This window comes from Phragmites australis, chromosome 12, assembly GCF_958298935.1.
Source record: "Phragmites australis chromosome 12, lpPhrAust1.1, whole genome shotgun sequence".
Classification (NCBI taxonomy): domain Eukaryota; kingdom Viridiplantae; phylum Streptophyta; class Magnoliopsida; order Poales; family Poaceae; genus Phragmites; species Phragmites australis.
Genome location: NC_084932.1, coordinates 1258643 through 1365790, shown reverse-complemented (window position 1 = coordinate 1365790; position 107148 = coordinate 1258643). Strand labels below are relative to the sequence as shown.

At 42.4% G+C, this 107148-nt stretch overlaps 9 protein-coding genes and 1 pseudogene across 13 annotated transcripts; 7 read left to right on the top strand and 3 right to left on the bottom strand.

Moving 5' to 3' along the window:
* Window positions 1-3433: 3433 nt before the first annotated feature.
* Window positions 3434-4701, bottom strand: LOC133886838 (calmodulin-binding protein 25-like). Its single transcript, XM_062326710.1, has one exon. It carries the CDS (start codon window positions 4575-4577, stop codon window positions 4023-4025), a length of 555 nt encoding a protein of 184 aa, XP_062182694.1. The 5' UTR covers window positions 4578-4701; the 3' UTR covers window positions 3434-4022.
* A 5756-nt stretch (window positions 4702-10457) lies between these two features.
* Window positions 10458-14046, top strand: LOC133887246 (vacuolar protein sorting 38-like; annotated as a pseudogene).
* Window positions 14047-24093: 10047 nt separating this feature from the next.
* Window positions 24094-25181, top strand: LOC133887556 (NDR1/HIN1-like protein 13). The gene has a single exon (XM_062327545.1). The coding sequence runs from the start codon at window positions 24157-24159 to the stop codon at window positions 24988-24990; it is 834 nt and encodes a 277-aa protein (XP_062183529.1). The 5' UTR covers window positions 24094-24156; the 3' UTR covers window positions 24991-25181.
* A 967-nt stretch (window positions 25182-26148) lies between these two features.
* Window positions 26149-30085, bottom strand: LOC133887495 (uncharacterized). 3 transcript variants are annotated; one of them, XR_009903583.1, is made up of 8 exons: window positions 29807-30085; window positions 28783-28979; window positions 28601-28681; window positions 28146-28379; window positions 27951-28028; window positions 27561-27871; window positions 27227-27357; window positions 26149-27088 (listed from the first exon to the last, which is right to left on the bottom strand). XR_009903583.1 is itself a non-coding variant. In XM_062327471.1 (7 exons), the coding sequence occupies exons 1-6, from the start codon at window positions 29919-29921 to the stop codon at window positions 27569-27571; spliced, it is 1008 nt and encodes a 335-aa protein (XP_062183455.1). In that variant the 5' UTR covers window positions 29922-30085; the 3' UTR covers window positions 27201-27357; window positions 27561-27568. The 3 variants fall into 3 exon arrangements, 2 of the variants coding, with proteins under 2 accessions (XP_062183455.1, XP_062183454.1); XM_062327471.1 differs by lacking the exon at window positions 26149-27088 and having other exon boundaries at window positions 27201-27357; XM_062327470.1 differs by lacking the exons at window positions 26149-27088; window positions 27227-27357 and having other exon boundaries at window positions 27452-27871.
* Window positions 30086-30502: 417 nt separating this feature from the next.
* On the top strand, window positions 30503-31716 carry LOC133886058 (uncharacterized). The gene is made up of 3 exons (XM_062325789.1): window positions 30503-30985; window positions 31131-31299; window positions 31380-31716. The coding sequence occupies exons 1-3, from the start codon at window positions 30596-30598 to the stop codon at window positions 31619-31621; spliced, it is 801 nt and encodes a 266-aa protein (XP_062181773.1). The 5' UTR covers window positions 30503-30595; the 3' UTR covers window positions 31622-31716.
* A 3786-nt stretch (window positions 31717-35502) lies between these two features.
* Window positions 35503-42899, top strand: LOC133886609 (uncharacterized). Its single transcript, XM_062326323.1, has 8 exons — window positions 35503-35633; window positions 35737-35916; window positions 37585-37829; window positions 38615-38788; window positions 38899-39055; window positions 39168-39307; window positions 39406-39441; window positions 41618-42899. The coding sequence occupies exons 2-8, from the start codon at window positions 35802-35804 to the stop codon at window positions 42461-42463; spliced, it is 1713 nt and encodes a 570-aa protein (XP_062182307.1). The 5' UTR covers window positions 35503-35633; window positions 35737-35801; the 3' UTR covers window positions 42464-42899.
* Window positions 42900-50777: 7878 nt separating this feature from the next.
* On the top strand, window positions 50778-54445 carry LOC133887464 (uncharacterized). The gene is made up of 8 exons (XM_062327427.1): window positions 50778-51315; window positions 51544-51612; window positions 51721-51783; window positions 51885-51962; window positions 52392-52781; window positions 52864-53001; window positions 53145-53378; window positions 53875-54445. The coding sequence occupies exons 1-8, from the start codon at window positions 50872-50874 to the stop codon at window positions 54259-54261; spliced, it is 1803 nt and encodes a 600-aa protein (XP_062183411.1). The 5' UTR covers window positions 50778-50871; the 3' UTR covers window positions 54262-54445.
* A 2658-nt stretch (window positions 54446-57103) lies between these two features.
* LOC133886181 (ethylene-responsive transcription factor WRI1-like) lies at window positions 57104-62315 on the top strand. Its single transcript, XM_062325918.1, has 7 exons — window positions 57104-57326; window positions 57903-57988; window positions 58386-58394; window positions 58516-58604; window positions 59239-59363; window positions 59850-59926; window positions 61490-62315. Exons 1-7 carry the CDS (start codon window positions 57124-57126, stop codon window positions 62032-62034), a joined length of 1134 nt encoding a protein of 377 aa, XP_062181902.1. The 5' UTR covers window positions 57104-57123; the 3' UTR covers window positions 62035-62315.
* A 3046-nt stretch (window positions 62316-65361) lies between these two features.
* LOC133886729 (protein DETOXIFICATION 21-like) lies at window positions 65362-70439 on the top strand. Of its 2 annotated transcripts, XM_062326526.1 has the most exons (9): window positions 65362-65530; window positions 65624-65979; window positions 67872-68413; window positions 68603-68689; window positions 68882-68938; window positions 69020-69258; window positions 69343-69461; window positions 69549-69635; window positions 69761-70439. In XM_062326526.1, exons 2-9 carry the CDS (start codon window positions 65677-65679, stop codon window positions 69839-69841), a joined length of 1515 nt encoding a protein of 504 aa, XP_062182510.1. In that variant the 5' UTR covers window positions 65362-65530; window positions 65624-65676; the 3' UTR covers window positions 69842-70439. The 2 variants fall into 2 exon arrangements, with proteins under 2 accessions (XP_062182510.1, XP_062182511.1); XM_062326527.1 differs by lacking the exon at window positions 65362-65530 and having other exon boundaries at window positions 65537-65979.
* Window positions 70440-78109: 7670 nt separating this feature from the next.
* Window positions 78110-84288, bottom strand: LOC133887148 (type I inositol polyphosphate 5-phosphatase 10-like). 2 transcript variants are annotated; one of them, XM_062327090.1, is made up of 12 exons: window positions 83741-84288; window positions 82872-82951; window positions 81856-81973; window positions 81695-81776; window positions 81360-81440; window positions 81132-81204; window positions 80871-80975; window positions 79727-80390; window positions 79434-79627; window positions 79240-79348; window positions 79006-79151; window positions 78110-78838 (listed from the first exon to the last, which is right to left on the bottom strand). In XM_062327090.1, the coding sequence occupies exons 3-12, from the start codon at window positions 81883-81885 to the stop codon at window positions 78643-78645; spliced, it is 1680 nt and encodes a 559-aa protein (XP_062183074.1). In that variant the 5' UTR covers window positions 81886-81973; window positions 82872-82951; window positions 83741-84288; the 3' UTR covers window positions 78110-78642. The 2 variants fall into 2 exon arrangements, with proteins under 2 accessions (XP_062183074.1, XP_062183073.1); XM_062327089.1 differs by lacking the exon at window positions 82872-82951.
* Window positions 84289-107148: the final 22860 nt, after the last annotated feature.

Below are 107148 nucleotides of genomic sequence, written 5' to 3'. Positions count from 1 at the left end.
GCAGAAGGACCCAACGGTGAACCTCTAGCTGCTGCACATGCACCTCCATCGTCAAGCTGTATAAGTGCACACGTGTCAGCAAGCACTGACTCCAAAAGATCAAGAGCCACTATGTTCAAAGTTTGATGTCAGATATGTTAGGTGTTATATTTGCAAAAGTTAATTATTTGCTAAGTTCTCAGATGAAATGGGACACTTGAAGAGGCACAACACCCATCCACTTAGCCTATAAATAGGCTACCAACCCACCATGGCACCACCCACAAAACCACTCACAACCATACATCTCTAATTCTCTATCTTGCTATCTCTGTTTTGCTACTTAATAGCCACTTCAACAAATCAATTCCATTAATGAATCAAGACTTCGATGACTCACGGGCATGTTCATCAATATGACAATATTTTGAAAAGATTTACAGAGAAATAGATGTAAAAGAGGTAAAATTTGCTAAGTGTAATATATGCAGCAATAAAATATGTGCAATGTCTACAAGTGGAACGTGGTACTTGAGGAAGCATATTAGGGTGTGTTTGGTTGGTGTGATGAGGTTGGATGGGATATTGTCATCCATATTTTTTAGACATTTGGCTAGAGGGCGTGTGGATGGGATCATCTGACTTTTGAGAATATTCTTCAAATATGTCGAATGAAGTGATTCATTCATTTTGGCCGGATGAGACCATTCATCTTAGCTAATTATGATCATTAGTAAAAATAATTAGTGATAATTAGCATATTGTATTGCTAATTAGTATTTATTACTATGAGATTACAATTGTTAAGCGTTAGTGTATTTATTAGTGCATTATTGGTGTGTCGATTAGAGTATAATTAGTGATAATTAGCATATGTTGTTGTTAATCAGTAATTACTGCGATAAGATTAGCATTGATAAGTGTTAGTGCATGTTGATTAGCGAATTGTTAACTATTATTATTTAAAATTAAGAGATATAATTTAGTTAATTACTCTCATCCTACCCACCTTCATCTCTTTAATCAAACAGAAAACTAGCTTATCACATCCACCCAACCAAACAGACAACTTGAATAGACATATCCTTTAAATAGGGATAAACATATCACATTCATTCTTACCCTCCAACCTAATGCACTCTTACATGTTGTAAGAACAAATCTGGAGTTTCTAATGAAACCGTGTAATTTTCGGAGTATATGTTATACTTTTTTTTTCTTCTAGTAGAAAAGTTTTTATCGAGATAACCAATCAATAAAGCTCAATTTTATCTATTTTCATAATTTTTCTTGAATTTTGAGCTGTTGTTTTTGAATTTTTCTATTTTCAAAGATTTTTTCAAAAACAGACCACATCAAGCCTAACTGACTGCCGTGCCCAGACTTGCCTAACACCGCACTATGCCTCACAGGCCGTACAGTAGGCCGAGCCTCAGCAAACGGATCGATACACACATGTGATTATATAGTCAGACCTAACTAGCCGTACCTAGATATGTCATGCCGGATTGGCCAGTTAGGCCCACTTGCCCAGCACTGCTCCGTTTATGATGTGCATCTTATTATAGTGTACCTCTGATCTGTACATCAGTACATGAACATGTCATCGGGACGGTGATAGACCGGTAGAGAGGGTACTTAGTTAGGCAGCTGCATGCAGTTGCCTTTGCATTGTACTGACACACGAAGTCATCCAATTGAGCGCTCGTGTTGCTGTCTCTCTCTTTTTACCATTGCGTTCTTGCAATGGATACCCTGTTTTTCTTAAAGAAAAATAAAAATAAAAATAAAAGAAGATAACCTTTTTCTGTTTGATAATTAGCTGATGACATGAGCATGAGGCGATGGTGGCGTCTGTCGGAGGTGGGCCGAACAGTGGCCTGGCCGGCAGGTTGGCCGCGAGGAAGCACGGGCGTCAGGACCAGACAAAAGCATCGTCTTCTCCATGGACTCTAGACATGGACCCGAAAGAAATTCTAATGGCAGCACGCAGCTGTCAGACAGAGCTCGTGATACTGATACCGCTGCTGCCTTGCTGATTCTTACCTCCCCTGGTCTCATGGTCTGGTTCGAAGAAATTGCATCGATTTCAATTTTATTTTATAATTTTTTCATTTAAGACAAAATAGTCAAAATACGTAAAATTTTATTAAAATTTCAATTATTTTTCATTCTCTACTATAATTCTTGCATAGTCAATATTCCGTTCCACCAAGCTGATCGCATGCATCCGCTGCTGCAAAGTCATCCATTCAATCCATCTGATGGTGCAAGTACCAGTCTGTCCGTACGGACTCCGACAATGGCCCATGCTGTCTCGACAAGGGTGCTTTTTTTCTTTTCTTGTGATGAGCCGCTAATTTTGACTACTCTGAATACTTTTTAAAAAATAAATAAATAAAAACTACTCTGCATTGATTGTATATTTTCTTCTCTATCAGTATACTCCAGTGTAAGAAGATCAGCTTTCACCTAGTCATCAGATAGACTTTCTTCTTCGTCGTCGTACACTTCACATAGAGTAATTACTACGGCGATAGTTACATGAAGAAAAAAAACACCTCACCTCGGAAAGAAGCGATCCGACGGGAGCGATACTATGATGTAACTACATGCGTGACGCACGTTGTAATACTGAAATCTTCACAGGCCAGCGTATGCTTCTGCTCTTTCACGGAAGAAAAGGTAAAAAAAAAAATACATTCACAGTGAATGCTCCGCTTGTCCGGTGAATCGTTCCTGACTTTTTATTTTATTTTTACTCTCGGCTCTTTTCATTGTCTTTTGAAATAGAACTCTAGATCATGTTTGTGATCTGTACAACGATAATCAGTTTCGCTACAACACTTGCTGCTTTAGCTATTTATGCACCGCTTCAACATGTAATTTCTATGTTACGTATGGTCGTGCTTACGAGCATATTGGTTGAAGTAGTTCTTTCTTTTTTCAAAAAAACCTTCCTAAACTACACTAGCTTTTTAAAACATACAGCTTTATATATATATATATATATATATATATATATATATATATATATATATATATATATATATATAGACAGATGGACTTAAAATAAAAGAATAATTAAAGTAACTCATCTTCGAATCAATTTTAGTTAGGGTTAAAAAAACTAATAAAAATAAGGCAAAACGTGCATGCACTCTCGGATCGACCATCCGCTAAGTAAAAAAAAAAAAACTACCAACTCCCATGTGTATCGATTCACTTGTCCTGTTGGTCATCTTGTCTGAGGGGAAAAAAAACCGACGCACCTATCCATTAATTCTCCATTCTACCGATTTGCTTTTGCAGCACCACCAACATCCACCATGTTTTTTTTTCTGTTCTCTACCGATTTGCTTTTGTATTTTGTACCAATTGCTTTTTTAGGTTTTTTCAGCTCGACCAAACTGCCATAAGCTACTACAAATTTCAAGGGGTCCTTCGGGATTGAGGAATACTTTTCCTTCTTATTCCATATGAAATACAGTGAGTTAAAATAGAAAAGAATACAGGAATATTCGACCGTTTGGGGCTTAAAAAGAAGATTAAATCTTATTGAAAAAGAAATAATCCGAAATAGAAACCACTTTTTCTCAGTGAGTGATGCAGCATATACGTGGCAAACTGTCAGCCAAGATACGACTGGGTTAGTACTAAGACGGTCCAAATGGATCTCATAATTATTTCTCAATTTGGCTTCAGCTGAACGTGTCGTAGGGTCTAGGTAGCTCCGAGTCAAAATTGACTGGTACGAGAGCAAGAACGCAAGCTCAAAAATCATATAACACCAGAGAGTGATCAAACAAGATGCTTGCCGATCGAACGATGTCTCTGATCGATCATCGCAATCGCTCCAAATCAAAATCGATTGGTACGAGAGCAAGAAGGCAAGCTCAAAAACCATATAACAGCAGAGAGTGATCAACCAAGATGCTTGTCGATCGAACGATGTCTCTGGTCGATCATCGCAATCGCTCCTCGAGCTTACAAAGAAAGAAAGCATCGTTCATGGCGTGCAGACTGCGGAGCAGAGGAAGATTTCAGAAGAGAGCAGCGTCCCAAGACTCCAAGGTCGGGAAGCCACCGTTGCCGGAAGACCCACCTGGAGCACCAGCCTCCGCCTCCAGAGCCGCCGCGTTCGTCCCTGTCCTTGTACCGATCAGGAACGCCGACGTGTCCAGAGTGGGCAGCACCAGCGCGCCAGCTCCAGCCGAGGAGGCGCGGGCGGGCGCCTGGCGGTGGAGGGCCTCGGACGGCGGCGGGAAGGGCAGGCCTTCGGCTCCGGTGACCTGGTGGACCATGCGGCGGAAGCTGGCGGGGTCGGCGCGGATGTAGGTGGTGGGCAGCCGCCGCGACGGGCGCGGGCGGCGCTTGGCGGCGCGGCGGGACGAGGGGGCGGAGCGGAAGGGGTGGTGGCGCGACGGCGCGGCGGCAGTCGCGGGAGGCGGCGCGGAGGGGGTGGGAGCGGAGGAGGTCGGGAAGTCGTGGAGGAGGAGGTGGTGGTTGGGTGGGAGCCATGGCGGGGGCGAGGTCGCGGAGGAGGAGGATGGTCCGTGACCGTGGGTGGAGTCCATGTGCACGACGGTCATGAGCATCCTGCACTTGTGTTGGTGGGTTGTGGCTGCAGGCTCCGGCTAGCTGTGCGAGGAAGAGAGGAGAGGAGAGGAGAGAAGAGGAGATTGCTGCCGTGGAGACAGAGGAGGAGGAGGAGGAGGAGGGGGGGGGGGGGGGGGGGAGTGGTGTATATATGGAGGGCAGGGGTGGGGGACGCCGGAGCTGAGAGCCAAGGCTGCTCCTACCGTTTTGGTTTCTAGAAGCACAACGAGAAATATGGATTTTTATCACTCTAAAGAGTGGGCATCTCAGATTTGTCATGCCAAAGATTAGCTCTCTATAATTATTACTCAAAACATTGTTTTATTGATTTTCTTGCCATTATATCAATTCATGGTATGGATAATAACAATCAAAATATTATTTTAAAACTGCATAATGGTAAGGAAAACAAGGAGACAATGTTATCAGTGGCAATTCTGCGAAGTCAATCTTTGACGTTGGAAAATCTCCGAAACCCACTCTTTATAGTGGCAAAATTCTAAATTTCTCGAGCAGGAGCCGAAATAAAAAGCATAATTTTTTTACAAGCTCTTGAGAAAATTTGCCTAAAGTCGGGAAACTTTCCGTAGCCCGCGCAACTTCTGCACCTCTATTTCCCACAATGCCATAAAAGTTGGTCATATTTGCAGAAGACTGTCATCTGCTATATAAATGAAAACCCTTTAGTTTTCCCCTCCACCTGATCGATTCCTCATTCCCCACCTCAATTTGTAATCTTATGCGTCACTGATGACTCATTAGTGACGGGTATTAACCGTACCTTGTCACTAGGACTTGTTCATTAGTGATGGGTGGTAAATACATTAATCACTGTGACTCAGTCATTAATGACGGGTGGTAAATGCACGTGTCACTAATGAGTGAGTCATCAGTGACACATGAGTTTACAACCCGACACTGATGATTTCTTTAGTGACGTGTGACGTTTTCACTCATCACTAATGTACTCATGCCCCGAAGAACTTTACATGTTTCCTGGCTGCATCCTAAAGTAATTTCAGGATTTTGCAGCCGTCTTCTCCTGCAAATATTTCACACCAGAAAACATCTTTGACATCAGGTAACATATACAAGAGCTCCGGTAACATATATATATATGCAAATATCGACCACATCTTCAACATCAGGTAACATATATAAGAGCTCATCTATATAAAAGGGCACCATAACAAAACACAGCAGTACATCAACCATATCAAGTACATCACATCAGTACAATAAAACATATCAAATATATCAAATTAGTGTGCCGCATCTCTACAATGGAACTCACCTTTCAAAGAGACGAGTTCTGTCATTATGAATGAGGTGATCTGTCCTCAAATGTTGAACAGTACAAACTCCTCGATGTTGCCGTTCGGTATGCTGAATTCTTGATAAATGAAAATAGTAATAGAAAAGTATACAATTAGTTTGAGCAAAATCATTTTATTATCAGTTATTAAATGAATTAAAGCAGTTATAAAAAGATTATACGTAATTATCTTGCATCTGGGGATTTCATATCCTTTGCTGCCATGGCTAGCAGCATGTGACGCGTAACGTAGAAGCTGCAAGTATTGACTGGTAGTTGTTGCTGGCACTGGAGAGAAAAGAAACTGTCAATTTGAAAGAAAAAGATGTAGTAGTAGAGTATTTACAAATATATCTGTTGGCACTTACCGTGAAGACGGTCTTATGTGTCAGTATGCGGGGCTCATTCGGATCATACTTTGGATCACAGCGTATATATGTGTCAAAAGCCCTACATGCAAAGAGGTATCCATTAGTCAATATTTGGAGAAAAAAAATTACAAAATTTCAATATGTAACCTAAGTCATGAAGAAATTATTTGTCGAGGATATGTTTAACCAAAGTATAGTCATATACTCTCCGTTCACCGTTACGTCCTACTACTGGTCTTACTGAATCGAGGTACCAGACCAAGTTCTACTTAGGAGCAATGACCAGTAAGATTAAGTAGCCACCCATGTTGTGGGCAGCTATCAGGTAGTCTTTCTTCAAAAATTGGCTCATTTCCCTAGCCACATATCCCGCAACGGGTGACAGGTGATAAGGACACCCGTCACTAATGACTTTCACATTGGTGATGAGGGTCCTCATAACCCGTCACTAATGATGGTGGTCTCGACCAGTTCAGGGGCAGCACATTAGTGATGGGTGACAACTATGACCCATCACTAATTACTTTCACATTAGTGATGGGTGTACTCATTTACCCATCACTAATGAGTGACATCAGCTATGAACCGCACGAGGCCACATTTAGTGAGCTTTTAGGTGACATGTCACTACTATATTTAGTGATAGATCATTCCCTCGCCATCATTAATGACACCTCATTAGTGATGGGTCTTGGTCGGGTCCCAGCTTGGGTCATACATTAGTGACGGGTCGTCACTGGATCCGTCACTAATAGTGCATTAGTGACAGGTTATGGTCGGCCGTCACTAATGATGAGTCTCTTTTGATAGTTTCTTACGTAGTGTGCGTTGAATGCCGATTTCTATAAGCTATCTCTGAATGCAGTTGCTAGGACTGAAGCTCAAGATACTTGAAAATCAGGGCCCTACTATAGGGCCAGGTCATGGTGATCTTAATTGACAGTCGCATTTCTCATAGCTTTGTTAACTCCAAGTTTCTGTCAAGCGTGAATATCAATCCAAGATCTACTAAGCCAGCTCAAGTGAAAGTAGCCAATGGAGAAACACTAGTCACTGATCACATGGTGTCAAGTATGGAATGGCGGTGCCAAGGGTACACTTTTCACACTAACATGAAGGTGTTTGACTTAGGGGCTTATGATGCTATTTTGGGGTATGACTGGCTTAAACTACATAGCCCTATGAATTGTCATTGGGAACAAAACACAATAGAGTTTGATGAGTGTTAGAGTATTGAGTAAGGGGGCATCCTGGCAAACGGACCCCGTGAGGGATATGGTGATCGGCGAGAGATATTTTCTGAACCCCAGCCCATCACGCCACCAGCCTTTGGCTCACACAGCTAGCGTGAGGCTTGCGCGACCAGCCTCCTTGTGATATAGTGTGATCCCACGATCATCCCTTGTTGGTTGCGGGACGTCCATACCTAACCTAACTAAATGCATTTATTGATATCTACGCAAGTGTTTTCCTTCCTGAGGCACCTTCTCCAGCGAACAAAGTCGTGACCGGTACAGATGAGCAGTGCCCCGTCCCGTAGCATTAATTGCTACAGAGTTGGGTGTTGCAGATCAACTTGCGTCACGTGACAGATGGGACAGGATCTGCAGAACAGCCAGGCAAGTTGATGATTTTGCAAGTTGACTCATGGAACGCAGTGACGGGATGGCTTGGCAGACGAACTTGCGGCGCACGGCGATGGGACAGGTCGGGCGATCAGGGGAGGCAGGTGCAGCGGCGTTCCACAGATGGGACGGGCATGCAGAGCTCTTAGAGCAAGTTGGATTCACTCGATTTTTCATAATGATGATCCAAGAGTAGAATATCTAACAGGTATGGATCTGCTAAATGAGGCGCACTTGTAAGTTGTCCATCTCTCTGGTATATAAAGAGAGGAGGACTTGGTTTATAAGAGAGAAGGAGTCAAGAAAACTCATCTGTAACCAGTTCATAAACACTGATAACAAAATACACCGGACATGGGAATGTTATCCTTCGGGAGGCCTAAACCTGGATAACCCCCGTGTTCTTGAGTTTATCACAAATACACACACACACCACAAATGTTGTTCATGCATCCATCGACTGATACACCCCAGAATCATTGTCAGGGACTAACCCTCGATAATGAGCAAGGTACAATGGTTAAACTTCAAGGGGTCCTCCCTTCGGAGTTGCAGCTTTCAAAGCTGTCTACTGTTCAGCTCATCAAATGGTGTAGGGGCAATGAGGTGTGGGCATTTGCCATTGTGGAGTTTGTACCATACGAACAAGAAACAACTCTACCACTAGAAGTCCAGTCCCTTTTGGAGGAATATAAGGAGGTCTTGATTATCCTAAGCAACTACCACCTCACAGGAAGTATGATCACACAATTCCTCTCCTTTCCGGTGCTACTCTAGTTAATTCCAGACCATACCGATATTCTCCTTTGCATATGGATGAGATTGAGAGGCAGATTAAGCAGTTATTGGAGGCTGGCTTGATTACACCTAGTATCAGTCCTTTTGCATGTCCAATGATGTTAGTTCAGAAGAAGGATGGCTCTTGGCATTTCTGCATTGATTACAGGAAGCTTAATGCCTTAACAATTAAGAACAAGTTCCCTATGTCCATAATTGCAGAGATCTTGGATGAATTGGCTGGCACTAAATTTTTCACTAAGCTGGACACGCCAGTTGACTATCACCAAATGAGAATGAACCCAGAAGATGAATATAAAATTGCTTTCAAGACCCACCATGATCATTACTAGTTTAGGATCATTCCTTTTGGATTGATCAATGCCCCTATCACTTTTCAGTGTGTGATGAATGATATATTGGGTCCCTTTCTTGAGAAGTTTGTTTTGTATTATTGGATGATATACTTATCTACAGTCCTACACTTAAAACTCATTTATTCCATCTGAAACAAGTGTTGGAACAACTGAGAGCACACAAGTTTTTTCTCAACAGGTCAAAATGTTCTTTTGCCCAGAGCAAATTAGAATATTTGGGTCATATAATTTCAGACCAAGGTGTGGCTACAAACCCCAGTAAAACAACAGCTATGATGCACTGGCCAGTTCCAACTTCAGTGACTGAATTAAGAGGTTTTCTTAGGTTAACAGGATACTACAGAAAGTTTGTCAAGGGATATGGTATAATTGCAAAGCCATTAACCAACTTATTGAAGAAAAAAGTAGTATAAATGGGATGATCAAGCTCATAATGCTTTTCAGGCTCTGAAGCATGCAATGATCCACACCCCTGTACTTGCTTTACCTGACTTCAATGAGACATTTACTGTTGAAACTGATGCTTGTGACTCTGGGTTGGGAGCTATTCTGATGCAACAAGACAGACCTATAGCATTTCTTAGTAAGGCCTTGGGTACTGTACACAAACACCTTTCTATCAGAGGAGATTCTAGCTCTTATTATGGCAGTTGAAAAATGGAGGCCATATTTGCAAAGGAAAGAATTCATCATCAAGACTGATCATAAAAACTTATGCTACTTGGAGGAACAACACTTCAATCTGATTGCAAAGAAAAGCCATGACAAGGTTGACGGGTTTGTAATTCTAGATAGTGTACAGGAAGGGCAGGGACAATTTGGCAGCTGATGCCTTATCTAGAGTGGGCCACTTGATGACTATTCAAGCAGTATCTAAGATGAGGCCTCTTTGGATTCAAGAAGTGTTGAATTCCTATGCTACTGATTCTAAAGTTCAAGAGTTGCTACAACAGCTGCCAGTTACCAGCCCTGATGCACAAGGATGTGCTCTACACCAAGGACTGATCAGACACAACAATCATGTATGGATTGGTGAGAATTCAGCGCTACACACTAAGCTGATTGTTGCTCTGCATGCGAGCGCATTAGGGGGGGCACTCCGGTACTCAAGACACATATCAGCATCTCAAACAGATTTTTAAATGGACATGCCTTAAAAGGGATGTAGAAGATTTACATTTTTTCATTTTTCAAAACCATAATAAAATAGAAAAATTCCATCATCCGATTCGGCTCGACCCTGAAACCAATCGAGCACTACATAGCAAGAGAATGAATTCCGCTTCCCAAAAAAAAAGCAAGAGAATTCCACTGTCACCCGAAAGAAGGAAAACGACGAAGAGAACCATCTCGATGCGGCCCATGTCGTGCGCACTCCCTAGTCCCCACCCGCAGACATGATCCCCCACCAGCGATGGAGGGCCCAAGATCATCGTCTGCCGCCCCTGATCCTCCCCTGCCACCACCGAAGGTCGGTGAGTAATTCTGGATGTTTGATTTGTTGTTTTAATATGTCTGTGGATAGGCAAGAAATGCATTCCTCCAGTAGGAGTATGAGTTGGCTAAAATGATGCAGACACTACATAAAACACTCTGATCATATGGGCGATTTGAAAATGCACACATGGAAATTACCTGAGGATGTTGAGGATCAAAGGGAACAGCTTTGCGTCAAGATTATAATATTGTCAGTGGCAAGAAAAACTCTTTGCGCGGCATGCAGTAAACTAGAGGTATTCGATATTTGCATGACATATGAAGAAATGGTTGCACATTTTCCCTTCATTGTGGACTATATCACTTTCAAGATTCTGATATTATAAAATGCAGTTTATGAAGTTTTTGTTTATGTTCTATATTTACTATATTTTTAGCCTATGCTCAAACCACAATTGCCCCACATATGAAAGTTCCGATTAAAAAGTATATTTCTATACGTTTACAGTGGAAGTTGCAAGACCTTTATCAATGAGATTATTAAGTGCCTATCATATCTATTTTATTTCTCTTTTGTGCTCTAAGAATACTATCAGTACCAACATAAATGCTACTCAAATATGTAGTGTGATGTATCAAGTATTTTCCTTGAAAAACTTCTTAGTACAAACAAAAGTGTCTAAACGTGTGTAAAATGTATTATTCTTTTAAATGTGTTGCTTGATGTATTTGGACCCCTGTTTGGCACTTCTTCTTTCTGTGCTTCTCCACAGAAAAATCAAAAGTTATGCTAAATAGGGTATTGGATTCTCAAGATGTTGATTTTTTTATACATTCAAACTAATCTTACCAGAATATTTTATTTTGGAATTATAGGAAGCTAATAAACTACCGTCAGGGGAAAATGGTCGTGGACACCTTGAAAATCGGGAATAGAAGTTGCGGATGAGACAACAACATATGATAACACAAGTTGCTAAGATATATCCTGTGAGGCCTTTGGATGACCTGTCTCCAGATCACAAGCCCGGGTTAGCCTCCAACAACATCAAAACAAGTATGTCAGTTTATGGAGTGCAACTTTATGGGTTTTCAGTTCCATATTCATGCTTGCTGTAAAATTAAAAATATTGTATTACCAGTTAATAGACCCGAATTTAAAAATAAAAGAGGGTCAGATGATGTTTAAATAATAATTATAATCATAAGCACATGATTACAATTGTTAATAAATAAAGTGCTTAAGTGTTCATTGTAAAAGGTAGGAGCATTGACTAAGCTACAATGCTATGCAAAGCTTGACTTCATGTCTGGTAGTGATTTTCTAGTTGCAAGACAGTACAATTGATAATACAAATTGCCCAAATCAATGGTAAGATTTTTTGTATAGAGAACTATTACTGCTAGTTTACTCGCTTGCTTGAAATTTTCTATAAAGATATTGGAAGAGGCATGTGAAACATGAAGAGTTAATATTTTTGTCAGACTTAATAGATAGAGAACTAGGTCTATTCCTACTTAGTTGACGTATCTTAAGATTCTTCATTCTAAAATGGTGTTTTGTTAAAACTTAAATGCTACCGAAAATTTTCAGGCAATGTTGAATCAATGTTGGCAAATGGCTCCCAAAATATACCTTTGGCCATATTGGATCTACAATTATCAAAGCTTTATGTGAAAAAAGACCAGCTACTTCAGTGACAAAACGGAGTTTCAGAAAGTTGTTATTGTTCTGGGATATGCTGCACATGTATGTATAATTTTATTTGATTAATTATTAATTTATTATCAAATGAAAATTGAATTCACCGTCATTTGGTATTTCTACTTTCTTTTTTAAAGGATTTAGAAATTTTATTGGTTTATAGTTTATTCTATTTCAGAACGAATAGATATTCAAATTAGGTGAACATGTAACTAAACATTGTTATTTTGTACTGTTTTACAATGATAGACGTAACTGTTCTTTTGTTTTGAATCATAGGCAGTCACTCTCATTGCATCATATCTTTTTTTTAAAGGGTCTTTTTGACAGTCTTCTTTGGAGGCTTTTTGCAGTGCCAGGGTTCAAGCCCTGGCCAGCTGGCTCCTCCCATAGAGCCTTTACCAACTGACCTACTGTCAGCTCCTAAAAATTTGGGGGAGATCTCGGCGTTCTTTGGACGCCAAATTGTGGCTGGTAGGAATCGAACCTTGGCTAGCTTGCAACCACCCATGGTGCCTTGCCACCACACTATACACTTATGTGCAAAAATTTGGGGGAGACCCCGGCATTCTTTGGACGCCAAATTGTGGCTGCCAGGAATTGAACCCTGGCTAGCCTTCAACCACCCATGGTGCCTTGCCACCACACTACGCACTCATGTGCTCATTGCATCATATCTAAATGTTCCTCTTCGTTATCCTTTGCGCTTTGGAGATCCGCGGTCATATGTTCTGGATCATTCGCCTTTAGTTGAGGCATCATCTATAACTGCAGTAGTAAGTTCTGTCTCTCTGAGCACAAGCATGAGGACAATGGAATTCGCTCTGTTTTTTTATGGCCAGGAGACAACAAGATCAGCATATGCAATATTCTTGTTGAACAAGGTTGGTCTCCTTGCTATTTGGGTATTTATTTTAATGCAAAGTGAGCACTTAACATTAATGGCTTTTACTTTTTAGCACTGTTGTTGATCATAGAATCTGGATGATGTAAAATGAACTAAGAAGAATATACATGTTTTTGTCTTGTCGCCCTGTTCGCCTAATCTGGAATTTGTCCCCAAAGTCATTAGAAGCTAGAAACTTTTTTGAGTATTATCAAAGTTGATTTGAAAGAAATAGCTAGAAACTTTTTTAGTATTATCAAAGTTGATTTGAAAGAAAGGTCTGCCTATGTCTGTTTGTTAATCCCCTCGAATCTTGTTTCAGCTTCAAATTGAGAAATAAGTGGTTTTGAACCCTAATCTGAGCAGAATATAATTGTGTTTTAGTGCTTGAGTGGGCGAATGAGTAAAAATAACTCAGTTTCGGATAAGATTTCAATCTTAAGTTAATTTGACAGAACGTTGTGGAAGTACCAAAAATGTCAGCTCGTAAAGATGTTGGCATGTTTCTGGACAATACATGAAGCTGCGAGGAACAAATAACCCAACAAATAATTCCGTGATGCATGGAACCTGAAATTGTGATCAACAAGACTGGTAGTCCTTTTTCTAGAATAACCCAAACTGCAGAGGTTCTTCATGTATTGAAGCCAGAATTTTCATTTGATTATTGTAACCACCTGAAACCTGTGGTTATGGAGACTCCCACAAGTGTATATTTACATTCCATCCCTTTTTGGCATTGTTGCGTTTAAGACATTAACCTATCGCGTGTGGTTCCTGGCAGGATATCGAACAACTTGTGAATTACATTGGCGCTGAAAGTCTTGGCCCGAGACATGTATTAGCTAACCTCAAGCAGCTGACAACGATCATCCAGTCACAACAATTCATTTCTGTTGATTAGTTTGACCCATATACAATTTCGGAGTTCTGATTGAGTGAGTTTATTCCAGATGCTGTTGGTGCTATTTTTTTGACAGGCACCTTTTTTTTGTCCTTATGACACAGAAGTCATTATTTCTCTGTGTTGATACGTTTCGTGTAAAATGAGTAAATCGACTTGGTGGTGTAAATAGTTCACTTCCAGGTGTACAGGGAAGACGTGGATAAGAAATTTAGAAATCAGATATTAGTGCCCAAGTATAGCTGCTTGTTCTTGCCCGACTTACTGGTTTGTTAGTGTGTTTTTCGTATTCCTACCGTGAACTTGGGAACTTTTGGTTTCTTGTGCCTTGCAGAGCAGATGAGTAAAATGGGGAGCTGAGTTGCTGGATTCATCCTCTTTTCCCTCACTTTAAGCTTGTTCATCATCAGGTAACGACCAAAGCATCTTTTCTGCTGCTCCAAAGCAAAGAATCCTAGAAGAGGAAAGAGGCACTGCAGCTTGGTGCCTCCTCTCTTGCTTTGTTCCCTCCTTCTCGATTCGCCTTCCTACTGTCTTCCTCTCCGGTGTTCCTGTTAACTGCACTTCTTCTTAGAGCACTTTTGAGTTAAGTGCTCCAGTGATCGGAGTGAAAACATCGGAGAAACAGCAAATTTTTGTCCCCTAAATCTGATCTTACCGAGAGTTCTTCTGATGCATCAATCACTGGCATTATTCCAATGCTCGATGAGTTGAACCACCTGTAAAACTTCAGAGCATAAGTTTGGTCAGGATGAAGGAGAGACTACTTCTGACGTGCTAGTTCTTGAATCGAAGTCTATGGAAGATATCGTTCTGCTTTCAGGCAGTTAGGCAACAGCCATGATGAAAAGAAGATGTCCGTAGATGGTGAAGTAAATCTGGATTCAGACGAGATAAACTTGGGACTGCATGTCATTGAGGCCAAAACTGGGAAAACTGATGATCTATCATACAGTAGCACTAAGCTCAAAGATTCACCTGAAAGGGTTGGATCCATTGTTGTTGAAGGGTATCCAGTTGAAGGGATGTAATGTTTTTCACAGGACATACCTGTGGTCTTATCTCCATATGTTTCAAACTCTGTGGAACTTGCAGTTGTTGTTTCAGAACACCAAAAAAACACGATGTCTGGCTATGGGCAGGACGCTTAGGAGAGTGACAGGAAGAAGATGAAGACAGACCGAAAAGAGTTTGGTTCAATATAATTGGTTGGTCAATTATATTGGCCTACCGATGTGACTGACTGCTTAATTTGGTTTGGTTCAAATTTGAACATGCGTGCACAACATAGGTATGTAGTATCGTATTCTAGTGCACATTGACCCTAAACCGACAGCTTTCTTGCTCGATCGCGTGCAGCCGTGCACCACATGCAAATACGCAATGCATGCGTGCTTAGTCATATTTTTTCAGACGAAGAAATGCTTTTTATTTCGGCCAATGCATAAGACATGCACCAAACAATCCATTATTCCAAAGTTTCAGCCTATGACTCAAAAGAGAAAGAAAAAAGGCTAACAAATGGCGCATACTTAGACAGTCTCAACTTGAATGACATATAAACTCAAGGATAAATTCTATCAGTAAACATCCACACATGCTTTTAGCGTGACGAAAATTTCTAAATGATTGTCTTCAGAATACAGCATGCCCACTTCATTCTTTCTCTTATCGTAGCACACTTTTGTGCTGGTGAAGTTTCCAACAAGACCAATTTGTGCGCGCGCGGTACAGACTACAATCTGCAAGCGTGTTGCATGAATTAAATTTGACAAACGATGGCCCGGCCGGATTAGAGATAAACACTATGTTAATGCAGGCATATAAGTTTAATTAGTCGCATGGACTATCTAGCTTCCCGCAAGCATTAACAATTCTAGAATTTCTAGAGGTTGGCTCCTAAGTAGACTTTGCCGATTTTCATGTACATTGCAAAATTGCTTCCAAATGTACTCAACACAAACACAGATGTGAAATTAAAATGAATAAACATATAAAACACCTGGCGTAAAAAAACATATAAAACAGCTAGGCTGGCATTGCAAGATCAATTGGACAAGCATACCAGACAAGGGAGAGGAGACACGGAATGGAAGAAGAGTTGGGTAGCATTGTTAATTAGGAGTAGAACGGGATTAGGATGGCGAAAGAAAAGCTGACCTTAGGTGTTCTTACCCTGTCGAAGATCACAATTTATTTCTCAGAGGATAAGACGTGGCCAGTTTAATTCAGAGCATATTTTTAACACCGTGGAAGCTTAATATGCTGGTTCTTCCTGACGAGTGTGATGTTACAGCATGAACATTACTTATGTCTAACGGATTGAATTTTAATGCTTCTTCAACATATGTAAAACAAATTGATTGAGACCTAGTGTGTGATATATACATAAGTTACCACTAAAAGTACCTCCAATTTAGAGTACGCACCGTTTGGTAGGGATTTTGGATTCTGTTTCTCTCCAGAAACCGGAGAAACCCTATGGTTTGGTTTCAGAATCCAGCAAGAAACCAGAAGAGACATTTCGGAATTTTACTAGTAGGAGAATCACCCCAAAATGATGTTTCTCTTTGGAATTCTACTCACTCGCATACAATCTTGTAGCAATCCAACTCTACCAAACTAGCCAGACAATTGCATAAACTGATTATATAAGACATTTTTTTCAGGGTTGGAACAACAATTTGGATTTCAATTTTAATTGTTTGTGAATCTCACATGGGTGTGAACACAAAAGATGCCTCCCAAAATGAAGGAAATTTAAGCTGCAGGTTGACGACCAAGTCGGACACTATCATGTACGTACAAGTACATTGCATGTTATCTGTGCATGCACGGATGCTTATATTATGCTGGATGGTCATGCATCAGCATAGAGCTTAAGACACGAAATACTGCTTAGCTATATTCGAAATTGGGACTATTCAAAGCAAACAGGATGTGAAATCGAGCCGCTGGTACGCCGTAGGAAAAAAATATGTAAACAAGCATTACAAGACAAGGAGTACAAAAGGTAGAGCACACCAAGGTTCGCAAATGCGTTTGATGCTCAAAAATTGGCCGTCGACGGTTACCCAAAAATTGCGATTATCGCGAAAACCGAGTAAAATTTGGTGAAAATTCGGATAAATTCATTTAGTCAAATTTACAAATTCAGTGAGAGTTAGAACCGAATTGACGAATCGGTAACCGTTCGGTTTGCACCTATTACCGACAATATTTGATGATTTATCGACTGATTTAAACGACTGCCGAACTAACAAAAATTCAAACAAATTGGTCGAAAATTGACCGCATTACAGTGGTAACCGACCGCATTGTTCGAATTTCGACGAAGTTGAAGGAAAATCATAAAAAATCACAAAAAATTCAGAAAAAATAGGGAAAAAATATGCCATGATATTTGCTATGTTTTGTTTAATTTGAAAATTTTAGCATGACATTTGCTATATTTTAGACATATCCAAGAAAATAAATAGATACTAATAGCAATACGAGCATGATCATATAATTGTTTCATCGAATATATGTATACATTACATAAGTAGCACCTCAAATTAATAAATATATTGAATTGTCTATACAAATGCTAGAAACATAATCACATGTCATCTATCAATACTTACCAAAAAGTGATGATCAATAGTTAAAATGTAGTTTACATAGTATCCACATCACGTGCAACCTACGAGATGGAAAAAAATAGTACAATACCATGGTATGTAAATTATCATCACCTATAGTACCACCAGCTTCTAACGGGGGCTATTAAATTCGACTGTATTTTACTCTTCGGTGGACATGAGTATTATCTGCCATGAAGATAGCAACTCTGACTTAAACTCTGCCCAAGTTTGTCCCGTCCATGCAGAAGTGGTTGATCATTGCCCTTGCAATATAGTATAAAACTCAGGATCTTGTCACTCATAGACCCACTGAATAGGAGACTCTGACTGAGCATTAAGGACAGGATAGTGGTACTGATACGATCCAGAACTACTCTCCATATCATAGTTGCTGGAATAGCTCCCACTATCTTGTGGTCCATCATGGCCATCCTGTATGATATGCTTTTGTGAGGATGGAGCACTGTGGTGCTGGTGCTGTGTGGCATGCAAAAATTGACTCTCACCAGTGAATTGCATGGGAGCAACGGCAGAGGATGAGCGTGGAGGAGCATCGCCTCCCTAACCGTCATCGCTATCTGTCTTTGAGCAGCTGTTATTAGATTCTTGGTAAGTTGGGCTCTTTGAGGCACTATCCATGCTTTCATCGCTTGTCACTTATCTTTTGCCCATACCCTTAATCTTCTTGCTCTTCTTTGGATGCACAATTTGCTTCTTTTTCTTTCCCGTGTGTTTATCACCTACCTCTTTAGCAGCCCATTGTGTTAGTGTACGTTCCCCAGTCTGCCGTTGCAAATCAGTTGGGTTCACTGTGTTTGTAACTAGGTGAGTTGACAGGGGTATGTCACTGTCTATGTCCTTCTCATCAAGCTCTGGGGCAGCATTTGATCTACCGCTCTTCATCCAGTCCCGGAGTGGATTGTTCTCCTCATTCAATATGAGCTCTATAAGCCACTGAAATGGATCATCATCAACAGTCAACATGATGCCTGCATCCAAATTATTCTATATTCTCAGGTTGTAGTTTACATATACCAACTTATGGAGCTTCTTGTAGCTTAACCGGTTGCGAACTTTCATGTGGGTAAATGCAAATATACTACAGTTCCTCTCACACCCACTACGTGAAGCGCACTGAGACACTAGACGTCTGGCAAGCATCGTTAGTGTAGGTGTAGACGAACCGAACATAGACCATCATTGCGCTGCAAGTAGTTAAAGTTTTTCTAATGTTTAGAAAAGTAGATAAAGTGATATAACGGTTAGATATGTCAATGCAATTCGTACCAAGTGGAGTCCTGTCGTCACATGCCATCTGTGAAGCGAGCGAACCAACGAATGACTGAGACTTTGTCCGATATATTTCAACCTCATTAAGTGCTTCCACAGCAGTACCAACATCGATCATCCTCTCAAATGCCTCCCGGAGATCTTCGAACAAGTTTGGAACCATGTCATATGCGTAGTGCATGCGGGGATTCAATGCGATCGCTGCAAGTTGATGATCAAAGCATTAGTACCATAAGTATTAGTATAATAAGAACGTAAGTGGTAGGGGTGTATCACCGGTATTCATGTAGGTCCCATTAGTTAGATCATACATTTTGCGATCCACAATTGCCATGTACTTTTCAAAGGTATCCCTATCATTGTGATACAACGAATCGTACTCCTGCTTGACAACGGTGTATCTCAGGAGCAAATCACTCAATGTTGGCACCTTGTCTTGATCAGCAAATCGGAGGAAGACATACAATGGCTAAACAAAATCGACAACCATTTTAAGGTTGTCCCACCATGGTAAGCTGGATATGCAACCATGTGCATACCTTACAATGTTAGAAATAATATAGTGAGACTGTTGCAGCTCACTAGATGCCATCCATTACATGAAACTATCTTTTCGGCGTAGAAAGCTTTCAAGAAATAGATAGTTTGTGCCAAACCTTGTGGCATTCCACCTCACCAACTCTCCACCAATCGCGGTCTTCATCATTTCATGGAGCTTAGAATGATTGTAAAGTCATCACGATATGGACCTTGCACTTTGAATGATAATGTTGTGGTCTATAAATTCACCAATTGATTTTAACATTAAATTTATCGTATGTGCCACACAAGGCTACCACAAAATAGCAAGATACTCCCTTCTGAGAACCTGACATGACTTCTTATAGTTAGATCCGTTATCAGTCATGATCTGCATAATATTTTGTTGCCCCCTTATTCAAATACTTGGCATCTTGGTTGTAGCCAGTCGCATATACGGATTTGTGAAAAAACATACGACCATTGCAATATACAAGAAAATTAATAATACTCATGTGTGCCGGTCCAGTCCACGAATCACACATGACGGTCACAGCATACTCTGGCCATTCTAACTTTCACTTGTCAAATATCTTCTTCAATACACTCTCGTTGTCGTCTAGGTACTTACCATCTATATCCCGACCAGTTGGAGATGGGACACATTTTCCTGTTATAGAACAAATGGTCATAAGTCAAAAAGAAATAGATATGACAACAATAAAATTCATTACAAACTTTATCACTCACCCTATTTTTGTATTTCTTTCATTGCAGCAACAAAGAATGCATTGTCTGTCCTTCTACCAGGAATACCTGAAGTGTGAAAAAATTTGGACCATGCCAAACCAATAACTACCTTTGCATTCTTTCCCTTCACACTCCATGACCCGGTGTCAATCCTATGTAGCAACATTGTAATCGCTGATACTTGGTGGTGGCTCCCTGGTTGAAGATGCCCTCCTAAGCATCCTCTTTAACATATTACCTCCTCTGACACTTCTACTACTACCTCTATGCTCGTAGGACTCACCTGGCCTCCTCCTGAACTCTTTCACCTCCCTAGACTGAGTCATGACATGCTGCATTGTTCCTCTTCTGTCTCCTCATTATCTCTTGTCAAATCTACCTCAGCTCTTGCTGACTCTTGCCTTTGAAGCCTCTCCTCAGACCTTCCCTTCCTCTTATCTCTTACCCTATCCAGCTCACGCCTAAAGTAATCACGCACATCTGGAGGCACTCTATCACAATGTATAATATTCGATCCGCGCCCTGCCAAATGTTCTTTCAACCTTGTGGCACCACCACCTTTCTTTTCCTTATTGCAGTAATTGCACCTAAACCCCGGGGCTAAATTATCCCTGTGTTGACATACCACATCTCTATCCACCATCGATTACTGCAAAACAACATATATCATCCTATTAGCACTACATAAATTCCAACAGCGAGTAAACATTGAGCTAAGATAAGTTTACTAGGTGCTAACCAATGCTATCATACACTAACCAACCCTAACAACCTAAAAACGAACCCTAACCGACACTAACTAGTTTGTATATGTTGCTAATCAAGCATAAATGTCTCAAGAAATAATTAACTTCATCAAAATTAACTACCCTTGCCACTAGCCCACTACAACGTATTAACTGAGCCGACAACCTTCTAAGCACGCATATCAACCAAGTCGAGCAAAAAATTGCTAGAGATTTAACAGTTACCGATCGAATCAAGCGAAAAATCGCTCGGCGTCAGCGCTGCCTCTGCTGTTGATAACCGCTCCTTATCGCTCGGTAACCGCTTCTTCTCGATCGAGATTTGCATGGCGGCGCGGTGGATCTGGACGGGCAGGCGAGGAGGGTGGAGGTTTTGCTGTGGAATGAAGCAGGGGACCTTAGCGTGGAGGAGGAGACCTCCTGCACCCTTATCCCATTGAGGTGGGCTGAAACAGGTCGTTTGCACTGTGCATTCAGCCCGTTTCGGCCTTTTCTCATTTTTCGGTCTTTTTTCGAACTCTTAATGTTTGAGCACATATTTCGTGATGCAAACGGCATTTTTTTAAAAAAAAAAATTTACAGATAGTCTTAGAATTGCCTCTAGTTTTTATGGGATTTTTTTATTTTTTTCAAATCCGATTTGAATTTTTTGAATTAAAATTCGGTAACCGTTCACATTATGAAACCGGAGCGGAGATGTAAGGTTGGCTATCGCGATTTCGAGCGGTAACCATCAAATTTGTGAACCCTGGAGTATACATGTTTTACAATAGACAAACAAGATCCAATGGAATACAAAAATAAAAATTGAACATCAGTTTGGAACCTTCTCTTATGTAGGTGACTAAGGATTTGTTAGGTTGGACTGAGGCTTTTCCAAAAGTTGATGTTGAAAAGATATTTTTTATTGTTTTTTTGATGCGGGTGAAATGTATAATAATGTTATACCCCTCAGAACATCGTATCTTGGAATCTTAAAAAACTCATCTAGACCAGCTTCTGACTTATAGTAATAATGATAGCTTTTATTTCTAGATGACCGAGAACGATAACTAGAGGGGGTGAATAGGTGGCTCAACAATTTCTTTTAAAATGGCTGATCTTCTCCTATTTTATCACCCAACGCACCTCAAAAATGGATCAAAACAAAGCACAACGCAAAACGCAAAAACAAAACGGAAACAGATGAACCCGAAAATTCCGAGTTGGATCCGGAAGTTTCGGCATATCGGAAGTTCCGGATTGAGACCAGAAGAAGAGCATCGGGATGGAAATTTGAAATAATCCAAAAGTTCTGGTAAGGATCCGGAAGTTCTAGGTTGAGCAGTTTCAGAGGAAAAACTGCAGCACGAGAACCCAAAATCTAAACTCGAAATCCAATCAAACATGATCCAAATCCAACGAAATTTTAGCCATAGATTAGCATGTCCATGGTGAATCTTTGCACAAAAGATATTTTCAAAGATATCAAGATTTCACCCTTGATTTCGTGGATTTAGCCAAGAACATAAAAGGGAATCAAGAACACTCGGTGAACGAGTCCTCTAAGTTAGTGATCTAGAGACAAGGGAATTCAAGACACACTTGTATATATTTATATATGAATTTTATGTCTCTAGCAATAAGAAGAAAGACTTCACAAGGTGAAAAAAATTCAGCTTTCAACCAGAAACGAAAATCGCAACAAAACACTGAAAACATGCAACAAAGCAAGGGAGCCAAGAGAAGAAAACTAGAAAGAGATGAACACAATAAAAAAAAAGGAATATAAATTTCATTATTTATAGAGGTCAACCCTATTTTTGACGAATTATAAAGATTTTTCTCATAAAAAGTGCTCACCTATTACAAAGGCTAAATTCTTCTCTCTCATCTCCTTTAAAACCCTAGCATACAAACTCAAGTGGCTGGCTCCATACCTCTTCACACACCTCTAGCCCTCTATTTATAGGCCTAGGAAGGTGTCTTAGTTCTTAAGTTTCCTTGTTCCCAAAATATCCCTCACTTGTAGTACACTCCTACCTACCATCGGGTCATTTTGGTCTAGATTTTTCTTCATCCATTCAACGGTCGTGGTGCCTTTACGACTTAGCTTCGTCTCGACATAAGCTTTGCGATAATGCCACGTGCACTCCATCCTTCTATGGTTTTGAGGCTAAATCACGAAACTACCTTGCACGTTTCCCAAAACGTGACTCACCGCTACTTACTTACACCTTAAGCAAGCAATCCGATATTGACATGTGTGCTTCGTCTTGCAATCTCGACCGTTAGCAAGTTTCTCCCGTTCCCGATCCCTCAGATCGCATCGTCACTTTCACCGGCATCCATTTTGTTTTACTTTGTCAACGCGTCGTCTTCATCCATCTTCTCATACTTTGCTTGACCACCATATGTACAGCTAAAATCACCCTTGACTCGGTCCGACCTCCTTGATCAACCGACACCAAGCACCCCGTTTGACTCCGATCATCCCACCATCGACTGTCAAGTAGTATCCATCACCTGCACAACATAAGACAAGCACAAACATATCTCCAGCTCCATCTCTAGTTAGTCTAAATCAAAATCCTCAATTCAAAGTAAATCCTAGAAAAATCATGAACAGTAGATATCTGGATTTTAACTGGAATACTCGTAAGTTTCAGTTTTTGACCGAAAGTTCCGATCATCGAAAGTTCTGGATTCAACCTGGAAGGAAGCTCTCGGTTTCGGTTTTCTCCTGATACAGGAAGTTCCGGTTTTGAACCGAAAGTTCATGTAAACTTCGTGCGAATCAAGCTCAACTCAATTTAAACTTTATCAATAGCTCATCACATGCAAAATAAGATACATATCTACTTAGTTTATTAGAAACTATTTTTAGAAACGGATTGCAGTAGCAGAAGACAGGAACTGAATCAAAGAGAGCCTAATTAACTTAATCCTCGAGCCCCAGCATAGTTTACCATGAAGAAAGCACACCAATTCCTGCGCCAAAAAAATACTCCTACCGTAGCACTGGTTTGAAGAATTATAATACTGTAATTTAATCGAATGGTAGTGAAGTATGAACAGCGTGAGATGACCGTTTCCCTGCCTCCTTCGTCTTCACATGTCCCTTTCTTTCTTTCGTCTCACGCGCTGCTCTCCACTGACCTCGACGCGGCTCCGGCTCACGCATAAATGCACGCTGGTTGCTCCATTTCGTCGTTGCCCGCCTCGGCTCAGTCAGCTCACAACAACAACCCAGCTTCACCTCTCCGTCTCCATGGCCGACCGCGTCCACCCCGTGCCACCGCCTACACGACCCGATCAACAAGCCGACGCCGCCGCGGCGCCAATGGAGACCACGCCGCTGTACCCGGCCTTCCACCGCCCTCCCGCGCCGCCGCCGGGCACCTACATCATCCAGGTGCCCAAGGACCAGGTGCTCCGCGTCCCGCCCCCCGACCGCGCCCGCCGCTACAAGAAGCTCGCCGCGCGTCCCGCGCGACGCCGCCTCCTCCGCCGCGCCTGCTGCTTCTCCTGCGCCGCCGTCATCCTCCTCGTTCTCCTCGCCGCCGCTTTCGCGGGCGCCGTCTACCTCATCTTCCGCCCCCGCGCGCCATCCTTCTCCGTCGCGTCCCTCTCCATCCGCGGCCTCGACAACCTGACCCTCTCCTCCTCGCCCACACTCTCCCCGGAGCTCGACGCCGCCGTGCGCGCGGACAACAGCGCGAACAAGAAGGTCGGCATCGACTACCGCGGCGGCGGGGAGGTCGCGGTCTCCTACTCGGGCATCCAGCTCGCGTCCGGGGAGTGGCCGGCGTTTTACCAGGCGCCAAGAAACGTCACGGTGTTCTCGACGTCGTTGAGTGGAAAAGGCGTGAGCTTCACGGACGAGCAGAGGAAGCAGCTGGCCATGGAGCAGGCGGCGGGCGCCGTGCCGCTGACGGTGGAGGCGAGGGTGCCGGTGAGGTTGAGGCTCGGCAAGGTGTTGCGGACGTGGACGGTGGACGTGAAGGCCAGCTGCGACGTGGCCGTGGACAAGCTGGCGGGGAACGCGGCAGCGGGGAACAGGGGCTGCAGGGTCAGGGTCAAGCCGCTCTGGTGGTGGTGGTGATCGCCGGCGCCGCTCGCCCGTGCATGGTTTACGCTGCCTTTAACGGCTTAGTTACATTGAACACAGAGATTAATTACTTAGCCACCTGTGAAGTAAATGAATTTTACTGCAGAATTTTTGGGATGTATTTACAGTTGATGTGAAGGCTGTCAGTTATTCAGTATATAGAAGAGATGATTTTCTCGGTGCCACTGAATGTTAACAAAATTCTCAATTTGTTACTAATAAAATCATGGTCTGTTTTATAGTACCATTTTTTTCATCTTTTATTTGTTTTAGCTTCAGATTATGGTTTTCAGTTTTTACAATCCGATACTGAAACAAACAGACAGTTTTTAAACATAGCTTTTTACAATCCGCTTGTTGGATTATAGGAATACAAGAAACTGATTTTCCTCAACTTTTTATAAATTATAAAAGTCTATTTTACTAAACTGTCTATCAAAGTTTTTTAGAATCCACAATCTAAAAACTTTTTACAATCTATTTTTTTACTATCTAGCCTTTTACAATCCATAATCTATAAGTTGATTTTCAGAATCTCCAGCTGAAATAAACAGACACTAATTGTTATTGTTGTCATAATGAAAGTGGTGGCAGTGACACACGTAGAGATGAAGCATAAGTTAAATGTTCTTGTACAAAACAAACGTAAATTAAATTTAATCAGATAATCTTGCTGTAGCATCTTATTACCGAGTCATGTTGCTTGGTTTTTCTTGTGGTTCATGAATACTGACTGACTTTCTGCAATTGCACTGACGACTAAATTACGAGGTCTTCCCCCAGATGGCATGCAGTGGTATTCTGAAGCCTAGTTTGATTTTATTGCAAAACTACACTTATACTGATTTTCATTTATTCCAAACCATGACAGATCCATGTATGTAAGTAGTATATGCTCACACAAAGCGTAGTGGCCGAACGGCTGCTTGTCCTGCATAATCGTGTGTTGTGTCGCATTATATCATCATGCACACAGTCATTTTGGAAAATGGGCACTCATTTTAGTCCGTATCTTAACTGTTAAGTCTGGACTCAGCTCGTGCGAGCGACGAACAATTCAACAAAAGCAGCGTTTCCGTGTATCTATCACCCTTACATCACCAACTGATTGAGTCTAAACCATTCTCAATTAAAAAGAAAAGATGGTTCTGCAACCGTATGGCAACTAGTCAGATTGCTAATTCTTTCAACAACAGGACCATGCAGTATAATAATGCAGCACCTGAGTGAGAATGATGCAAGAAACAGCATATATAATTCAGTGTAAGCGTAGTCACCTTTCTGTCTTCATTTTTGTCTCCCAGATGGCTCTAGCTATCGAGCTTGAGTTGCATCAGCAAGCAGAGGAGTAGGTCAAGCAAGTAACTCCAGGGATCAATAATGTGTTCATCATCTTCATATCAACACGGATGTGAGCTCCATTTGAAGCAGAGACAGAGTAACGATTTTTATTCGAATGCTCTGAATTTTATCAGGAAACCATTAGTGTGCTTGGTCTTGTTTAGAATCAGGCATCACTGGTTGTAATTTGGTAGAGAAAATTTGGAAAACAGCATTATCCAACTCAAATTGCTTTGAATTGGTATTATTATCCTACTCAACTTTTTTGGGATGGTAGTTTGCAACTCCATGAGCTTTGCAATGGTATTTTCCAAAATTTCTCAACTTGGTAATGCTCAGCAACGTTTTCTCTGTGACTAGATAAAGCTTGTCCTTGGTCAGGGGTTTCACAAAACTGTCAGGTTCTAAAACCTTGATCTTGACCCAGCCTCGTTTAAGGTTCCCTCCTTTATTGTTCTTCAGGAAATGCAATTCCGCATGCTCATGCCCACATATGACTTATTTCAGCTGGTCATCCCTCCTACCTGACATTCATCCATCTTTTCATTCTCTTCACCTACCCTATGATTCTTTTCACTTACCTCTTCAGCATGAATCTCAAAGTAAATGAACGGACTTGATAAACCATATGTGCATAAGGGCATGTGAAAATTTTGCGTTCATCCAGTCACCTCCGATTCACTTTCTACTCCACAAGAGGTCAGGAACCACATCCCTTCTATTAGTGTTGGCAATGCCTTTATCTTCTTTCCTAAGGAGAGGAACAACCAAACAAGGAGTGAAAAGATCAAAACAGGCTCATTCCTTGCTCAAACTTTTTAGTGCTCAAATATGTTTTCTACTACCAAACAATTAAACTGGGATTGGCTTTAACGATCTAGATTGATACCGTCGAAAAACCGAGCGTAGCTTGGGTGGTTTGGTGCAAGGTTGTTCGCCCAGCCCGTCTGGATTTGATCCTTATGGTCGCAACCTAGGCGTTTCATTTTCCGCGGAAGGGGTCTCCTCTACCGTATACCCCTAAAAAAAGATTGATATTGTCAGAAATGACAGGATAAATAAGCCCTAGGAGTTTGCAACAATAGCATCTTAAAGCTATCGAATCCACCAGAACTAGAAGTTGCAGCGTTGCCATTTCAAAAGGACCATCTACTACTACCAGGTAGCAACCACCGTATGTACATGACAAAAAAGAACCTGGCAATCTCATAGCTCTCATTTACCAGTATCATCACTTCTTCCTTCGTTTAGAAGTCCTTATTGGCTGCAAAGCTACTGCAGATGACGCTTCTTGAGCAACCTCCACTGCTTCAGCTTTAGTGCTTCTCAAATTCCTCCTAGGCATCGCCATTGACGGGCCTGCGTTTTCATTTTCTTCCACCAGTTCAGCTTTGACTCCCTTGCGTCTCTTCCTCGATGAACGGTTGGCTGATGGGGCTTGATCTTCCCCAGGCTCATTCACATCATCATCGCCATCAACTTCACCCTCCAGCCGGGGCCATTCAGTACGACAACCAGGACAGGCTCTTGAAGCCTGCATATGCAAATAAATTAGCAAACCATGACTTTAACATCAACATGAGTAACAGTGTGAACTAGAATTAGGCAACTACCTTTCGCTGTGAAAATTTCTTCTTCAAACAGTACTCATGAATTCTGACATTGCATCCCTCATTCGGACAACTTGATGCCTGTTGTGAAACATAAATAACAGAAAAAATATATCACAACAACGTTAGCTAGTTATACGATAAATTAAAAGCAAGAGCAAGGCAACAGAAAATCGTAGAATCATCACAGATCAGTACCTTTATACAAGCCTCATTGCAGACCATGCATGATGGAATATCGTTACCACGGAACCAGCTTCGGAGATCAAGAAATGATCTGATGCCCAGACCAATCTTGCTTGTGGAGGTGTATGACAGCCAATGATCTCGTATCAGTTCGTTAAGAGTTTTCTCTTTCTGGCTCAACGTGAAGTTCTTTATGGAAGTTGGAAGACGAGATTGACTGTCCTGTGAGCCGTCTACAATTACGACCTGGGAACAGAACACTCAATAACTCACGATAACATATTGCAATCAAGATTCAACTGTAGCAATTAGTACATATAGTGCTGCCACAATATATGAAATTATAATTGTATGCGCTACACCAAAACCACATGGCCATTTAGTACAGGTAGATATATGATAATGTGTGGTGAAAAAAAACATATAAAATAGACGAATCATGTTTCCAAAATGACTGTACAACAAACCTGGTTCTCAAGCCGGACATTGAGAGCGTCAATACTGGTTATGCTCCCATCATTTTCAGCTTCCTGAACTACTGCTTCCAACTGCCACAAGAATCATTGATGATAAAGTAACATGACATATATTAATGCAGCATACGTTATGTCAAATTGAGCTACACAAAACAAGCTATCGCATACTGTACCAGTCCCTTGTAGAATGCAATCTGTGGCACAGAATACTTTGTTCCAAGCTTTGATTCTTCATCAGCAATGTTATTGACCACTCCATAATATACTGTTCCATCATACTGGTTTATGCATGCTCGCAACTCGAACTGCAAGTATGCTAGCTCTTTGTTGATTTTGAGAAGTGTATCATTGAAAAGTTGCTGATGAGTGGCTGCAAGCCATGATATGGAATATAAGTGACTGGAAACAAAAAAAAAACTTGGCAAAATGAACTAGGGAAAGCTCGAGCCCCATAGGCTAAATATTCGCAAAAATACTCTTCAATACTTGCCCTAGATACATAATTCAACCAGCCTAGAAGGCCTCGGATGAACTGAAAACGCATAAAATTCACCGCAATTTTGGGTGAAGATCATTATTTGACACAATCAGATGATGCAAGTTTGAAGTGATTGTGCGATAGGCTCAGTCTATCATCCAACGGGCAGTCAAGCTTCCACCTCTGGAAACATAGAAACGGCAGCTACTTTTGGCTCACATGATAAAACTAAATGTCCGTCACGGGCATGGTATTCACTTTTGTAGAGCTTCCACATAGACTATAGTGAAGCCGAGCAGGTCAAGAGACGAACTAAGACTTATAAATAATCGATGACCTAGGCTCAACAAGGGAAAAGAAAAAAGGCAATGGCCATCAATCATGCTACATGCACGAGCACAAGGATATTCAAAAGGGCCGACTTCTTTTTATCAGAATTGTAAATTGACTTGTATGTAGAGTGAACATGATCATATTTGTAAAGTGCAGTTCTGAGCGATAAAATTAGGGTGTGACAGACCAATCCTTTTATTAGGAGCAGCAGCAGAACCGATCAATTAGAGATATAAATATACCACATTCCGATAATAAAAGTAGCAGCAGCACAGTAAGTTAGTTCCTGGAGGAGCATTTCGTCGAACACTTTGGGCTACGGGCTACGAGTAGAGAGAAGATGGACAGGGACTGGAACGAGAAGAAGAAAGAGCAAGCAGATGTACCAGGGCTCTTGCCGGAGATGGCAGCGAAGACGGCGTGGAAGTCGGGCTCGGAGAGGGGCCCGCGGGAGAGCAGCGCCTGTAGCAGGGTGTGGTGCCGCCAAGAGAGCGGCGCCATGCTCTTGCCGCGCTCCGGATTTGGGGAGTGGACGGCGAGCAAGCTCGGCTCGGTGTCTCAGGCTTCCCCGAGGAGACTGATTGGACGAGGATTGGAGGAGGGAGGGAGATCAATTCGGGGGATTTGGTGGTGGCGGGAAGCAGAGTAGAAAGTGGATTGAGAATGGGATAAAAGACTTTATTTTTCACCATTTGAAATTTAGGGTTGGGATGAAAAATAGGTGAGATAGATGTAGAAAACATGTGAAATTATATATTTGTCTTTTTTTTTTTTATTGGTTGTTTTATTATTCTGAAAGAGTATTTTGATCATTATAACTTATTTTTTATATTCTTATTCCATAACAAACCAAATAAAAAAATAGGAATAAAATTTATAACTTTATCTCATACCCACTCATTTTATCTATCTTATTTTCCTTTCTTTTTCTCATGCTCCATTCAAACGCCACCTCGGGGGATTCGGTGGTGGCGGGAAGCAGAGGAGAAGAGCGGGAAATGTTGGGTTGCAGATAGGCCGCTCGGGCGAGTCTGAACCGGATCACCCAAGAATAACTGTAGAAGGCCTGGGCCGGTTGGATATTTTTGCGCGCGCATGACTTCACACCACACACCAACGAAGCCATTCACGGCAACACAAGAGACAGCCACTGCAGGACCTGTTCCTCGATTTCCATGGCGGCGGCGCCCTCCGGCTCTGCTGCTTCCATGCACGCCGGGGGGATATTACTGCCCGCAGCTTCCTCGCTCCGCCCGCGACCGCCGCTGCGGCCTTCTCGGCCTCGTACGCACGTATTGCTCCACCTCGGCCGTGCCAACGCCGACATGCGCTGCCGCCGCCGGCTCCTCACAGCGCGAGGTGAGCGCCCTCACCACGACGACGACGAGGAGGAGGAGGAGGAATCGGCTGGGTTCGACGCGGCGGTGGCGCTGTTCAACCGCGGCGAGTACCACGCGTGCCACGACGTGGTGGAGGAGCTGTGGTACGGCGCCGAGGACCCCGCGCGGACGCTCCTCCACGGCATCCTCCAGTGCGCCGTCGGACTCCACCACCTCTTCAACCAGGTCTCGATTCGTTCATCGATCGATTCCCGCCTTATTCTCACTTCTTGTTGGATCCCCGCGAAAAAAAAAACACTTCTTATTGGACCGCCAAACTTGTGATCGATGAATTCTCAATGGCACCTTAACGATCGATCCATGCTTGCAGAACCACCGCGGCGCGATGATGGAGCTCGGGGAAGGCCTCTGCAAGCTCCGCAAGCTGCATCTAGACGAAGACGAAGACGACGACGGCGACGGCCCCTTCTCCCGATTCCGGGAGGAGGTCGCCGCCGTGCTGCACTTCCTCTACCGCACCCAAAAGGAGCTCGCCGCATGTACGCAGCTAGTTATCTACGCAAGCATCAATTATTTCTCTTCTTGGACGCACAGCTGAATTCCGAATCATTTCATTCAGGCACTGATGAGCTATGCTTAACCATGGACGGCTCGCCGAGCTCGTACCAGCTGCTTGGCAACTTCGCCGCCGGCCAGCAACTGTACCGGTTGGAAGCTGACGCAGATGGCGCTTCCAGGATAATCTTCTCTGCATCTGACGATCGGGTTTCACAAGCAGTTCCTCCTGCGGTGAAACTTCCGACATTGCATGCCACGGAGCAAAATCTGAGAGCGCTTCAATGTACATACGAATATATGTAGACTTGGTCCTTCGAAAAAACAAAATTTAGAGACGTAGCCTACATGTATAGCCCGTGTATGCTCAATTTGGTAATGCACTGAGAATGAGAACTGAACAGGCGCAAAAGCTTACACATGGTGGTGGAAACAAACCGAATAATAGTCCTTCTTTGCATTGGTTTGAGCCACCAAAGACCAAATTGAAGAAAATATTCCACTCATCAAACCGATTTCTTGCATTAAAAAAAGACTTCTTCCATCTGCCAATAAATTATACTCTATCCAGTCATAACTACTTATCATTTTAACTAAGCTCTAATCAAATTTTTAAAACTTTGACGGGCAATAGTTTCCAAAATATTTAGTTTGAAAATAAAAAAAATTATACGTGTAGATTTGTCTTGAAAAATATTTTCATAATATTATATTTTTACTAGATATTATAACTATATTCTAATAAAAAAATAATAGTTAAAGTTGCATGTAGAAAACTGTGAAAAGTCAAAAACGTCATGTATTTTTGACCGGATGGAGTATAAATATAAATTGGGCCCACTTGTCAACCAACGCCAGCCGCTGCCGCCATCATCCTCAATTTACCATTTTAAAGCATCATCTAGTCTAATTGAGCATCACATAGCACAAACTAGCATCGCTGGGTATCACTTAGGCATCAAATCATGCATCACATAGCATCACACTGCAATACGGGACATAATCATGGGATTTCTTAGCTTAGAGCTCAAACAGGGAAGGAGCAGAACATGGCACAAACCGAGGGAGCCAAGCCCCATGTCAGACGGCGGGGGCCGAAGTGATGGTGGATGACCCCATCGCCGTTTCACGACTCCAGTAGGCTGGCACGCAGCTGCCATCGGCGGCGGTGGTAAGACCCTAAGGCCGAACCACACCCCGAGATATAGGAGAAGAGGAGAATAGAGTGGGTATAGGGACACAAAAGGAGCTCCTCAAGAGCACCATCGTGTTTTCGAGAGCCTAGCCAGGGAGTCGAACAGTGGTGACAACTGTGAGGCCCTAAGGGCAAGCACCACCGCTGAACCGAGTTGAGGAGGAGAAGGAGGCAAAATCTGATGAAGAGGAAAGAGTCAACGACAGAGGAGCTCATCCATGGCGGTCAAGTTTTGTGGAGGCAGTAATGGTCACTGGCAGCTGAGATAAGGTTAAACCTGAGTTGATCGGTCGACCCTAAGCCCAAACAAAAATGGGCCTAAGGGACAAACCTCTTAGACCTTTAAGCGGGAATTATGGGTTAAGTGCTTAAACCTAAGTTCCGGAATCGCTAGTTCCTTGAGATAAGTATATCTTAAGTGAACACCGCTCTTACCGAATCCTTCGATTCGATTTGTTTTTAGGCTTTGGAGTAGGTCCGAAATTTCAAATCCAGTCTGATATCTAGCAATCCAACAATTGCCCTATTCCAAGCAAGTTCCGATCTTTGCTCATGTTGAGAAGCTATTTTCAAAGTGATGCTTTGAGCTTATTACATGACTACCACATACATGATCACATTACTTTAGCAAGCCATGTTAATCATGAACATGAAGAGTACTAGTGAGGGATTGCATGCCATGTATGTTCTTGAATGTCTCACTAGTATCTCCTTGCTTGTTTGGTTAAGAACCCTATGTGACAAACATCCAATGCCATAACAAGCGCATTAACCACAAACTCGATTGGGTTGGGCTTAACCAAGTATCACCTATTGATGTGTCCTCTGGGTAGCCTAATATCCTCCAAAAAAAGATCTAAAGTGGGGATAAATATCAAGATGATCGGATTGCTATAATTATGTGATAGGTGGTAGATAGAATCGTGAAGCCCTCTTTTGCCAAGGACAAGTATGGATACAAACATTTATCTATCCTGGTCTTAGTTTACACCAGTTCAGTCATGGATTCACCAACCAATAGTGTGCAAAAAGGTTTTGTTGGTTTTGACCATGTCATGCGCATCTCGATATGTGAGACATAAGTATCAAGCATGTCGGTTTGTGGGTACAATAGTGCACCTCTGATCAGAGTATTGAACACTCCCTACTTCGGGGTTATGAAGCGATGTTCATGGCAGGAAAGAGAACCACCACTGGTTCTATCATGTGATGTTCATGCTATTAGAATAAAATGATTAAATCTTGATTGTTTTACAATCATACTATTTGAAAAGTTTTGCATGAAGGTTACCCCTTGGATGACATTGAGAATATAGTGATAACACTGTGAACCCTCCTTTACTCATGTGATTGCTGGTTGCTATTATGGATCTTGTTGAGTACCTTCGTACTCATACTCATAAACTTCCTTTGTTATATAGGGTCAAGAGATAGATCTTAACATCAGCTGTCCTGGAGTCGAAAATGAGGACAATACCAAGCTAGAAATATAGAACCAGGAGGGAGAAGTCCAACAAGTGGCTCATTATATGGAGGAGTATGAAGAAGGAAAATCGTGATTACTTAAGGCTTATGACGGGAAGGTTGGGAACTTGAGCCACCATTGAGGCGTGAAACTTGCATCTTAATTAAAGCGTTTTGTACTTAATGATATTCCTTCTTGGAGAGATCATAAGTGTTTTGGTGACTTTCGTCTACAGATCGACTATATTGTTTCTGTGTATGCTACTTTGATGTGACTATCTTTGGTAATTTTCGCTTACCAAAGTGATGACCGTAGATAAATATTTTCCACCTCATAAGTGGAAAAAGTCGTGTCACCACACGTGACTAACGTGAACTACACCATCTCCTACCACCTGACACGTGAGATGTAGTGTAAGGGATGATGAATAACTTAATGGTGCTGATGACAAATGAAAACATATACTCCTTCCATCCATTTATTATAAAGCGTATTTTGGTATAAAAAGCCTTCAAAAGTAGATTTTGACCTTCTAATTTTTCTAGCAATATATTGTCAATTGCTAAAAAATGAACATCATATTAAAAACACTTTGAAATACGAATCTATTAATACAAATTTTTACACTACACACATTTATATAATTTGACTAATTATTGATCAAAACTTATAAAGTTTGATCTTTTCAAATTGATACATCTTGTAAGAGTGGACGGAGGGAGTAGATCTCTAGGTCTTGACTTTCTGTGGGCGAAGGACGGAGGTTTTCGAGGGTGGTAGTGATGCCTATTGACTCTTCTCTTCACCGCTAGATGGAACAAGGGTTCCACCATTTTACTACTTTGGCCTATGAACTCGTAGCCATCTACCATATACCGTAGCAAGTAATATTGTAGTAATATTGATGATGTTCTGTTATGTGATGAGTAGGATTGATCATCACAGCTCCACCCCTGTCATTGGTTACGAGGATTTAAGGAACAAACTATGTATTAATTCTCTTTTGAGACTAATGACTATGATTATCTAAAGGATCAATTACATAGCTTGTTTTTTGGGCCACCTTATTCTCTGCTCTCTGGTTGATTATGTGTACAATGGATGGTTTAAGATAAATAATAAAATCAAATCACTTTTGAGTAAAATAAGAAACCATATGAAAATATCGAGACAAAAGCAAAAATAGTCGGTCAAAAAAAAAAAAAAACTATCGAGGCACATTCACAAATCATATAATACAATACAACTTTACATTGTTATAATGATTAATTTTGCATCCTATAACTTAGTATGACTTATCATAATATGCAACACATATACAAATAATTGTACAGTAACATTGCAACTCCAAATGATATATTCTTTTGAGACGATGATTTGAATGTGTATTCTATGCACACTTATAACACAGGGTAATTTGACGAAAAATTTATGTTTTGATTTATGGAAAACTAAAATAAATTATTATGGTTATTTCTTTCTTTTACTTTTACCCCCTTCCTCCTCCAAGTCTCACGCGCAAAATCCACTGGGAACACACACAACACACCAAAAAACCAAAAAAACACACACCAAACCCTCTCGGCTTCCCCCCTCCTCCTCCCCCTTCCTCTTCTCATCCGCGGCGGCGGACTCAAGCTCAGGAGCTCACTACCGAGGCACTAATCTCCCCCCCCCCCCCAAACCTTAAGCGAATTTCTGATTTTGGGGGATTTTTCTGATTTTTTCTGCGCACGATTGGCTCGATCTTGCTTTCCCAAGAAGCATATATTTCATTAGGGTTTTGGCGTCTCCGCGAGGGAGTTGACTTAGGCGGAGCCTTCGCGATGGCGGGCACGAAGGCGGACGCCAACGCGGAAACGGGCGGCGGCGGCTCCTTCAGCGAGCAGAGGCTGGTAGAGAAGCTCGACAAGCTCAACAGCTCCGCGGCGAGCATCCAGAGTATCCTTTTCTCGGTGGTTTCTGTCTTGCACGCTTGCAAGTTTGGGGTAATCCAGATGTTGTTGTCTGTCTTATTGTTTTGATTAATCTAGTATCGAGTAAAGCCCTAAATTGCAAAGTTGCAATGTTTATGAGTAGGAGTGGCCAGGCGATGTCATTGGTCATTCGAAGTATAGTTTTCTTGTGCTGTTCTTTTTTTCATGTTTTATAGCCATATTGTTTTGTTCCATATAATGCTTGTTGTGTTGTTAGTTTGCTGGTCACATGGGTACAAGTTACCAATACTTCCTCCTGTGGTTGAATGTGATTCATATGAGTGTATCTGTAGTATAATCTGATTTATGCTTCTGTACTTCCCGACAACTCTTTTGGTTCTAGACTTCTAGTGTCAATCTTGGACAGTTTGTTCGAGAAAAATAGTTTTCTTTTGCTGCATTATAGATGCAAAAAGGCGAGGGTACAATTCTTTTTAATTAGCTTTGTGCTGCACTTGATTTTTCATGTGTTTACTGCTAAAGCTTGGTTTCCAATTTTTTTTGGTATAAAGATTATTTTCGGTGTCTTTTTTGAGGGTGTTCTCTTTGTGAAATGGCAAATGATGACAAAAACTCCTAGGACTCTGCATTACATTTAATTGTAATATGTCTCTTGCTTGTCAGGGCATGCATATATATATCCTTTTCAGCTTACCAGATTAAGTGAGCAGAATAATTACATGCTGCACTTTGATAAGGGGCTAAAATTTAGTCATGTGGTTCTAACTGCACAACTAGTTTATTCTGGTTGCCTTTATTTATGGACTAGTACGGTAGTAGCTAGTAAGCCCGTTTTTGCTCTTGGTTAGCTGTTTGCACAATCTCTATGGCATTCTAACGGTTCTTATCTATTCTGTGTTCAAAATAAATTGTGGAAGCATTTGTTGCGCTGAAGCTGTATGGGCAAAGCTACTTCGCCTTTTACATTATGGCCATATATCATCATTTTGAGCCAACTAACCAGTTAAGTGAAGACATATCCTACACCATTATTGATTGAACAAACCCGTCAAGGGAAACTTTTGGAGTTTGAAATAAGGGTGCAGCATTTAGCATGCTGCATGCAGTCCTCTATTGAACACAAAAAAGGAGAATCATAGGATTATTTCCATGTTATTGTGCTTGCATCCTGTGTGAGGAAGTCCATGCAGTATGTGGTATATTGCACTCCATTTCTAAGCAAGTCATGGTGAAATATACAGCAAATGTTGCTGTGACTCTTGGAAATGTCTTACATACTAACAATTCATATCCTGTAGAAGCAAATGATCTCACCCCGTGTTAACTTTCCACGCTCACCTGGACCTTTGATCTACACTCACCTACCTTGATCTCCACCACTCAACCGTAGGTTTTATGCACATTGTTGCAATTTTTTTTGGGCTCAAACATGTTCTGCTTCTTGACATTTAACATACACTCACTATCAAATTGGGATGAGATGATTGAAACTGTGGACCATTTTCTAATGAGAAAACCCCCCGGCTTTTATCCATAAGCCCCCCTCTAAACACCCCATTGTACATGCTCTTATGATGTCAAATTTAATCAGAGTTTTTTTTTCTGTTTTCCTATGTAAGTTTGCATCTAGATTGCACTAGTATTTTTTTGGCATTCCTTAATTCTTATGCAGCGCTTTCACAATGGTGCATTTTTCACCGCAAGAGAGCCAGAAGGGTTGTAGACACATGGGAAAAGCAGTTTAACAGTGCAACAAAGGATAAGAAAATATCATTCCTGTATCTATCAAATGATATCCTGCAAAACAGCAAACGCAAGAGAGGAGAATACGTGAATGAGTTCTGGAGGGTTCTACCTATATCACTGAAACATGTCTACGAAAATGGGGAAGAAGGAAAGAAAGTGGTGGCGAGATTAGTAAGTTTTTTCTTGTTTCACTGTGACATGATTAATGCTTCGCAGTCCAGCAACTCTTTTTATTTGAAAGTGGTCCTAGACTCCTAGTGCCTTGTACTAATGATTGTTGTTTGTTTAGTTGGTATAGCAAACTATTGGAATCATATGCTATTGCTGCTTTGTGTTATTTGACTATCATATTATTCCCCTGGTATGCTTCTCTGGATTTCAGATATTTGTTTGCTCTGATGTCTTTTGAAGGTATGATCATGGTCATGTGCATGGTGCATTAGATTTTGACATATATGTACAGAAAATGTGAGCTAAAAGTCATACAAGAGTGGCACCAATTAATAAAGCGAATATCCTTTTATTTTCGAGCCTCATTTCCTCATTGTTAGTAGCTCTTGTTGGGTGTCATCTATAGCCTACCCCAACTTGGTTGGGACCAAAAGGCTTTGATGCTGTTGTATTGTTTTCTCAAATGACTGTCTTCCTTGGTAAGTTGGTAATCAGCTGCAGAAACAGCGATCCAGACTTTCTTCCACTTGTGTTCTTTAGGTGTATAAATATTTGCATGGGCTTCTTAATCATAGTTTGCTTGGACCTTCGTCAATACTCTGTAAGGAAATTTGCTGCAAAAGTTGATGGAATCATGTGCACTAATAGGACACCATACTGCATTGAGACCAGATTAATTCTGAAATAACTGATGATAAATTTAATCATTTACTTCGTTTTTTTAATTGCAAGTCCAAAATTGATTTTTTTAAGTGTTTCTATCTTGTTATTTTTTGGAACTACAGATAGGAATTTGGGATGAAAGGAAGGTTTTTGGGACCCGTATTGAAAGTCTGAAAGATGACATTGTTGGTGACAACCCTCCTACATTGGATAACAATGGGAATAGTTCAAATCCTAGCTCTAATCCCTCCTCAAATTCCAAAGCTGCACGGAAGGATTCCAGTACAATAGTAAAAGTAAGTTGCCTATTATCCTGTTGTACAATTTTGCTTTCTTGTACGTGGGTTGATTTAACATATTGAATTGTATATGAGAGTGCCTTCTTATTGTTGGTCTTTTACTGTAGAAACTGACTGTTGGTGGCATGCCTGAAAAGATTGTAACTGCATACCAATCTGTGCTTGATAAACATTTTGATGAAGACACAGCTTTGAACAAATGCAAGAGTACTGTTGGTGTTTTGGAGAAGATAAATAAAGATATAGACGATGCTTGTACCCATGGTAAGGATTTTGCTCGATCACTAGTTATTTAGTGTTATGGATATCTGCTGTTGAAGAAATTTGACACCATCCTTATGCATTCTGCTATTTTGGCCTGTATTTTTTTCATAAGGTATTCAGCCAGCATCATCATTGATTTCCGACCTTCAAGAACAGGAAACAACCCTAAAGCAGTGCATTGAACAACTTGAAAGTGTCGATACAATGAGGATGTCCCTGATCAATCAATTAAAAGAAGCCCTGCGCGAACAGGTCTTGAGCACCCTTTTTATTATCTTCCAAATGTTCTATCTCAATTGCATATGCCTCATGCTTCACAAAACTATATGTTTTTCTTGTTTATATAACAGGAGATGAAGTCGGAGCTTCTTCATGATCAGTTGCAAGTAAGAATTATTCTTTTATGTCTTCTTGCATGTTATCATCCTTTTCATTTATTGTTATCCTTGCAAAAACACGCCCTAGAGGCCTAGATCATTCTATCCTATGATGTTTTTACTGCTCATGTCCAATTAAATGAGGTTTGTTAGGTCATAAATACATGCTGAGCATGTTCTTGGATCTTTAAGTATTCCCATTATGATGCTTTGCTCCCTTGCTCCAGCTATTGTTATCCATGTTGAAGTTCTGGGCACCATTCTTTTTCTTGGTACTGCCTAAGATGTCCCATGACATGTGGGCATAAATAGAGTTTTTGCGTTATCAATGGCATCCCATTGGTGAAATTGTGTCCACATGTTCAGGATGAATAGTGTGATAAAATGATTAGAAAAGAGTGACAGCACATGCACTTCTGAATCTCTAACATAATTTGCCTTTGCGATGGAAGGCAGACCAACTGTGCCCTGCTTGGTATGTGTTTGTTGCACATATATTTCAATGATCATAACAACTTAGTGCGCCAGAAGTCTAAGACGGTCTTTTGAGGTGTGCTTTCTTCCATTTGGGCTGCTTGGACTATGGTGTGATATGACTTTCTGTGCATTCTGACGTTTTTCCATTTTGTTATTTGTTCTTTTGAAACAAAGAATGGACCAACCCTCATAACAGGAGAAGTGTCCAGTGTTCTAGCCTGAAAAAAATATTTTTATTATTTTGTAAATGCTTTCTAGTTCTGTTAGGTATTCTAATATCTTTTTGGTGCGTAGCATAGCTCTTAATCTATTCATGTAGCTCATGTCTCACCACAACTTTTGTGGCTCTATTATTCATAAAGCATGCGGGTTGTAGCCGGCTTTCGGGGCCTTTTCTTGACCTTAATGCAATGCCTTCGGGATGTCTCTCCCTTTGGGTCGAGTTTTTTTTAATAGGTCTAGTTGTTTTGGTTCGTTTTGTGCATCTGCTCCCGTCTCCCATCAATATTGCTTTGCCACATGTACTGGGGCGGGGTTGAGAGGGGGACTGGGAGGTAGATTGCTAATTTTTGCATGATTATTTCTTGAGAATAGGCAAGCTTATGTAGTGCTTCACCTAACAATAGCAACTAGGACTCAAACTAGAAGCAAACCAATCTAGAGATAACCTTCCAACTAATAAAAGATAACAACTCAAATCTAATTAACTTAACTAACTTAGGCCACATGAGATACCCCATATGACGGTCACATTCTTATCCTGACCCATACCCTATCAATATTGTGGGTATGGATGCAGGCATGGCTGCATGGGTAATGTTTACCCATTGGCATCCCAATCAAGATTGATGCAAACTTTCAAAATTCAAATCACCATGTCCCCCTCCTTTTGCCAGTTTCTTTTGTGTATAAATATGAAATAAACTGCAGTCTTAGAGTTCACTGAAATTTGTCGTACATATGTTATAGTGTGAAATGTTCTACTTCATGAGTTTGACCATATAGATGCCAAGTTTCACGAAACTCCGCACATATTTGGGTGTAATGGTCCGCATTTTGGAACGGACATCTCAAAAGTGGGTTTTAATCTCACTGTTTCTAGCTCCAAATTCTAAATTCATGCAGGTTTTAGTTAAAAGAATTCTAGACTTAATGAATTCTTGTTTTAATGAATGCCACCTGGACTAGCGAGCGGTGGCAGATTTGGTGGCTGAGCCATCTAGCACCTGTAGCACAAATATGCCTCTTACCAGCTCCTATTGCAACCTAGCCACCCCATGGCATTTATAACAAGTCCACTGCCCACTATTACACTATTACAGCATCCCCTAATACTATTACAATACTCTCTATATTTTCATCTCCAATAGCTACCCCATTTCTTACCTTCCATTACTCTCCACCTCTTTTCGGGCCCACGTGCATCCACTATCAACAGTGTTGCAGGTGCCTGCATTCGTCCTCAAATTTGAGGCCGATTGCTTCCTCCCGCTTCCCTGTACCAGCACTGTAGCGGCAGAAGCTGATGCTGTTGGAGGCGTTTGCGGCACGCAGGCGATCGGCAACTGTGCTGTAGCACTAGAAAACGCGCCGATACATCGTTTGTTGGAGTTGGCCTAATATCTTTTCTGCAACTGTAATCGTGCTTTAGCTGTTATATGCGAAATTAGTGATATCTAGCTAATCCCTGATCTAATTGCCGAAACAGGTTGCTCGAATGGAGGATGAACGTGCCGTGCAACTAAGACAACGACATGGCGGTGCCCTTGTCATGAATGGTGCAGGATCTAGCTCAAGTCCACTCATGATTACTCCTCCAGAGCAAACAGCTCCCCAGTTACAACCACTGCATCCAGCAACCTCACTTCCCACCGCAGTCAGTGCAGTGGGTGACGAGCCCAAGAAAACAGCAGCAGCTATGGCAGATAAGCTTGCATCTTTGTCAGCACCTGAGCTGTCCTCCATTTTCTCATCCTTTATTGCTGAGCAAGCTGCTTCCATGAATAATGGATCGCCTTCTGGAGAACTCTCTGCAGGACCACCAGGCTTCCAGATTGAAAAGAGGCCTAGGCTTGAGAAATCCATGCAGGCAGGTGACAGGGTTGCTCCTCCCATTTTTGGGCAATTAACACAGGTGCAACAACAGATTGGAGCAGTACCTACTTCTCTTGGAGGCACACAGCCACCAACACAACCAAACCAAGCACCTGGCCCATTTCCACCTCCACCGCCATTGCCATCTCTATTGCCACCACTTCTGCAACAATTTGGTCAAAGTACTGGAGGAATGATCGGAATGGGACCTTTCGGGATGATGGCTGGCTCTATGCCACCTCCGCCCCCATTGTCTAACATTCTGCCAGCAGGTTTTCCAAGACCAAGTGGGCCACCGCCTCCACCTCCGCTTCCACTAGCTCAGAACCAACCCCAGCAACAGCAGTGTCCTCAGGCACCACAGCAGTCGCCGACATCAGCTGGATTCTTTCAATCATCAGGCATTGGGTTCTTCCCACCGGTGCAGATGCAGCAATCTCCGTCTGTCCAACGACAGTGATTCAACAGTATTCATCAAGGCTATAAAGACCGCACCTTGTGCTAACTTTGTATATTCAATAATAATCCCCAATATTAAGCTTTTACTTGACTGGTCCTGCAATTGAAGCAGGATCAATGCTCACGAATCGTAAAGATTTGTAGAATAGGCATGTGGCTTTTGTGATGTATAACTGTTCCTTTTGGTCTGAGGAGTTTGTTTTAACTCTCCCTGGTCATGTGAAGTAGTTAGACTTACTTCTTCTTTGTACTGCTCCTTAATTAGTCCCGAGGCAAACAAATAGTGATACTGACATTGTTGCTTAAGTGTTGCCCAATGCTAGAACAGTTTTAGGGTTCAAAGAGTTGTAGAACTTACTGGTCATAGTCTCATAGATATGGTGTGAACCGCAAATATTTGTCCTGTTCAAATTTATTTATTATCATTTTTATTATAATGTTTGGCGCAAAATTGCTGTTTTTCCTCACTTGCTTCCTACATAAGGGTTAGTTTGGAGAAGTAATGGTGATCCAAGTGAGCTGAAAATCAACAAACGACCTTTATGAGTAAAGCAAATGTCTGTAGTCTGTTGAGGTAAAGATCGATGTGATTTTCGTATACTCAGGTTATCTGCTGCTACAGTCAGTTATACAATGTTAAGTGGATGCTAAGTATTCAGTCCGTAATGATCAAATCATGCAGAACAGAAATATATACATAGTAACTAAACTTACCTTGTTTTGCTTCCTAGATAGGGGCAACATTCAGTGACTCAGGATGCCAACAATGGCGAGGGGAAGAAAATGAGTAAGTATGATGCACAGATAGATCTCAAGTTGCCAACATTGGGAACAAACTGTCACATTTTTTGGAATTCCATCACAGAACTTATGATCTAGCAGCACTAGCTAAGCACTACTTAAATTACCTGCTCATACTTGCCCTATCAGATCATGTTAGTATTCTCCCTACAACATGAGAAGAATGACATAAAAAAGATTGCTGCTAACCACAAGAGAGAATCAGAGGAGGAATAAGCTGCTAGCTTCTGGTCATTCAGATGGACTGGCTGACTAATTATGCCTGGGATTTGGTCTGGTCCCTGGCGCGGGCTTCTTGCTGGCGTCGAACTCCACATCCGGCTTCGAATTCGCGTTGGCCCCCGGCGTCGTCCCTCGATGGACGCCATTGACATGGAAGGTGTTGGTGGCCATTGCGGCCGGTTGCAACCTTCTGGCCATGGGACGATTGTTGTTGTTGTCGTCGTCGTCCTGGGTCGTTGGTGATGCTGCTGCACTCGCACTACTCAGCAGGAGATGGAGCAAGAGCATGGCGCTCATGACCGCACTGCTGCGTAGAACCTTCATCTGTGACTCGTGTGTAGGAGTAGTAGATCCAGGGGGGCGATCGATGCAAGAGTGTTTGTCTGTTTGGATTCGATTGGAGAGTGTTAGAAACCGTGACTTGTATATATTATGGCCGGCAGTGAACATGCGAGCTAATTCCACTACCCTGGAACGTGCAGAGAACATGCTACCCTTCTCCATATCTTTAGTAGTGGAGTGGAGCAAAAGGGCGAGCTAGCCATGCATGAAGCATATGGCCGAGCTGGGTGAACATGTCGCCCTGAGATCTGCATCGATTTCTTATTTTTTGTAAGGGAAAAAAACCTAGTGTAGTTTGATTCTCTTTGACCACAGCACCTCCTTTTCTTGAGCTAGTCATATCTAATCCAAACAGACGCCTAAATGGTCGGTAATTCATACATCTCTACATACCAAAGCCTTTCCTTTCACACAAGAATTAAAAGAAAGAAAGAAAGAGAAACACATTGCCGTCAGGTAGCAGTCGCATGCATACATGTATGTCTACAGTTATCTGGTCAAATGCACATTTCAGTACAGACGGGGTCCTAAATGCCGACCATGTGAAGTTCATCTTTGACTAATGACTGTATTTGTTGATGTCCGGCACTATGAATTTGAGGTTTTTTTTATCAATCCAATTAAACTGCGGCTTGTCATGTGTTCAGGTCATACATCCGCTTCTTGGAGAACAGTTAGGATAGTTGGGAATCTTATTTGGCTGTGCGTACAATACAATAGTGCAGCAAGCTTCACATTCAGATCGTCATTGTGCGCGATGTTCGGCCAGTAGGTCACAGACGTATCAGACACAGATAGCATGCTCTGGAGTCCGGAGTAAGATCGGACAGTACATATCCAATTCAGTATTCAAATCTACTCTTGTCTCAACTCTGCAGTGGGAGGGGTTATTGCTTGGCTACTCATCACATTACATGCATGAGTACGAGGAGATAGTTAAACATATATACCAAGTGAAAATGCCATGATCGATTAAGAGTAAACAATGCAGTACTAATTGTGGCTCTCCACATGGAAGAGGGGTTGGCCAAGGACCATCTGTCTCCCAACTCCGCAGATTTGATCGGCGATCAGTTGGCCAAGTTACCTGATTGCCGAGCTCCTTGTTGCCTTGCTCCTCTGCAATCATTGGAACATTCTTGGCCTTTTTGCTCTTGGACCGCAGTGGTAGATGCACGACAAACTCAAGTAACATGGGGCACTTGGAGGAAAATACAACTCTATAATGTGTTGTGCATGTAGGGCATAACTAAGTCGTCCATCTCTTCCACCTGATACTTTTTCATCTATTGATCTTTTTACCTTTTTTATGATTTTTTATCTGCCCCCTAATATAAATCTCAACCCAAATAAAAGATCCTGATAAACATTACGTCCATAAGCCCTTGTGGAAATTTCCCTTCCGGCACTTGAGTAGAGCTACTACTAGTCCATCTTTCTAACGGATGCCACATGCTGTTTGGAGCTGGATGACTGCAGATGGGACTTATTTCTAAAGTGAACTGAACTGTCTATGCTCTGCAAACTTCAAATCCAACTGAGCTTAAACAACATTTACCTGAGAGACAGTAAGATCTCTGCGAAGCAGACATGTTTACACTTGGACCCCAGGTGCGATCCGCCATGGCGTCCACCAGCAACCTATCACCCTCCAGTCTGTAGAAGCCCGCAGAGCTGGGCGGTGTGGACGAGGAGCGCATCACTCGACGGTCCGGCACCCCTGGGAGCAGCTGCACTTGCTGGAGCGCCGGCTGAGCTCATCGGTAGCGACGTTGGACAGCCTGGGCTGAAGCTGATGAGTATGCACGGAGATGTTGGGTCTTGTTGTGTGCGAGTAGAGAGCAGGGAGCAGCTGCGCCCTGACTACCCCTTGACCTCCTATTTCACTTTGTTTCCCAATCAAACAGCGATGGAAAAAATATGAAATAAATCACAGACATTGGGGATGATATGGATAAACAGTACATAAAATTTCAAGCTCAGCCGTTGCCTGTGGAGGGAGAACAAAAGAAGAGAATTCCAGACCTGGGGTGGTCGGTATTTCAGATAACGACCACCCCTGACCTGTATTCCAGTTCATTTCTCAGTCGATTCGCGACGACAAAAATCTGAAGAAAAAATTCCCAGACACAAATGATACAATGGAGAATCACTGTGAGAATTTCAGATCTGTGGTCGGAGAACCAAGAAAGAGAATTTCTAGACGAATGTTGCAGCCCTGCGTGTTGGAGACTTGGAGTTTCAGTTTCACTTCATTTGCGATTCAAACGGCCAAGAGAAATTATGGGAAAAAATCACACAAGTGAAAGATTGAGCGCTGAAACACCATATGAAATCTCAACTAAAAAACGATCTACAGGGAGAAACAAAAAAGAGACAAAACTCTGTCACCAGCTTTGGGAGTTTATGCTTGAAGAAAGAACTATGTCAGCAGTCAGCACAGCATCATGATTAGATTAAAATTAGAATCATGTAGTGTAATCCAGCTAGAAATCTGTATGCCTCGATTGCCTAGCTGTGGTGCTGTATGCCTGTGCGCATCTGTTCCATAATTCTTATATTGCTTAAACTAAAGACGATCATTATCCAATTGAAATTTCTCGAGAACGTCGCCCAACAGAATTTCCAATTTCAGAAAAAAATGAGTAGCCGGAAATGTAAACATTCGATGGTTGGAGATCGGCTAGTCTTAATCAACTCGATACTGAGTAGTCTCATGGCGTATATGTTGTCGATGTCTTTTTAGATCCCTAGAGGAATTATATTAAAAAACAGACTATTAAAAGTCTTAGATTCTTCTGACAAAACAATGAATACACATAAAAAAGTATAGACCAGCTAAATCGGAGGTCTTATGTAGATAGAAGGATTAAGAAGGCTTGGGAATCTAAGACCTTAATATCCAAAATGGGTGTTTGTTTGGCAAATGGCTTTTTAAACTTAACATTGAAGATGGGGTATGGCAACATATTAGAAAGAAGTACTTAAGAAATAAAACTATTGGCGAAGTGCAATGGAAACCAGATAATTCACACTTTTGATCTAGCCTTATGAATGTGAAAGACTGGTTCTTGAGTTTGGGGACATTTAATTTGAATAATGGAACCCAAATCCGTTTCTAGAACGATAAGTGGCTTGGAACCTCCACACTTAAAGATCAATACCCATATTTATATTACATTGTATGAAGGAAATAAGTAACAATTGCTCAAACTATTAATTTGGACCCAATTAATATGTCCTTTCCTAGGGCATTGACTGGGAACAAATTAACTAAATGGAATGAATTGGTTATGAAGTTGCTTTTGTGCATTTAAACAACCAAACTGATTCCTTTAAATGGCCACTTAATAAAAATTGTTTTTTTATTGTTCAATCTATGTATAGAGATTTACTCAATCATGATATCATTCCTTTGAGTCGTTTCTTATGGAACCTTAAAATCCTGTTAAAAATAAAGATCTTTCTGTGCTATTGGGTTATAAGAGTCATTTTAACAAAGTATAACTCAGCTAAACGCAACTGGCAAGGTAGTGAATAATGTTGTTTATATAGCAATATAGAAACTATCCAGCATCTCTTTTTGATAGTTAGTTTGCTAAATTCTTGTGGAGATCAGTCCAGATTGCCTTTGGTTTGCAATCACCATCATGCATAGTTCATTTCTTTGGATTATGACTAAAAGTTTTCACACTATTTTTTCTTACAATACATGTTGCAAAATGACCTGAAATATCAGACAATCCTTGCTGCGCTCAACTCAGGGCCGGCCCTGGAGGGGAGAAGAGGGGTGGCTACCCTGGGCCCCAGAACTCAAGAGGCCCTCCCATATCGTGCATTAGTGTTGCATGGGCTTTGACATTTGGCTGGCTCAAAAGAAACGTTCCTTCGCAGGAGGTTTGGCGGTTAGTACTGGCATCTGGTGATCTCATCGCAGGCCTAGGAGTCTAGGACACGAGGACCTCGACTCCTTGAGGCGGCGGGACTCCGAGGGTAGGAAGCGGAGTTGATAGCGAGTCGGCGACACCACCAAAGATATCATTATGCTGAATCTCCCGAACAACGGTGACTCAGCGACTTGGCCTAATTAGTGATATGGTTACTCGCCAATTGTCATCTCGTACAGTCCTAGCATCCTGCTCTTGTCCTAATCGGTGATAACTGGTAGAATTTGTAGTAAGCCATCAATTGACATGTTGGGATCTTAAGGATATAAATTTTTAGGAGTTCGATGTGATAATTATTAATTGGGGACCCTGTTTTTAGTTTCACGTCAGGCCACCAAAAATCGCAGGATCTGCCCTAGCTCAGCTCAGCTCAGCTCTATTGTATTTTTTCATCGATGACGTTGCTAGGATTATGTAAAGTGTAGGATCCTGAAGATTTTCTACCAGCGGTATTCACATCGAAGCGAAGGTTCCAGTATCAATTCTTACGAGAGCAAGGGAAAAGTATCATAATAATATCCAAAATGCAGAATTAATAAAAGTCGGGGATGTAGCTCAATTGGATCGGGATATTGCGCTGTATGTGATAGAGCTAAATGTTCTGGTACAAAAGATTAGGACATGATACGAGCTAAATGTCCATTGTTGATTCATGAATCTCAAATGGTAGAGCGCTCGCTTTGCATGCGAGAGGCACGTGGTTCGATCCTCCGCATCTCTAACTATTAAGGTATCATTTTTTTGCTGACGTGGCACAACTGATGCCATAGGCTCTCTTTGAGTCGCTCCATTAGCACTGGTGACTAAAAAAAATGTCTTTTCATGATTCACGGGTAATGTCGTTTGAGTGATTATGTAAATACTTATTTAAACTAGAATATCTAGTTATTATCTGTGCGTATCGAAGAAAAGTATATAAAATATTGTACAGGTTCAAGACTTCTTTAAGATAATAGGTGTACATCCTGTTCCATCTTGCTTATTCTCAAGAAAAATAATTATAATGGGGATATATCTAGATCTAATCTTAAGTATCTTGGCAAGTTTTTTCGTATTCTAAATCTCGAAGCCTTTACCGGATGAATATAATTATAATATGACTATGATGTGGATCTCCGCTAGTTGTTTTCTCCCTTTATTCGACTAGGCTTAATAGGGTTGGTTACTTCTCACTTCCCTTGTTAGATGATTTTTTTTGGCTTAGGGTCTGATAGTCTGGCTTGGAATTTGATTCTATTATAGACATTCCTGTTCCCTCCTTATATAATCGGGTTGGGAAGATGTATCATACTCAGAGTCTCCGGATGTAAATTTTCTGAATTGTATTACTTTTAAATATCTAAAAGACTCATTCTCAATTCGGTGACCACTTTCGTATAGAACACACTAAACTATCCAAAATATCGGCACATATCTTGTTTAACTTAGGATGATTATAAATCTTATGATGAAAAACACTGTATAAGATAACCATCTATCTCTAGGATTTACCATATTTTTGACAAATTCTTAATTATTTAATGATCAATTTCTTGTCAGTCGTACCGCGCGTCACAATCTTCTCACAGGCTTGCTGCAACACCGATGGATTCAGGATCCTCGACAAGAGAGTTGATGTGCGGCGGTTGGATTGGGCCAACCAAATTTCCACCGGGAAAGGAGAAAAATGAGACGGGGTAGAGAGAGAGAGAGAGAGAATGAGAGAGGACCCACTAAATGAGCGTGCTGACGTCGGATGGGGCACGACGGATCCCACTCAGACTACCATGTCCGCAAAAGCACCATCAAAGGAGCACCAGGAGTCAACGACTAGCGTCGCTTGATTTTGAGAGAAAGGACCAAACATAACCGGTATCAAAGTCGAAAGACTGAAATTAAAATTAAACCATCTCAAGATTGGAGGAACCAAACTAAGGTTTTAAAAAACACTAATTATATATATCAAATACTAATATATATATTTATATATATATATATCAAATAATATATATGCCAAATTATATATATGATAACTTTTCATTTTACTGTTTTTAATCCACTTTGGTAACCGTGACTCTTTTTCGAGAACCTTTTAAAAGTTCTATCCGTATGTGTTCTGATCGCAAATTCATATTAGATATACTAAATCCAGCAGCGGTTAATTGAAATTGATTTGACTCTTTTTTTTTTGTTTTTTTAGCCCTACCTACATCTCAGTCTTACGAGAAAGAGAGGGGTGATTTTTTTTCTTTACGAGAGGAAAACTTACTACCCATCAATCAGTATCGGAAGCCGTCCCACTAAGCTCTAACATAACATCATCTTGTGACATTTTTTTTTCTCATGAGAGAAAAACTTACTATCCACTAGTCAATATCGGAAGCAGTTCCGCTGAGCTCTAACGTAACATTATCTCGCGACAATTTTTTTCCCACGAGCGGAAAACTTACTACCCACCGGTTAACATTGGAAGCGGTTCCGTTGAGCTCTTACATAACATCATCTCACGATAATTTTTTTCCATGAGGAGAAAACTTACACCCATCGAAAACGGTTTCGCTGAGCTCTTACATAACATCATCTCACGACATTTTTTTCTAAGACCATCTCCAATCATATTCCCTTCATTTCGTTCACTTCCTGATTTCCTTTCCCGTTCCCATTCCCTTTATTTTCTTTCATATCCAATAGCTTCTCTTTGAGAGGAATCGTGAAGGGAAATGAGAGAGAATCCCGTCCTGAAGAGAATGATCCTGGGAATCCCATTGTGAAGGGAAATCGTTGGAGTGCTGAAGAGAACGAAAATTTTTTCACGACAGAATTTTGATCTCCGAAGAAAAACCGTTGGAGCTAGCTAAGAGGGGAAACTTACTACTCACCGGCCGGTATCGGAAACGGTTCCACTAAACTCTGACATAACATCATCTCACGGTATTATCAGTGACACGTAAAGCTTAGTGAGAATTAATCTACCATGTGAGGGTGACGTTACGTCGGAGGGTATCCTTCCGCCGGCATCAGGCCACAGCAGCTTCCCGCTCCTCTCAATCCCTTTCTTTCTTTCTTCCATTTCCCTCCATCCTTGCAGTTGCCGCCGTTTCGTTTCCCTGAATACCGGATGGCGTCGTCGGCGTTCAAGTCCACCACGCGCCGCGCCCTCCACGCTTCCTCCCACGACGACCGCCCTGCGCCGCCTCCGTGCCCCCGCAGCGCCGCGCCCCGCGACCTCAACCTCCAGGACGGGTACACCAACACCCGCACAAACCCTCTCTTCGACCGCGCCGCCACCTCTCCATCCGCCTCGCCCTCTCCGACGCTGCAGTCTCCGGGGACTGCTCCTACTAGCTCCGGCGGCGGGGATGTGGCGAGGCGGGACAGAGGGCGTCAGCCGCTCAAAGGTGGGGGACGCGGCGGAGGGAGAGCGCGGTCGGTGTCCGTCGCGCCTCAGCGGCCGCGCACCGCCTCGGCGCCGTCGGCGGACAGTGCTGGTGCGGTCGGTGGGAGGAGAGTTTCGCAGGCGCGGTCGGTGGCCGACGACGCACGCCCGTCCCGGGGCTCCGAGGTCTGTTTCTGCTTTACATTTCACTTTCACCTGGGAATTGCCTCTCCAGAAAAAGCTATTGGTTTGCAAAACTTCTAAATTTTGTCTCTTGACATCATCAAGCCAATAGAATAGGGGAATACATAGAGCATCAAGATCCAATCTGCATTCCATCCCCATCAATCTGAGTCTGACTGACATCAAGGAATGCCAATTAATCAAAAGCTATTATCTCGTTAACTTTGACAGACCGATGCGGAAACCAGGGATGTGGCAAGGAAATTGCAGTCATGGAGGAGTCGGCATTCGGTTCCAGAGGTATGTAAGCTGGTTCTTGTCAAACTTAGATTGGATGGTTTATGCGGATGGTGTGACTATTATGTACTTTAAAGAAACTTGTATCCTCGTAAAGTAACATCCTCACAGGGAAAACATAGAGGAAATGGAACTTATGCAAGTTGCTCATCTCAAGGATCAACAACCGAAGTGGTATGTGAATAGTTTGTGGAGTTTGATTAAAGGATACGTGCCATAGGGTTTATTGGCAACATGAACAAGTCAGTAACTTAATGTGTATTTATTGTGCACAGAGGTGCCCACAAATGGATGAAACTACTCATTCAGTATCTAGCACTGCTGATTCTTCACCTGGTCATCATCTTGAGCACGTAAGAATTAGTCAATCACTCATGTTAAGCTATTGTCTGTTGCAATTCCTTGGCGTAGCTATGAACTCGAGAAAGGATGACTTTGTCCATATTGTTTCCTAACTCGAATGAGTGGCAAATATGCAATTTTCCCTTTTTCTAGGATCATTACAATGGATACGACAATATGATTCCCACTTGTTTCTCTGAGTTTGCAGCATGTTGTCTCTGCATATAATATTGCCAGGCTGAAAAATGTGTTTTCTAGAAATATTTGTTAGTCCCACATTCTCTGTGTAAAAGAGAAAAGTTGCCTTTCTTTCCAGCTTTTGCTTTGAATTTGACTTTGCTGTTTTTCTCTACTATATTCTGTTTAAACCTTTGATTCATATTTTATTCTCTTGTGTTAAGTTGTTCTTGATGCTACTATTCTTCTTTTTTCATCAATAGGCCATTTGGCAGCAGAACTATTCAACCATCCCGGTGGATCCAGTTCTGGAAATTCCTCCTGAGTTTCATCCAGATTCTGCTGAGTTTATCTCTGATATAAGTGATTATGCAACAGAATACCGAAAGGAAGATGTTGTGAAAATCCCTCTTGATTTTGATACAGATGCTACTGAGGTTGTTTCTGACATAAGTCACAATGCAGCAAAACAGCATTGGGAGCAAATGGAAATACCTCTTGAGTTTGATCCAGATGCTGCTGAGCTGGGTTCAGACACTCTGCACCATGGAGCAAACCAGCAACGGGAACAAATGGAAATGCCTCTTGGGTTTGATCCAGACACCTCTGAGCTGGCTTCTGATATAACAGAATATACAATCAAACTCAAACTGGTCTGATAACTGTTGTGCCAACTGTGTTGTGCCTTTAGTTAATTGCAGTTATAAACTATAACCTTTTGCTGCTTGATTGCAGTCACATGAACGCGCTCGAAAGCTTCGGGCAGATTTGGCTGTTGAAGAGCAGCGGGAACAAGAGCTGAGTAGAATGCTAAAGGACATAGTAACAGTTCCAAATTTTACCGAGGCACATAAAAAGCGTCCAAGAAGAAAGGTAATGTACTCACTATTCCAGACTTTAATACGATCCATTTATCGGTACAATCTAGAGATTGATTTGTGTTGATAATATGAAATCTTGGGCTGCCTGTTCGCTTTTCATTTGAGCTGACCTTTATATTTGTGTTGGGGTTTCAGAGTAGTATAGAAAGACTGAAAGTGTCAAGGCATTTAGCTGAAGAGGCAATGAATTATTTTGAGGAATGTGTTTCAATTTCAACAATGGATAGCACTGATTTCTCATCACCTGAGGACCCTCAACCAAATTCAGTTGTGAGTGTCCCACCAAAGAGCAACAGTAGATTTTTCCACAAAGGGAGATCAAGCTTTCAAGAACCCCACACTCAAACTGATCAACGTGGCCATCATGAGGTTAGTTAATCGATTTTAACTGTGCATGGAGTCTTGCTGTTCAAGTTTGCTCATTGGGATTCTTTTCAATATGCTCCCATTTGTTGGATATGCACAGTAGCCCTATATTGAGACTGTCATGTTTGAAGTATTCTTGGGATATGTTGTGCATCCATATTTCTCATGATATAATCTTCAACACGTTAAGCGCTGTGAATCATGGGGCAAAATGCAAAGTTTCAATTATTCTATTCAGAAGTTCTATATCTTTTCATTTTTTTTGTGGAGAAACAAATTTAAAATGTAAACACACCCTTTTAATTGATTTTGGATATGAAAACATGCTGCTTCTTACCATAGCTTATAGAGGTCCCATGAGGTGCACTGTACTTGAGCTTGGGATCATCCTGAAGCCCCAACTTTTTTGTCTGATGTATGGATTCATAGGATATCCTTATCTTGAATTTTTCCATGGTATTTTAGTAGAATGACATTTATGGTTTTCTTGCCTCCCCAGGAATCTGACAAACAAACCCAGTGCTCAATTTGCATAACTGGATCTGATGTGCCTGACAGTGTTGTCTTTAGTCATACAAATGCCACTGGTTTGAAAATTAGAAGCAACTCCAGTGATGATCTCGATGGCTTTGCCACACCACAGAGCAGTTCTTGTTTCTCTTTCACCACTGAGCCAGCAAAAACTGTTGAAAATTGTGATTTTCGGCAATACCTTGGAAATTTTGGAAGGGGCAACAATAAAGAGCTACGAGAGACGAGGTCTAGTTATTTTGCTGATGACTATGTCTCCCAGAAAGCAAATCCAGACTTGCTTATGGATATGGTGACCTTTCAGAATCGAATAGAATATGGGGGGTTTCTTATTTGTAACATTAGAATATTCTGACAGTGAACAGAACAAATAGTGCCCAATGGTAAAAGAACTCAAGTAATTTATCATGATGTAATTATAAAGAGATTATCATTGTGCAATTGTTTGTGTTTTAGGGGTATTCTGCATCTGTTTTTTTCCTGGCGAATGTGAATTTTCGGCTACTGCTATGACTTATTATCATGTTTCTGTAATAACCCTGCATGCTAATTTGTTTACTTGGGAATAATTTCTATCATTTTGCACTATGGGAAGAGCTATTAGATTTATCATCTATTCAATAGCATAGTGCTGAAACAATTATCTTATTAGAAAAATATCATGTCGGCTCATTTCTTTTAATTTTAGCTGATCAAGTCTCCCAACAGATGCCGTACAGAAGTATAGAGAATGCCATACTTTTATATTCTAAATCCAAGTCTTGGTGTTTGTTGTCGACATTGCAATTCAATATATGCTATTACCGAGGTTTTATTTGTTGTGAGAACATATCATGTTTCTTTTTCTTTAGAGGGGACATATCATGTTGTCGTCGCACTCCTCTCCCTTATATTTTTGCGGAACGAGGCAGCAGCTCTGCTGATTCAATTAAGATAGAAGTTTTTAGAGATAAACAACAACCGCGATGGGCGTCAGTAGCAAAAACAGACGACTCACTCCTGAAAAGACAACAAGGAGTGTGTTAAATAAAACATGCTCTGCAACACTCCTCTCCCTGAGTGGTCCATGTTAATTCTAGATTTGGGTTCTCTTTTTGCCCATCCTCATAAAATCTGCAGGTTTGACTTGCGCCATCTTTTTATTTATTTATTTATTTTATTATTATTATTATTATTATTATTAGTAGTAGTAGTAGTAGTAGTAGCAGCAGCAGCAGCAGGTCTATGGAACCATTGGTGAGGAATTCCTTTAGTACGTGGGCAGTTGTATTTCTAGGTTACTTTCAAGCAAGCATGTAGCTGCATAACTGGGGAGAGATTAGATGGAAAGGCTCAGGAATTTCTTTGTCTTGGTTCAGGAATCTGGCAACCTAAAACTTTTTACTTGGTCAACTCAAAGACAGGCAAAAGTAGATGAGAAATGAGGTTTAACTACTAAATCAAACACCCGCCTGATTACCTGCACTACAAGCAACATATTGAGTCTCTCAAACATCAGGGTTCAGAATACTCAGATTGCTGCACGGAACTATCTGTGTTGAGCTACGGTTGATTTGTTGTGGATACATGTGTCTGCTATGTCTGAATGTGAACACAGGGTGGGTATGAAGCATGATGATTAATCATTCATAGTAGATTTCTGATCGTACTGGACTGGTTCACTGTAACAAGTCGTGAGGCTAAACTTGAACACATATTTGCAGAATGCCCACGACACAACATGATTCTCAAACTTTTTTTCTCAAATACGCAAGAGAGATACGTATCGTTGAATTAAGAAAGAGAAACGAACAGAATACAACAGTTAGAGTACAACGACCACTAGATGGATTACCCAGGCCGCCAGAGCAAATAGACAAGCCGACAGGAAAACTAGGATTTGCGGTTTACGAGGAAATAGCAAGGTTAAGACAGCAACCGCATGCCGGAGGGATCACAGGACCGAACCGTTGGCGTGCAGCCAAGCCATGGTGACCGCTAGATGTTTGGCGCCGGCTTGGCACCAACTAGCGATTTCTTCTATGATTAAAGCGATCAAAGCGTCTGACGAAAGGCGGCGATTGCTGAAAATGATGGCATGCCGCGATAACGAAAGCCTCCAACAAATCAGGAGAATAACCGAGTCCAGTCCCCTGCGAAGATCCGCATCGATGCGTCCCCGTAAATCGGACCACCAATCGAAGATTTTGATCTCGGCCACTGGTGTTTGAACCCCAAGGAGCCGCCACCACACCTCTCTAGCCAAATCTCAAACTTGAACACATGGTTGATGTATCAAGAACTCAAGATGGTTGTTTTGCCTTTTTCTCTTGTAACTGTTGACCATGATGACTGAAGAATGACTGATCCTTGGTTCTTGCATGCGCAACACGGTGCAGCCGGGAAGGAGATCCTATGATGTAATTGCACCGTGACATGGTCGTTGATACGTGGCTTAACTCTTAGTGAACTCCATGTGTCAGCGACGATATCATCCCGTGCAATTAGGTAAGAGGAACCGCTTTCGTGCAGTCGAGGATCGCTCTGCTCTGCCCAAGTGTCGACGCTGGTGACATGTACTAGTTGCAGAGTAGGAGAGGCGGGGCCCAAGGAGTAGAGGCGAGAAAACAGACATGTTGTAGCTCGTCTCATTCTGCAGCCCAGGGCCAGAGACTCCCGTCTGTCAATCAGTTCGTCGTAACTGCCACTTTGTTCCAAGAACGAACGTAACTTTTTTTTTTCCACAAATTCTACAGGAACTGAACTGATGAAAGAATGTAAGATCAATTTCATGCAGTGACATTTGATTTGCCTCCTTTTTATTTTTACCGTTTGCATCACAAGAAACAGAGTGTCATGACCCGATGCGAGATCGCGATGGTCAAGGCGCAAGGGCGCCAAGCTCATGACCCGTGTTCGATTACAGAGAGATTCTATGATGTAACATCACCGGTGATATCGTCGTTGACATGTAAGACTCACTAAGAATTGACCTACGTGTCAGTAATGTTACATAAGAGGAATCAGTTCCGGTTCGATCCCTCGACGCGAGCAAGTGCCTTTGTCCCTCTCCAAAAAATAAAAAAGGAACAGGGTGTCATGTGAAACTAATGCGGGGAGCTACCCTCTTATGGAAATCTTAACCAAAACCCCACCTCACACCTCTTGTATAAAACCCCTACTCCACCTCTTCGTCGGCCATTAGCTGCATTACCAGCATCATTAACAAACGGAGATCATGGCCATGGAGAGATCTCCTCCTCCGCAACCATCTCCTCCGTCGTCTCCTTCCTCTTCCTCCATTTCCTCCATTTGCAAGAGGGCGAGGACCCAGAAGGGCAGCAAGGCCAACAAGGCCAAGAGGCCCAGGAAAGATCAGGCTGATCCTCCCAATGCCGCCACCACCGGGAAGAGGAGCTCAATCTACAGGGGCGTCACCAGGTACGCATCTCGCCATCTCTGCATGCCATTCCCATCTCTTGATTCCGATCGCCAGTTCTCTCCCCTTGTATCATCCTTTCGATTTCAATCACAATTCTCCGCGGATCCTGCGTTGCCTTGCCGTCAAGTTTGTCGACAACAATCAGGAACGAGTGCAGTGGCTGATCACCACTGCAGGATTGCGCATAGCATCCATCCATTTATCGAACATCCCCAATCAGCTAGCTGCTTTCTTCGGATTTGAACGCGAACCTTCACTTTCCTTCTTTCTCCGGCCGGTTTTTGAATCCAACAGTCTCTTTTCTTCTTTCTCTTCTTGTTCCACTTCCACCATGAGTATTATTTTGAAGGAAACAAAAGGTCGTTTTCTGATAGCTAAGAAGTAGGAAGTTAGTTGATCCGCATTACTGCCCTGCTCACTGGTTTTGATTGAGGTGGTCAATTTCTTGAAAAAAAAAAGTTTCTTTTCCCCGTCCTTCTTGTAAGGCAAGTGCTGTAAGATTGTAAATTAATGAATTAATGCTGCTGCTGCTGCTGCTCACCAATATACGCGTCGCATTGCATGCGTGGAAACAGGCACAGGTGGACGGGCAGATTCGAGGCGCATCTCTGGGACAAGCATTGCCTCACCTCGCTTCAGAACAAGAAGAAAGGCAGGCAAGGTGCGTGTGTCACAAATGCATTTACACTTACTTGAAGAAACACCTAGTCTCAAAAGAAAGGATCTCAAGTATTATCTCGTAACTATTTGTTCTTCTTTTGAAAATCGGTTCCTCATATCTCTTTTCTTTAAAAAAAGGGAAAATGGAAAGGTCTAATACGAGGATTGTGCAGTAATAGCAATAGAAATCCAGGTCCTTTTTCTTCTGCAAGGATCCTGATGCATCTGTCATTAGTATGAAGTTCAGTTTAAAGTGCATCGAATTTTACAAGGCTGACATTCTGATCATGCTTTGTTTATCTCCTTTCTTTTTTTTCTGTTATCTTTGCGGGTCCTTGCCTGGTGATGTGACTGTGACTGTCATCTACTGCTGTTCTGCTGACTATCCCTCAAAATAGTCTATTTGGGTAAGTCCCACAAGTACCAAATATACTTAAGCTGTCTTGCCAGATTCATGTTACTTGTCTCCAGATCATCTCGTGACCTGCATCCTTGTCTTAATGTGAAGCAATTGTCTATTATCTGCAGGGGCTTATGATACCGAGGAGGCAGCTGCTCGGGCGTATGACCTTGCAGCGCTCAAGTATTGGGGTCCTGAAACAGTGCTGAATTTCCCAGTAAGTTCCTGCTCCTAGAAAACAAAACTGTTCTTATACTGTCAGAAGAATCATTCGTTCATTCATTATGGGTTTCGTCATTTCTGGCACAACAAATAAAAAAATAAATGCACTGATCCCTATTTAGCAAGAGCCAGGCAGGATGCGTCCTATTCCTGCCGAACTCCTGTATATTGTGCATGGCCAAACAACCCAGAGAGGAGTGAAGTGAAAATTGCTCTTTTCTGCTTAATTATGAACAAGACAGCTACTTTTTTTTTGAAAGAAAGCTTTGTTATCTATCATCGTTACATTAAAATAATCAAAATAATTCAACTATACAATAGTTTACTTTTGACCTCTGCATATCATAGATGCACACAACCACAATCAAAACACAGCAAAACGCTACACGAGAAACAAGATGACATTGATCAATGACTCGCAATACCTGTCGGCTTGTAGCAAGTAGGACACATTGAAACACAGACAAGACGAGACTTGATTAATGTGTGGTCGTAAGCAGGAGTAACTGGCCGTCAAAGTTTGTTTTGTTGTTCGTATGCATGTTAGCCAGTAAATCGAATCGAATCGAATCAAATCAAACTAATTTTGGAGAAACATCTGTGAATGATGCGTTGGCTGATGGATGCAGGTGGAGGATTACGCGGGCGAGAGGTCGGAGATGGAGGGGGTGTCGCGGGAGGAGTACCTGGCATCCCTCCGCCGCCGGAGCAGCGGCTTCTCCAGGGGCGTCTCCAAGTACAGAGGGGTCGCCAGGTACAGACAAACTAATCGACAGTGCTATCTCTGCTCAATTACCACATGCAGAAAAAAAGTGTCATCATGCAGACCTGCCAAAAATGGATGACTCAGAAGCAGGAACCTTTCTGCCCTGTACTCTGCTGACACGGCATAAGACGAGGTCCACCTGTAACGCCAGTGACATGCATCGTGCCACGTCACACGCCAGCCATGACACATGGCGCTCATTTCTTTCTTGTGTCAGCTCTGTGCACCTAGAAAAGTCAGATATGGCTTATTTACCTATGTTCATTGTAGAGATGTCTCGAATTTCATTGAGATCATAATATATTCAACCATTTTTAATTTTTTTTTAATGTAACAGTAGGATCGTCCTTTACTGGTTATATATTAAAAAATAGAAAGAAAGGAGATTTTTTAATAAATAGGCAGATTTTTTACCTCTTTGTTTCATAATATATTCAACCAATTGATGTTTCTCTTTGTTCAATAATAATAAAGGCATCACCACAACGGAAGGTGGGAGGCGCGGATTGGGCGAGTCTTTGGGAACAAATACCTCTACTTGGGAACATTTGGTGTGGCCTCCTCCTCCCTTAATATTACCAGTTTCCATTCACGCTCTTTGCTCTTCTTTGAGCAAAGCTAATGTCTACCAATATTTAAATGGTACTACTACCTTTGTTTGTTCTTGAATTGTCCTACATACTGCAGGGGGCCACCTAACTTTAACCAAATTTTATGACGGTGGATCAACCTACCTTCAACACAATTCAATGGCTTGTATTTCTTGTTCCCTTTAATGCTGACTTGACAATTGACACCTTACTAGTATTCTGAACTACTCCAGAAAGCATATTCTTAGGAGCATATTGTTGATGCAGCAGGATAAAGGAGCATATTTTATTGATGCCCTTTTCCTGAAAAAAAAAAATCCTCTTCTCAGGCCTCCTCTTGGGACTTTGCGGGAGCGCGATATTTAGGCCGCTTTTTTTTTCCCTAGAGAATATCCCATTTGCTCTAGCCTTGGCCTTTTTTTCTATTCGTTTTATTTCCATTTGTCCCTTTAACTCATATGGTATTTTCTTCTTGTTAATATAATCGGTAGCTCTCCTACCTATTTCTTTTAAAAAATAATTGTCCTCTTATTGACTACCTAGATCGAGATTCTAGACCATCAGACCAAGATACTATCATGTAGGCAGTTCCCAGAAGATTGATCCCCCAACTTGCCCTAAAAATACTAAGCATAAATAAACAAGCCAATCTGAAATTACCAGCCAATACTACACTGCCCTCCAAGCGCATGTGACAAATCATGTGATTGGAGCAGTCACCTGCCATGCCACTGCCAGTAGTGGTAAGAGCATCTCTAATGGTTAGACCTAATGTTAGCTAGAGATCATATTTTTTTTAAATTTATACGGATCCCATTGCTCACAATTTTCTATACCTCACATATTAAAGTGGGGTCTGCTCAATCTCTTCAAATGCTAGTAGGTCCCACCTCAACATCTGAGGTAAAAAAATTATAAATAGCAGGACCCGCATAAATTTTGAGAAATATATTCTCTTATCTAAGAGCTAGCACTAACTCTAACAGGCATCTTCAATTCTTCATCGCTGCTGGCTTTCTATTTTCACTTAGCTGTGTGACTCTTGACTCTGACTCTGACTCAGCACCAGCAGCCAGTGATCGCTTCACGTGCATGGAGCATGCCCTCTGTCAAAACTCAAAAACTAGATCAAGATTCAGGATCCAAACTACAGATTTGCTTTCACCGCTAGCACGATCACAAAAGAGAGTGAGAGTGAGAGAAAAAAAGACGGTTAGTGATATGTGGACATGTCCGGACACTGGCACATGTGCAAGCAGCAAGCAGGTCACAGTCCTGTAGTGTGCAATTCAACACAACTGTATCTGAATATTTGATCATCTCCTGCATTTAGCATTCTCATATTTTCAAGAATACAGCCGAATCTGTCACTAAATGTTTGCCTTCTACTCCAGATGCACTGCAATCTTGCAGCATTTTATTATACCTTAATGAAGGCAAAAATAGACACAATCAGTTCTCAAATTCTGTAGTGCGGAATGATCTGCTCTTGTTCAGACAAACTAACCATTTCTCTTTCTACAGATACTCAAGAGGAGGCAGCCAAGGCCTATGATCTCGCAGCCATTGAATACCGAGGCGCCAATGCTGTAACCAACTTCGACATTAGCTGCTACCTGGACCACCCGCAGTTACTGGCGCAGCTCCAACAGGATCCACAGGTGGTGCCAGCACTCAACCAAGAACCTCAACCTGACCAAAGCGAAAATATGGTCCAAGAGCCCGACTCAAGCGAAGGGAAGACGCCTGATGACATTGCAGAGCCCCTTGTGGTCGATGACGGCATCGAAGAGAGCTTATGGAGCCCTTGCATGGATTATGAATTGGACACCATGTCTAGAACTAACTTCAGCAGCTCCATCAATCTGAGCGAGTGGTTCAACGACGCAGCCTTCGAGAGCAACATTGGGTGCTTGTTTGAAGGGTGTTCTGCGGTTGACGAAGGCAGCAAGGATGGTGCAGGTCTGGCAGATTTCAGTTTGTCTGAAGAAGGTGACGATAAGCTGAAGAAGGTTTCAGACATGGAAGAGGGAATACATCCTCCAACAATGATCAGTGTGTGCAATTAATTGAGTCTCCCTGTGCGTGCGTGTATCTGTGTGACATGTCCAAGGAGGTTTTCACTTTTCAGGTGTCCTGTGCTGGTATACTTTGTCTAATGCCATAATAATGCCACTGCAGCACTGCTGCAAAGAAGCTGAACTTCTTGTAGACTGGCTGCTCAGGTGGTGGCTTAGCAAAGAGAGATTCTAGAAAGCACCACGGCATTCAACTTGGCATCAGACAAGTGTGTTACTGTTCATTAATTCTTTTTCCTCCAGGCTGCTTGACTAACCTTAAGAGATTGTCTAGATTCAACTAATCACATTCTAATTAATCTGAAGTGCGATTCAATGGTTCTGTAGTTTCACAGTTTTACAAGGCAATGTACTAGCACATATTTGTTCCTTTCCACAATTTTACAAGGCTGTAAACCCTAATAGCTCCAGATTGAGGAACGCAGCCTTTTTCCTTTTCGATTCCAATGAAGAGTAATCTTAACAGAAGACCTTGTATATTTTTATTCCATACAAATGTGACATCTTTTCAAAAGCAGATAGTTGTCCCAGAGAAATACTAAAATACAATTCGTCACCGGTTGCCCAAAGAAATAAAAATATAATGTCAAAAGTTTTAGACAAGTATTTTTTTTCAAGGTATCATATATGAACTGGAATCTTATATTATGACCAATATACAGAGTATTACATCTTGAACATACGGCAAAAGAATGAACAACATATTTAAACAGCATATCAACAGGTAACAGTATTCCTTTCCTGTGGAGAACAGGGCTACCTTTTTAACATTCTGAATGACGGCATGTTTTGAACACTAGAAATGCCTCCGAGTGTAAGCTCTTGCTCTAACTGAACTCGTGTAGACTTTAGAACCTCCTGATAAAATGGAAATAAAGATAACTGAACAAGGTGATCGAATGGGAAACCATTAATAATGCAGAGATCAATATCTTCTGTGAGGGATACTCACACTGAATTCCATATAACTAGCTCGCCTTCTTCAGTCGCGTCCTCGCATCGCACCACGCCAAGCTCGCGGCCTACGAATGAGAGCTCATCGGCCTCATCAAGGCTGTTTATGCCATATAATTGGAATAAGCAAATAGATGATCCTGCCATATAATTGGATAAGGAGGATGGTCAGATACACTATAAAAAAATAATTTTTAGGATATCCAAGGTGCATTTTCACATGCGGTTGATATGACAATCCGTCTGGGCCATTTTTAGAGGCATGTGGTATAAGAAGTCGTCTGTGTAAAGGTCATTTTCAGAGTGTGAACCGCATATGGTAATGTACGATTTTCAGAGACGGGCGACGTAAGAAACTGTCTGTGTAAAAGTTCATTTTTAGATACGGTTATTTATGTGAACCGCTTCTAAAAATAGGATGATTACCACAAACGATCCACATAAATAATCATCTGTGTAAAAGGTCATTTCTAGAAATGATTCCTTATGTGAACCGTCTCTAGTAATGAGATAATTATCAGAGACGGTTCACATAAGAAACTGTCTATGTAAAATATCATTTTCAGAGACGGTTTCTTATGTGAACCGTCTCTGATAATGTAATATCATTTCTAGAGATGGTTCACAGGTTCTTTATGTGAATCGGTTCTAGTAATGAATGATAGTTTATCTAAAAAAATCATAATTTTTTCATATGAAGTTGTATAGGGACAAACTTTATATAAAAATTGTAACTCTCGATGAGATCTATAACTTTTTTTTTGCAGTCGTTTAAATGTCCAAATAATCGTTTGAAGTTTCAGATATAAGAGATCAAAAGAAGAGTATATGCTATTGTTATCACAAGTTCTATTAATATAAGCAACTCAATAACAAGGAGAAAAAAAAGAATATTACCAACTCCAACATCTCCAACAAGATCAACAAGAAGAAGATCAAAGATCTCTACTATTTTCTTAAAAAGAAGAAAGATGATAAGATAGTGACCTACAAGGTTGGCATGTAAGATAAGGAAGGGACCGACTATTTAGATGCATAAGGATTTTATTGATAATATAAAGAATCCTAAAAAATTTGGATTCCTGAAATGACTTTAATTCCACAGGATTAGGGAGGATTTAGAGACTTGATTTACAGAAGTAATAGTGATGACAATAGCATATGCACTCCTTTTGATCTCTTATGTTTAAAACTTCAAACGATTATTTGTATATTTAAATAACTTCAAATGAAAAAGTTTTCAACTACAAAATTATAAATCTCATCGAGGGCTATAATTTTCATATAAAGTTTATCCCCATCCGACTTATATGAACCATCTCTGATAATGGATAATATCTTATCTTAAAAAATCATTGCTTCTTCATACTAAATCGGATGGGGACAAAAGTTATATAAAATTATAGTCCTCAACGAGATTTATAACTTTGTAGTTATAAAGTTTTTTATTTAAAATTATTTAGATGTCCAAATGATCATCTAAAGTTTTAGTAACTAAAGAATAAAACGAAAGCATATCGTATCATCATCAATAAACACTCTATGGTGAGATAGTAAGTAGCTTCGAGCAAGGAGTAGGTTCTAGGTTGGATTCTCAACAACCGCATGCATGCGTATTTCGAGCGAAAAATCGCATGACTTGTGACTTCGTGGCCGCGGGGTTCCTTAGGTGTAATTTCCCCCCGCTTTTTTCAAGAAAAAAAGAGTCAATTCGTGGACTGACTACCACAGACGATCCGTTTAAGGAACCGTCTATAGTAATCGATTTACACAGACGGCATGTTTAAGGAAACACCTATAGTAATCGGTTTCTCAGGTAGTCAACTTAAAGAACCGCATATAGTAATCGGTTTTCACAGACGGATCGCTTAAGAAACCGCCTATAGTAATCGATTTTCACATGTGATCTCTTTTGCACCTGTGAAAATGGTTTTCGACTCAAGATGGTGGCTAAACACCTATGTAAATGGATCACTAACTGCCTCTAAAAACTATTTTTTATAGTAATAGCTAATTTCTTCTGGAAAGATGATCAGGCTATCCGGGAGTATGCATGCTTTGGTGATGTTGGGCTGAGAATGCTGCATTCAGGGTGTTTCAATCTTTGAGATGCTTGCATGTGTACACATGGCGGGCATCCATGCAGCATGCCGCTACAGTTTTTTTGGGGGGTGGGGGGTGGGGTTAGGGGCTGAGTACTGAGGGCCGCGTGCACTAATGGCGACGATTGAGGCATCCATCTCGATCCGGCCAGTCGTCGATCTGTGCCTACGTGCCACCACCCGCACCACAAGCCCCATTCTGGCTATCGCCAGTCGTCGGAATGGGAACAAGAGGAGGCGTGCTTCACGCCTTCACCTCGTGGCCACATGATTCACTTACCTCCTCACCTTTCAGCCGCTGCTACCATCCATCTTCTCTGCCTCAGCTAACATACGCATGCGCGCCTCCACCCGCAACAACACATTTCCATATATAGAACTGTGTGTGCTGCTGCCATCTGCAGAATATTCACACCTCAGCTACCTCCCTGGTATCTTCTTCAAGATTCAATTCGCACACCTTCTCTCTCTATATATATGTATCTTCTCTTCTCGCGCTAGATACTGAATCATACACAGTACAGCTGCTCTTAGTCGAGGAAGAAAGTAACACGTAGCAGCTCCGACGGCGCCACCGATGGAGAAGAGCGGAGAAGAAAAGAAGGTGCCTCTGCTGGAGCCTCGGCCGGCGGCCGCCCACGGAGATGGCGGCAGCAGCGAGGCCGAGGAAGAGGACGACTCGTCGTTATCGCTGGGTCGTCGTGCGTGGGAGGAGAACAAGAAGCTGTGGGTGGTGGCCGGGCCGTCCATCTTCACGCGCTTCTCCTCCTTCGGCGTCACCGTCATCAGCCAGGCATTCATCGGCCACATCGGCGCCACCGAGCTCGCCGCCTACGCGCTCGTCTCCACCGTCCTCATGAGATTCAGCAACGGCATACTGGTACCTGCGTGATTGCTCACTTTTGCCGTCTCCTTTCATATCCTCATGAGTCATACGCATACGTCAATATGAACATGAGATCTATACGTGTGTTCTTCTCGATAGCCCTCTCGATTCGTCGTCTTGTAGCTACTTCCGTACGGTAAGTGATTAAGCGACGGCAAATTCATTAGCATGCGAGGTTAGTGTTGGAAAAATATTACTTTCGGATTTAATTTAACTTAATTCTTAAATATAATAAGAACAGAAACATATGTTAACAAAGCTCCAATAAGCTCTTCAACAATATTCGACTAGTTTTCCAAAAAAGATTTCGACACGTGACTAACTTTCCAACAAGGTCGTCTCTAATATATAATGGATCATAGTGTATATACCCGACGAAAGTCCCTGTGATGGTGATGCAGTAGACAATAACGAAGATGGGTAGCTTTTTTACAGTAGATAAGAGGTAGTATAAATTTAATCTGATCGTTCACGTGATTGAATATTTCTGTAATTATGATAATAGTATTAATATTTACCCACCATACCATTAAAGGGCACTGCAATCTTTTTTTATAGCTAATCCCAAAAATATCGTTCAACCAAATAATCAGCATTCAAACTAGTCTAAACATTAAACCTATGAATTTGCACAATATAACTACCATACTATTTCTTTTTTCTAAAAATACCCTTATACTATATATATTTCTCTCGTATACTACTTATACTACCTCTAAATAATGGATAATATTCTAATCAATTTAGACTATCTAATTAAAAAATAGATAACTCAAATTCCTCCAAAACCACCATAAAAATTTTCTAGAATTTTTCTACCACAACCTTTACCTAACTGGCCTGGGAATGACGTGACATCCATCATATTGTCGCACAACAGACGAGCATGATAGGTACCAACTTTGTTAGTGTCTGACTTAAATGGGATCCCGACTTAAATCGAGCAAAACCAACCCCTCCTTTATACGGCATGCAACTGTATTTTCGAGTACTGTTATTGTGGTCCATACATGCCTGATATATAATACCTCAACTTGAAGTTGTTTCTCCATATATTTTTGGGCCCACAATTGTATTCGAGTTGAGTTTGGTGTACGTCCCAATTTGTACTGGAAAAAGGTAGCAAAACAGTATTGCTATACTCAGGTTCAGTGGACCCGTACCTCTTACAAATGTCAGTGGTCGATTTTTTCTTGCACGTGCAATTGACGGATGTTTGATTGGACCGAGTTCGTTTCTTCTCACATGGAAGAAATTGAAGGTGAAGCATGGACATCAAAATCAGTGACCGTGTCATCACGGCATTGCAAGAATTCCTTCCATTCCTGGCCGGCATTCACAAATACAGACTTGTGTTACCCAACTAAAACCGTTTGTTCAAAAGTATCTCACCAAGTTATAACTGCTCTTTATTATTATCACATACGATCTCGTTTAAAACCGTCTATAATATCATTTTGGTAAATCCATCTAAATGTATTATGTAATAATGCATGCACTAACTAGAAATTAACATATACTATCTCCGTTTTCAAATAACTGTCACCATTAATTTCAAACATCAATGTTTGACCATCAATTTTTCACAAATACACACGTAAATCATTCCAAGTATACAACATACTTAAACTATTTTTATGGCAAATCTAACAATACTATTTTTATTTTACTTACTTAAATATTTCAAAAATTATTATTGGTCAAAACTACTAGTTACTACAGTACCGGTGTCAATTATTTGAAAACAGAGGTAGTATAAACTAGAACAGCGGGAAATTATATAATTTCACAGAGCATATATACCTTCATATATGCATACCCAGATTACATTCCACATGCTTATCTAACTATGCATTGGATGGCAACCGCATTATCTTGAACTGCAGCTGGGCATGGCGAGTGCGCTGGAGACGTTGTGCGGCCAGTCCTATGGCGCCAAGCAGTACCACATGCTGGGAATCTACCTGCAGCGCTCCTGGATCATCCTCTTCGTCTGCGCCGTCGTCCTCCTCCCGGTCTACCTCTTCACCGAGCCGCTCCTCGTCGCCCTTGGCCAGGATCCCAAAATCTCTGCTGTGGCCGGCACCATCTCGCTCTGGTACATCCCGGTCATGTTCTCCTACGTCTGGTCCTTCACTCTCCAGATGTACCTGCAGGCGCAGAGCAAGAACATCATCATCACCTACCTCGCCATGCTCAACCTCGGCCTCCACCTAACTCTGTCATGGCTCATGACGGTCAAATTCCAGCTCGGCATCGCCGGGGTCATGGGCTCCATGGTCATCTCCATGTGGATCCCGGTGTTTGGGCAGCTTGCCTTCGTCTTCTTCGGTGGTTGCCCTCTCACATGGATGGGGTTCTCCTCTGCTGCGTTCACCGACCTTGGTGCCATCATCAAGCTCTCGCTATCTTCTGGTGTGATGCTCTGGTAAGCAGTATTGATGTTTGCGTATACATACAAAGTTTCAGAAAAATGACTCTGATGGTCAGAAAATAGCAATGCACATGCTGAGTAGGTGCTCTCCTACATATCATGATAAATTACTGGTTTTATCAAGAGTCTCAAGACTTTCGATGCGCCTGACATATGTAAATTCATTTGCCTTTGCGTTTTCAGTTTGGAATTGTGGTACAACACCATATTGGTGCTCCTCACAGGGTATATGAAGAATGCAGAGATTGCACTTGATGCCCTCTCAATATGGTAAGATATTGTTTACCGTGCATCCCAATTAGTTACTTTTACTGGCTTCCATATGCTGTAGTTTTCCACTTAGAATTGGTATCAACTCTGAGAACAACAGCTACTTGTATGTCATTGTACTGGTTAAGTGTTCCTTTTGTGGTCACAAAAAACATAATTAAGCATTGCGGTCAATCCTTGTGAAATGTGCAGCCTCAATATCAATGGTTGGGAGATGATGATCTCTATCGGCTTTTTGGCTGCAACAGGGTAACTACTCTATCTTTAGACTTGTATTCATCAATTAGGGTGGTTTTCCAAATTTTTTATGATAATACAATGAATCTTTAGGGTGCGAGTGGCAAATGAGCTTGGAGCTGGAAGTGCAAGAAGGGCCAAGTTCGCCATCTACAATGTGGTCACCACTTCTTTCTTGATCGGATTTGTGTTGTTCGTGCTCTTCCTTCTCTTCCGTGGAAGCCTTGCCTACATATTTACTGAGAGCCGAGCAGTAGCCGATGCCGTTGCTGACCTTTCGCCTCTTCTAGCCTTCTCCATTTTGTTGAACAGTGTTCAGCCAGTATTATCAGGTTAATTTGCTTCTTGGTTAATTTTATTGAATGGCAAACACATTACAATTATTAACTTAGCTTGTTTTACTTGATGATCCCTAGGTGTCGCTGTTGGTGCTGGCTGGCAAAGTGTAGTGGCCTATGTTAACATTACATCCTACTACTTGATTGGCATCCCTCTTGGAGCCATACTAGGCTATGTGGTGGGATTTCATGTGAAGGTAAGATTATACACTACTGTCATTGTGTCTGGTGCATCTTAGCTTTAAGCTGTGTTCCTCATCAGTCCCCTTGGTGCTTTGTTGTAGGGCATTTGGATTGGCATGCTGCTCGGAACACTAGTCCAAACCATTGTGCTTCTGTTCATAACATTAAGGACCAACTGGGAAAAACAGGTTACCTTGATTCATTGTTTGCTTTCCATTGTACTGAACTATGCTATTTGCAATCTTCATTGATAAGACATGGACTGCTACAAGGTTACACGATATGTTGAATTATTCTTTATTCGTATTCGCAGGTGGAGATTTCTCAAGAGAGATTGAAGAGATGGTACATGGAAGAGAACAGAAGACTGGAAGGCTCGAGGGGAAATCCTTGAACCGGTTCTTTAAAGTGGGAAACAAATCTATAGGACCTGATTAAAAAACATTCTTGCAAGACTCTAATCTACATCGTGTGTCTCTGATCCAACAACTGAGAGTGGCGCGTGCGTGAAAAAGATAGGCACGTGTCACACTGAGATCCAACAACTGAGAGCAGTGTCTTTTGAAGGATCAGATCCTGTAGAATTTGTTTCCTTCAAAGTGGGACATTGTGGGTCATCGTAAAAAGGATTTGCTCTGCGTTTGAGACCTTTCGGCAGATACACACATTTCTTCATCATCTCAAGAATGAAATGATGGAATTGTAGCCTGCCCAGAAGGTGTGTTTTTTAATCAAAATAAAATGTATTGGGTGTGTTCCTTCTCAAGCCAAGCAATGAAAGTGACCTCCGGCAGTAGTGATTCTCCGGTTCAAAAACAGTCTTATTTGTTAGTGGCACGGCATATATGTACGCGAGCTGTTTCGCTAACAGTGAGTTTGGCAATAATTTTGCTCTTAGTTAAATTGTGTCCTCATCAGAGCACTGTTTGTGGTTTGTATGTATACTTGCACATAATTAGTTGGATATTTGGACCCATTGAGCTCTTGCTACATATCTTTCTCCACTAGAATCCTTAATTTGGCAAAATCAAATTGGATGGAAGTACCAAAGTACATACCGGTTATGGTTGTTGTAAGACCGAACCCACACGAGGGGAGGCTGGCTCGGCCACGAAGGCCACCGATCGTACAACGGGCAGGGGTGGGGACCATCTCGGTGTCTCCTTCATGTTAGGCTTGGCAACGGGATGGGTCGGGGCTAGGTGCAACAAGAACGTATCCGATCCGAAACCCGATATGCAAAACCCAGCCCGACCATGAAACTGCTAACGGGTGAAAATTCACCCCTGGCTTTGAACCCGGTGGGAACCCAAAACCCAACGGTGACCCCATGAGTGGGATCTAAGTGCCGACAGCGGCAGGCGGGCAAGGTTGGCGGTTCGATGGCGCAGCGAGCGGGAGCGGTGGCAGGTGGCGGCACGATGGAAGCGAAGGTGGGCCTGGGCGAGCTGGAGCGATGGTGCAGGTTATGATCTAGGGTTAAATGGGGGCGGCTGGGCCGCCATTATCAGTTGTCCGCCTACACCCGTGGGCGAAAATTGCCCTGCGCCCGACCCGAACACTAATTGGGTCCCCGACCCACGACCCTCACAGGGCAAATTTGCACCCACCCCCGCCGCACCGGGTATAAAACCCACGGGGACCCGACCCGCTCCGACCATTGCCAGCCCTACTTCATATCTTACTCGGTGTGTACTCTTTACCAAACTTAACTCTTAAGGTATTGCCCTCCTTCTCCATCCTTTCGTGAAATTGAACATGCAATTTTCTTTAAACAATTTGCAACTTATATTCATGTAAGACCAACTAGTACTCATATTTGAACAATTTATACTACATTTTACTTAATTATTTTAATCTTATTTTATTGGATTTGTGATGTAATGCATGACATGTTATTTGTTGTACTAGAATGGACACACCCATTTATTTTTTTGTGGATCCGCCACTCATGTGTCCTTGAGTTATTGATTGTATCTGTGGTTGTGCTTTGTTCATGGGGAGAGACGAAGAGATAAATGTGCTAACCGCTGACAACCTAAATCACAACAATGGGTACGGTGTGCAAGAGTCGTTGTTGCTTGCACTCAAAAGTGTTATTTTCAGAAATTGCAATCACTCACCAGTGACTTCTAGACCGGTAGCGATTAGCCCCACGGGTTGCTACATTTTTCTTTTTTTTGAGAAACGGAAGCCAAGCCGGGTCGGTACATTTTGTGGCACAGAATTGAAGCAGCCTATCGGCCAGTGGCCTGGTCGACCAACGTTGTCACCGATCAAATCCGGGCGGGCCACTTGATAGGAAGGAGGTTCAGAACTGGCGGAAGGGCCGGTGATCCAAGCAAGCAGCCGTGAAACACGCCGGCAGGTAGGGGTGAAAAGTAGATGGTATAAGTTCGTATTGTTTGATATTAGTATCTAGTAAAATATAAGTATAGTTATAAAAATTTATATTTGATTAATAAACCGATGGAAATACATATATATATATTCGATTTTTTCTCTCCATATATTGAAGTACACTGTCCTATTCCTATCAGATCTGTTTGCATCATGCCGGCCGATGAGCCTGCTCTTGCAGGGCGTGTTTGATTGCTGCCCTGTCAGGCAGCTTCGGCACCGGACAGTAACGCCAACTGCAGATGTCTGAAATCAGACGCCTGAGCGTGCTACCTGGCCTAGCAGCTCTGACCAGAGGAGCAACCAAACAGGCTCCATTGGAATTGGTTTCATCCGTGCATCCGTGTCCGCTAGTCCACCTGTCCGCATGCCAAAGTTAGCGCCACTGAAGCTACATGGATGTGATCATCTTTTTTGCGAGGCAGCACAACAGTGCTACGTGCTTCCTTCACCTCGTGCTAACGGGCAAGAACACCGTTAGCAAACCAAAGTGGCGAGAGCCAAGCCATAAACAACAGTCGAACCGCTGCCTTTCTCACCAGGAGGGACAACAGCATCGTGCAGAGGCTAGCTAAACTTATTAACCTAATGACTAAGACTACCCATAGACACACACTAGACATAAGACGAGACATAACGAGACGAATCATGACAAACATCATCCTTCGAACACACTTCTGGGGTGAGTAACGCAACAACATCACTCCTGCATCCCGACCTTCTTGCGCCCCCTTTTGGCAGTTTGGCCATGTCGATGTCCATCATCTTGATCAGGCTCTCGATTGTGTCCAGAGCCGCTACCGGGAGGGGACCCTCAAACATCTTGATCAGCTTCTCTTGTCGGCGACAGAGCACCCAACTTCTTCGCAAGCATCTCCATGGCCATCTCTTCTGTGGACTTGACCCTTACGGTTCTCTTCTTGTCAGCAAGCCTACCACTTCAGCGCACCACATCTCCCATGGCCAGCAGCATGCCATGGCTCTTGTCCTTTTCAGGTGTGGAGAGGAGGCCCCCAACTGTTATCTTAGCCATGTCTATGATGAATCTTTCAACTTTGACATGTTCAGTGTCGAAAGTCGATTGCACGACATCCCCAGCGAGGGTGTTAGTGAGATTACGATCATTGGGCGCCATGACACCGCACGCGATGGAGGCTTCAACTGACATCAGGTCAATTTCCAGAAACCCCCTCTACTACTGGACCGATTCATCTGGTGCACCCAGCCGGCCCTCTAGGGCCACCATGTCAAGTTGTGGCGGGACGGTTGGGGTATGGGAACTGGCTGCAATCATAGCACTAAACGGAGAGTGCGAAGCCGACCGCCTTTCTTGCAGAGGGGAGTGGCATAGGGCCGGCCAAACTTGGCCATCATCGCCTGATGGAGGGAGCAGATGACTGGAGAGACATTGCATTGCCTGGTCAGTGGAGGTCCCACGACCCTATCGCAACCCTGGTTCCGTGGAAGGCTCGCGGAGATCTTGTTGCCTGCTATCGTCATGGTAGTCACCATGACCCTGCCTGGAGGATGAGTTTTTACTGCGTTCGCCACCCTAGTGAAGCCAGCCAAACCAGCCACTCCGCCGCCCCAAGCGGGGGCGACCGTCATCAGAGTCCTGATGCCCACCTCTACTCCTCTTGTCATCCTCGTCGTCGCTCCGGCACGAGAGGTGTGGTCGGCCAAAGGAACTGTACAAGCTTCTGGCCTGGACCACCGCAACCGGCGTATCCCCATCTTGAACGCCCTATCTCCAAATGAAGTTGTGCGACCTAGGGTTCATGGCGATTCCCGATGGTCGTAGGTCTTTGAGACATACCAGGTGGATAAACACCTTGTACGAGTGACCCTGCTTCGACAGTCATGGTTCAGACCACTCGATGTAGGCCTACGGCAAGGGGATGTGCACCGGCGGGATCGGTCCCTCCGGTTTCTATTCAGTGATAGTGACCCAAATTGCCTTTGTGATGACGCTCGAGTCTGGCATTCAGGCGTAAAGGGTGAAGACATCATTCCTGTTCTGATGGCAAGGGGCCTCGTCAACATAGTGCAATGAGCAAGAGCGGCCAATGATCATGGCTGCGACCTCCTCTGTCCACAGATGCACAGGTATCCCCTCCAGGGAAAGTGTGACATGGAATCCCAGAGCCACCATGTTGGACTGGCTAAGCATAGTCCATCGTTGGAGCCAAAACTCCCGCTCGACGGAGATGAAGCTAGAGTGTGAGCTGGCCCTCTTGAAAGTAGCCGGATCAGAGATGACCACCAATAAGTCTTCAGGATGATAGTCGGTGACCTGGATGTCCATGAGGTGGACACCAAACTCCGCCTTGAAAGCGTTGAGGACATTGTAAGGCTTCATCACAGGGTGACTCCAGCCAATCCACACTAGCAGGTTCGAGCGCTCGAAGAAGGCGACGCGCTCCCAAATTTCCTCCGTCATCGGCAACATGAAAACCTCCTAGTCCGAGCGAAGGCTGGGGTCTCCTGGAAGTGCCATAATAGATGGGGCTGTGGCTGCTGGCTCAGATGTTGGGGCCACCGGCTGTTTGAGCTCTCGCGCAGAGACGCGCTGCGGGTACTTCACAGCTCGGTGGCCCTGCCTGCCACACTCCCAGCACCTAGATGGGTCCCGGCACTAGGCGGAGAGGTGGTCACGAGCCAATCAGTTGTAGCAGCGGCTGCGGAGCTTCTTCAAATAGGCGTCGCACAAAGGAGGGCCACTGTGCGCAACCCCCCTATGACGCCCTAGTGAGGGCCAACTGGGACGATTCCTCTGCCACCAATGCCGCCCCCGCACAGTGTGCCACCCCATCTCGCCATTTGAGCCATCGTGGACTGGTCGATGCGTTGTTGATGCCTCGAGCCGGGACCAGACGTCCTTGCTGGGACCAGCACCCGTCGGATGAGAGATAGCCGTCCAACCGGTATGGTGGTTGTCCTTCCTGACGGCCTCATCGGCGTGACCTTGTCCTTCGAAGCCACATGACGCAGTGACCAACGGTCGATGGCACGAAACCCATCAGACAAGACGCCCACCACTATGGATCTCAGATTTGGCACAAGAGCCTTACCCTGCAAATCTGCGTTGTAGTAGATCTCTTGTCGCACGGGTCCCCCATGAACTTCCTCATCTTCGTCTTCCTCATCGGAGCTCCAGGATTCAAATTCACGCGGCAGGTCGAGGCATAGCCCCGGTGTTTCGCGGATTCGAAATGTCTCGCGTTTGAATTTTGTATTTGAAATTGTGTAGGTAATATTGCGGGCGTGCCGGTATACAGAGTATACAAAAGACAGGATACAATGTAATGGAATTGTAACTTTATTCATTCATATCGAATTCATAAAGTACATCTTTCGATTACAATTGTTTTACTCCTCAAACGCACACGCTATCTGACTTTTTATATTCCTCGGTGATCGTTTCGTCTTTGGTTCCCGGAGCTTCACAAAGCTCTCCGGTTAATTACGCCCATCTTCGGGCTACCTCCGATTAAGCTGTGCTGGCGATCATTGTATTCAGGTCGTCTCCGAGTCTGCAAGGCTGTAGTCACACGCAACAAAGACCAAGCAAAGTAAACGTTAGAAAAACGAAAGCAGTAAAGAACGGGATCACAGTCTAGCATGAGCTTTTTGGACTGTTTATGTATTCCGGGTCATCATCGGCCACATAGGCCTCAGAATTATGTTTTTATGAAGAGGTGGGCTAGGAGCGCGGCACGACGCATAGCTTCGACCGAAAGCAGCAGCATGGCCACAACCGTGAGCTCCGACGCCGTGCTTGACTCACTAGCTCCTCTTTGGGCCTCGGACTTGTCCTCATCGGCCGTCTCTGAAAAGCAACTTGCCACAAAGGCGAAGCCACGAAGGCGGGTGATAACACGTGAGCCACAAAGGCATCACACTCTTTGCGAGAAGCATCGAGATCGAACACAGGGCTATTAACAATAGAGTCCACTGAATCATCTTTTCTTTTTGCTTTCTTCTCTTCTCAAACACCAAGCCACCAGTATGTATCCAAACTTACAGTGACAGAGAGGGAGAAGGGGGCAGCATATAAAGATCAAGAAGCCGCCCACAAATACATCAGAATAGCCGAACCTCGATAGGGCAAGCGACTGCAAGCCATGACAGAAGCATCACAGTATCAAACTCACCACCAAAGTGATCACAGCCTGCAATAAGGTGTTATGCGGCAGTAGGGAATAGGACTGCCATCACAGTATCAGGTGGCTGATAATAGGGCAAACAGGACTGTTAACAAGATCAGCCACCACACATCAGATCAATGACAGAGGCAATCGGCAAGTATGCTCTTAGCCCCCTCTCACAATGATTAATAAAGAACAGGTATGCTCAGTGCTAAGCAGGAAGGTGCATCAGCAACCTTGCATCAAAGCAACAACAGAGGCAATCGGCAAACAAGCTCATAGCCTCAAGTTTTCTCCCCTGCAGCATATGCTCACTCAGCAAGCCATCACAGAACATCGAAATCCATGGGCCGTAAGAGAATAGCCACACTTATCCGGTAATCACAAATAGCTACAAGATGAAGCGGCAATAGAGAACCACACCAGTATGAATTATAGCAGTCGGGCCTCAAATTTTTATCACCGGCCAACGACAATCATAGACATATGGCGAGCACAAGTGAGGCACCAGCACGAAGGTTGAGCACACAGAGAGTCAACCGAAAAGGCATAAGCAGGACACCACGGCGAGGGGCACGACGGCACGAAGGCCGGGCCATAACACAGAGAGTGTAGCAATAATTCGACAACGGGGGGGGGGGGGGTGGCCTCAGCTTTCATCACCGGCCGACCCCCTCGGCGACATCATGCCCACACAGGAGAAAGAAAAGAGGGAGTAGTCTGGGAATCACCTTGGACGCCGGCGTGGACAGAAGTGAGATCCATGGTAGCAGAGACAAAGCGGCAGGCGGCGGCGGGTATGAGGTGAAGCTCACGCGTTTTCTTTTCGAAAGAACTCTCCTTCTCCTTCCTCTCTTCGGGCAGTAGCAGGACCTTAGCGCCGGTGGCAGCAGAACGCGGTGGTGCAAAGGTCTGGCGCAGCAGGGCCCCCCGTCTTCTCCCCAAAAACTCTCTCCTCCTCCTCAGGCACCCCCTCCCTGCACCTTATATAGGCACGGCACGGGGCTCCCTCGCGGAGATTTCGGATCGGGATGTTTGGATTTCGGGAAGGGATAGAGACGGGTGGAAGGGATAAGCACAGGTGCGGCTCGGCGGATAGGGCGAAGTAGGCGAGTGTGGATGGCTTGGGCCAGAGAAAGGGTGGCGCGGCGCGAGGAGCAGCGCGGTGCGCTCGGGCCCAGGGAGAAGCGGCTCAGCGCGGGGAGCGGACGGCGCAAACGCATGCGGGCGGCGCGATGCGGGAGAGCGGCGGGCTCGGTGGGGAAGAGGAACAGGAGGAGCGGCTCAGCGCGGGGAGTGGACGGCGCAAACGCGTGCGGGCGGCGCGGCGCGGGAGAGCGGCGGCTCAGGTGGCGACGCGCTCGGTGGGGAAGAGGAACAGGACGCTAGGCGTGTGGATAAGAGAGAGAGGAGGGGAGGAGAAGCCGGGCCGGCCTGGGCCAAGAGGAAAAAGGGAAGGTGGAAAGGGGCCGGGCCGGCCGAAAGGCAAAAGGCCGACCGGCCCTCCTCTTCTTCTTTTTTTTTTTATGTATACGCATAAATATATGGGAGATCGCGTATATGCACGGCAAAATTCCATCATACACCCGGATCTAGGTTTTTGAGTGGCTCGGGTGCAGAACTAGAGCTCGGAACATAAGGGTTTCCTAGAGATGTGGATGGGGTTGGTGAATGGGGTGACAAGCCGTGATTTTGGATGTTGGATTGGCTATCGGGTTTGGTGGCCGCCAGCGAGGAGCCAGCGGTATGCGAGGTCGCCCCGCGGTCGCTAGAGCTTGGGGCATGTGGCGGTCAGACAATCATTTAGGATGCTTTCTGTTTGATTCCTTGATGGTGCAGGGAAGAGAGCGCTTTCTGCAGTACGGAATGCCGGGAGAAAGGAATGAGGACTGCTCAGAGGAACAATTCATCCTAAATTTGTTCATCCATATCTGGTATGAAATAAGACGATTTGAAGTTGTGTTCAGATGAATTACTACTCTCATACTCTGTATAATATACTTCATGTTTTATTCAACTATTTTTGGCCTATTTATGTAGATCCTTTAAAAGGCTTGTCGCTTTTTTGTGTTCTCTGAAGTTACGTCTGTTGTGTTCTTGAGTTGATACCGATATTTTAACACAAAAAATAATCATTTAATTATCTGGTCCCAAATGAGAGCCTTTCATGTTTTTATAGATTTACAAGTCGACAGTCATGTCTGTACAGAGTACAATGATTCATGTCTGCAGATTTTGAAGAACTGAACCAGTTAACACTGTGCTACTAACCTCCTCAGCCCTGCCACCCAACTTATCAAAATAATCATAGAATCAAAGTTTCATATGGTCTTGGGAGCCCTTCGGCTTCCAACCCAAATGCAGAATGGAAGAGAACATAGAAGCAACAATTTTGAGCGTTTCGCTGTTAGCACTGACTGAATACTGAGTTGCAGTACTCTCTACTCACCAACATATGGTCAACAACACCTAGCCAATATCACTTGAGGACATGCTTCCGATTGCCTCGCATGCATATCTCCTAATCTCATCAGTGTGCACAATGTTGAAGTTAGTGCAGCAAATACCTGGGATGAGCATATCTGTGCTGTATGTAAACTATGCATACGAGATTCTGCAAATGCTGCATACCCTGTGCTACTATCTGCTACTTGGGGGTAAATAGTTCTTCCGCCCCAACTTTCATGTTGAGGCCTGATGCAGCCTTGATCATTTTGTTGTCGAGAACTGCAACTTCGACGATGAACACACCGCAAACGGGACGGTGGTCTGAGAATTTCGACTCCCCACGGATGTAGGACAGCTGAACTATACCTTCTCCATGCCAGAGGATCCTGTCACACCTGCAAAATATTTTTGGTTGATCCAGCACTGAACATTTCAGTACCCCTACAAAGTTCAGAAACGCTGTGTACTGACTACTGAAACTGACCCAACTGCAGGCATGCACGTTCTGAAATCACATGATCATTGCATTTGGCATGCAGGATGTATGGTGAGAGCTCCTTACCATGCAGGTGTTCTTCTCTTCTTCTTCGATGTCGCGTCCTCCCCCGCATAACTGTCGGAATTCCATGAGTACTTGTATGTGGGAGCAAAGAAGATGTTGCCCTCGTTCCACCCTCTGAAAACTCCACTCTCTCTTTCAGTCTTGAGCTGTTCAGTTCAGGATGCCAAATGAACACAAGCAGTTGCAGACAAAATACAGTACCATGGATGGAGTGATGGTTAACTGCTTAGTTACCTGATCCTTCTCCAAGAGAGAGCTCCAGTCGTTGGCCTCGACGAGCTTCTTGGCCTCCGAGTAGCTCAGAGCGATCCGGTAATTCAGATCGCCCAACCAGATCACACGGCTGCAGCCATTATTCATTTCACATTTCTGACACCATATATGAAACCCACCCAGGGAGCGTAGTACATCACAAGTTCAGAACTTACTCGTGGTCGAGGATTCTCTCGGGAATCCTGCGTCCGGACCTCTTGCAGAGCCGGCGGAACTGCGTGTTCTTGAGGATCTCGACGACGTCGGAGTTCCTCCTGAGCTCGTCGCCTTCCTTCTCCCCGGACGCCAGGTGGCTGCACACGAAGCACAGGCTCGTCTGGTGCAGCGACATGCTCACCGAGATGCACCCCTGCAAGCAAACGCATGGCATTTGATCTTGACGACGACATGACAATGGTATGGCGTTTCAGATAGTTGAGCTGCACCGCACTGGATTTTGCTTGCTGACCTTGTTGCCGAGGTAGCCCATGATGCCGCGGCCGACGCAGGAGAACCTGACATGACCGACGTGCTGCACCAGCTCCCGCCTCACCCACACCGTCGCGAACAGCCCCACCATCTGCTTGCACGCCACCAGGCAGTACCTCTCGCGCCGGCTCGCCGCCACAGGGCTCTTCACGTCGGACACCGCGAAGCTGCTGCTTCTGACCTCGTCCACGACGACGACGTCCTCCTCCTCGTCCGACGTCGTCGTGTCGCCCTCGAATGCCTGCGCGTTCTTGGTGCCGCAGCCCATCAGGCACGGCGCCCGGAACGACGGCCTCCGGGGCCGCTCTGACGGGCAGGTGCACGACTTGAGCCGGCGCCCGCGGGTGATGGCGGTGCGGCGGACTTCTCTGTCTCTGCGGGAGGGCTTGTGGAACAGCGACGGATCGAGGGGGCTGGAGCTGGGCGTGGCGAGAGCGGACACCGGGGATGCGGAGGCCGCCGTGTCTACGGATCGGCTGAACGAGCAGCTCGCCGTAGCTTCAGGAATGGCAGAGGCATAAGCGTCTGACAATGTTGATGGCCGATTCAGCGCCTGGTTGATGAGGGAGAGCCATCTCGCCGCCGGCTCGTTGTCCTCGATCACCAGGACATTGCCGGCGTTGAGGGGGACAACCTCTTGGAATCTGCAGTCCGAAATGGCGGGAAATGCCTACCAAGTTACTTCTTCAAAGTAATAACGAGATCAATGGTAATACGTGCATGGATTACAAGTTTCAATTTTCTCATTTGTTTAATTAGTATGTTGATCAATTTAAAATGGTATTTGATTTTGCAGGGCTAAAGTAGCTTAATGAGTTGACAACTGACAGCGTTAGTTGCAAGATGGTTGTCAGTAGAGTAGGACCTTAGATTTGCAAGAACACAACAAGAAAAAAGTTGTCATTGGTTTTCATGATAGGCAGCTCAAGAGCAATAAATGTTCTGAAATCTCTTCTGGTGCAGGGGATGAAAATGACAACGATTTAAGCCCAAAAGAAGCGTATCAGATGCTGTGATGTTTATAGTTGTGATTACGAAAATGACAATGAAATCTCCATCTGATAGAACTAAACATTATGCATTTATGCTATTTTGTGATGTTTAAAGATGTGCATACTGCATACCCTAGCACATAAATGTCTGAGTAGTCATCAGAAGGCAGGAAATCATTCAGATTCAGACCCATGTCTGGGGTTTTTCCAGCTACGTTCCATGTGGCTGCAAATACCCTATGAAATGCAGAGCAAGAATAGATAAAATATCTAAATTTGAGCTAATAAAAATAGGTTATTTGTGAAATGGAATGCAGTATTGATTTGGATCTCGTATAAAAAAGGGAGTAAGAGATTTGGAAAATTAGTGATTTTACTGACGAGTACGCTCACCTGAAAGCCTCGATATGGGTACTACTGGTTGTTGCAGGAGAACTGAAACCGCTGAACTTTAGACTTCTACTTTCTGTTTGGAACAAGATGAAATTAGAAAAGGGAAAGGAAAACCATGCTTATAATTCAAGATCAAAAGAGTTAAGATAATACATGGAAATTTAAAATTAATTAATGGTTGGATGTTGAAGATTAGAAGTAATGTAGCTAGATGAAATCGAAAGATACCTGAAAGACTTTTGAACAAGGATGAGGATGATGCTGACGGGGAAGCCACTGGTGACCGCGCTGGAGACTCTTTCAAATCAACTGAAACACCAACAATAATGATTGAGTTTGAATAAATTCAAATACAGTAATTTTTTATAACATGTGAAAACTAGTATGCGTCTACTTTTGAATTTGAAGGTAGCAATCATGGCCATGCCCTAAACTAGCATGCATCAAGCTTCAACTTCCCAAGGCTCACAAGGGAATGGATTCTTCTTATCGTCATGGATTACTGAAGAGAGAAACATGGTTGCTTTCCTGTTAAAAAGGATGCTGTAAACTCAAGAACCAACCTGTAGAGTTGTTGGAGTACTCTGTACTACGTCTTGGCGAGGAATTCCCATCTTTTGTACCAAGAACTTTTCGGAAGAGAAACTGAAAAGGAGAGAGTAGATAAACTGACTAGTGCTTATCTCAAATGATGAAACTTGGTTAAGGAGGAGATAAGATGTACCTTCTTCCTTCTGCTGGTTTTCTGGTCCATTTCTGCACTCAGCTTCTGCTTCCAGCATCAAATGAACAGATTATGAAACCGAGCAATCATTAAGAAATGAACAGAGCTAATCGAAGGCCTGCAAAAGTTTTTTCAGAGCAAGTCAGGTAGGTAGAAGTTTTCATGTTCCACGAAACTGTGTAGAATAATCTAGTGATCAAAATAGCAAATCAAATGTAGTCATAGGGATGGGAGACTTGTTCTTTTGGACAAAGACTTATGCCAAAAGCAATTCAAAGCCACAACGAGAAAGTGAAAAGGCACCAATAGCTCATTTAGAAATATTGTTTATATAGTAGTATGAACCGAACTGGTCAAAACAATTTCATCAGATCACCAAACAGAATAGCTTTTATTTTCTGCAAGACCTCCCAAGATAGATGAACAAAGTGAAAAGTTCAACTGAGCAAACAACAAAAGAACGAGAAAGAACCAAGAAACATCGGCACAAAAGAAATTTCATCGTCATAAAGTACAGCGTAACAATCTTTAAAAATCTATAGAGAAAGCACTAAACGAGGTTTTGTTTTATCAAGAATGTGGCGAAGACGATGACGAACAATCTACATGACAATCATTTCCCACCAAAAATTTAGTGGTGATCCGATCCAATGGAATAGTAGTAGTTGACCAAAACAGGTATGAATAGTAGCTGCCGTGGCCATGTCATTAAGAAATAAAAAATTTAAACACATTATTTAACTTACTGAAGAAAATGAAACAAACCACAGAAAACCTCCTCAAAACAGTGGACAGATGGACAAGACAATAGGACGAAATCGCATTTGCTCGCACAGAATAGGCATATTCTACTAACCTATATACTAATTATTTGGTTTGCGATACTATCAATCAATGAATTTTTTTAAAAAAGAATCACCAATGGAACGTAAGAAGAAGGAAGCCAAGAAAAAAATATCACTTTGTCATGGCATAAAGGCAAAGTGGAGATCTTTTGCCCTTGGGAGCAGCTTTACCTTTGTGAAGCATGAAAAACAGATGAATGGAGGAAGGGAAACCAAAGACGCTTCACAAAAATTGGAGTTTGACAAGCTGTCTTCAAATAAAGAAGGAAAAGTTGTCAAGAACTGAATAATCTAACCTATATAAACAAAGGCTGTTTGGAAACATCCAAATAAGGGTAGTGGTTACTCTAGGAACCACCGGAAGAAAACAGATGAAAGTTTTTGAAACAGAAAGCTAGAATACTGACTACAGAGAATCTCCAAAACCGTATCAGATGCAGACAACAGGAACCAACCAAAGCTGAACATACTTTCATTCGCAATAAAGTAGTAGGCATGTTTAACCAATCGCACACGGAAACCTAGAAGGGAGAAGACCAAGACCACATTGGTTCTTTAAGGCAGCCGTTTTGGCTTTGGAAAGATCCAAAAACAGACGCTGAGGCTCCAAGAAAGATTGACCAAACCAGTATTATCTCATTATATTGTCTTTTTTTCTTATTTAGAAACGTATTAGTGAAGGGCCCAAGAATTTCATTGGAAACTTCAGAGCATGGTAAGTTGAAAAAAGCGAGAAACGACACAACGTAGAGCTAATAAAGCATCAATTGTTTTATTTGAAAAGGTCAAAACATTTTTCTGAAGGTCATTTTTTAGGAGCCAAAAACCTTAAAGATGTAACTAGACAGTTTCTGCATTCAAAGCATGGTAGGCTCCATGAAACAAAAAGGAAAAGCTAAGAAGAATAAAACTCAAGACATGTCAACAGGATGAAATGAACTCCAGTAGATATTCAAATGAAACCAAATCAAGGAAAAACGAGGAGGAAAGCTAAGGCACGGAACAAGAGAACGAAAGAAGTCGTTTCATCGAGTTCATACCACAACGAAGAAGCAGAAAGGAAGCTGCAGCTAGGCCGATAGTCCCTGTTGATTCGATTTCCTTTCACCGATCTCCTCCGATCCTGCAACTTGGATGGGGCCTCGCCTCGCCTGGATGGAGACCGGAGAGATGCGTGCGTCCCTCGAACTAGGAAGAAGCGGCCGTTCCGTTTGGAAGGGCAACAATGCAATTAGGCAGTAAAATAAGAAAGGAGCGTACTGTATTTAAATAAAACGCGATGGTGGTTTGGAAACTGCTGCCGGCTCGATGTCATGCATCGACATCGTGGTTCGTGACGGCCTTGCCTTTGCCTGCCTGCCGGGGAGGTTGACGAGGAGGAATGGAGGGGGAGTGCGCGACGTGGGCCGCGGTGGCTGGTGCTGTTGACGAGGTCTTTCTTGTTGCTGCTCAGCTCAGCTGCCTGTGAATTTTTCTCGCCAGCCAGAGCTGCTCCTCTCTTGCTATGTCGAACGACTGACTGCGACAGCTTTCTTCGCCTTGGTGCATGGCAATCCACCACCCGACGCCCCGGGACTTGATTCACTTTGACTGCTGTGACGCCCGTTCTTTTGTTCGGCCCAGCCCAACCATCTAGATTCGGTCCAGCTAGCACAGCGCAGTTTAGCCTGACTCTCCCCTCGCTCTCGCTGACCGTCGGGCCCCACCTGTCGGCGCCTTCGTCTCCACCGCGCCGCGCCAGCGTCTGCACCTGCGCCGCATGCCCACTCCCGCAACCGCCACCCACCTCACCCGATTTTGCCGGCATGGCCGCCCCACGCGCCCACATCCGCGCAACAGATGCACATGCCCTCGCCTATAAAGCCCCGCAGCGCCACCATTGCCTCTGCCTCACCTCGCCGAGAACCCGAACACCAGCGCCGCCGAGCTCGCCAAGCACTTCGCCGCACCCGAGCCTCCCCCTCCGCGTTTGAGTGCACCGCCAGCGTCGCCGGAGTGCGTGGAGTCCATTTCGCTGCTCGCCGAAGCCTCTCCGCCGCTGAAACCGAGCTCGTGCCGTTCGCCGGTAAGCACCGCCGCCCCCTCGCCGTCGTCAACCTTTTCCGAAGCTCCCCGCGGTCAATTGACACCTCCTCTATCACCACATGCCTCCCAGGAAACCGTCCCGACCGCCAATTGCGCCGTTCCGTCGTCGCAGTCGCGAATTCGCCAATCTCCGACCGCCGCCGTCCGCTATTTCCGTCGCCGACCACCGCCAGAAGCTTCCCGGCCGTCGACAAGCCTTCGGTGAGAACCCCCGTGCACCCCTCTCCGTTTTCCGCCACTCGCCGTAGGTTTTAGTGGCTGGTAGCGTGAGTTAGCGTGTCTCCGGCGAAAATCCGGTGAAGTCCGAGGCGGCGCCGCCGTTCTCCGGTCGCCGTCGGTTTCGTTTCCCTCCCGATCAGCCTCAGCCGTCCGATCCGAGATGGACGCCCGAGATTAGAACTACCCGTACCCCTTCGCTAGCCAGTTAGAAGCCGCCATGTGTCTGCTTTAACCCAGTCAGCAAGGCGAGCCACGTCAGCGCGCCACGTGGATGTTCCTGTCCTACGTGGCAAGCCACGTCAGCCCTTGAGCCCAGTCAGCCAGTGACGTCAGCATTGCGCAATAAATAGGGTTATCAGTAAAAAATAAATTAAGTTATTCTCTGAAATTAGGTAAACTTGCAAATAGACCCTTAGACTTTACTGTTTTCACAAAAATGCCCTTAGCTAGTTCTATTTTATGCATTTAGGCCCCTGAACTTTAGGATAATTGCAGATAGGTCCTTAAACTTTACACATAAGCCCCTAGAACCTTCTGTATTCACAAATTAGTCCCTGTAACCTTTCAGAAAAGCCCCTGTAGAGTAAAACTAGCATAACTTTTTCATACGAGCTCCGATTTAGGTGATTTTCGCGCTCCCGAGATCGTAACATCGTGTACTTTCCTTTAGTAGCCTTTTTAGAGTTATTTGCCCATGTTTTGTGTGCTGTACTTAGCTGTTTGTTTGTTGCTTTCTGGTATGCGCTTTGGCTTTAGGAGACGAGCAGAGTGTCAGTGTTCAGGACCAAGCTTTTGAAGACTTCGAGCAGCCTGCATTTGAAGGCAAGTGTTCTTGACCACTTTGATGCCATTATAGGACATTATAGTTTTATTTTTCTTAGCTGCATGCTTGTTTAAATATGAAATCCCATAAATAGGGTTTTACTAGAATTTGTGTGACAATTCCTTGTAGTCTCTTTTGGATCTTGGGACATGAAAAGGGTAGTCATGCTAGTGCAGTCAGGGGTTGGAGTATTTATGAAATTTTGACTAATGTTTATGGAACAAGTAGTTGGTGAATGGTAATCTTGTAGTAACTTGAACTAGGGATCCCAACTAGATGGCTAGTATGAGGTGGAGCTACACAGCAGAGATTGTGTACGTTCTTGTGTGGGATCCTAAGGACCGGTTTTTGAAGCCTGTTACCCGGCATAATAGCACAACCATGAGGCCTATATGGGTACGGCCTGGCTAAGTAATTAATGCCCTTCATATTCTGTACGCACCAATGGTCGGTTAAGTGGCATAAGAGGGGGCCTCTGCAGTGGATGGAATCCCTGTTAGCGGTGAAACCTTAGTAGGTGCTTATAGATGTGGAGGTACTTTGTAACGGCCTTGTAGTGAGACCCCAGCTCTACACCCCGGAAGTGTAAAGCAAAACGGGAATCACGACTCATGGGTAAAGTGTGCAAACTCTGCAGAGTAATAAAACTGATCGATCAGACGTGCTTGCGGTTACGAGTGGGCTTGGACTTCTTCATGATTAGATGGGAATTCTAAGGGTTGGTTTGGGTAGTCGGGTGGTGGAACTCCCGATGAGTCGGTAGCCATATATGGGACATCTGGTGAGTCTGTTAGTCGGATGGAATCCGATGAGCTATGTTCTTTATTTGTTGGAGTTTAATCTAGTAAATAGGTTGCTAGGTTATTTGAGTCTTGTTTAGTTGGGCATAGTCGCAGTAATCCCTAAGTCAAGCTTTTCCTTGTCAATAGCTTGCATGTCATACTTTTCCCCCACTTGCTGAGTACTCTGTGTACTCATGCTTGCCTTCTCCCAAACTTCCGGATGCTGCTCAGAAGGTGAAGCTTTCGAAGACTTTCCGGACGATGGTGCTGAATTCTAGAAGGAGGAAGGCGTCGTTTGAAGGCCATATCCTAGGCTGGTGTTTTTCCTCCGGACAACGCTTGTGGATGGATGGGAGTTCTGCTGCCGTTTGAAGATCTCTTAGTATTTTCTTTCAGACCTTCGGGTTCTTTTGTAAGAAATGTTTTCATTATTAAAGACACAGTTTATGTTATCATTAATGATGTCGTTACATGTATAAAAAATTTGATCCTGACATACATGTGGAATACATCTGATTTATTTTCTTTAAAACCGAATGTGATAACTGCTTACTGTTTGAGATCACTGCACATGCATGCAGGCATGCTGCGTATACTCCCAAATACGTGGAGGCTGGGCCATGTTCATGCTCATGCTACATATCCCACAATCGTCTTTTCTTTTAAAATCACAAATAATGCCTGGCTTAGTTGTTAGGCAGACAATTTCTTAGTGGTAATAATAAGCAGAAGGCACAAGGCAGGCGTGCATGAAACATGGCATCGCCAGAAGAGGGGAAAACATGGCTTTGACTAATAGCACACCAATCAGTAGTGAGGAGGCAGTCAAGGATGCATACTGCAATGCCTTTCTCAGAAAGAAAAAAGAAAAACCAGATTGGGCCAGTCTGGTGTGTGTATGTAAATAGGCTTTCAGGCATGTCGATATCGCACCCAGTCCAACCGCAGAGTTGGACCGACAGCCTACAGATGTGTACATATAAGCCCAACGAGCCCACAGGTTGAAATCAAATCGTCTTGTTGCAAGTCCACTTAAATCTGTCCATTTCTTCCTGCTTCACCTTGCTTGGACGCCATGTTTATTTGTTTTTTATTATGATTTTAGATTCTAATTTTAAAATCAGAATCGAAAACAAACAAGTCAATTTTACAATTCAGATTTCATAATTTGAAAGCAGATTATGCCATAATCCATAATACAGGGAAAGACTGCTTCTGGATTGTGGATTATGGATTACCACACATATTTACTTATCATTGCCATTACAAACATAATTTTTCGTATTTTTTTCTCCAGCGCTCTCTCCTGTCGGCCCATGCTCTCGCCACCTGAGCTCCTTGCCAGCATGAGCTCCCGTCGGCCGGAGTTCCCCACCGGCCAGACTCCCTGCCGGCACGAGCTCCCGTCAGCCCGAGTTCCCCACTGGCCCGAGCTCGCCGTCGCCCATGCTCCCGCTGACCCCGGTGGCGCGCGGGAGGCTGGTTGCAGAGCAGTGACGATAAGCAGAGAGTCGGGTGAGAGGCGGACGATGGCGCACAGGAAGCTGGATGGGCCCGCGGCAGGCGGAGGGCGACGTCTTGGAAGGCTGGGCAGTCGGGCCCGGCTGTGCGCAGAAAGCACGATGACGGGGTGCCGGATTTTGGGGTGACACTGGTGGGGAGCAGAGGCGAGTAGCAATGGTGGTCTCGGCCACAAAAGATGGCAAGCGGAGGAGAGAAGAGATTTTAATAATTTAGTGTGGTTTGTTTTATATTGCAAAATTCAGATTCTAACAATCTAGATTTTGGATTGTGAGAATCAAAATCTGAATTGTTAGAATCATAATAAAAAACAAACAAGCATAAGAAAGTCTTGCTTTCTCTTATAACAAAGGCTGCTGCTATCGCTGCTGAGGCAACCAAAATATTTTGATTCTACATCTAGCTCCGACATCTAATTATACATTATCTTGTAGCTATATTTTGATTTTAGCTACTATAGTGAGTCAGTAGTGAACTACTATATATTTGTATCACTTGATATAAGATGTAACGATAACATCCAAGAAAGTTTTCTTTATCGAAAAAATGTACAACGGGAGTATACACGAGCTCACCCATTCTGAGCAGAGCAGAGCAGAACAGGAAAGGGCATACCATACGTTTGTGTTACAAGTTGATTAAAAGCTGCATGCGGATGTAATTGTCTGACTTTGTCGCAGAATTAATCAGTATCGAGCTACGCCGATCGATCGGTGCAGTGTACACGATTAAGATTTAAAAGCTAGTACTGTAGCACGCAGGAATCCAAGCTGGATGCAATACAAAGGCTGCAGACAGATCGACACACGCACGCTGAGTTGTTCAGTCGAGTGAGTGCTTCTGTTGCTTGCGACGCATGCGTGCTCAGGATTATTCACACTAGTTTGCCACCAAATCGCTGCTGCTGAACTATACATGCATATATGCACTACACTGCTTGGCAGTATTAAACTTGTCTCCAGATGTCATCCAAGATCAAACTCTTAAATAGCAATAAACTTGCTAAATGTGTCATCCATATACAAAATCTCTCGAACCCCACCGAGCGCCGAAATGGCATGCCTAGGTGGATTGTCTTCGGCGTCACCTTGTTCTCGATTCCTCCAGCTGGTCAACCCCTTCCCCTCCCCCTGCTCCAATCGATGACATGGCCGCAGTTTGAGCATGCACCGGCCCGCACCACCGTACCTGGACGAGCAAGATGATGATTGTCTCAGTTGCTCCTCCTCTTGAACGACATTAGTCTACAGTCCATACCTTAAGTAAGTGAACTCATTAGAGCATAAACACATCAGAGAGTATCATAACAGGAGACAATCATCATCTTGCTCGTCCAGGACATGTGATATTTTTTTTACTTAAGGTAACTTTAAAAAATATCATTAAGTAGAAAACCAAGGTTCTGAAAAATCCAAGCTCCAGGCCTTAAAAGGATGGTCAAGATATCCACCCATCTTACCTATCCTGTGTTTAAGATATTGTACTAGATTTCTCCACCAATTAGATCTTCAACCACTTGTGAGGTTTTTTTCTTCGTCTTCCATAAATCTAGATTCTAAATCTATCTTAGCCCATCTATATATCAAGTAAGTTTGTGAGTGGTAGTACTTTAATCAGTTCTTCTGTTGCCGCCGCCTACCTGCTGCTGCAGTTGCTGCCGCCTGCCTGCTTGCTGCTGCTGCTTGCTTATGCTGCCTGCGTGCCTGTTGCTGCTACTTGCTACTGCTGCTTGACTGCCTGCTGCAAGAACCGATGTGTGTAGGATTTTTTTTCCTTTTTGGTAGCTACAAGTAAATTCTTTGTTGATTTTTCAATTCTTTTTGTTTCTTGGAAGAAATGTCTGTTGAGATGATAGCTCTTGTTCTGTTTATGTGACGACGACGATGATTCTGCAATAACACCATGTTTGGTGCGGTAGAACTATATTCATGTGCTTTCTATGTAAGGTTATCTTTTTTTCCTATTCGATGCAATGTTTAGGGTTAGAACTGATGCAGAATAATACAGATGACTGGTAATGCCAAATGGCCGGATGAGAAAACTGAAATTGTTTGTGAGATATTTGCTGAACAAGTTCAGAAAGGGAATCGTTCAGGTACACATCTCAATAAAGTGGGTTATGACATTGTGATTGCCAAATTCCAAGAGAAGACTGGGCTACTTTACCCAAAGCTCAAATTTAAAAATAAATGGGATAAGTTGAAGCGAGAATATGGCGCAGGGAAGGAATTATTGAAACAAACCGGTTTAGGTTGGGATGAAGCGAAGGGTACTGTTACTGCTTCTGATGAGAGATGGAAGAAGCTAAAAAAGGTAAAGTAACCATTTGTTGCTTAAAAATTATTGTACAACTTTCACTCATCATTGGCTAACATTTATTTATTTATAGGATATTAAAGGAGTAGCAAGTTCAAAATGTGGATCTTTTAAATATAATGTTTGAAGACCTTAGGAATACTGTGAGGACCATTGGGATGCTTCATCGGGTGCCGTACCTGCTGATCCTCGTGCCTCTAATGGTTCAAATGAAGAGAGTGAGAATAAGCATATCTTTTTGAAAGAGTGTGTGATTGAACTCACTGATTTTACATTGATGCAATGTACAATATATAGCCGATTACAAGAGCTGATCGTGCAGCAACAGGAAGCTAACAAACTGAAAGGATGTGGAACTATAGACTATTGAGCATTTATGCAGGGAAATCAATCTTTTACCTTATGAAGCCCTACATTTGCACTTTGTTTTTATAGCTCAGACCTCATTGTTCGAAGTCTGGAGCTTTTCACCGCTGTTATCCTTTCTATGTAGCTTTTGATCTTAAAATATTTTTGTCTCTTCTGGTGTACAGGTTGCTCACTTTGTCAAGATTTTCCCTGGTGTCGCGCATGGATGGAGCGTGAGATACAGTCACGATGCTGCAGCTGCCGTGAAGAGTGTTGAGGAGGCCCTGGCGGACATGATAGACTGGTTCAACAAGAACCTAAAATGAATTCACTCTGAAGTTGCTGCCGTCCATGTAATAAGCACATCATAGTGTTTCTGGGATATCTGTTGTTTAGGGCCTGCATCACATCAGGTGATTCGAAGTCCCACTCTCTTTAGGTGGTGGTTGCTTGGATGTTGTCAGTACATTTTGTGCCCAATTTTGTGTGTAGGACATGTTGGCTGCGAGTGCCAAATTAAAACAAAATAGTAAGTACAATATACAAGCCAACACATGTTTCATGTAAGAGTTAGCACACACAGACAGGGGTATAATGGTCAATTCAGCTGTCATCCTCTCTTTCAGAAATCAGAATCCAGTCAGACAGCCAAACGATTTCACAGTTGACTCTGATTCATTAGAGAAATGTTTTCAGGTGAATCAGAATCATTTCCCGAGTGAATCAGAATCTAGAGTCCTATCAAACAGGTTCTTAGTGTTCCCACTAAATTTCCAAGATCATCCAAGACATAATATGAATGCGGATTTCCAAAAGAGTGTTAATAGGAGAGAGTCAAGTTTTAACTCTAAAACTCTACTGAATAAGGCACCACATGGTAGAATCATATGGTGGTTTCCTTTCCTGCCGCAAACCTAGGTTCTTAACCCAAAAGCAGGAAGTGACAATCACATTTTAGACTCTGGCTAAAGGTGTATTATTGTATCTACAAAACAACAATTGATCTCTATGTGTCACATTCCAAGATATGCCTAACATGATCAAAGCTAACAGAACCGTTCTCAACATTGTTGTTGTCGTCTCCCGGACTAGACCGGTAGAGCCAAGACCAAGGTAGATCGGTCTCTCGTCCCTTAGAGACATAGGGCGCTAAGTCCACTGACCACCAATCTGTAAAATAGCCCGCAATAGCCCACATATATTTATTAAGCGGCAATATAATTATAACTCCACATGGAGCCCCACCATGAAGCTAGTCTCATGGAGATAGTACCAACGGATGATACTCGATTAAGCCTAACTCAATTAGGTTTGTGATTAATTACGGTGCTTGCATGCCTTAACACAAGGTTGATTATTTAATATGCAAACAAGGAGTCACTAGTGAGACATTTAGGATAGATAGGGCAAGCATTGTCTTACTAGTACTCATTATAGATCCGAAGATCTCACATTCTATAGCTCTTAGTCAGATTCAACTAATGCAAGCTCCATTTTCTTGCAAAGAATGGTTTTATCATGGTGGTGATAGCATATAAATAAGTTCAAGCGTCTCTTTGAAATTAGTTGCACAGCATGATCAAGGGTTAGAACTTGCCTGAGTTAGCAAAGCCGAAGGAGTGCTAGACATCAGACAAAGTCTAATACTCCTATGGCAGTTTCGATGCTTGAAAATATCAAATTGATAGATTCAATAAGAAATTGTCCACTTAAGGTACACCTTAAGGAACTAGCGGTACACCTTAAGGAACTAGCGCTATGTCTTAGGTTCATGATCCATAGCCCCAAATAGGTCACTTAACATGCTTAAGAGGGCTTTCCTAAGCTTGATGGAATTTTGGAGTTTTTTTAACTAAAGTTGAGAACAAAATTCAATAAATAGTATTTTTTTTGGTTTTTCTTGAAATGTCATTGTTGGATTGTGATCCGAATTCTTGTTGCGCCATACAAGGGACGTCTTCAGCCAATGTTCCAAAACAGTCCGTATTAGACTCGAGTCGTATGTGTCCACCTCTATAAATATATCTTGTAAGCTGTAAAGAGAGCTGTGACGCTCATTGGAATCACCTGTATTATACACATCCCTTATATAGTGAAGATCTCCGATTGACGTCTGTGATTTTTTCCTGCAAAGGTTTTTCATGTAAAAATCATGTCTCATATTTGATCTTGTCGTGCTTAATTTCTTACCGCCATAGCTTGCAATTATGTGCCCCAATGATGGTAGGCACAGTTTAGCAGCTATACGGAATTTAGGAAAATTTCTACAATATTTGTCTGGCTTGGGATATGGTGTTTTTGGCCTCCTACAGCAAAATATTTTCTACAGGGAAAACATACATTTTTCAAAACAATACAATGCTCCTTTCTACTGATGTATGTATGTATGTACAAGCGTGTATTCTAAATGCATGAATATAAAGGACTTCCTAACCATGTTCACATGCATTGTATGATATGAGAATGACATGTAAGGACTTTCTTCTAAATGGGTTGATGTATGTTCTATCTTTTTTTGTTATAACTTTTTTTTTGAGAGGGTACAAAGTGAACACATACTACCCACATATTTCACACTCACACCACACGCGCGCACACGTGCATGTTCATATACACACTAAGAAGGGATTAGGAGACACGAGATCTCTAATGCATGGGAACACACAGTACCACTAAACGTGGACATGTGTATACCCTTGTCGAACCTGGGCTTAGCCTAGGCGCTACTGGGCAAAACCCTGGCGAGACGCACGGGTTGCGATCCCAGGGATCGAACCTGCACAGGCTAGGAGAACACCATCGCACCAAGCCAACTGAACCAGCATTTGGTTCTCAATGTTCTATCTTATTCATCCTTAAATGGAATGAGTGATATAATAGATAGCTACCCAAAAGAAAGAAAGAAAAAATTACTGCTAAAATAGGGTATTTACAATGAGGCACCATCATGTTAGCGCGGTGGGAGCTGACACTAGAGATGGAGGGGGACGGTGGGGTAGAGAAGAGCGAGGCGAGAGCAAGATGGCGGCGGAGATGAAAAGAAAGAGAGAGTACAATAGAGAAAAAGTATGAAGAAAGAAGATGACGGGGAGACGTTGGATCGACATCCAACGGTCTTAATCGGTAAGACTAATGCAGTAGCACCACCATTTATTGGTAGGTCTCTCTCTGAGATCATCCCTAACTATTTCTTTTCATTTCGTTTCTTTTTTAATTCTCTTTATTTTCACCTCACTTCTAATAGCTTCCATTCGAGGGGATTCGTGAAGGGAAAGGAGAGAGAATCCGAGGGTGAATGGAATAGAGGTGGAAATCTCTTCGTGACGGAAACCACGAAGAGAAATCATTAGAACGTTGGAGGAAACGGGAACCACCAAGGAAATCGGTTGGAGATGGGCTGATGTCATGGTACGTATGGCTTAATCATGTTCAGGATCACCGGTGGTCCAAATTAAAGCTTTTCTAGCGCATGTACTCCACTCATATATCAGCAAGCAGAGCTTAGGCATTGGAGAAGATCAAGCTAGCTGTGGCCGTGGAGTTGAGTAATAATAAGGGCGTCCCTCTCGGATCGGTAATGGTCCAATGGCTTAATTTGTTAGCACCACTTCGCCAAGGGACCATCTCCATCCGTCGCGTCTAACCCCGGCTTCGCCGGCGCTAACTCAGAAGGACTGCGTGTGTATATGCATGCATGTGTCCGTGTTGATGATAAAATTTGGCACGCCATATTATAAGCCTTGGTAGATTTTTGCTTCAGATAATAGCCGAATTGTTATGTCTAGTTAATTTAATTCGGTTGGTAAAATGGATGATTAGCCAAGTTTAGTCCTTTATTTTAATTGACGTGTTGTTGATGCTTAATTGAGATCATGATAAAATATAAGAGCGATTTGGTTGTTAGCCGAATAGGACATGTGTTCAGATATTGCTAATTCGGCTGTTACTTATCCACTAGATTCAGTGATTATTTAATTGATCAAGGTGGTTAATAGTTGATTAGATTGGTTCATCAACATTGATTAAAGCAAAAAGTGATCAGACGGGAAGAGTGCTTATGGTAGTTAGCGTTAGTTGTTTAAGTGCAACGATCAGCAGTTGCATGCAGGCGAGCGACGGCAACTACGTGGTTCAAGGCTGCACATGCAGATAATCGGCTCGACTACAGCGCTGGACCACCCGCACGGTACTCCGACTGTGAACAGTACTTTGGGGAACAGTGGCCTCTAATAGGTGAACAGTAACTCTAACCGGTGAACAGTACCCACTACAGGTGAATCAAGAAGTCTCTCGGATAGATATACTAGAGCTCACGTAGTCAACTAGAAAAGATAAGTTAATTATAAGAAATTTAGAAATTAAAAGACAAACCAAATTACATCGGTATATCTTGTTTAATTTAAATTAAAAATCCTAATCATATAGGGTTAAAATCTATCGTAGCAACAGCGTTTGATTCTCCTGTAGTACAGATTTGTGCTGTAGCATCCAGGTGCTGTAGTAGCAGTTCAGCCAATCCATCCATCTCTAAATAACGGCGGTAGAATGCTCCTACTGTACTCTACTGTAGCTATATGTAATTACCAGTAGGAACTGTAGAGGATTAGGGATGGCAACGGGGTCGATCCTCGTCGGGGAATGCTTTTCCATCTCTATCCCCATTTAGTTATTGGGGGAAGATTTCTCCCATCCTCATTCCCGCGGAGAATTGTGCGGGGATCGGGTCTCCAATGAGAATGTAAAATTGAATGATATTTGATTATTTTTATATATTAACAATGTGTACGTTATATAAATAAGTAATTTATTGATACATATAATGGTAATTAATACAAGATTGATTAAATATCGTAGAAACAAAAAAGAATAAGAGTAATTTATTATTTGCTCTACGTAATGTAATGTTTGTACATTTATATACTAAGAAAAACGTGTATATATGTAATATCAAGTATATAGCAGGGAGCGGAGACGAAGAGCGTCTTCCCATCTCCATCTCCATATGAGTTTTTGGGAAATAAAATCTCTCCATTCTTATTCCTTAATAAAAAAAATTTCTACGAAGGATCAGGTACTTATTGGCATCCCTGGGATCCCGATCGTCCTGCTAGCGGTCGTCACGTAAGGAAAAACCTTTCCTGGGCCCGTGACCGTGACAGGAGGAAGCCAGCCCAAGTACAAAAATCATTAGAGAGCTCTGGCTTGTTCGGTGCTGTGCATTTGGTCATCTCGGTTCCTGAGGCCCGATCACTGCAATCTGATCGCGCGTCTGGGAAGAAAATTATTTATTGAAGAAACTTAATCATGATATCTCACATCGCACAGTTGCACGAGGGTCCACGTGCTGCCGTGGGAATACAAGTTGTGTATTGCTGTGTTCTGCTGCTGTCAGAAGCCTTCTTGGCTGGAGGAATCGATTTCTCCAACCATGATGCAGTATGAACTTAAGATCAATCATAACAATATTATTATATCATCTGTTAAGTCTGAAATGTAATTTTTAAGTACATTAAATAAGTCTGATTATGATGATATGCTTATGTTCTCTAATCATGTAAGTATTGTGAAGGAGAATATGGTAGCTAGTAATGACATATATCCCATGTTAGATAATGCTTCAAATTTTAATAATATTAGCAGCATGCAATAAGAATTTGTACCTTGTAATTCATTAGCATTATTTGCATCACCTAGTATGTCATAAACTAGCGTGTCGATGAACAATCATTATGATTGAGTTGAGATAATAGATTTGGCCAATTATTACAATAATTTTAGTTGTACCTTTTAATTCATCGGCAATGGTTTCCTCGTCTATGCTTATACAACAAGTTATGTTAACGAGTGTGATGTATGGCCGCAATAATGTCAATTATTTGGCTAATTATATTAAATCATTATATGTTACAATGCATGTTACTAGAATGGAGGGTACATCCTATGCTTTTTCAGCACCATATGCAACATCTAATGCATCTAATTCGGCTCCATATGTTACTAGTGATTATAGCAGAATAGATGAAATTTCAGCAAGTATGCATATGCCTCCATACAACACTATAGCATATAGCACATCTCCTACACTACCTCAAAGTTCTGGTATTCCTTTTAGTTCATTACTGGAAACTTATTTTAGTGTTCCTCAACAAGATACACCATATGTGTAGCCAACAATATCATATTCTTGTGATACCTCAAAGCCACGTGCTTTTAGCCCAGAACAACGAGTTGATTCCACATTTACTCGGCTTATAGCGGAGCAGCATACAAATTCTAAAAATATTAGGGGGCAATGTGATATTGAAAAAGAACAAAGGCCGACATCCGTTGAATGGTTGGACACAGTTGAGGCTATAGCGTTGCCACTTAAATTCCACGCTAAAACAACTGGCAATCAATTTGATGTGAGAAAAGGAATTCGGAATTCATCATATTAGGAGTCAAATTCAAGCTCAAAGGAACATAGATATAAAATAATTGATGAATAGTTTGAGGAAGAATATAGCACAAAGGTAGAATTGCAAAATAAGTTCCTTTCGTGCTATCGGAAGACAAAGCAAGGCATCGTTAGGATAAAGGAGATTCCATTCATTGGTGCCATGATGAAAGAGGTACATATAAAATTACGTTATCTGCTTTCTAATTTGATATTGTAGATTCCATGCTTTACGATTATGAAAGATTGGTTAAATAGGATAATATAAGCGAACAATTAGGTTCAAATATGAATATTGAAAAGTCGACTACTATTGCATACAAATAGTCAAATAGTGAAGAAGGAAAAATGTTAATAGATATTAAGAAAAAAAAAATACCATTGCTGCTTGAAATCAAACCTTACATAGAGTGTGGGGATGTTAATAACCAAATTAATAATGTGTTGCAAGGGGAATATGGAATAGAATTTGATAATGCAATATCTGTATATAGGAGACCGTATTCTGATTATGATAATGTGGTCCCATACCCACGAGGTTTTAAAGTGCTAGGGCTTGCAAAATTTACAAGTAAGGATAATAGAACCGTTGTGGTACTTGTCGGCCAAATTATTGCGCTATATGAGAAGGCTAACAATAGTGATATATTAAAGTTAGAATTATTCCCATCATCTTTGCTAGGCGTTGTATTTATATAGGTTATTTTACTTGTTCTAAACTTGGTTTATCTTTGGTATCAAATGGGGCGTAAGTTTTGTGACTATTCCGGGTTTAGAGATACAAGACCGAGGTTAAAATTTGAAGAGACCGATATTAATACGATAGAAAATAACTCTAAGATATCAGACAAGATGAGTATAAGTAAATGTGTAGCCAAGTGGATTAATATCAAATCTGAACCATAGTTTGTTTAGTTTTGAAACCATCTCCGCAAAAGAATCTGCTAAGAAATAAAAGGTATACATTTGATTTTACCAAGTGTGATTAGTTTTTTGATATTTTATTGCAAAAGAAGCATATAAGATTATCTGATCATCATGTTATACCTTCATGTGAAGAGATGAAAGGGCATTCATATTGCAAGTGGCATAATCTGTTTACTCATAATACTACTGATTGTGAAGACAAGAGGTGTGGATTTAGCCATAATAGGCTGATACAACCAAAGGCAAGAAGTGGCAATGGCTAGCAATATTAATAATGACGGAACTAGTGAAACTAGCAATACTTTAGGTAGAAATAAGAAGATGGTTTATGTCCCTAAAGGTAGTCAAAATATTAAAGCTAAGATTAATGTTCAAGCATCAATTGCTAGAGCTATACCAAATGCAAAGCTGAATGTGACATTCAAACAACTTCTGGTTAAGTATGAGAGGGAGAAAACCGGCTCAAGTACTGTTGGTTGGTTTAGTAATTTTAAGCAACCAAGCTCATCTCTAAAGCATGAGTTTATTGGTTGGGGTCGGCGATGGGAAAGTTTTCATGCAGTAGCGCCGTATCCTCCTTTTGGGCCACCAATACCTATGCCATAGGGGCCTCTTCATATGATATTTCCTTCTTGTCCACTGTAGGGCTGGTATGGTCCATGGACGCCACCTCCGATGCCCTTTGAGTCAATCCATCCAGGGTGAACAACACTAGATCACTGGTGTTTGATAGACTATCTCATCCTAGAGATGACCGATTTGAGCTAAGGAATCAGTCGAATAATGAGAAAGATAGGAATGCGGTAAAAAGGTTTTATCGTGTGAAGGAAGAAGCTAGTTCAAGTGAGAAATCAGGTCTAAAATCAAAAGAGAAAAGGCCGACTATTGAGTGAGAAGAAGGGCAAAGGCAGTCAGCTAATAAGGATTTGGTTGTTGACACTGGGGGCATGGTGCTGGCATAGCAGTAACACAAAAGGAGGGAACAAAGTCAGCAAACATGGCTGAACAAAAAGGTTTAGGCGTGGAGAAAACTAAAGGGAAGATGTCTGTGCTACCCGGAACTAAATCGTAGCCCCGATGGTGTCCTCAAAATCTCTCATACTCTCAAAAGAAAAGGTCGCAGAAGTTGCGCGAGCAAAAATTGGAGGAAGCTCAAGCCGGAAAGATGAGAGATGAAGTTTTTAATGAAATCAAGCCGATAACGCCTACTCGGAAAGAATGACGAGTGAAGTCAATTAAAATTCCTGCACCTAGCGATGACAAGGATCATATACTAGAAGATGAGAACTCTCTAGTGGTTAAAGATAATTCTCTACTTCTGGAAGGTGCGAATATTAATATAGTGTGCATATTGCCATCTGAGTTTCGAGCTGTTAAATAAAAGGGATGTGCAAACACACATGACTGATGCAATTTGTTCATCGCCCGAAGAAGGAACCATAGCTGATGCTTGGTTGATCATGGTCTCCAGAAAGGTAAGAGGTCATTAATATATTGTTTTAGTTATATGTCTATGCAAATATTTTTTAGTACGCAAGTTTTATAAAAAATAGGAGGATATATGTTGATGGTAAAATTTGGCATGTCATATTATAAGCCTTGGTAGATTTTTGTTTAAGATAATAGCCGAATTATTATGTCAGTTAATTTAATTCGGTTGGTAAAATGGATGATTAGCCAAGCCCCGTCCTTAATTTTAATTGACGTATTGTTGATGCTTACTTGAGATCATGATAAAATATAAGAGCCATTTGGTTGTTAGCCGAATAGGACATATGTTCCGATATTGCTAATTCGGCTCTTACTTATCCACTAAATTCAGTGATTATTTAATTGATCAAGGTGGTTAATAGTTGATTAGATTGGTTCATCGACATTGATTAAAGCAAAAAGCGATGCGGGAAGAGTGTTTATCATAGTTAGCGCTGGTCCAATATTTAGTAGCTAATCATTGTTTAAGTGCAACGATCAACAGTTGCATGCAGCATGCAGCGAGCAACGGCAACTAGTTCAAGGCTGCACATGCAGAGCAGTATTCCATCAGTGAACAGTGCTCCGATCATGAACAATACCTCGATCAGATAAATAGTTCTCCGATCGGTGAACAATACCTACAACCAGTGAACAAGAAGACTGAATTATAATAAAGAATACTCAGGTAGATGCATGGGAGCTCACGTGGTCAATTAGAAAAGATAAATTAGTTATAGAAAGTTTGGAGATCGAAAGTCAAGCCAAATCACATATGTATGTCTTGTTCGGTTTAAATTAGAAATCTTGATCTTGTACAGTTAAGACATACCATCCTTTAAATATAAGAGGGTTATGATCAATTAGGAATAACCACAATCGACACAAATCAATCTATTATCATGTTCTTTTACTTTTCCTCTTATTTACTCTACTTTTTCATTCTCCATTGCTGTCGCTCTTGATCTCCACGATCTAGGGCAAGCTACCGGTCAATCGTGCCTTGACAGGGTCCCTCCCAGGTGCGATTTGCTGATGAAGATCTGTTGCTGCAATGCCAGACTGAGTTTATCGGGTGCTACTCGTCGGGTTAATTATCTTTTACTGGTTTGCTCGTAAATTGGTCGCTCATTGTCGCGAAAATGCAATAGTTATCATCACTGTTGTACGCCCTCTGTGTGTCGTTGCAGATTGCACACGAGGTACTCAGTGTTTGGTGTGGTACATTTTTATGTAAACAGTCCAAGTCCGGTCGGCTGTGTAGAAACTTTGCCTTACCTCTTATACGATCCCAAATGAATTATACAACTTGAAAGAAATAGGTTACCTCGCTACCTCAAAATTTTAAACTGATAATAAAAAACAAAAAATGGTTTTATTTGGTATAGTTCCAGATCTAAGATTTTTCGAAGCTGGTCAAACCTAACTCTAATAAATCTTGGATCTGAAGTTTTAGATGGATCGAAGATATTTAGTTAATCTATCTGATTTTTTTTTATTTTAAACTAAAAATAAAAATTTAAACTATTTTATTTTATCATACAAACTTCTGATCTAACATGCATCTTGAGACTAAAACTGTACCAAACATACCCAATATACTTGAATAGTCAAGCGCAAAACCAACCAGGCAACAACGGATTTATTCATCTCGACAAGATGTCTCCTGTAAGACCGCGTACACATGCATTTGTGTTCCGTGGGTGACTGTATAAAAGCTTATGCACGTCAGACGGATATACATATATATCAAATCTTATGGTTTAGATATCTCCTCTTCCCACGCTCTAAAGATCATGCACCCAGCTCCTAACCTCTACCCATCATGCACTGCTAACGGGTTATGCTCGACGAATGGTTGCTCCTAACCTGTACCCATCATGCACTGCTAACGGGTTATGTTCGACGAATGGTCGCCGGTCGGAGCCGTCCAAACTTACGCAGCTAGCCGCATTCTCGTTTGATGCCACAACCACATATGTATCGAACTACAATGTCCTCTGTTTCCATATCTGATGGTTCCGCAGACCGCAGCACCATTGGATCAACTGCCACACGCGTGTAGTTTCTAGTTGACCCAAGTTTTTTTTGAGAAAAAAGCTTTGGGCAACTGCAAATACCGTCGTACGTGCATGCCATAAAGGGTTAGGGGTGTAATAGAACCAAATCCTAACCCAAAGTAACCCCACAAAAGATATACAGCGATCTCATATAGACTCAGTTACTGAAATCATTACTCCAGAACAGATTAAAAGTAATATTTCATCAGTACCAGTTTAACAGTAACCACTACTGAAGACGTATTAGTACCGGTTCTTAAATTCTCATGCGTAAACAACGACTGAGGAGCTAAGAATCGACACTGATAATCACTATCAGTACCGGTTCTTTGTTAGAACAAGCACTGATAAATCAGTATCAGTATCGATTTCAGCCACGAACCGACACTGATACATCAATGTCTGGTTCTTGTAGTTGATCATTTTTTATTTGTAGTTGATCATTTCTTTGTAGTTGATCATTTTTTATTTAAAACTATATATATACATAAATAAATATCTCAAACTGGTACAGATGAAGCCACATACTTGATTACAAACGTTTAGCTTATATCTAGTGTAAAACTAGTAGGAATCATTGAAGAAGCCACACACAAGACCACAAAGTTAAAAACTACAGATTCATAGATTTTTATCACGAGTTTAGCAACTCGGATTGATAATACGTCTGCACAGCATTGACTTTCAAATGTAACACTATGTCTCAAAAATTATCAATCAAATTAGAGAAGGTCAGTTATCGCCTAAAAACTATAGAGGTCCTGTCGAGAGTCTTACGAGCCTTTTTTTTTAGGGCCAAGTAAGGTAAAGGCCAAACGTCGAAATCGAACTCCGTATGTAAAATTTATTGCTATTTTTACCAAACACTGTATGGATTAGAAACGAACTCTTTCTTACGAAGTCGGATGGAGATAAACTTTATATGAACATTATAGTACTCGATGAGATATATAATTTTGTAGTTGATAACCTTTTCATTTAAGATCATTTAGATGTTCAAATAGCAGTTCAAATAATCAATCAGAAGATGTCAAAAGGATTGATTTTGGTATTATATTCACGAACAAACGAGAGCTGAGATGGTTAGAGGGGTCGCGCGTGCATCTGCTGCGAGGTCATGAGTTAAGTCTTGATTGATGCGAGTAAAAATCGCGTGACTTACGAATGGTTGGGCTCAGGAGGGTGAGCTGTGACTGGTTGGGTGCCTCTGGTCGCCTTTTTTTTTTTTGCTTTTTTGACCCCAAAAATATTGAATCGGGACCGACTATCAGTGTCAGTTGGAGTTACCAACCGATATTGATAGAGTTTTCAGTACAGATTCCAGACCTAACACTTATAATCACTGACTATTAGTGCTGAGTAATCAGTAACGGTTCAAAATCTATTACTGATGGTGATTTTGATCCGTTACTGATGAGTTATTTTGCTATAGTGAATACAGATCTTTTCAAGTCATCAGAAGGTGAGAAATTCAACTGAAATAATAAAATTTTATGGGTCTCTTGTATATACCTGGAATACGGATATTCAATTCATCAGAAGTTGATCTCGATCGGTCGACACGGGATTAAATAAGGGGTATGAGACTCTTTTGCCTTCCTTTAAAACTTTGTTCCCCAACAGTGGTCCTAATTATGTAATAATACTGTGCGACATGACATAATTATATTTGGACTATATCGATCACACATGCACTTCCTTGCATATCATACTGCTCCATATGCAATCAAGCCGCGAGTCCTTTTCTCTCCAATACAATAGATGGATCCGATAATATGATTGATCCATACATACAAGCATTGACAGGAGATCTTGCCACTCAGATCACTGTGACTCCATAACTCGATGGAAAGAGCCTTGCCTGAAAGTACATATATGTATATAGTTATTGCACAGAATTTCTATTGTTTTCAAACAGTGGTCAGTGCTAAAGACTTAGTAATTGATTCTATATATGCTAGATTTTGTGCTAAAGCGTTCAATGAGAATTATCTGATGATAAGGGGTCTTAATAAAGGGTTGAGAAAAATTATCTCTTGAACAGTCTGTAACACCTTGGCTACTAATAGACTAATGGTGGTAAAAGTTGTCTATAGCATTGTCCTTAAATGACATGGATGATATTATTGACAACACCTGTTTATATTTTCGTACATATCCTAAGGCTACTCTTAATGCTCTATATTAGCTTATTTCTTAGATATTAAATGTGACGTGGGAAGCAAGCTAATTTTACAACCAATTAAATGAGGAAAAAAATAAGCTAGTGTTTTAAGGAAAAAACAAGTTAGACTCGAAATCCAAGAGACAATAAACAACCAAACAATACTATAGAAATGTCATCACTGCTGATTCAAAATTGTAGCTTTTGAACGGGAGTGAATTAGCAGCAGTGATAATTCAACGATCCCTGCCGGTTCTAGTCTTGAACCGGCAGTGATATTTATTGTCCCTGTCGGTTCAACGCTAGAACCAACAGTGATAATCCATTCACATGTGCAAAAATATTCTACCATGAACTCTCTTCAACATGGGAATAAGTCTAGGTTTGATCACAAACTTAGACGAAGAGCCTATGCTGAAATGTTCAAGGTAGAGTATTTTATATGGAAAAATATCCATTTTACATCTTGCGGTATCCAAGTGATAACAATATATCTAAATGAATGTTGAAAACACAATCATCTTGAAGAAAAATGTATTTTCTGCCACTCATTTAGATGTGTCTATTGCCACAATCTAGCTTGAACGAAAGGCAATATCTAAATCTACATTCGCAGTGACAATAGTAAGCCTAAATGAATAGCAAAACCACAATCATCTTTTAACACATTTGAGTTTTTTTTGCCATTCGTCTAGATCTACCTATTGCCATAACCTTTAACGCTCACACAACATTTGCACGTAGTGGAGATGGGGAGGGGGCGCAGCCGTGCGTTGGCTCGGGAGAGGCCGAGCCCAAGGGTGATACGGAGGGTGTCCCGATCTTCATGACGTAGGATCACAAACAAAATAACTAACTTCAAAGAAGTCGGATAACTAGCTACAAACAACCAGATAACAGTGAAACCTGGCAAATAAAACTCGAAGCCAACCACCGTCTTTAACCGGCAACCTAAATCGATGATTTGTCCAACCACACTGGAAGTTACCAACCAACATAACCTCCAATCTAACAGAGCAGGAGCACCAATTGGAAGACATCGAACGTCCGCTTATGTCATTCAACAAGGAAACCACAAGAGCAAAGGGGTAGACATCACTCTCTCTGAAATTGTTAGCACACAGCTAAACAAGGGGGAGGGGGTTTCGATTATCCAAAGTCTGCCTATAACAGTGATACAAGGGTTATTTATACTAGGAACAACCCTCCTAGCTAGGTATGAAAGGTTGCTTAAGTTTCTTTGAAGATAAGCTAGTTGAAAGGTCTAAAGTCGAGGAGCCTCGCGCAGCCTGTTTAGCTTCTGGCAGTCTTTAGTAAATTGGTCATTACTCCTTATTGGGAAGTCGAAATGATGAGCCATTTGTTGAGTATGAAAGTAGACTTGATTATCTTTCTAACCATGTGTATTATGCATGCTGAATCGTCACAGGATTGATCGTGTGACTCATGGAAGTTGAAGTAGTTATCAAAAGATTGAGAGTGTTAAAGGTTGTGGAGGCAGTTGAGGCCTCTTAGTGGTCGACGAGATCAACCACTTGCTCTTCGTGGTCGCTGTCTCTTCTTCATGGTCGAGGATCTCGTAGCACTGCTCGAGGCTGGTCGAGGAGCACGCGACACTACTTGAAGCTGGTCGAGGATCACATGGCGCTGCTCGGAGCTAGTTGAGGACATGCGGCACTGCTCGTAACCCTTTGCATCCAGAGCAATGTCCTCTCTTCAGGTGTAAACCTTAGCAAAACAAATGTACAATATTTAGGTAGTTTAAAATTCTCATCAATATTAAAGTTCAACTCAGTAAGAAGCGAGTTCACCTCTTGTTGTATCTTTTTGGCACAGCCTCGTGTAATCGGTCCTTGGACTGAGGGTGAAGCATCTTGGTTTACATGACTGGCTGGAATGTCCGCATCATCCTTCCCCTCTTGAAAAGGAGTCGTCCTTGATTCTGATTTGTCTCCATCAATAAAGTGACAAATCAGCAACATTGAATGTTGTGTTTATATCATATTCTTCAGGAAGTGCAATCTTGTAAGCATTATCATTGACTTTGACTAGAACTTTGAATGGTCCATCTGCCCGTAGCATCAACTTGGATTTACACTTGTTTGGAAAGTGCTCTTTGCGTAGATGTACCCAAACCATATCACCTGGTTCAAGGACAGCTTCTTTTGATGCTTGTTGGCCTTCGTAGCATAGCGTTTTGCCTTCTTCTCAATTTCTTTCTTAGTCTTTTCGTGTATCTTCTTGACATATGCAGCACGCCTTGAGACTTCCATGTTGCTCCTTTCCTACAATGGTAGAAGCAGCAAATCGATAGGAGCAATCGATTTGAATTCATATACAATTTCAAATGGACACATGTTAGTGGTAGAGTATACTGACCTGTTATAAGAAAATTCCACATGTGGTAAGCATTCTTCCCACTCTTTCAAGTTCCTCTTGATCATCGTTCGCAGGAACATGTTGTGGAGAACAACAACTTTGTTTCAAGTTTTGCCCACAATGTCTTCCAAAAGTAACTAAGAATTTCGTGTTATGATTTGAAAAAATTGTCTTCGACATCCCATGTAATCTCACAATTTCCCTGAAAAATAAATTTTCTATATGGGAAGTATCACCGCTTTTATGACATGGTATAAAATGCGCCATCTTTGAGAATATATCAACAACAACAAAAACTGAATCCCTTCCTCTCTTAGTTCTAGGTAATCCCAACACAAAATACATGCTAATATCCTCCCAATAGAAATGGTGGGCCAACAGCTCATAGGTCTTATCACGTCCAAAGTGACCCATCAATCCACTTGCATGTGCTTCATGTAATAACAAGAGTCTAACCAAAGAATTTGGAACACACAACTTGTTAGTTTGAAACAAGAACCCATCATGCAAGTGATATTTCTCCCATCCTTTTCCATTTTTACATTGCGAATATGGTTCTAAAAATTTAGAGGATCCACCATACAAATCTTCCAAACTCTCTAGGCCAGGCACCTTCAACTCTAGCTGGCTTACATTCACAAGAGTTGGTCGATCCTTGATTGCCTTCACCTTTGATTCATCCACCTTTAATTCACTGTCCTGAAACAACAAAGCCAAGAAACATAGCATGTTCTGTACAAAATGTGCACTTCTCAAGGTTAGCGAATAATCTATCTTTTCTAAGCACATCTAAAACTTGCCGAAGATGATCAACATACTCCTTGAAAGACTTGCTATAAATTAGGATATCATCAAAGTAAACCACAACAAATTTCCCAATGAAAGCTCTAAAGGCATGGTTCATTAATCTCATGAAAG

Coding starts and splice junctions, on each gene's coding strand:
- LOC133886838 (XM_062326710.1), bottom strand. CDS start 4,577: ATGCTCATGACCGTCGTGCACATGGACTCCACCCACGGTCACGGACCA.
- LOC133887556 (XM_062327545.1), top strand. CDS start 24,157: ATGGCCGACCGCGTCCACCCCGTGCCACCGCCTACACGACCCGATCAA.
- LOC133887495 (XM_062327471.1), bottom strand. CDS start 29,921: ATGGCGCCGCTCTCTTGGCGGCACCACACCCTGCTACAGGCGCTGCTC. Junction 28,380..28,600: donor ATGTCCGGCTTGAGAACCAG/GTTTGTTGTACA, acceptor TTCTGTTCCCAG/GTCGTAATTGTAGACGGCTC. Junction 27,872..27,950: donor AGAAATTTTCACAGCGAAAG/GTAGTTGCCTAA, acceptor TTGCATATGCAG/GCTTCAAGAGCCTGTCCTGG.
- LOC133886058 (XM_062325789.1), top strand. CDS start 30,596: ATGGCGGCGGCGCCCTCCGGCTCTGCTGCTTCCATGCACGCCGGGGGG. Junction 30,986..31,130: donor TCCACCACCTCTTCAACCAG/GTCTCGATTCGT, acceptor CCATGCTTGCAG/AACCACCGCGGCGCGATGAT. Junction 31,300..31,379: donor CCAAAAGGAGCTCGCCGCAT/GTACGCAGCTAG, acceptor CATTTCATTCAG/GCACTGATGAGCTATGCTTA.
- LOC133886609 (XM_062326323.1), top strand. CDS start 35,802: ATGGCGGGCACGAAGGCGGACGCCAACGCGGAAACGGGCGGCGGCGGC. Junction 37,830..38,614: donor AGAAAGTGGTGGCGAGATTA/GTAAGTTTTTTC, acceptor TTGGAACTACAG/ATAGGAATTTGGGATGAAAG. Junction 39,308..39,405: donor AAGAAGCCCTGCGCGAACAG/GTCTTGAGCACC, acceptor TTTATATAACAG/GAGATGAAGTCGGAGCTTCT.
- LOC133887464 (XM_062327427.1), top strand. CDS start 50,872: ATGGCGTCGTCGGCGTTCAAGTCCACCACGCGCCGCGCCCTCCACGCT. Junction 51,784..51,884: donor AAGGATCAACAACCGAAGTG/GTATGTGAATAG, acceptor TATTGTGCACAG/AGGTGCCCACAAATGGATGA. Junction 52,782..52,863: donor ATACAATCAAACTCAAACTG/GTCTGATAACTG, acceptor GCTTGATTGCAG/TCACATGAACGCGCTCGAAA.
- LOC133886181 (XM_062325918.1), top strand. CDS start 57,124: ATGGCCATGGAGAGATCTCCTCCTCCGCAACCATCTCCTCCGTCGTCT. Junction 57,327..57,902: donor ATCTACAGGGGCGTCACCAG/GTACGCATCTCG, acceptor GCGTGGAAACAG/GCACAGGTGGACGGGCAGAT. Junction 59,927..61,489: donor CCTCTACTTGGGAACATTTG/GTGTGGCCTCCT, acceptor CTCTTTCTACAG/ATACTCAAGAGGAGGCAGCC.
- LOC133886729 (XM_062326526.1), top strand. CDS start 65,677: ATGGAGAAGAGCGGAGAAGAAAAGAAGGTGCCTCTGCTGGAGCCTCGG. Junction 68,690..68,881: donor CTTGATGCCCTCTCAATATG/GTAAGATATTGT, acceptor TGAAATGTGCAG/CCTCAATATCAATGGTTGGG. Junction 69,462..69,548: donor TGGTGGGATTTCATGTGAAG/GTAAGATTATAC, acceptor GCTTTGTTGTAG/GGCATTTGGATTGGCATGCT.
- LOC133887148 (XM_062327090.1), bottom strand. CDS start 81,885: ATGGACCAGAAAACCAGCAGAAGGAAGAAG. Junction 81,777..81,855: donor AAACCAGCAGAAGGAAGAAG/GTACATCTTATC, acceptor TCTCCTTTTCAG/TTTCTCTTCCGAAAAGTTCT. Junction 78,839..79,005: donor AAGAGAAGAACACCTGCATG/GTAAGGAGCTCT, acceptor AATATTTTGCAG/GTGTGACAGGATCCTCTGGC.